The sequence below is a fragment of the Monodon monoceros genome, unplaced genomic scaffold (assembly GCF_005190385.1).
Source record: "Monodon monoceros isolate NGI ecotype Baffin Bay Population unplaced genomic scaffold, NGI_Narwhal_1 Super_Scaffold_7, whole genome shotgun sequence".
Taxonomy (NCBI): Eukaryota; Metazoa; Chordata; class Mammalia; order Artiodactyla; family Monodontidae; genus Monodon; species Monodon monoceros.
The window spans coordinates 48046859-48170354 of record NW_021703784.1 but is presented as its reverse complement, the minus strand read 5'-3'; the positions used below and the strand labels follow the sequence as shown (position 1 = coordinate 48170354).

Genomic DNA, 123496 nt, shown 5'->3' with positions numbered 1-123496 from the left:
CATAAGCCTTATTTGGAAACTTGTGAGACGTGCAAATTCTCAGGCCCTCATTCCAGACTTAATGAAATCAGACTCTGACATTGGGGCCCATAAATCTGTGGTTTATCAGTCCCTCCAGGTCATTTTGATGCACACTAAAGTTTGAGAACCCAAAGCATCTCTAGTGTGAAAAGCGTGCATCACCTGTGTTAGCATGATTCCATTAAATATTTGCTTCACCTAATGCCCCTTCTTCAAGTAACTTTGTTTATAATTTAGCTTAATATGTTTTTTTTTTAACATCTAGTTTTATCCAAAAGAAGATATGGGCTTAAGATGAGTTCTTTCCTTGTGACAGTAATTTTTTGTGATAAATTAGTAAAGCATCTTGGATTATAGTTCATCTCCCATGGCTAGAAACAGAGAAAGCAAGTAGTCCAGAGTGTTCCATGTTAAATTAAAAATGCACTATAATATGGCCACCTGGACCCAGCATATTTTCATAAGCATAAGTCTATCAGAGTCTTCAGTCCTGGACATTGACTTGAGCAATCTCTGGCCGTCAGAACAAAAGCCAACTGAGGTCCTAATTAATTCCCTAACATTTATACTTTTCTCCCTCTCTCTCCATCTCATTCTCCTGTTTCTACTTCTATATGTGAGAGATTAAGAGGACCCAAGGTTTTTATTATATTTATTGATTTTTCTAATTTAAAAAGTAATACATTTATAAAATATTTAAATAAGAAATATTTAGAAAATATTTAAAATGGAAATAAAAATCACCTTTAATCTGACAACTCTGAGAGAAAGTACTTTTTAAAAGAAGGTTATCTGTGTGCCTAACTATTCTCTTTCTCCCCATCCCCGCCAAGCTAAGACTAGATCAGTCCCCTTGTTGTATTTTCTCATGGTATTCTGTACTTTTTCTTTATAGAATTTTCCACTATTTCAGTTTTTTGGTGTGATTATTGGTCACTATAAGTCTAGTGACCAGGTAGGGACCTTGTATATTTTGTCCATCTCTTATATTATTCCCATCACCTGGTATTTATCAGCTGCACTATAAATGATTGATAAATAAGTAAATATATTGGACTTATTAAATTGGAATATGGTTTGTTGACTGTGATGGAACTGAAAGCAATGTAATGCAATATCACCATCCTTCCCAATAAAATCAAGAAGAAAGATAAATTGCAATAGATACCACATATGGAATTGTTCCTAAGTCTGTGATCATGTTTTCCTAACTTTAGTATTTGCTCATTCCTGATGCTTCATTCAGTTATCCATCAAACATTAATTCAACATACTTTAAGTCAGGCAGTAGAGAGAGAGGCAAAACTAGATGACAAGAATCATAAGGAAATACTATGAAAATAACAAAAGGAATAACTAATAGTGACTGTCTAAAAGGATCTTATTGCATTTTTTTCACCAGCCAATGAATGGAAAGTCTTTTTGCCATTTGCTGGAATTTACCAAGTGAAACGCAAATAGTAAAAATACTTCAATGACCTTTTTCATTTCAGTTCTCAAATTTATTTATTTCTCCACTAGAGGGCAATAAACTCTTAAATAATGACAATTTAACCTTCCTTCCTTTAAAAATAACAGCAGTTAGTGCTTGCACAATTAATTTAGAAATTAATTCTCAAATATTTCTGCTTATATATGTTTTTCATTTATTGGTGACATGATAGACCAGGTCTCCATGAAACTTTAAGATTAATGGGGGTAGAACCAACAAAAACAAGTAAGCATGTATCATCTGATATATAATTTTCATGATTGCATATATCACGAGCACAATTAGTACCATGAAGGAGTAAAATGGGTGATATCATAGAAACTAAGAGGAAGGAAGTATTTACCTGAGATGAAATGGGGCTCTCTAAGGGGTAACATTAAAGATTGAAGGATGAGAATGAGCCAGCTATTTGAAGTACTGAGGGAAGAGCATTTTAGACAAAGAGAAAGGTAAGCACAGAAGCCTAAGAAAGATTATTTGGTGTGTTTGAGGAGCAGAAAGAAGGCTAGCATGGCTTGAAGTGCAGTGATTAAGGGGGCGAGTGGTACAAGGTGAGGTCAAGGAGGTGGGGCTAGATGAGCTAGGGCCTGACAGGCATTGTGAGGAATTGAGGCTTCATTCTAAACTGCAAGATTTTAATCAGGTAAAAGACGACATTTTCAGGAGGGAGTTTTGCCCTGTTTTATCTCTCCTAGCTCATAGGCAGGTGTACCACCTTGTTACATCCTACCCCAAACTGAATTTTAGAGGAAGTGTAGAGGGAGGATGCCTTTGCTGACATACATTCCATCATTTGTTGCATTGGCAAGAAGGAACTTGAGGTAAGTAGCACTAAAAATAGCAGTGTTCTCTGGCCTTTTCTTTCTGCCTTTTCCTTGTATCCTGTATCACCTCCTCTACCTTGTCCTTAGAGATTGCCATGTAGCCTAACGTGACAGCCAAATCTAGGAAGACATATCTGCTTTTGGTAGAACCTTATTAGTCATGTATACCTAAGGGTTCAAAAACAAGGATAACAACAAGAATTAAGCAGAGTTAGATTTTTTTTCTATGCCCACTTTAATAACATAGATTGGTGATTTATGTAAATCCATTTATCTATAATCTTTGTACGTTTCCATCTTACTGCCTTAGGTGGCAAGATTTTATTTTCACAGGAATATTTTGATTGGTAGACAGGATTAGTAACATTTTAAGATACCCATTCCATAATCACATTTCTAAATTTGTGATCATCCTCAGGAGGAGCTATACCTAAAAGATTCTTTTATGATTTTGAAACTGATGACTTACACTTTGTCAAAATTTGCTGATGCCAGTCTCAGAAACAGTTTCACCCGTTTGCAGAAATTGAAAGTTTTTGCCGTGTGTTTACAAATTTATTGGTATAGCTTTATCTTGAACAAGTACAGAGATTTTTATTTCAGAGCATTTATATTATGCTATAAATAAGCTAATCAATTTAAAAATTTTTGATAAACCAACATTTGAGTTTTTAAAAGGAAAGTATAAAAGAGGCATTACTATTTTATTGTTTTACTTCTCTGACGTGTTTTATACAAGGCTCATAAAGCACTTTGAACTCTCATTTGACCATGCAACATTTTAATTTTTCTATCTGTACACTCTAACTTGTCTTTTTTTCCTCTTCAAGCTGTGTAGAAATGTACATACTGAAATCTAATGAAGTGATTTTTTTTCCAGCTGAAAAGAACTATTTCCCACCAGTTTCGTTTCTTTTAAACATTCCTGTAAGTTCATTTAAGTTCCTTTCTATTAATAGTGGAAACAAGTTCTATATAGCTCTTCTTATAAAGATGTTGAAAGAAATTAAATGATACCTTTCTTGAATTACTGGGGTGGAGCATTTATTCAAAAACAGAATATTTGCTTGAACTACTCTGTTTTAAATCTTATTTTCTTAATTAAACAGAAAAAGAAAATTAGTTTTCCAATACACTAACATTTACTACAAAAAAAAATCTATTGACTTTGCAGTGAAGTTTAAGTGATTTTCCTAAGAAATGAATTACACACATGCAATTAAAGATTTGCCATTCATCCCATGGTTATTTTGTTTTGTAGACCACAGTGAGGACACATGAATAGAAGAAGAAAATTTCTTCTTGCCTCAGTTCTTGCTCTCCAGAATTCTAGTTTTATATATCCTTCATGTCAAAAGTGCTTCTCTCGGATACTCCTGGTCTCCAAAAGGTAAAAATAAAGCCTGAAAGTGTGAGAAAGAAAATGCAAGTGTACACTGTAGATTTCCTATGGCTCAAAGGCAAGTAAGGATTATATTTGTATCAGGACTTAAGATTCTCTTAGATTGGTTCTTCTGTAAATCCTGGAATAGAATTGGCTGGTAATCCTCTATTACTAGAGGGATGTTTCAGATTATCTCCAAGTCTTTACTAAGTACCTGCTTCAGAGAAGAAAACTAATTTCTCAGAGAGGAAGTCACGAGCCTGATGCAAAAACTTAGTACACTTCTGGGATATCCCTGGAAATAGTGTAGGGGTTTTTTGTTTGTTCATTGTTTGCTTATTTTTGCATAATCTCCAGATTATTTTTTAATAAATGAATAAACTCCCTGAGAACAGGGACTTTGTTATTGTAATCTCTGTATCCTTCAGCACCTGTGCTTGCCACAGAATACTTTATTATGGTGCCCAGATTCAGGCCAACTAGACCTGAGAGCCTAGGATTCTTCTCTGATCTTTATAGAGTACAGGTGAGAGGTTAGGGTTGGAGTTCCTTAAGAATACATTCTCTCTTCCTAGGGGTGAGAATAAGAATATCTAGTAAGTACCTAGTAGTAGGTAAGTAGAGTAGTAGGCCAGCAATATGCTTAACTAGTCTTTTTTGTCTAGTTAGCATTGTATGGGGAGGAATTGACAGTTCCAACCCACACCTGGACTCTAAGTCATCCTTCCAGTAGTTTTCACTATTTCTTTATTAAGCTATTCTTTCAAGTACTCATTTGTAAACTGAGAGAAAGAACCTATTTGTGTTATTCATCATTAAATCCTCAGCATTCAGCCTATGGTTTAGTTCATAGAAAATACACAATAAATGTTAAATGAATGAATAAATGACAATGTGATAGTGTCTAGGTTGTCTTCGATCTAGACTTAGCTTCACTCATTTTCAGGTTCCTACCTATTTTCTGAAAAAACTAAAACCCAGGGACTGTTTTCCTTTAGGACCTATTCTTAGAAGCAGTGTGGTAAAATGGAACGATTTCAAGCTTCGGAAAACACAACAGCATTGTAGATAGGCTCTGACACTTGATAGTTGTATGATCTTGGGCAAGTATACTTTACCTATTGCATTATATCCTGGTGATTAAAAAGCACAGTTCTCTGGAGCCAGACTACCTGGGTTCAACTCTCAACCCTGCCACTTAAAGCTGTGTAGCCTTGGGCAAGTCACTTAAATTATCTGGATCTCAAAATGGGGAAACTAATAATATCTGCTTCATAGGATTGTTGTGAATTAATGCTTCAAACATTGTGTGATACATAATTAGTAATATATAAATGTGAAACATTTTTAAAACTGAGTTTTTTTCCCCCAAGTCATTTCTTTTAAAGATAATCTATAACAACCATTTAGGCTGAACAATACTGCCATTTTTACCTCTTTAGACTGGTAATAACAATAGATAACATTAATGAATGTTTACTATATGCTACACATGGTACTAGGAACTTTGTAAGCATTATATCTTTTAATACAACAGCCCTGTGAGGCGATGCTACTGTTAATGCCAACTTTCAAAGGAGAAAATTAAAGCTTAGAAAAGTAAAATAACTTGCCCCAAATCACAAAGCCAGATAGTTAGTGGCAGAAACATATTCAAGCCTAAACAGTCTGACTGCTATCTAGATCCATAATTACTATATTACCTCTAAATTAGCAGTGAAATTTGTATCCAGAATGATACCTCCCCCTCTCTTTCCCAGAGTTTAAGATGCCCCCAGAAAACTGAGCTCTAATTGGACCATTTAGTCACATAAAATCCACAGCACTTTGTCCTTGCCTGTGGAAATGTAGTACACAAAAATATAGCCTCTCCTCTACAGATATTACATTAACAGTGCTACACAAAGTCTATTCCCATAATTTCCAGTGCTTATCTTTTCTACTGTTATCTCTGCTTTCCTTTTTTCTTACCTGGAGTCAGTTGTAAGCCAGCACAGGAAACAGAAATTCCTCACTGCTGCAGCACAGCAAGTTTATGACAGAGGAATTCCACACTGTAGCCTTTACAGAAGATTTTAGAGACAGTGAAGAGCAAAAAGCCTGCTCCCTAAAAGTTTTTCATTGAACCCCAAATCCTTAGTGACAACCACCATAATACGTTTTGTGTTTATGGGATTAACTTTTTTCTCTTATTAACCTCCAAGATTAGAGCAGTGGTGGTTTTCAAATTACTGTTCTGCAGAGCCTTAGGGTTCTATGCTTCTAGAAGGAGATAGGATTAGAGAAGTAATAGTGGATTGTGCTGACTAGTAGGTAGGGCTTTAGGGCCCCACTTTAGTTTCAACAACAGCTCCATTCTCAGCCTTGAATTAGGGTTCCAAATTAGATTTCTTTTCAAAAAAGATTCCATGACATAGATAAAGATACAGATAAAGAAATAAAAATGTAAAAACTATATGTACAGTTGACCCTTGAACAACACGGGGCGCCAACCCTCTACACAGTATAACTTATAGTTGGCCCTCCATATGTGCAGTTCCTCCATTTATGCAGGTCCTCCATACCTGTGGTTCCTCCATATGCACAGTTCCACATCCAAGAATTCAACCAACCACAGAATATATAGTACTATATAGTATTTACTCTTGAAAAGATCCATGTATAAGTGAACCTGTTGCAGTTCAGACCTGTGTTGTTCAAGGGTCAGCTGTATAAAAGTTATATCATATTCATATATATGTGAATATGTATATATACATATGTACACATTTGTATATGTGAATATGGTAATCTCATATGAAGGAACAAACATACACATATATATATATATATATATATATATGATTTTATATATGTATGGGGGAGGTGTATGTACTCCCAAAAATTATGAGCAAGAAAGGGGACTCATTTGTCCATATAAGCAATCCGGCCAGCCCAAACATGTAAATTGCCCTTCTGATTCACTTAACGGGACCCATTATCCCTTTGGTCTAGAAATCTGTCTCTGCACTAAGAACTTTCTTTTCCTATGTTATTTTTTAATATTTTTCATTACCTTTACCTGTGAAATATGTAAAATATTGTGTGTTATGGTTATGTGTGCAGTTTTCTGGGAGAGAAGAGAGTCCATTGCTTTCATCAGATTTTCAAAGGGTTACTAATCTCATCAATTTTTCTACTTTGGGGCTAAATATAAGTACACTAACCTAGAAAAATAAATGAATGAAAGAATGTTTTAACTGGTATCAAACAAAAAAGGTAGCAAATACAAGTATTATTTTAGATAGATCCTTTCAGAGGCTTCTTGGGGTCAAAACTTTTCATAATAATTCTAAGGCATAATTTGCCTTTTCACTCTTATTCTCGTAAAAGTGCATAGTGGAATTTTCCAGAGGCTCCATGACATGTGATATCACAGCAGAGTGAGCAGAGAAGGAGGTATGAGAATCCAGCTGTCTATTAAGACAGACATTAAACAGGTTTGCAAAATATAAAGCAATGCTACTCTCTTCTCACTGATTTATTTTGGAACACATAGTTATTTTTTGTAAAAATATGTTCTTTTTGTTTATGCAATGGATCTATTTTTTAAGGTATTAATAAATATTTTTTAGAATTCTCACTTTCATTTAACTTCTCATTTTCAATTGGAAATATAGATAGATATTACCCACATAAGCAAAAGCTCTTTGGTATTCTCAATAATTTTTAGGAGTATAAAGGGTCCCTGAGACCAAATATGTTTGAAAACTACTATTCCATAACAAATGACATTTTGGAAATAGGGGTGCCTCTAGAAGTTAAATCAGAGGACTGTGATTTCAATGTGTTGTCTCTACCCTTGCTTCTCAAAATGTGGTCTGAGGAACGGCTGCATCAGCATCACCTGGGAGCTTGTTAGAAATGCAGAATCTTGGGCCTTGTCCCAGACTTCGTGAATCAGGATCTTCATTTTAAGAAGATCCCTAGGTGATTGGTATGCATACTGAAGTTTGAAAAGCTGTGATCTGTATTACTCCATACTAACATTTATTTCAATTCAGACTTATTCCCAAAAGGATTAAAGGAAACTACATAAATATCTTCATTTTATATATAACATAAAAGTATAAATAATTTAGTGTATATATGCATTAATGCTAATAATGCATTAATACTAGTCTTTCTTAGGCTATCATTGATACTCTGTATTTGTAAGATAGTTCATTATTAACCATACTGTTCTTATAGTTATACAAGAAAGAACTCCAGGCAAGGAATCCAAAGCCTTGGATCTGGTCATAAAAATCACTAACTTTGTCACATTGGGCAAAAATTCACCCCAATTTCCCAGTTTGTGAATGGGAGTAAATGCCTTGTTTATGTATCAGAAGGAAATAATGTATGTTGAAAACATTTGTAAACTGTAAAACACTGATGCACATTAATTGTAAGATTTGCTAAGAATTTTACATTAGATCTGAATGCGTTATTAGTACATAATTTTTAAAGAAGTTCTAATATATATTTAAAACACTTAATTCATTTCACTAGAGCTTGGTGCTAATGAGGTTTTATGCCCCGGTAAGTCGATTACCTTCACTTCCTCCTATGGCCAGACTACAACACAAACTCCAGCCAATTTGGTTAAGATTATATGAATGGATTGGCACAGAGCCATCATCAGTGTGGAAAAACAAATTAATAATTAGCACAGATGTAATGATGATGAGTCAGTAACTTCTTTTTTTAATTTATTTATTGTTTTTATTTATTTATTTTTTTGGCTGCGTTGGGTCTTCATTGCTGCGCACGGGCTTTCTCTAGTTGCAGCAAGCGGGGGCTACACGGGCTTCTCATTGTGGTGGCTTCTCGTTGCGGAGCACAGACTCTAGGCACACACGCTTCAGTAGTTGTGGCATGCGGGCAGTGGTTGTGGTTTGCAGGCTCTAGAGCACAGGCTAAGCAGTCGTGGCTCATGGGCTTAGTTGCTCCGCGGCATGTGGGATCTTCCCGGACCAGGGCTCGAACCCGTGTCACTGCATTGGCAGGCGGATTCTTAACCACTGCACCACCAGGGGAGCCCCAGTAACTTCTTATATGAAGGATTAACCTTTGTTCAAAAGAGTCACCTTGTGAGCCATGGAATTCAGGCTCCCCCTAGTGGCTGTATGGCAGCAATCAAATTTATACAACTGTCTCTAACATTTTCTATTCACATTTTTAAGCCAGATCATTAGCGACATGAAGAAAAAACAGTTCTAGGATTAACCATTACCATAAGATGTTTTAAGGGGTCAATTTGTTAAATTAAGAATGTGAAAAATGGATAGCAGAGTTCTAAGATATTGCAAACAACTAGAAAAGAGGGGAAGCATAAGTAGAAGTGACGGTAACCATCACAATATTTAATATAATTATGAGGAAGAAGCAGACTAAACACATTAATTTGACAAGATCTGTACTAGATTCTTTCTTTACTTTCTTTTCTTATACTTTGTCTCATTTTATCCTTCTTCAACCCTGGATTTCACAGATAAGGAAATCTAAATTTAAGGGATTTAGTATTTATCCCAAGACCAGACTGCTAGTACATAACAGTAGTGTTATACTCGACACACAGCAGTTTTGTTTTGTTTTTTCATAAATTTATTTATTTATTTATTTTTTTGGCTGTGTTGGGTCTTCATTGCTGTGCGTGGGCTTTTCTCTAGTTGTGGCGAGCGGGGGCTACTCTTCGTTGCAGTGCATGGGCTTCTCACTGCGGTGGCTTCTCTTGTTGCAGAGCACAGCCTCTAGGCCTGCGGGCTTCAGTAGCTGTGGCTCGCGGGCTCTAGAGCACAGGCTCAGTAGTTGTGGCACATGGGCTTAGTTGCTCCGCGGTAGAGGGATCTTCCCAGACCAGGTGTCGAACCCGTGTCCCCTGCATTGGCAGGCGGATTCTTAACCACCGTGCCACCAGGGAAGCCCATACACAGTAATTTTTGATAAGAAAGGCTTTGGCAAAAAAAAAAAAAGTGTTTGATAGAATTCAAACTTGAAAAAAGAAAATCAACTAATGTCTAAACATGACCTAGGCCATCTTCACTATTAAACATGAACCACCACCCCACCCCCCAAAAAAAGAATGCCTTTGGCCATAATTGCATAATTGCCTTACAAACAAGTTAAACAAGATGTTTTGTACCTAGTTTTTGTAATCTAATAAATTCTCAGCATATTTCAATGAACTAAATTAAAGAAAGTAAAGTTATTCTTATAATAGTGAGAAAAATATGACTAGGTACTTTGTGTATAAGTATTTATTAAATGTTTCGAGATTATTCATTGTCCTTTTAACAGAAGATAGACTCAGGTCTTCTGTTGGTGTGGTGCTCGCTTCATTATATCTAGTTTGCCCCCACCCCCAACCTCAGACTATAATATGCCTCATTTGTTAATGATGATTTAGCTACCCAGTAACAACCAACGAGCCACCCTCCCTCCCCACACCCCTCTCTCTCCCCACACACGCACACACAGTTTTCCTTCAATTTCTATCAATTTGGTGCTACTTAATTTAAATCAGTAAAGTAACTGTTATGAATAGAGAAAATTCAAAAGAGGTTGATCTGAAATCGTTTAACAAGGATGTAACTTGTACATTTTGTACATAAAATATTATTTTTAATCTTTACTTTTCCAGATTTGTTTTACAGCATATTAAAAAAAAGTAAGTGAACGTCTCTATGCTTTTTTCCTCCACTTTTCCAGGTCTAATTGTCCAAAATGTGGCTCTACTGGTGAAGCTGAAAATGCCAGTTACAGATATAAGCTTGCCTTAAAAGTTGCAGAATCAAACAAATTATTTGGTATTACTGTATTTGGAAGCTGCTTAGATGCATTTTTTGGTCTTACAGCCACTGGTTTGCACAGGTAAGAATATTTAAAGCATTCTTTTTCCTAGCTACTACTTTAGTACATCAATAGAATTTGAAGACATGTGGGGTTTTTTTGGTTTTTTTGTTTTATTTATTTTTGGCTGTGCAGGGTCTTTGTTGCTGCTCGGACTTTCTCTAGTTGTGGTGAGCGGGGGCTACTCTTCGTGGCAGCATGCGGGCTTCTCACTGTGGTGGCTTCTCTCTTGTTACAGAGCACAGGCTCTAGGCGCACAGGATTCAGTAGTTGTGGCGCGCGGGCTTCAGTGGCTCGCGGGCTCTAGAGCGCAGGCTCAATAGTTGTGGCGCACGGGCTTAGTTGCTCCGCGGTAGAGGGATCTTCCCGGACCAGGTCTCGAACCCGTGTCCCCTGCATTGGCAGGCGGATTCTTAACCACTGCGCCACCAGGGAAGCCCCCGAAGATATGTGTTTTTAAGGTAATATGCATTTAGTAAAAACAGATGATCACTCGACCTCAGATCATCAGTTCATTTAAAAGATAATCAAGTGAGAATTAGAAAGATGTTTATTTACTTAATACCTATTGTGATGATGTTAAACCATGCTCCAACCAAACTGTAATTAGACTGTTAAATTACAAAACTCTAATCGAAGTTAGAGAAATATATAATAAGAAAGTAGGGCTTCCCTGGTGGCGCAGTGGTTGGGAGTCCGCCTGCTGATGCGGGGGGCGCGGGTTCGTGCCCCGGTCTGGGAGGATCCCACGTGCCGCGGAGCGGCTGGGCCTGTGCGTCCGGAGCCTGTGCTCCGCGATGGGAGAAGCCACAGTGGTGAGAGGCCCGCGTACTGCAAAAAAGAAAAAAGAAAAAAAGAAAGTAAAATTGTTTCAAACTGAAGGATTTTTCAAATCAAGTGGCTAAGGTCTCTTGAGGTGGAAGAAGCTATTTGAAGGAATATTTGCATATCAGAAATTGAATTTTGTCATTTATTTCATTTGCATTGCAAGTTCATCTGCATAGCTTGACCTGTTAAGATGTTCTGAGAATGTAAGGATATATGTAAGCAACTGAAGCTTTTTCTCCCCTTCAGTCTTCTGCCCTCCTCCCCTAATACTTAACAGAGGAAATCTCTGTTCATCTCCTTATAGTTGAGAGCAAAGTGATTTGAAGAAAGGGAAGGCCAAGTGACCACAGCCAGGATTGCCAGCGACGAGGAAAGACTTCCCCCTCTGCTTTGAGGAGAAGGGTTAAAGATCCCAGTGACACTTTTAGAATAATTGCTGGGGCTGATTACTAGGCAGGCATCTACTTTATTCACACTTGATCAGTTGTTTTTGTCTTTCTAGGCTATAAGAACCTAGAGGGAACAAAATGCGTAGCTCTTAAAGTCACTTTTTTTCCCCCCTATATGTAACTCAAAAGCTTCATGCTGTATTTTCAAACTAATTGTGTCTTCTTTGTGGAGAGTTAAAATTTCAAAGCTTATCTCTTCCCATTTTTTATTTTCTTTCCAATCAAGGTACATTCAAGATCGTAATGAAATTCCAGAAACACTGGACAGTGATGCAACTCAGACCCTATTAACTAAAGCAGTTGAAACTTGCTTTGTTGGACAAAGCTTTATTTTTGGAGTGACGGTAATTGAGACTAGCTTTCTTTTTATTATTATGCTAACATTTCCATTGTAATGAAATGATTTTAATTTTCTAAATAGTTTTTAGGAGTCGTAAGTGTGAGAGCCTGTGGAAGCACTTTAAGCTTTGTAAAAATAGGCTATAGGTGATCTGTTAAAATACCATGTATGACAACTTCCTCTTTCAAAAGTTAGAAGAGCCCCATTCAAATGCATTCAGAACTTAAAAAATCTAAATTTATTATAAATTCACAAGTGTTAGATATTTTGTTTTGATATTTGGTATTTACTGTACCCTCTAAATTCAGTTCAGGTTCTGTAGTAAAACTTTCGTCAACTCTAGCTTTTTAATCTTATCTATAAAAGGAGAAAGAGGGAACTAGCCTTGAAGGCAAAGTAACTGAGTGTTGATAACTGTAAGAATAGGTTAGGAAGGATCATCTTAAGTAATTATAAAAGTGACTATAGAAAAAGTCCAGAGAATGTGCTGACTGAAGGAGTAATCGTTTTCTGTCTCTTGTATGCTAAAGGGAACAAATCAGCATTTTGCCTACACTGCAGTCAGGGTTTTAAAAAGCGGAATACAGCACTTCACAGCTGAACAGTGAGAAAACCCAAAGGGAAGATGAAACCAGAAGCTACAGAGGTTTTCTTTCTTAAAATCTCAGATGGCTCTTTTTCTTCTTCTTCTTTTTTTTTAAAGTGAGAACATTCCTTTAAACACTGAAAGCTTATGGAAGCTAATGAGAAATATAATAGTAGTTACCATTTATTGAGCAACTACTATTTGCTAAGCACTATAGTTTTTTGTGTGTTATTGCTAATACAGTAATCCTGCATTTTTATCCTTATTTTATAAATGAGAAAACTAAGGCTCCTAATAACTTATCCAAAGTCCCAACACTAGGAAATTTTAGAACCAAAATTTAAAGACAAGTCTCTTTACTCCAAGGTTTACTTCCCCATAATTTCAATTCCTCTAGCGTTAAACCCTATAACGCTAGAGGAATTGAAATTACAGGGGTGGGGGTTATAGTTGCATCTGTTTTTAACCTTTTAAATCCCTGTTTCACATTTGAGTCAAAGGAAGAAAATATTATTCTGATTTAAATTCATTTACTTCTTTCACAGAATTTTGAAAGCCAATATCGACAAGGTTCAGGTTCCAGTAACCTCTTAGAGCAGTGCTCAGACCACAAGAGAGAAGTTAAAGCGCTAGTAGCTTGCCAGATTGTTCTACCAGACCCAGGTGTCGTAGGCTTCACTGTCATTGACTATTTCCATCGGCTTTTGCAGCTTTCTGATATCAGGAAACTTCACTGTGGCTCCCAGGCACCTAATAGCCACCTACTTGCTTTAGAAAATTCAAATAGCGATGTCAGCAGCATATGTGGCCCTGACAGCAGTTCTTGTCGTTTTGAGTCCCATGGCGGCGATGATTTTTCAGGATTCTGGCAGCTATCACTTGAACTCACTTCCGTTGTTTCACAACTAACAGATGATGATGATTTTTCAGCTTCAGAACAAAGCGAGGCCATTGATACTCTTCACCAGAACAGAATGTGCATCTCCTCTGCAGAGGCCACTGGTTCCAATAGCTGCCACGATACCATTCAGGGTTTATGGAGCCCTGTTTCTTATATGGATCAAAAGAGTGCAGCACAAAAGCTGGGTGAAGAACTTGGCTTACAAGCTAATCAGCCAAGTGCGGTTCATAGCAATCATCATGAAATTGGAGTTCCTGGTTCTAATTTATTCCCTTTGAAAGTGCAAGAGCCCCTTGAGCCAAGTAATACAAAATCCTTCCACAGTGCAGTGGAAGTTAAAAATATATATTCCCAGCATGAGCTAACATGTCACCAGTATCATGATGTAGATACCCCCGCTAGCTTTCAGGAGAGATCTGTGTGTTGTCCACCTTCATCACTCAGACTTGAAGAGATAGCTGGGGGTTCTCAGGACTGTGACCCTGAGATCTGGGCTGACCTTCCACTCTCTGAAAGCCTAAACAAATTTCTGGCAGCTATCGAAAGTGAGATTGCTATAACCCAGACAGATGGCAGTAGCAGGAAATGTCATCTAGATAGTGACGTCAGTAAATTACATGCAGACCACAGCAGGTTATCCGTGACTCCACAGAGGACTACTAGATGCTTGCATGCACCACCTATAGGCTTAAGATCACCACAAGCAACAGTCAAAGCAAACTCCAGCAAAAATAACTTCCTTTCCAACTGTGAAGCAAATCCAAGTCCTAGCGTTCATAAGGAGTCACAACCAGAGAACACAGCAGAGACTATCTCTATAAGTAGTAGTGAAAGAGGCATTTCTGAAAATCTTCTACCAAATGTTTATCTGTCAGTTCTGTTTCCATCTTCAAAAGGCTCAGGCACAACAGTTACTCTTAAGTCTACCAGAATTCCACCACATGAGGCTGAAATTTCACTTAAGCACGATAGTTCAGAGACTGACCATTCTTGTCTCAATAGCAAATATTTTAATGGGTGTGGAGAAAAATCACTATCCGAAATGAGTGAAAAGTTGACAACTTTGAGTTCTAGGAGGTATAATGATGTTTCCAACCTTCACAACTTAGAAAATAAACAATACTGTAGGCGGCCAAAGAACCAGGGTGACAGTTTGACAATTTGCAGGAAACTCACATATCCTTTAGAAGCTCTTTGCAGTATGCCAAATAGAAGTACGAACGCATTGAAAGAAATGTCTTATGAGCACACTGGTAATAACCTAACAGCAAACTGTTCTGCTGGTCATGAAGGTGGCTACAATGCTTCTGCTGATCTCTTTGATGATAGTCCTAAAGAAATGGACATGGCAACAGAAGTGACCAAAAAGTCACAGGATATTTTGTTACAGTGGGGAAAGTCTTTGGCAGAAAGTCATCACGCAGAATCTGATTTTTCATTGAGATCATTCTCTGAAAACTCCAGCCAGTCTTCACAAAAATTATCCTTGCAAAACACATCTGCCTCTCTGTATCTAAAAACATGTCCCTCTCCACCTCATTTTCAGTCAGATTCAGAATATGATTTTGAAGATAGCCAAGACTTTGTTCCATGTTCACAGTCAACTCCAGTTATAGGATTCCACCAAACTAGAATTCATGGAATGACAGGAGCTTTCAAAAAATTACCTGCCTTTTATTTGGACCTTGATGCTAACTATAAAAAGACAAGGATTTCCACTGTAAATGATGCACAGCAAACCACCCCAAGCTGTCCAAAAAATATAAAGACAACCAGCCAGAAATCCAGAAGCCCTACTATATCTAGTATTACACAACCAGAGATCTCCAACAACTGTCCTGTTGCTAAGTACCTTGAAACTGATGTTGATGAATGGGTCCCTCCTACCACACAAAAAGTATTTCCCTCAGAAATGCTTGGATTCCAGGCCATGGGTCTAAGGAAATGCCCAGCTGCTTATAATTCTCCTGATCAAAAAGAGTTACCAAGAAAAAAACTGAAATATGTCAAACAAAGAACTGATAAATGCTTAATTAAGAAAAAGTTAAATTTGAAGAATATGCTTACAGCAGCAGAACAGAAATCTCCTGACTATAACAGTACAGGGTTAGGCTGGGTTTTCAAGGAGTCGGTTTTGGGACTTGCTTCCCATTCAGAAGTCAAATGTCGCCTTCCATTTTCAGAAGGTTGGTCACCTTCAGTGCCTGAAACTAAAAGTGCTTGGTCTCCTGAATTGTTCTCATAAAATGTCACCTGAACCCAATTTCTGAGCTTTTAAAGGTAAGTCTGTTTGGAAACTCTTGCCTCCAGTGTCATGGAAAACGTTCTTACCATTTTGAACACTTGAAGAGAAGCAAATAGAAAAGAGGTGCTGTTGTGCCTTTTTATATGGGGGGAAGCCATTGTTCTTCCCAGTGTTTTATCCAGAATACTCTGATTTCAGATAATTTGGCACTTTATCTTATATTATTGATTGTACTTATGTAATATTGTCAGTTTTGCTTATTGAAAGTATTTGTTAAAATCACACATACATGCAGAAATAAAGCCTTTGCAAACCAAAACTTAAAGTCTTTCTTAATTGTTCAGCTTAGATCAGAAAATGTCTACCATGTATTAAGCCAACTACTGTTCTGAGTTTGTGATACAAAGCTACAACGCCACTGATCTTAAAAGATTTTAGTCTACTGGGTAAGACAGAAATACAACGGACAATTTCAATACAATGCAGTAAATGCGATGATAGAAGTTTTTAACGGATATTAAATTTATGTTGCTCTGGGAGCATGGCAGAGAATCAGTTAACCCAGCAGCATCTATGGGCTGGGGATAAGAAGAAAGGTCAATAAAAACTTACAATTTAGAGGTAAATGTGAAACTGTCACTATTTTATCCAGTAATTATTTGTTGAATGCCTACTACATGCCAGGCACTATGCTAGGTGCTGGGAATTCAAAAATGAAAGTCAAGCTCTTACCTCAGAAACTCATGGTCTAGAAGAGTAAACAGGTCTCTGATAGGGAGATAAGCTCGAAGGGCTAATAAGAAGCAAAAATGAAGAATAGTTTCTAGACATTCACGTCCTTAGCAGCACCTCAGCTGCACCCTGTAAAATCTTTGTGCATCTCTGGTCAGCTCCCTTTGCCATTCCCCACAGCAACTATTCCAGATCTTCACCATTCTTCGTGCCACCCACCTACCTACTCTTGCCTCGTACTTCATGGAGATCACCTGTATTCCCTTACCTTCCCACACCCATACTTACCCACTTGTCTCTATCGACTCACCCACAACTCTTCTTCCTCTAACCTCAGAAATAATGCACACCTCCTATTTAGTGCTAATCTTTCTTTTTGGGCTGTTGATCCATTATAGCCATCTTTATCGTCTTGCTCTACTGGCTCTCTCCCCTTCCCCCACTTTTAATTTTGAAAACTTGCAAAAAAAAGAAGTTGAAAGAATGATACAATGATACAGCATCTATACATACGACCTAGATTCAGTCATTTAACATTTTGCCTTTTGTGTATGGGTGTATTTTTTCCATTGTGTCTATAGATATATCTAGTTGTTTCTGCTGAACCTTTTTTTTTTTAAATTAGCTTATTTATTTTTGGCTGCATTCAGTCTTCATTGCTGTACACGAGCTTTCTCTAGTTGCGGCGAGCGGGGGCTTCTCTCCATTGCAGTGCACGGGCTTCTCATTGTGGTGGCTTCTCTTGTTGCAGAGCACAGGCTCTAGGCATGTGGGCTTCAGTAGTTGTGGCACACGGGCTCAGTAGTTGTGGCTCACGGGCTCTAGAGCTCAGGCTCAGTAGTTGTGGCATGTGGCTTAGTTGCTCCGTGGCATGTGGGATCTTCCTGGACCAGGGCTCGAACCTGTGACTCCTGCATTGGCAGGAAGATTCTTAACCACTGCGCCACCAGGGAAGTCCCTTTGCTGAACCTTTTTAAGGTAAGCTGCAGATATGACATTTTACCTTGAAATACTTCAACATGAGTTTTCTTAAAATAAGGACTTTCTTCTACATAATTATTGATACAATATCATTATCACACTAAAAACTATAACAGTAGCTCTACAACATTGTCTAATGTTTAGCCCGTATTTAAGTTTTTCTACTTGTCCCTAAGTTGTAATTGTTGTCAATGTTGTTTGACCAGGATTTCATTGAGGTGACTCCATGGTGTTTGGTTATATCTCCTGTGTCTTTTTCTAGAAGTTCACCTCTTTTTTTCCACAACATTGGGTTTATGAAAATATCAGACCATTGTTTTGTAGAATGTCCCACATACAGATTTTTGTATTTGCTTCTTTGTAGTATCACACCTGGTCTCTCTGTCTCCAGTATTTCCTGTAAATAAGGTCTAAAGACTTGATTAGATTTAGGGTTTGGGCAGAGATATTTCATGGATTTATGTTGTGCACTTCATATTGTATCAATGGAGACACAGTATCAAGTTATCCCACTATTAATGATGCTAAGTGAGATCGCTTGCTTAAGATGTTGCCCACCAGATCTCTCTAGTCTACAGGTCCTTTTTTTCTTTTTTTTCCTTTTTTTAAGAGTAAAGAGTTAGTATTATAGTTGCCTACCAGTGGTGTTAGTGAGTTTCCATTTCCTGCTCTCTATCACTATGTACTCAAGAATTTTTACTTACTCAGTGATGTACAGTCGGTTTCACTCATTCTTTTTGATACTCCATGTAATACTTGCTCCCTCACTTCTAGCTACTGTTGTTTATAGCCAGTCTCCATCAAAAAATAGTCACTGTCAGCTTTCACATCACTCACTATTCAACCTGCTGCAATCTATTCTCTCTCCCCCACCTCCAGTGGCTATGGTGTTGGTAGTTTTCTAACCCTCAAATCCAATGGATTTGTCATTCCTTATTTTATTTGATCTCTTTGCACTCTATATACAGGTAACATTTTCATGGTTTCTGGTTTCTCCTAGTCTCTGATCAGGTATGCCTGCAGGGCAATTTTTTTTTTTTTTTTTTTTTTTGCTGGGCCCTATATAAACAATTTGATTTTAAGATGTATTACAAAATTCATGGTCCCATGTAAGGTAGAGTTCATCAATGAAGATTTAGAATAATGGATAAGAAAAAGATGTGCATTTATTGACCAGTCAGTGCATGTGAAGATTCTTTATAGTATACAGGCAGCACCCCTTTCTCAGGCCAAGGATATAGTCTTTTCATGTTCTTTATTGTCAAATGTGCCATTCCTGGCTAATTTCATATCTCCCACTGTGATTAAAGGGTAGTAATGTAGTTACTATTGTATTGAACTATGTAGATCTTACCTCTACAGCTCCCTAATGTCATTTATTTAATGCTGGTTACATCTTTACTCATAATGCTGCATCCATTGTGCCACTGTGAGTACTGGCTTCCAGTAACTCTCTCAAATGTTGTTACTCTGCTTCACTGATGATTACCAAAAATGCAGATCTTACACAGAGTATGCAGGAAAATGTGAATAATAATTCATTTTCTGGTTATATTTAGCATTTGGACTTTTCTAGCATAAACGTAGAGCACATATTCTAACTGTGTCTTCTCTTGAACTTTTTAGGCTGTAATTACTGCATTCCCAAACTGTGATCTCTTAGCCACACCCAGGAAGAATAGTCAAGAGGCCCACGGATGGAGCAAGAAGAATAGTTTCATTTGTGCAAGGAATGCCCATTCCTCCTTCAGCATGGCTTAAGCCCATACCTAGAGAGCACAAGGTCGCTGTCAATTGGAAATGAGAGGACATTGATTGGAAGAGCCAGTTGGCATAGCAGAGCAGCAGTCTTAAAAGGCCTCAGATTAGATGGGCCTGTCCTGACACACAGTGCAGAACCTGCAGAGAGGGTAAGGGGACCTCCCTGGTGCCAGTGGTGGGAGGTGGACAGAATTTAAGAACAATGTCACTATCCTCACAAACTTGGTGGTCTACAGACCAAAGACAGTCCCATAGTTGGAACACAGACCAGTGGGAGCCAATGCACAGACCCACACATACAACTCAATCTCAAGGGTCAATAGTTTGGTAACCCAAAACCCTGAATTCATTCTGTGTCCAATATGAGAAGTCACCTAAAAGCACCATTCTGGCAGCTCAGTTTCATACTATTATGTGAAGGAAATATTGCTTCGGCTAGTAGAAATGGTCCACTCTTCAGACCCAGGGAAATTCCATAGGCACAAGACCCAGAGCTCCTTAGAGCATTTGTTCCGCATGAAGAGTAGGTGAGTGGGTTAGAGGGTCAGAGAGTACCTCAGATGGGAGAAATGGCACGTGTCCCAACACCAAAGTGGGACTTGAAAATCTCAAGAGAGGCATTCTGGCAACCAAGTCTACGTGGGGACCAGATCCAGGCTCAGGGTGCCTTCCTTAGTCCCAGGACCTGGAGGTGAATTTAAAAAATCTTGAGGAAGACACTCCAAAGCATCAGTCTCCCTGAAGCATGGGGCTGGGCAGGGTCCTTTCTTACTCAGCTCTTAGAGGTACTGTCTGATCATCCCCTCTTATTATCCTTGACTGCTTCATTTGCCTGCCTTTTAAAAGATGGTGCCTCTTAGTGTTCTGTTATTGGCCCTTCTGTTGAAAACCCGAATGAACTTTTTGGCCAACCCAATACAGGTACTCTTTGGTTGAATTTATCCACTCATCTGTAGTTACCACCCATAAGCTGTTTAATTCAAAGTCAGTCTTTTATCTAGACTCTCCTGAGACCAAACTTATATGTTAGTGTTTTATTATTCAGCTCAAAATGTTTTATAATTTCCATGTGGGTTCTTTGACCCCTGAATTTTTTACAAATGTATTTCTTCATTTCCAAACAGAAAGGATTCTTTCCCTAGCTATCTCTTTATGAATGATTTCTACCTGAATTACACTGTGGTCAGAAAAATTATTCTATATTATTTCAGTCCTTTGAAATTTGTTGAGACATTTTCTGGCCCAATCTATAGCCAGATTGTAAATGTTCTAGGTGTGCTTGAAAAGAACATATATTCTGCAGTTACTGGACACAGAATTTTATATGTGTATATTAAATATATTAATCATGTTCAAATTATCTATATCTGTACTGACTTTTCCCTTGTTTTATTAATTATTGAAAAAGGGATTTTTAAATCTCCCTCTATGATTATGAATATGTATATTTCTCCTTTTAGTTCTGTCAATTTTTATTTCATTTTGAGGCTATGTTATTAGACATAAATTCAATCTTGTGTCTTCCTGATGGACATGGGGAAAGTCCCGTTTCATTGCTATTAATGCTTTTTGTCCTAAAATCTAATTGTTATTACTGTACTACATTAGTTTTGTCTTGGTTAGTGGGTTTTGTTTTTGTTTTTCATTTCTCTTTTATTTGTTTATTTATTATTTATTGGCTGCATTGGGTCTTAGTTGCGCACGGCTTTTCTCTAGTTGTGGCAAGCAGGGCTACTCTTCATTGTGGTGTGCGGGCTTCTCATTGCAGTGGCTTCTCTTGTTGCGGAGCATGGCCTCTAGGGCGTGCAGGTTTCAGTAGTTGTGGCTCATGGGCTCTAGAGAGCAGGCTCAGTAGTTGTGGCCCACAGGCTTAGTTGCTCCGTGGCATGTGGGATCTTCCTGGACAAGGGATCGAACCCGTGTCCCCTGCATTGGCAGGCGGATTCTTAACCACTGTGCTACCAGGGAAGTCCCTCATTTCTCTTTTAAATCTTTCTATATCTTTACATCTTAGAAATGTTTCCTATAAACCTCATATAGTTTGGTTTTCTTTTATTGTCCAGTTTGACAATCTTTGTCCTCTAGCTGGAATATTTCATCCATTAACAATTAATGTAATAATTTAAATATATTTGAGTTTATCATATTTCATGCTTCCTATTTATCCTGTCTATTCAATGTTTTGTGACTTCTCCTTTCTTTTTCTTATAATCCTTTCCCAAAGACCTTAAATCTTTTTAATCCATTTACTATTTCTTTTAATTATGTTTGTTATAAGTTTTAATTCTATATTTTTAACTCCACAAGGTATAGTTTCTATAGTCAGTTTTTTATATTTGTTTTTTTGTTTTTGTTTTAGATTTACTCACATATTTACCATTCTCTTTGCTCTTCAATTTATGTTTTATCCTAGATCTTATATCACTTTCCTTTGGTCTGAAATAAACCCTTCAGAATTTTTTTTTTTTAACTTTTATCTATGTAGTTTTTTCTTTTAATCCAGAGTTGTTTTTTGAGTTTTGAGTGTCCCAGTTTTGGCAGTTTACTGTTTATTTATTTATTTGGTTGCACCAGGTCTTTAGTTGGGGCAGGCGGGCTCCTTAGTTGTGTGCGGTATGCATGTGGGATCACCAGCAATCAAACCCAGGCCCCCTGCATCAGGAGCATAGAGTCTTAATGACTGTGCCACCAGGGAAGTCCCCAGAATTATTTCTTCTGTTGAGATTTTCTTGATGGAAAACTCAGGTTTTTTGAATTTGCATATTTATTTTTTTGTTTGAAGATGTCTTTATTTTCACTCTCAATCTTTTTTTTTTTGGCCACTCCACACAGCTTGCAGGATCTTAGTTCCCCAACCAGGGACTGAACCTAGGCCACAGCAGTGAAAGCACCAAGTCCTCACCACTGGATCACCAGGGAATTCCCAATTTTTCACTTTCAATCTTGAAAGATATTTTCTCTGAGTGTAGAATTCTAGGGTAGGAGTTATTCTCTTTCCACTCACAATGCCATTCAACTGTCCCTGGCTCTCATTGCTGTTGAGAAATCAGCTAACTGCCTTTTTTTTTTTTTTTTTTTAAAGTAATCTGATATTTTTCTTTCTGGATATTTTTATTTTGCCTTTAGTGTTCCTCAGTTCTATTAATGATGTGTTGAGATATGGATTTTTTTAATTCTTCTTGGGATTCATTAAGTTTACTGAATCTGTGCATTAGTGCCTTTCAACAGTTCTAAAGATTTCTCAGCCATAATCTTAAAATATTGCCTCTACTCCACTCTCATTTGAGAATTCCAATTAAACGTGTTAATGCATTCTCACTCTATCTTTCATTTCTCTTAACCTTTCCTTGATTGTTTTCCTCTTTATATCTGTTTGTGCTGCATTCTATACAATTTCTTCTGACCTCTTCATCTGTGTCTAATATACTTTTCTACTTACCCATTGAGTTTTTCTTTCAAAAATTATTTATTTTCTGAAAGCTGGATTTTTTTTTTTCGAATTTGCTAGATCACATTTTAAAGTCTTTTTCCTCTAGACATTTTCAGGTTTGTCTGTTACTACTTTAGACACAGTAAGCATAGTTGTTTTATATTCTGTGTTTGACAGTTTCAGTAACTAAAGTCTTGATAGGTCCCTATTGTCATATTTTTTTTCTGCTGGTTCTCACTCATAGTGCCATGTTTCCTTGAGGCCTAGTTTAGCTGGAGCTACTTGTTTTCTTTGGAAAATTATTTATAAGAATTCTGAGGCCTAAGAAAATGTTTTCTGGGGAAGGATTTCCATTTGCTTCTGCCAAGTGCCTGGAATCACTACCAGTATAAAACAACTTAAACTAAATTCATATTTGAGGGCTTTTTATTTTTTTAATTTATTTTATGAAGTATAATTGATTTATAATGTTGTGTTAATTTCTACTGTGAGAGTTTTTTAGATCTGCCAAATGAGCTGAATTTGGGTTGCTAAATCATACAGGGGTCAGATTATGACTATAACTTCTTAGGGACTGTTTCCTTCCTCCACTGCTGAGAGTTTATATCTGATTCCCCCTACACTAAAGACCTTCTGAGGTCCTGCCTTAATGGGCAATTCCTAATCCTATTAGATTCCTTACCATGAGCAAGTTATCTTCTGTCCCCCATACCTCACACAACAATGAAAACTGAGTTAAGATTGTCCCCTAAGCATTTTGTCCATCTTTTATGGCTGAATTATTTGTGACTATATTAGAGTATTTGACCTGCCATGAATTATCATTTAATAATAAATGTCCCAGGATTTTTACTCCTTTTAGATGATAAAAAAAAACTACCCTCAAAGTTGCAGCTACCTTATTAGACTGTTAAACAGTTATTAAATTTCTAAATATTGGATCTCATCAGTTCTTAGCATTTTAGACCTGGAGGGGACCTTGGAAAACATCTGAATCAGTGGTTCTCATCCATAGGCTGCTCATTTAAATCACTTGGGACCTTTTAAAACCATATTGATGCCTAGATCTCATCCCAGACCAGATTTATCAGAATTTGTGAGGGTAAATCTCACATATCAGTAGTTTTTTTAAACTCTCCAGGTGATTCTAATGTGAATCCAGGGTTAAAAAGCACTGGTCTAAACCTCATAGATGAGGAAACTGAGACCCAAAGATGCTAAAAGTCTTCCCAGAATTCACATTTACATAAGGTAGAGGTTAGAACGTGAAGTACCCTAACTCTTACTCCAGGACTCTATTGCCCCATTCTGCCTCCTTTATTATTGAATACTAAATAAAGATTGGCAACAACATTTCTTTTAATTCAAGAATTCATACAACAAACATCATGTGTTTTCTGGGTACTTGGCACTAATGATAGGATTATTAAATAGAAAAACACTCTGGAAACTTAAGGTTAGAGAAAAGCTGATGGAAAACTAGAAGGATTATCTAGTTAGCATTTGTTCTTTAAAGTCACTGCCTAGTCTGGATCTTCTACCTAAGGTGCAACGAAGTGTTTTGGTTATAATTTAATACCAGGGGCAAAAGAACCTGTCTTCCCATTAAAACTGATATGTTTAATTATTTTCTAATAATGGGAACTGCATCCTTGACTGTTTTTCCTTTTTCTTGTAAAGAATTCCAAACCAAACATGATGCTCAGTTACAGCCACTGTACTGGGTCTTATGGTTTGCTCCCTCCTTTTAAGTGATCTGAATTTTATTTCCATTTTTATTAACATTATGGCATAAGTGCCCTTTATTATAAAAATGCCTTTATTAGTTTTGAAAGGAAGTGGTGAAGTAAATTTTTATATTTAAATTTAAAAACCAACCTCAATTCATTAATAGATTGTTACCATTTAATGAGTAAAGTATATGTAAACTGCTGTTTTTTATTTCCCTAGAGTGTTTACCAAGGAAAACATAAAATATAGACTCCTAAATTTATCTAAGAGAGAAATTTTAGATACATGGTTTTCTCAATCAGCATTATTCATTTTATAGATTTCTTTGATAATTATCAGTTGTGAAAGTCATACCTATACCTGTTAGATGACTGATTATGTATGCATACGTATCAGAATCTAATGTGATACCACGGCCAGCCAGACTTTTCTTTTAGCTGCTGGTCTTTAAAGAGTCGATAACCATTTCTTGATAGCCATAACTTATGTGGCAGACCTTTGTTAGGTTCTATCATTCATTAAAAGTATTCAGCAAATTGTTTGTTGCGTTCCAGAATGTACCTGGCACTGTGCTAGGTTTAAGATAACTGCTATCAAGAAGCTCACACTCTAATACATGATGTCACATACATTATATCATTTAGCTTTCATTCAATCCTGTAAAATATTGTTATCCCCATAGCCTCTACTATCTTATCTGTAAAACAGAAATAATACCTCTTAAAGCTACTGTGAGAGTTAAATAAGACAATAAGTGTGGAACATGTTCCTGCCATCAAATTCAGTGTTCTTTCTACACCACCACACCTTCCAATACCAGAATTTTCTGTTTGCTTTCACCTACCCCTTTATTCTTCAGACACCATTTTGAATTAGCATCTGCTCTATGGTTGTAATACCTTTAACCAATTCCAATTCCTCACCTCCACCATGGCTTCTTCCCATCTTTCTCCCTCTATTAAAATCCAATCCTTTTCTGACCCCTTGCTTCCCCCTTGCAACTCAAAGTATTTTTGGAAATGATCCCTTATCACTGATTCATCGTTGATGGCAATGTAATTGGTATGAATTCTGTGTAAGATAATTTGGCATTATCTATGAAAATTATAAAAGCATTTCCACTTGTAGGAAGTTATCCCACAATTATATTCATATATAAAGAAGTATTAAAGAAAGATATTCCATATCACATTGTTTTTAATAGCAAAATAGTGAAACAAATAATCATCAACATTTATAAATGGTTTTATATGTGTAGAATATTACTGGAAGGATACAAAAAAACCAGTGAAAATTTTTTTAAAAAGTGAAAATCAGAGTATATGGCATTATATGTATACACGTACACATATATACACATATAGACATATGTATATATCTTTCATGAGTATAATGATACTTTAAACACTAGGTGCCTTCAAATGATGATAGAGAGCCAGTTCATTGTCTTGAAAACTTATAAAAACAAAGGGAAAAAATTAAACATTTATCTTAATTTTCTTATATAAACTGTACCATTGGATAACCAAATAGCTGTAGGGAAATTCTCCTTATAAAGACTCCAACTAATACATTTCATAAATGATAGAAATGGAATATCACCATTTTGCAATCCCCAATGAATAATGGATGTGCTCATTGAGCATCAATGGCTGCTAATATTCCAAAAAGAGACAAGGAGCACCTGTCTATTTACTAGATGACTTGCTGCCTGATTCATGAATCATTCAATAAAGTCAATTAGATCTTCAAAAAAACCAAAAAGACAATATATTATATGCTTCCAGATGAAAGAATATATCACTTCCTTTAATCTTGCCAAAAGTATTGAACCTGAGTCTAATCTCACCTCTGTATCTAGCTGTCAATTTGCAAAATACACAACTGACAAAAGAACATGCAGACCTACACCAATAAAAATGAAATCAGCAAAATCCAGACTAGGAAACTGCATATCAGACAATGCATGTTCTTCAACAGATGATTTTAAAGAAAAGAAAAAGATGGTGGAGGAGCCTGTAAATCATTTAAAAGGCGCCTGAAATTTTTTTTAATGGGCAAGACTAAACTCCAGTGCCTTGAGATGCACACTTGTGTATGTCAATTCCTTGATCACTATGAAGTCAAGATAGTTTCTTTGAGAAGGAGTGGAGATTCAAGAATGGTTGGCAAAGTTCTATTTCTTGACTCAAATACAAGTGTGTTTACCTTATAATAGTTTACTAAATGATACACTTGTTTTCCTGCACTTATGTTTTAGTTTATATTTTTTAATGTTTTAAAAATAATTGAAAAGAATGTAAGTAGGTGCGTTGTAACGAGGGAAACAAAAGGCACAGACAGGTGGAGCATCTCTCTTTGGGCCAGTCCTCATAGTTATTTTACATACTTTGTCATTTACAGAAGTCAAGTAACTCACTCAAGGCCAAGGCCACATCACTAAGTGGCAGAGCCAAAGCTCTGATTTTTCCAGTGCACTGCACCGCCTCTCAGGCCTTAGGGGGAATGCTGCAAGAACCCTCACCTCTTAGGCCAGTCATTTCTCTGTGAGACAACTTCTGCCTTCTTGTTGACCAGTGGCTGCAGCCACTTGAATAATTTAAGGTTGAAGGCAGGTGAAGTATTCTGCACTGTTTTTATCTGATCCATCACTTGTACTTTCAGCCTAAATTAATTTGTGATGTGATAAGAGAAAATTATCTCCATGGGAGAGAAATGAACTCACCTATAAAAATATTGCCTTTTCCCTAATAGGATTCAATCTGTTTCCTGCAGTTCCCTTTAGGTGCCAAGCTGAAGTGTGTGACCGCTTGGCCTCCTAATAGGATTCAATCTGTTTCCTGCAGTTCCCTTTAGGTGCCAAGCTGAAGTGTGTGACCGCTTGGCCTATCTCCCTTCATCACAATTCCTTCACCGGCTGAAGAATTTTCTGCTAACTAGAGCTACCAGCTCTGCCAAGAGCCAAGTGTTTGTCCATCCCTTGCCTGCCTTGGGTGGGAAATGATAACTCATGACATTGCAAAACCCAGGGCTGACCAGCAGCTTTCTCATTTTGTATACAGCAAATACAGGGGCTCAGGGCCTGGGTTGATAGACACAATAGCACCTGTAATTAGATCCAGGTGCTGTATACACTGGCCATTGACTATGACTCCAATAATTACAAAGTCAACCAACCAAAATAGATGTTATCAAAGATGGCTAAAACAGAGACCTAAAAATCAGCAGGAGCTGGAGAAGCATTTTCCCACTCCTTGAAGATCTAAGCTTAAGATACATGTGTTTGGTAAAACAGGCATTTTTTCAGCAGGCCTTAACCAAATTACTTGTCTCAGGGCTTGCAGCTTGGCTGGTATGAGATAAAGGGATTCATTGAAAGCATAAGCTTAAGGGACATGATTAAGTTAACTGGAGTCAATAAATGCCATTGACAGTATGTTACAACTCTCCTAGATCTTGGGGTATTTCTTATGTAACAGAGGGGAAGTGGATATGGTAACTCTCATATTGAACCTGTAACTAAGCAGCCAATCAGCCCAATTAACGAATACAATCTGCTGTAGATTGAATGTTTGTGTCCCCCCCATCCCCGAAATTCCGACGTTGAAACCTAATCCCCAAAGTGATGATGTTTGGAGGTAGAGTCTTTGGGAGGTGATTAGGTCATGAGGGAAAAGCCCTTATTAAAGAGGTCACAGAGAGCTCCCTCACCCCTTGTACCATGTGAGAACACAGTGAAAAGATGGCCATCTATGAACCAGGAAACATACCCTCACCAGATACCAAATCTGCAGGCACCTTGATCTTGGTCTTCCCAGCTTCCAGAACTGTGAGAAGTAAATTTCTGATGTTTATAAGCCATCCAATCTATGGAATTTTGGTATAGCAGCCTGAAGAGACTAAGACACCATCTCTCAATGGCCTGCTAGATGACTAATTTTTATTTCATATATGTAGTGTTATTTATTATGTGCCTATTATATGCCAGACACAATGGCACTTTACTTGTATTATTTCATTTAATCCTCAGAGTAGCACTAGTATTCTGAGCACTAGTATTAGCTCAATTTTAAAGAAGAGAAAATTGAGGCACAGAGATAAAATAACTTGTTCAAGGCCACAACCAGTATATGGTAGAGCTAGGGTTCAAACATAGGTCTTTTGTCCATGCTCTTCCCACAAATACTAAGGCAAAGATTGCTAATAGCCTACCCTAATATCCATTCTCTGCTTCTTCCTTTGTAATAAAACCCCTATTTTATTCAGGAGAGAAATATGCCCTATTGAAAGACTGTATTTCCCCGCCTCCCTGGCAGGTCAAGTTCTGGCCAGAAAGATATAAATGGAAACGTTGCGTGGAACTTCCAAGAAGTTTCCTTAGAATGAAGGGATCAAGCCCTTCTTCCTCCTTCCTTTCTCTTTCTTCCTTCCTGCTGTGGAGACTGGGACGTGATGGCTAGGCCTCTAGCAGCTATCTTGGACAGGAAGGTGATCTTGAAAATAGAGGCCAGAATGAGAGAGAGCCCAAGTCACTGATAACACCATGAAACCACAGTACTACCCGTTCCAGGCTTCCAACCTCTAGACTTCTTTCACATGAGAAAAAGAAACCCTGCCTTGTTTTCTCGGGTTTATTATTATATGTAACCAAATATGCCACATATATCTGTATTTCACCCACATTTTGCCTTGCACAATTATCTAAAGCTAAATAATTCTGCTCTCGATGCCCACTAATTAGTAAAATAGCTGTCTGTGGCTCCAGGTTGTTTAACTCTTTATTAAAAAGGCCCAAAGAGAAAAGAACTACCATTTGTATGCCTTCTATGTGTTAGGTACCCATATATATTATTTAACATTCTCACTGTCTCATTCCATGATCATTCCCATCAGTGCTAATATATCCTGCTTTAAAAACAAAACTTTTTTTTTTTTGCGGTACGCGGGCCTCTCACTGTTGTGGCCTCTCCCGTTGCAGAGCACAGGCTCCGGACGCGCAGGCTCAGTGGCCATGGCTCACGGGCCCAGCCGCTTCGCGGCATGTGGAATCTTCCTGGACCGGGGCACGAACCCGTGTCCCCTGCATCGGCAGATGGACTCTCAACCACTGTGCCACCAGGGAAGCCCCCAAAACTCTTTTTTGACTTCATATTCCTCTCAACACCCCTTATCAGCAAAAACTCCTTAAAAGATACATATTATAGCCACTGTTCATCTCTCTTCTGATTCTCCTGAACCCAAGCAAGGCATTTTCTCATCCCCGTCACTCTGATAAAATAGCTCTTTCAGCATCATCCATGACCTTCACCCTTGCTAACTCCATGGTCATCTCTTACTCCTTGCCTCTCTTAATATATTAGCAGCATTTGACACAGGTGATCGCATCCTCCTTGAAATACTTTCTTCACTAGGCTTTCAGAATACCACTCTGTTTTCTTCCTGTTTCACTGGTCATGTGTTCTGTCCCTTGCTGGTTCTTTCTTATCCCTGACTAAGTGTTGGGAGTGCTCCAGAGTTCAGTCCTCAGTCCTCTTTTCCACTTACATTCACTTCTTTGGTGACATCAAACAGTTTTATGACTTTCAGTACCATCATTGTGGTATCAGCTCCCAAATTTCTACCTCCAGCCTGATCTTCCCAAATTTCAGAAACATACGTGTAGCTGCCAACTCAATATCTCTATTTGGATATCGAATAGACATCTCAAACTGTGCAGGTCCTAAACCAAACTCCTGGTTCACCCTGCCAGCCATAACTACTCCTCCAACAGTGTTTTCCTTATAAATGTCAGTAAAACACTACCAGTTGCTCAAGCCAAAAACTTCAGTGTCATCCTTGGCTCCTCTTTCTCTACATCTAAACCATGAGCAATGGGAATTCCCTGGTGGTCCAGCAGTTAGGACTCAGTGTTTTCACTGCCAAGGGCCCAGGTTCAATCCCTGGTCAGGGAACTAAGATCCCACAAACTGCTGTGCAGGGCAGCCAAAAAAATAAAACAAATAAACCATGAGCAAGACCTGTAGGCTCTATCTTTAAAATATATACAGAATCCATGTTTGAGGGCATTAAAAATTATTTAAAACTTTTTAGATATGATTATAATATTGTTGTCTTTTAAATTCTTTTAGTGATACATTCTGAAGTATTTTTAGATGAAATTACATGATATGTGGGCCTTGCTGCAAAACTACAGAATGGAGAAAATGGGAATATAGAAGAAACAAGATTGATCATGAGTTGGTAATTGTTGAAGGTGAGTGATGTGTACATGGAGGTTCATTATATCAATACTAGTCTACTATGTTTTACCTATGTTTGACATTTTCTATAATAAAAAGTTAAATAGTTCTCATCACACACAAAAAATTGTTTCTGTGTGTGGTGATGGATGTTAACTAGCATTATCGTGGCAATCATTTTGCAATATATACATATGTCAAATCATTATGTTGCACACCTGAAACTAATACAATGTTATATGTCAATTATAGCTCAATTTTTTAAAAATATGAGTAGCTCTATTTTTTAGTATTTTTAATTTTTTTTAAAAATTTATTTTTTTTAATTTATTTTATTTTTGGCTGTGTTGGGTCTTCAGTGCTGCGCACGGGCGTTGCAGTAAGCAGGGGATGCTCTTCGTTGAGTGCACGGGGCTTCTCATTGCAGTGGCTTCTCTTGTTGCGGAGCACGGGCTCTAGGCGTACAGGCTTCAGCAGTTGTGGCATGTGGGCTCGGTAGTTGTGGCTTGCAGGCTCTAGAGCACAGGCTCAGTAGTTGTGGTGCACTGGCTTAGTTGCTCCGCGGCGTGTGGGATCTTCCCGGACCAGGGCTCGAACCCATGTCCCCTGCATTGGCAGGTGGATTCTTAACCACTGTGCCACCAGGGAAGCCCCAGCTCAATTTTAAAAAATTTTAAAAATTTAAAAAGGTAAATAAAATAGAGCCAGAATAGGAGCACTTCCCACAATCTCCACACCTACTCCCATGTCCCAAGTCACTTTCTTTCACCTGGATTATAGCAGTGTCTCCTTAAATAGTCTCCCTGGTACTGTCTTTGCCTGTTTATAATCTACCCTCAACAGGGCATCAGGGTGATCTTGTTAAAATGTAAGTAAAGTCACTCATCTACTCAAAACCCTCCAAAGGCTCCAGCTCACTCTAAGTCTAAAAACCAAAGTCTTTGCAGTGGACTCCAAGGTGCAATGATCCATGCCACCACTCCCCTCCAACCTTTGCCCCTCACTTTTTCATTTTGTTTTAGCCTTGTTGGCATCCCTTTGCCTTGAGGCCTTTGTACATTCTGTTCCCTCTGCCTAGAACACTTTTCACCAAAATGCATACACCATTCACTCTGTCACTTCTTTCAGGTCTACTATTAAATGACATATTATCAATGAGGGCCTCCCTTAACCACCTTATATGACATATCAATACTCTACCATCACTGCTTCTCTCCTTGCCCAGGTTCATATTTTCTACCCCTCCCATGCTAAATCAATTCCATGAAATTAAGTTGTGTTTGTTTTGTTTTTTTAAACTTTGTTCACTGCTATAGTTTCTGTGACTAGAACACTACTTGGGACACACTAGGTGCTTGATAAATAAATGAATACCAGTGTTGAGACCCTCATTTTATAATGAGGAAACGGAGGTAAGAAGAGGTTAAATAACTTGCCTAGAATGCTTTCCATGTTCAAAGCAGGGTCTTAATCTTTGTCTTCTATACCAGTGCGCTTTTTTTTTTTTTTGGCCACACAGCATTCAGGGTCTTAGTTCCCTGACCAGGGATCGAACCCGTGCCCCCTGCAGTGGAAGCACAGAGTCTTAACCACTGGACCACCAGGGAAGTCCCTACCTGTGCACTTTCTACTCCAAAAGTGCTGAAAGTATTTCACAGTAAACTTTATAGAATTTTAGGCCACATGCAAGTTGTTAGTTCTTGTGGTTTCATCTTTAAGATCAAAGTCAGAAAGACTAGCCTGTTTCCTCAAGCTTATTTTTATCTAGATGTGAAAATACAACTATTCTCTGGGAAGCCTGAATAAATTCCAAGTATTAAAATTTAGATAGTCTGTCTTATGTTACTAATATGTGGTTTCCTGCAAGTAATGGAAATAAGATATTTTGATTCTTGAAATCTTCAGAGGTGAGCACCTGGCCAAAAGCACAGCCACATGATTGTGGTTTAAAAATAGCTCCAGGTTTCATCTCTCAGCTGCAGATGTGTTTGGGAGTATATAGATAGCATATAGCCGGTATATTCTGCCAGTCAGAAGATGTGAAATAATTGAGTAAATTAATGACAGTGATCCTCAAGTTTTTTCGAAACACTGATTTCCAATTTGCCAAAGAATTATGTATCTGAATCATTACATTGCCCAAATGAGAAACACAGTGACCTAAACATTTAGATATTTGGGGAATAAACCACATTTATAATTTTCTTCCAGTGATCTGTACTGATTTGTATGTGAATAAGCATTTAAAAATTCTATTCAAGTTTGCAATTTGTTCCATTTAACTAATGGAAAAAACCAATGCACAAGTTGAAATAAACTTGTCAAAATTCCCTTAATGGCAAAAAACCCCCCACAACAACAGAATGAAAACACTTAAAAGAGTCAAAGTTTCTCCTCCAACTGGTGGTATTTGCCTCCCAGTCTTTGCTGCTTACGACTAACTAGGTCATATTAGAATCATATGAAATTGCCAATATCTGACTGATTTTGACCTAAAAAACACAATTTCACATGGTTCAAATTAATATTAATAACAGAACACTTAAAAGCACAGGATATATAAATTCAGAAGAGAAATTCCTGCAAATACATCTTTTTAATAAACGTGTTAAAAGAGCAAAATTGAGTCTCATACCAACTGCTGAGAAGCTATCATTGGACAAAAACAAAATTATAGTAAGTGATTTTGCAAAGCCCAATATTTATGAATGTTAAAATGTTAATGTCAAATAAGGTTACAGATTGCCTATGCTCAGTTAACTGAAGAACACCATGCCAGGGAGCCCAAAGTCATAGTGCGATTCCTTTTTATCCTGTTAACTCTACCATGCTCCATGACCCACTGTACTCAGTCTTAATCCAGGACATTTGTCTCTCAAATGCATATCGCAAGGCAGAGTGAGAGGCAAGAGGTGAAGTGGGGATGAGTTTCAAGAAAAGGTGCAAATCCGTGACTCCTGCAGTGGAGGTGAGAGACATCTAAAAGCAGATTCCTGCACCTACCCTATAGTATATGGTCAATAAATGGTGAATGAATGAATGGGTGAATGAGTGCCTTATTAGTAATGCATAAGTAGTCTCATTCCTAATTATGAAGGATAATATTTTAAATGATATCTCTAAAAAAAATAGAACCATATAATGTGTTTTAGCTGGAAGGTATCTTAAAGATATCTAATCTAGTGCCCATATTTTACAGTTGGGAAAATTAAGGCTTGAAATTAAATGATTACCCCGAAGTCACACAGCTTCTCAGTATCAGCTGGGACTAGAATTTGACTCATGCTTCTCAGTGTAATACTCCTTCCAATATGATAGGATAAAACATTTTTCTCACCATTAGAAATAATTAGCATATAATTTTCACATCCTGAATATAGCAGAGGAATCTTATTTACTGTTATAATTGGAGGAGGCCTTACTCAATGTAGCCCCATATTTTATAGGGAAGAAATCCATGGTGCAAAATGTTAAACAATTTGTCTAAGGTTAGCCAGTTAGAGAATCGACATTCAAACTCAAGCCTCCAGATCCCCAAATCCAGAGCACATTTCATGCTGAAGGACACTAGTGTACTTAAAGCTTGTATGCTTTTTACATAGTTTGATGGCATATGATTGTCCAAATGTGGGCAACAGGAAATGTTTATTTATTTACAAGTACATGGGAAAGCAATTTCTATTCACCTTTTTAAAAAATTCTGTTACAAAGTTGTTAATACATTCATCCTTTGCACACAAAATACATTCTTTTTACTTTTACTCTCAGTATGAATTATTTCTTAATAACAACCGAAGCTACAATGGACAGTCAAGTGGTTTGGCAATTTGACAATGTTTTTTCAAGAAGGAAAACCCAAACTTTAAAAGACAGTCGATATATGTAAAGGAAATTGTATATTAAAAGTGCTCCTAGGGCTTCCCTGGTGGCGCAGTGGTTGAGAGTCCACCTGCCGATGCAGGGGACACGGGTTCGTGCCCCGGTCCAGGAAGATCCCACATGCCACGGAGCGGCTGGGCCCGTGAGCCATGGCCGCTGAGCTTGCGCGTCCAGAGCCTGTGCTCCGCAACGGGAGAGGCCACGGCAGTGAGAGGCCCGCGTACCAAAAAAAAAAAAAAAAAAAAAAAGTGCTCCTTCATTGAATCCTAGAAGATTGAGTGCTGCTCTCCAGCATGATTTGTAGCCGCCCTTTCAAAAAATGTGGAGGACTTGGAAATTCTCTATGTGATAACAATTCAATTTCTACAAGACTGAAGCAGTCTTCATGAAATTGACTATCTAAATGATAGGCTCATAGCAAAATTCTTATAGCCATATTAGGGTGTTAGCCATTATTCAAGAATCTCCTAATTGACCAGTTGATCTAAGATTATAAGTTGCATTCTCTAAGTAGGATTTTAAGAGGCCCTGCTTAAATGAACCCAAGTGACTTTGATTTGCTAGACTAATTAAAAGATGTGAAAATATATGCCCACATAGAAAACTTGTACACAGATATTTATAGCAGCATTATTTATAATAGCCAAAAAGTGAAAATAACCCAAATGTCCATCAACTGATGAATGGACAGGTAACATCTGGTACATATATACATACAATGGAATATTATTTAGCCAATATTATTTAGCCATAAAAAGAATGTATTGATTCATGCTATAACATGAAACATGGTATAACATGAAACTTGAAAACATTATGCAAAGTGAAAGAAGCCAGACACAAAAGAGCACATATTATATGATTCTTTTTATATGAAATGTCCAGGATAGGCAAATCTATAATGAGAAAATAGATTAGTGGTTGCTAGATGATGGTGGGGAAGCAGGAGAGTGATTGCCAATGGGTACAGAATTTCATTGGGAGATGATGAAAATGTTCTGGAGTTAGATAATGGTGATGGTTGCACAACTTTGTAAAAATACTAAAAAAAACACTGAATTGTACACTTTAAAGGGGTGAATTGAATGGTATATGAATTATATCTTAATTTTAAAAAGAGAAATGCAACTTCATTTTAAAATATTTTGCTCAGATTCCTGCTCCCTCATCCCCCTTTTTAATGTTGAGTGAAGTTTTCACACAATCACCTTTCTATACAACGTTTTCAGCTAATTGCACTCAGGTCATCATCAGCTTATATTTCTAACAGGCATTTTATTAAAAAAATACACGAACACATAAGACATGACACAGCATCCTGTTAATATCTGCATATTAACATTTAAAATCAAGTATTTTGCTTGTGTTGAAATAGATTTTATATTCAGATGTATTCAGATATTACTGAGAGCCTATGCTTGAAACCAACAACCAATTAAGAGTTGAGTTCATATGATTCCATGATGAACATGTTTGTGAAAGCTATGTTTACATTTTGATCGAAAGAGATAGGAAAAGGGAAATCAGGGATTCTCTAAGTCTTCATAAAACAGCTTCTCTAAATATTTTAACTAGCTGCTGAGAAGACCTCCAGAATTATATATTTTGTATTTTATTTCATCCCTATACTAAAAGTCATGCATTAAAATGTATGCAACAATATATATGGGCACACTTTTTCCCTTTAGATGATCTAAAAAAAATCTCAACCCTTTATCTGAAATTTTTTTTATCTGAAATTTTAAGCAAAGGTTTTTGTTTTTTTTTTTGCTGAAAATAGCAATTTTACTCACACACTTACATTTATATAAGTGTATTTAAGTAGCTCCCTTACATATCAACAAAGAAGCCCCAACCTTCTGGTATGTCTAGAGGACACTTCAGTGAGCAGAAATTAGGAGTCAGCATTCCAGTCATTTGAAATTTTCTACAACAGGAACATGAAAGCCCCAACATACCTTAAAGGGATAAAAGGGTTCACACACAAAAAATTTTTTTAATAAATCAATTGACATTCATTGTCAGGGAGCCTACAAGAAAGTTCTACTAACATTCTGCAACTGTATAGGACAAGAGAATATATATTCTTAATGATTACTTTCCAGAAAGCAGTATGTTTAGCAGCTGTTTTTCAGAGGGCTTATCAAGTTTTGCTGTTGTTATTTAATCCAGGCATAACTGTGTAACCTTAAACAAAAGCTCTGTACCAATTCAACCAACTAGTGACAAATTATCCTAGCAGACCAGATTCGTATCTTTTGATATTCTGTGCAGGAATTTTTGCTTTATTAGGCATTTGGTATTCCAATTTTTATTTCAGAACTTAGTGCACATGTAGAAAGGGAAAGAAACCCTGCTAAATTTAGGTGTTGGTAATTACGTCCATCAAATAATGTCATGTATGAAATTACATCCTAAAAGCAGTTGACAAAACTGGGATTCATGACTCCATTTTTACCAAGAGGAGAAAACAAGAGCCACATAACCAGAATAATTCTTCAGAAGCATACTTGGTTATCAATTATATGTTAACTAAAGAAGAAAATACATGGATAACTGAAGAGTTAATCAACAGTAAGATTGTGATCTAAATCTGATATCAATAAGAAGCTAAGAATTTATAAATACCTATCCTGACATTCCCCAAGGGAATAATAATTATCACCTTAATGAGCTTTTTCTGTCAATTAAAAAAAATTGAGGCAGAAGGGCTATAATAAATGGCAAACATGGCCCTTTAAAAAAACAGGATCAACACATTTATCTTCTAATGGAGAATGGGATCAAGAAGAGAGAGGTTCAAATTGCACTGTGAGGTATCTCGGTAATAAGGTTAAGTTTCCTGATAATGAGTTTACGACCCTGGAATTGCCCACTGGGTAGAGAGAGAGAAAACCTTTCTTGAAGTAGGTAAAGAAGTGGAGTCTCTTGGGTAACAGTTATGCCCTAAGGCAGAAGAATGGACCAAATGAGTGATTTTCTTTTAAGGCCCTTTCAGAAATGGAGTTTTTTTTTTTAAGTCAGGAGGATTCCTTGTTTTGTTCTAAGGATCTATAGTTGTATCAGACCATCCAAAGTCTGCTCTTAATCAAGGAGAAAACTAATATTTGAGTGTTTACTGTTTACCAAGCATTTTCAATTTATCTAATTTTTACAATAATTCTGACAGGTATTATTACTATTAGTCTGTCTTGTGGAGGAGGAAACTGCAAGAGATTGTGCTTTGCATAATGTTATAGCTGATTCATGGGAATATTAGGACCCCTCACACCTAGCCTAGTGTTCCCCCCTTCTAAATACCTCCCTACATCACTCCCTGAAGTGTCAAAGTCACAACCCGCCAAGGGAACTAGAACACAATACCTCTGAAAATTCTGCTTTAACTCAGTGGGAAAGTAAAATTTTGACTCTTGCATGTCACAAAGTCAGTTAAAGAAGAGGGTAGCTTTTGTGCTCTGACTTCTTATCCAAAGGAGTCAAAGAAATTCTTACCCAAACTGAAGTGTTTCTCACCATACTGATGCAAGACCAATGACTTTTTTAGAAAGACCAATGAAGAGCCATCTACCAGCCAGAGTTCTAAGGATGCAAGTTACCTTGCAGCTGGAGGAATCACTTGGGTAATGGGCTTTATTAGCAAATGTTGCTTATAGTTATCTCTGATTTTCAAATCAAAGACCTATATTTTGTTACTTTCTACATAGAGCAATTTGGCCTCCATTCTTTTAAAATTATTTTCAGATCATGCTTTTTCAAGAGAATCAAACCGACTAACCAAATGTCATTTGAGACTTTTCCAAAATAGATTTGGGGGTCTGCTTTTTGCCAGTGACCATCAGCCCATCTGTGACAGGAGCTGCAAAACTTTACGTTGGTAATTTACGGGATTTTAACTGAAGATTCCGCTCTGCTAAAGAGGCCTATCCTGAAATCCTGAAGAAATACCAACTACTCACTAACACTGAGCTTGGCCTATGTTTGGCAAGTGACAAATACATAATTTCCGTGATTTCATGTAGATTTCAACTTCTACTAAAACAATACCTTTTTAATCTTTAACTCAAGAATCAGTTTGTGATTTCAACAGGACATCAATGAATGGACTTGGAAAGCAATCCCAGCCTAGGGCATAACAGCAAGCCAGTCTCAACCTAATGACATGTAACCACCCTCCTTCCTGGAGAGTAGGATGCACTTTGGGCAGAAGCGCAAAGCCTTAAAAAAAAAAAAAAAAAAAAAAGCTGTGGGTCAACAGATATTTAACTGAACGTGTTACGAGAAGCGAAGTACTACAACATAGAATTTTAATAGGTCATCTGGGCCACCCCAACAAATGCTGGGATCTTCTCCACATCATCTTTGCCAAGTTCTTATCTAGCCTTTGCTTGACAGAGGCAGCCCCTTCCATGGTGAACCAACTTTTTGAGAAAGTTCTCCCTTACGTGAAGTTCAAATCTGTGGCCCTATGACCTCTATTCAGTGGGCCTCGTTCCACCCCTTTGAACAACAGAGTCTTGCTCTAATGTACTGTGTTCCTCTCTCTTTCCCAAGCTATATTTCCCTAAATCCTTCAAATATTCTTCAGATGTCTTAAATTTTAAACTCCTTCACCATCTTTGTTATGCCTCAATTTGTTTTTAAACTATGGCTCCCCAAAATGATTGCAGTGTTCCCATGGGTTTAGGAAAGGAGATGAAGTATCATCTCCCTTGCTCTAACATTATTAATGAGCTGTTGGAAGGGATGATAATTTCTTAATTCAGTATGCTTTCTCCCCAGTGTGAGAATGTAAGGGAAGCCAGTTTTCCCTCCAAACACAAGTAGGCTCATGTCACAGATATGAAATCCAAAAAGAAGAAAAACAAAAAACAAAAAAACACATCCCTCTCTTATCCCCAAATTAGTGTTCAGCCACACACTGCTTACATGGAGTACATTTTGTCAGAAGGATGAGATAACACATGTTTTTTCACTGCTTTTCATTTTCAAGTTAAGTCTCAAGAGGATTATAGTTGCACTGAAACACATCTGTCAGGGCCATGGTTAAGGAGAATAAGTAACCAGTTGAAGTTAAAAAAAAAACTCTAGAAAAAAAGGGTAAACCCTAGAAGAGCTCTTCTACAGGCTAGTAGGGCAGTAGTCCCTAAAGTACTTATGATTATGAAATACAGAGTTCTGCAGGATTAAGAAATAGAAAATGTCTATCTTTAAAGCTATTGGTTTGATACATGGGGCAAAAAATTAAATAGTTTTTTCCTTATTATAATATGATCTCATTCACGTAGCTTAGTTTATTATAAAAAAAAGAAGCTTCCATTTTAGTCAGAGGACCAATTCAAAATCACTTGCAACTGGTATTTTTTCAGAAAGATTCATTAACTGAAACTTGATGCTGGATCTGGAAGAATTATGGGATAGCTTAAAGGGCAAATGAGGCAAATCATGATCTAACACTGGACATCACCAGTGTCCTCCAAAGACATAAATTCATAAACAGAAGAAGAAAGAAGAATCCAGCCTTTGGTTAAATTCTGCCTCCCCTCTCCAGCAAGTCTAAATTGTTTACAGGAAATAGCCCTAATCCAAGTGTCTTATTTTGGCCAGTGGTTTTTACCTTTCTTACCAAACTCTAACTCAGAAATTGACACATTGTCAAATCAATCCATTTCACTTTCATTTTTAGTTATTTTCTTTCCTCTTTACTCAGGTAGAGGTGCTAACATGAAATGACTAAAAAAAAAACAGAAGGAAAAAATGGCCAGGAAAAACTAATGGCCTACTCTAAGTAATCCACAGAAAGGATAACTGGCCCCATATAATCAAATTTAAATGTTAATATAATTCAATAGATCTAACACAAGCACATAAAGGACTAAAAAGCCTTGCATAGGTAAAGGACAAAGCATAAAATCCTTTGAGGATACAGTCTAGACAAAGCCATAATATCATTAATATAAGCAAACTACATGATTTCACAGATTCCCCAAATCTGACTATATAACATGAATACAATGTGTTGTAAATTGAAGAAAAGTTCGCCATATATTTAGTAACATTATTAAAAAAAAGAAAAAGATCACACCAAAATGGAGGCAGACATGGACTCTGGTAGTCTTATGAGTCAGATCAAGCCATACTGAATTATGAGAAAGCAGCCCTCTTTTTCATCCACCATTAAATGAGAATTCATTTTTATCTAAGAAGGTTCATCTTAGCAAATACTGCCAAGACAATAAGGACTAGTAGGCAAACCAGTAAGTTTAGGTCCTGGCCTGTGTTAAGATGGCCACATTTAATTAGTGTCCTTTCTCAAGTTCTATTTGATAAATTTCTGTTTAACTGAAAAAGCTCCTCTTGGCACTAAGTCGTTTATTCAACTAATATTTATTGAGCACCTACAACATTGTCAGGGCTTGTTCTCAAACTTGAGATACATCAGTGAACAAGTGTCCATAAGGCCTAATCTAGAATTCATACAACTAAGAGAAAAAAAGAAACAAAGCCCTACATTCTCATGTGTCCCTGCTGATGTGCCATAGATGGGTGACTGTAAGTACAGAAAGGCTGGGAAGGGTAACAGGGAAGAAAGGGGCCAAGAGCAGAGCTTTCTAATACCCTTCTGAGTTTGGCCAAGAGTAGATAAAGGAGACTGAGCCCTAGGAAAGAATCTCAGAATGCAAGAGTGGCCCTACAACCTATTTTACAACTAAATTTGTCCAGTCTAACAATGTTCTATTCTCTGAGTTCATAAAGCAACTTTATTTTCAACACACTTGCTGCTGTGAGACAAAGTTGAGTCATGATATGCTGGGGACTTTGGATTTTTGCCCTAAATGACAGATAGTAAACCTAAACTTAGGGACATTTCCTCAACATTTAAAAAGAGTTCTTCTGCCCACTTTGATGAACTTTTCTGAACACGTTTACTTGCTGGCTTGGTGGGGAAAATGGGGAGGGAAAGGCAACCATGATAAATTATTTTGTTTGGTGTTTATTAAAATGATTTTTCTTTCCTATAGAGATAGGTTCTAAAATAAAAGCATTTCAAACTTCTGGGATCTCTTTCTCTTACCCATAGGATCAGGACAAGCATGGTGAGGCCAACCATAAGTATCAGTCCCTTAAACAATATGTACAGTCCCCATGTGCAGATAGGTCGCTCTGAAACCTACTAAAGAAATGCTAGAAAGGCTTCACCAATATTGCGTCTCCACATGACTCATTGCTTTAAAACTCAGTAGCTTTCACACATCAATATATCAGGACCAAGACTGCCACCATCTACAGCAACAGTGGAATTACGTATCATATCCTTATCCCATTACTCATCCCTCAGTTATACTAAGCAGCAAGCTACAGAAACATCTGACAGCATCAACAGCAAATACGTTTAATTATTTTCCCAATTTGCATTTATATCAGTGAACAAATTGGAAGGTATCAAAGTATGGTACTGAAGAAACAGTAACACATATTCAGCAGCATGGCTTCCATTTTGAGTTCTGTTTTTAAATTGGCTAAGTAAAGGCATATATACCTCCATTTGAATTGGAGATTTGCAGTAACACATGTATATAAGGAAGGGAGGGAAGGAGGGGGATAAGGAGGAGAGGAGGTAAAAAGGGAAGACCAGGAAAGAAAGAGAAGAAAAGAAAAAGAAACAGGAAAGAAGGAATGGTCATGAGTCAGAGAGTAATATTACTACAAGGAGATGACAAATGACTACTCAATCTGCTTCTAGAAGCAGAAGTTTTCTAAGGTTATCATTGCAGATACAAAAATTGTGAGACTTTTCATCTGTTGCTATTCTCACTTACCGTACTAAAAACGTCTACAAACTCCTAAGCCTTGGTCTGTCCAAGATGGATAGTACCAGGAAGTAAAAGATGTGACCTGCTATCAAGGACTGTGCTCTGCTTGGAACTCTGCACGGCAGTCCATTAATCCACAGTATTTTGGTCAGATCGGGTCTGTTTTCTCACACTACTCATAATGTTTTAGAGCTAATCTTTTATATTAGGGTATCTACCATTCTCTTTTTTTTTTCCATTTTTCAAACTTTTTCATTTACTTAAAGGGCAGGAAAGATGGGAGAATTGAAGAAGAAAGTGGTAGAGATTTAGAGGGGAATAGGAAAGGAAAAGTATTCTCTTTCCCAACAAATCTACCCTAGAAAAGGTGATAATGAGACTTTGAGAAAGACAGCTGATTAACGGACTTCCCTTTTTTCTTTTGTTTTGTTTTGTTTTTATTTCTATGAAATGTATTTAAGGACATCAATGTACTAAAATGTTTGGTCTGTGAAAGAGTGGAATCATTAGCACCAAAAGGAGTCATGGAGCTTGTATACATTAATGAAACAATGATTGCTACTGTTGTCACGGGTAAAGGTTTCATTTCATTTTTACATCCCAAAGTTCTTGAAAGTGCCCATGGAAAAGAGAAATAACACTTTTCAAAATCTCCATGGAACTATCAACACGCACCAGAGACAGGACTTGGCGTTCCCAGTTTTGGTTTACCTGGTAGACAAGAAAACCAGGGCCCCCAGAAGCCCTAAAGAGCAGCCTCCACATGCACCCACTGACGTGCAGGAGGGATCCCTACAGTACGTCTCCCCCTGGACTGTGTTCAGGAATGCGTTTTACTTGCTTTTTAAAAAAAAACAAAAGCAACATGCTCTGCAGATCATGGAGCGCCTAGTGCAATTTTCTCCTTGATCCGACTCCAGACTGCAAAAGGGTGAAACCATTATATGTTCTGCTAATGCTGGCCTGTGGACGAGGCCCTTGGCCTGCCATGCTTTGTAAGCTCAGGAGCCCACAGGAGTCAGAAGGTCCTAGAGCGGGACCCATAGTCATCGCCAGATCTCCCCAGCAATTGGTGGCCCATCAGGGCAACTGCTGATTCCTCTTGCTTCTCCTTGCCTCAGCCTTTAGTTGAAATTACAACAAGTCAAATAGCTGATACTTTTCCCTTCTCCAGGTAAGGGTGAGGATACATTGTTCACAAGTGTGTTCTGCCTGGCTTCACTGATGAGGCGGCACGCCAAGTCAAGGAAGAGTTTCTCCACGTTGTCGGATTCCTTGGCTGAGGTCTCCAGATAATACATGTCCTGAGCTTCTGAGAATTCTTCAGCTCTCTGCTGGGAGACCTCTCTCCTTTCAGCCAGATCAATCTTGTTGCCTAAAATAGTGGTAAAATCAAAGAAGGAATCGTCATTTGACTTTTTTGCAAGTTTGGAAACATCAAAATTCAACTCCGTATCTGAAGTCAAACCAGAGAGATGGGCAAGTAAAGCAAAACAAATGTGACTGTGATTCCTGGATTGTTTATTTTAAAATACCAGTGCCATTTGTAATGGCAAAGAACTGGAAACAACCCAAAAGCCCATCAGTTGGGCACTGGCTGAATAAACTATGTCACATCCATAGTTATTTGGAGCTACTTAGCACCATAAAAAGCAATGAGGAATATCTCTGTAGGCTGCCATGGAATGAGACATTAGGATATATTGTTAAGCAAATAAAGCAAAGTTGAAAGAAGTGTATATAATATACAATTCTCTAAGAAAAATGGATGAAAAAATACACTTTATTCTTATTTTTTTAATGGGAGACTAAAACAAAATTTTAATTTTAAAGATAATGGTTACCTATGAAAGGAACAAGCTTGAGGGATGAAAACCAGCCCTTTCTAAATATACTTCATTTTATAGATTTGACTTCAGAATCTTATCAATGTTTTACACGATTACACAATTAATATGAAATTAAATTTAAAAAGCAATTCCTAAAGTTGAAAGCAAAATTAAACAAATGAACCTGTTTATCATGAAGTGGCATAACCACACAAAGAGGAACTATTTCAGGTGAGTTGAAGATAATTTAACCAGTAATTTAACCATGTATCCCCAGTGGCACATACCCTAAGGACAAAAAGAATTGAAGGAAAAAATCTTGAACTGTCCAGTAATTGTCTTGTCGGTGGTAGTGTTGGCATCATTTATCTGGGGCTACTATACATGTTTTAAGGGATAAAGCAAATGAGTAATTATGCCAGTGGCATTAGGACAGGGATTTTTAGCATGGGAGAAAGGAAATACGGATATAAGATTAATGAGGTTAAGTAAAATTTCTGTAGTCCTGAATTACAAATGGAAGTATCAGTGTGAATAATTCATGGTGTTACTTTATCTTTAAAAAATTTTCAACTTCTGTTTTGGAAATCTGACAAAGGTGATATGCCAACTGTGTTACTTCCCAACATTGCTCATGGTAAAAGTGACCCTTGATTGATAAATTCCATCTGGCCTGGGAATTCTATGTATGAATTATAAATACCTAATGGAAAGCCTTAACTTTAGGCTTCCCTGAGTGTGATGATTCTTCATCTGAAGAGACCCTGAAAGTTAGGCCTGTCGGGTTGTTACAAGAGAGATGGGCTCCTATGGGGCATTGAGGCTTCTAGCCAGGGCAGATCCTGCACTTGCCTGAAGTGAGCCTTTTCCCTTCACATCTGAACTGTCCCGGGAGGTCCTGGACAGCTCTGTGGACTGCTATGAAGGCTGCTTCCACTGAAGAGGAATGCTTGATGCTGGCTTACTACTAAGCTGTGTTTCCTGTCCTGTATCCTTCTAAGTGACTGTGATACCATGTGGTCTATGGTAGTCTTGTCAGTCAAAACGTTTCACAGAGCCTAATGAGACAACCCCCTGTGGATGCCACAGAATTCACCACATATGCACACACACACCAGCTCTGTCCACTGAAAAGCCTAAAAGCCATCACCTAGTAAAGATGATTACTATCACCTTGGTTGTAGCCTCTAAACACAACTTCCCATTGAAAAGAAACAGTGCTTCCTGAAGAAATGCCTAATTCCAGGTCTGGGGCAGGAAATGCACTGGATGTGCCTCGAACACTTGTCATCCCAGATATAAAGAAAATTATCAAAGATTCCTGGGTCATGGCAAAAGGACTCAGGAGCCCACTTGAAGAAGCTCCCACTGTCAAAGTTGGAACAACTGAAGCATCAATAATAATAATTGCAAGGGGCTAGAATACATCAGATATATTTAAATCTATAGCAATATTCAAAATATAAACAAACTTCAACAGTTGCCTTTGGAAGACTAGGGAACCAACTCATTACTTTGGAAAGTAATAAATGGAAAAGAAAGAATCAAGCATTTTTCTTGACTGTCCTATGAGAACAGTACCTTGGAATACCAACTATAAAGTATATCTGCTAAAACGAAAAACAAAACCTAAATCTGACCAGGCTCTAGATTTACCTACAAATCTGCCACAAATTTAGGTGATAGAGGAACATATCAAATGACACCACCAGGGTGAAATAACAAAATTCAGACTTGAAAACTCCACAGGACAAACAAATGCTTTAACAAATAAATTCCCAGGGAGCAAAAATGGAGGGATAAGCTATAGCTAAAAGGAGAATCAAAAGACATAAAAATTAATTACAACATACAGACCTTATTTGGATCTTGATTTGAATAAATTTCTGATGGATGAGTCAATCAAGGACTCATTAATATTTTTTAGGTGTGAAAATGGCATTGTGGTTAGGTTCTCTTTTTTAAAAAATTTTATATCTTTTATAGAGATACACACTGAAATAATATAAATTGAATTAATATGACATCTGGGATTTGCTTCAAAATAATCTGAAGGGGAAGGCAGATAGAAGAGATGGGGAAAAGATAAAATAAGATGGGCTATGAGTTGTTAATTGTCAAATCTGAGAAATGGGTATATGGGTGTTCATTATACTGTTTTCTCTATTTTGCTTATATTTAAAATTTTCCATAATAAAAAAAATTTTTAAAGCCAGTGCTGGAGCCGCATAGCACAGGGAGATCACGCCTCTTTGTGACCACCTAGAGGGGTGGGATAGGGAGGGTGGGAGGGAGACACAAGAGCGAGGAGATATGGGGATATATGTATATGTATAGCTGATTCACTTTGTTATAAAGCAGAAACTAACACACCATTGTAAACCAATTGTACTCCAATAAAGATGTTAAAAAAAAAAAAAAAGGCCAGTGCTGGGACTTTCCTGGTGGTCCGGTGGTTAAGAATCTGCCTTCCAATGCAGGGGAAGCAGGTTCAATCCCTGGTTGGGGAACTAAGATCCCACATGCCATGGGGCAACTAAGCCCTTGTGTTGCAACTACTGAGCCCATGTACCATAACTACAGAGCCCACGTGCTCTGGAGCCCACACACAACTAGAGAGAAGCCCACGCACCGAAACGAAAGATCCTGCATGCTAAGATCTGATGCAGCCATAAATAACTAAATAAACTTTTTTTAAAATAAAAAATAAATAAAAAGGTAGTGCCGGGCGTCCCTGGTGGTGCAGTGCTTGAGAGTCCGCCTGCCGATGCGGGGGACACGGGTTCGTGTCCTGGTCCGGGAAGATCCCACATGCCGCGGAGCGTCTGGGCCCGTGAGCCATGGCCGCTGAGCCTGCGCGTCTGGAGCCTGTGCTCCGCAACAGGACAGGCCACAGCAGTGAGAAGCCCGTGTACCGCGGGAAAAAAAAAAAAAAAAAAAAAGGTAGTGCCTCTTTCATACTGAGCTGACTGATCATGTCCCCTCATATATTCATTTAACTTCCTTTATATAGAATCCCAAGTAGTAATGCTTTGACTCATGTTCTCAAGGACTTTATGTCCAAAGTGGAGGTCTTTCAAGCTCTTCACAGCAAAGGTTCTTCAGTGTGTAGGAGGGTTTTCAGGACCGAGCATGGAGCATTAGCTCATAGAGAGGCAGATACTTAACCCAGCAGCCTGAAGGAAAAGTCCAGCAATCTGTTACAAGGCAGCACGTTACAGCTGGATAAACACAGGCTTTGAAGTCAGTCTTACATGCTGAGTGACCTTGGGGAAAGAACTTCACCTGTCTGAGCCTTGCTTTCCTCATCTGTAAATTTGGGATCATGACACATAATATTCCTAATATGATTCCTGGCACATATACACTAGCTATAACACTTTCTATAAAGTGTTTAACTTACTGTTAACCATGATTTTTAACTTAATGTTTCTGAGGTTCTCTACTGGATTTCCAAAATTCAGGTCTTTCTAGAATATACAACAATGTTCCTTCTTGGGAAGAAAACTTTGTTTTTCTTTTTTTTTTTTTTGGCCACACAGCACAGCATGCAGGATCTTAGTTCCCTGACCAGGGATCAAAACTGTGCCCCCTGCAGTGGAAGCTTGGAGTCCCAACCACTGGACTGACAGGGAATTCTCGGGAAGAAAACATTTTAACAACCAAATATTATTAACATTTTTCCATCACCAGTAGAGGATTTTTAACAATCTAATCTGTTTCGCCGCAATTTCATTTTTAATGGGTGCATTTGTCACCACAAAAAAAAACATGGGTTATTTTCTGCTTTCCCCCCATACTAAATAGAGGTTCTACCCTCCTACAAGAGGAAACAAACTGCAGAATATCCCTTATTCTTTCTGAAAATTAGAATTTTTCAAATCAGTATAAATGTAAGAAGGGAAAAAATTAACCAAAGTCCATTTTTTTAGGCAAAAAATAATTGCTTCAATAATGAATTCCTTATCAACGTAGATATATTTTACTTCTAGACCAGCAGTTTCCATGGCCTAGATTTTTTTGTAATGTTTAGCAGCCCACATAACTTTCATGGCAATCCACCTTCTTCCCTAGAGCCTGCACTGATAGGAAAATCAATCAGCAACATTTTCTACTTTACTTTTCTAAACCATCACCATGGGATAGGATCTATTTCATTTTCTCTTCAATTTCATTCAGAAGAACTGAATGTTTACCACATGAATTATACAGCTGTAGACTATACTCTCGGAAGGTACCAAGGCATGTGGCCTTATGTGATTCTAAATTCTCTGATGCTCACAAATCAATGTCCCTCCTCATTAGTCCTTACTTACCCACTAGCACAGTGATGACCTTGTTGCTAGCATATTGTTCTATCTCCCGCAGCCACTCAGGAAGGCAACGGAAGGATTCCTCACAGGTTATGTCATAGGTGAGGATCAAGGCATTGGCGCTTCGGTAATAACTCTGGGTGATGGACCGAAATCTCTCTTGACCTGCTGTGTCCCAGATCTGGAGCTGTAAAGGCATAAGAGAAGGATCAGGTTGGTGAAGCAAGAAAGACAGCACTGCCTTGCTTTAGTTTAGAAACAGAAGCACCTTCACCCAAATAATTTCATGGTTATTTTTTGCCCTAAGAAAAAGGCACCTACAATTTTTTTAAAGATTTGTTGGGTGAGCCTGGTTAAAGATAGGGATTCACTTTCATTTTTGTTTTTTTCTTTGTTAAATTATTTTGAGTTTCCCCTTTATTCTTTTTTTTTTTAAAGGCATTTAGATTATTTTTGTATAACTTCATTTAAAAGGTAAAATTAGGGTATTTATAATCTACTTAATTTTTATTATAAGCCTATTTCCCATAAGCATTGCTTTTTTTAATCTGTAGACTCTTCATTGCTCATATCTTTAATTTTCCATTTTGTTTATTTTCTAAATCAGAAAGTATATTCCTATGTCTTATTAAAGCTTTGTATTCATATAACATATTTCAAACGTTCTCCTTTTGGTCATAAGCAATCCCTTCTATTCTTTATAAAAAAATCTTAAAAAAGACAACCAAACTATTGAGCACTTACTTGCCAAGCTCTATTCTAAACACTTTACATAGAATAACTCACTTAACCCTCACAACAACTCTATGAGGTAAGTACTATTCCTATATCCATTTCTTACATGAGGAAACTGAGGCACAGAGAGATTAATTAACTTGCTCAATGTCTCACAGCCAATATGTCCTAGAGCTGATTCAACCAGGCAGTGTGGTCCCAGAGTCCCTGCTCTTAATCATAATGCATGCCCAATTACAAAAGTCGGGATCCAGGGCAAGCTGTCACTGTGACTGTTGGCATTTCAGTCAGCAACTGGAGAGGGAAAAAAAAATCCATTCAAATGAATATATTAAGGTATTATCTTTGTTAATGAAAACAGGAACAATGCCATGGCAGGCAAAGAAAATAATTTCTCTCCACCACTTGTAAGCTCTGTGACCTTGGGCAAGTCATTTAATCTCTTTGGGCTTCGGTGGCTTCTTTATAAAAAGAGGTTAATAATATGCAAACCTGCTGAAGTCGTTTACCTGATGGTTCTAATAACAAAGAAGGCAGAACACTTCTCACTGCAACCTGAATTTCCCTGCACAGAGCAGACCTCTGAAAGAGAACTCTTCCCCAGAGCGACTGCTGAGTGCAGAACAAATCCGAGACCTTGAAAAATCACACCAACAACGATCTTCCCTTCTAACTGCATCAATTTCACATGTCACAAAATGCCTTCACCCCCGTTAACAGAACATCATTTCCTCAGGGGAGACCTTCTGGAACCTTCAGATTAGGCCAGATTCCCCATCCCCACCCCCAAATAATCTCTCCTGCAACCTACCCTGCAATTCTCCCTCACAGCACCTGACACACTTGAATCACTTAGTTACTTGTAATAACTTGTTTCAGAACCATCTTCCTCACTAGACTGAAAGCTTCATGAGGGGGAAGCTGGGGTCCATTTTAGCACTCCCCCTTATCCCCTATACCAAATCCAGTGTCTGGCAAAGAGTAAATGTTCAAATATTTATTCACGGTCTCATGTCATCCTTACAACCACCCAGTGAGGTAGGCAAGTTTATGCCTCTCTTTCATTAACAGGTTACTCGCGAGGCTGGGACGCAGACTCCAGGCCTTCTGACTCCCGGGAGGGGACTCAGTCCATACACCGTGCTGCTTTGCTGCCAGAGACTGATTTAAATGTACATCTGCATCCAAAGAGGATGAGGCAGTTGGTATCACCCTCGGCTCAGACCAGTTTAGCTGAGGAGACTGATGAGTGACCGGTGGTCCCTGCCACCAATCACTGGCACACAGGCTCTCCTTTGATTTGGAGTCACAGCTGCCCTTTGATGATGTACATGAAAGCCTGTGTATGCTGAAGGCGACCATACAGATGTTACAGCTTTTGCCAGGACAAAAGCTACTTCTCTTCTCTGCCTCAAACCTAGGGACATGGTTCCCCTCTGCCAGGCTGTGTCTTAGAACAAGAGACTATTATTTTAATGCCACATGGAGCCTCAAGAAACACTTGTGATTGGATTTAGTACTGCCAATCATTAGAAATCAGTATGTTCTCATGACTGGCACATCTTGAGAACAGCTCTGAGAATGAAACCCACTGAGATATTTTCTAGAATAGTGATTGTATGTCTTGGCTGAGATGTAGGCTGTTTTGCCAAAGAGGCTGCCTGTTTCTAGCCTTATGGTTAATTCCTGAGGAGATCCATATTCCACTGCCTTTATTATTCAACTTGGTTTCACGATTCTCTCTGCAATTCATTTGCTCTTTTTCAGCATTTATAGATCATTAACAGATGCAGAACACTGTGCTAAGCACAGACAGGATGCAAAGATAAATAAAACACAATCCCTGATCTCAAAAAGCTCCGAGTACAGGGAGGATGAATACATAGTTGACTAACCATGGTAAGATACGAGATGTTTTATTAAAGAGGGGCCAGCAGGAGAGTGTCTCCTGGTGTTAGTCTTATGTCCATGAATATGTTCTCAATACCACTGCCCTGGGCTTCCTAACCACTCTCACCTCCAGTATGGGGCTGCACCGTTGTCTACTCTCTTCTTTGTACCACCACTTACACCTCTATTGCCTCACTGCTACAAGAACATACTGCAATCATTGGTTTGCTACTATGTCCCCTTGTTAGACTAGGTTCTCTAAGGGTAAGGGCTGCCTTTTATTTAACCTTATACCCCTACTGCCTTCCTAAGACAGGCCGTGGTATGTGGTGGACACATTGGAATGATGGCTAACTGAATGAACAAAGGATGGTGGAATCACAAAGGAAGGATGGATTCATTCTGCTTAAACGATTAGCAGAATATTAAAGAAGATTTCACAGATGAAACGTTTCAGCAAGATGACAGTAAGTTACTAGTTACAAAGATGCTTTACCTAACACAGGATGGCTGGATAAATGAAAGGATGGACAGATGGCTGAGAGAGGAAATACATATGCATACTTTCAAGACTTTCCTATCTATGCAGTATATACCTAATGAGAGAAAAATCCAGCAAATTTTCTATTATAATTAATCTCCTAAGGTTAAAATGTCATAGACTGAGCTTAGAGTTTTGCTTATTACTCATTAATTTATGATAGGCTAAAAAAATAAGTGGTTAGGAGAAAATTCTATATAAGTTTTAATTATATTTTCTACCCAAGGTCACCTTCATAATACAGACCACTTTAAGAGAAGGGCCTCTTCCTCAACTTTGCCTCTACTGATTGGGCACTAAGACTTAATAGCTATGAGAATCTTTCTAACACCTTTGCTTAGCTGCCTGTGATGTTGGGAGTCATCCTAGAAAGAATGGGACTTGTAGGAGAGGCTGAGGGTGGATGATGAGCAGTCAGGAGAGAAACCGGGGTTCTGGTCCTGCCCTGCCACTCGCCAGGTGGGTGATCCTGTACAAACCACGGGTGGATTCTCTTTCCATTGGCTCTATGGGGCCCTGAGAAAGCCTGCAAACGACTAGCAAAAAGACACTTAACTCTCACCAAGAAGAGGTATTCAGTAAATGTTAAAGGACACCAACAATAATAAGACAACAACTGCTTCCTTAGTGAAGCCTGGGCTGCTCTCCTCACGTGTCCAAGTGTTAATGAGACCCTTGGACTAATGTGGTTGAAGAGGGTCATCTTCTATCTTGATTCTACATATACGGCTAGAAAAAATCCCAGGCAAATTAATTAGGACTGGATTTCGGAGTTGAACCAACTCTCACTTCTCATAGACGAAGGTCCAGAGGCCTAAAGTGATGATGGGAACGGGCAGTGCTGTGATACAAAGATGAGTAAGATATAAACCTTGTTCTTGGGGAGCCTGTGGTCTCGTGGTAGAGTTAGATGCTATAAAAAGATGGATTTTAGCTGAGTATAATAAGTACTTCAAAATGAGGTTATGGTTCACGGAAAGTGGCATAAATGTAATACCTAAACCTGGGGATTCAGGAAGGAAAAATCAGCCTGTTCTTTAACAATGGGGACCATTTCTTATTCACTGCTATCTATTCCCAGGGCCTGGCATATGGCAGGCATGAACCTTTCTGGTCAAAGGAATGAACTCATACATATATATGTATATAAATGGGAAACCCAAACATCTGGAAATACAATGCCTAAAACAGAAGTTATCTTAACCCAGCTCCTTGGGATGGCACCACCTGCCTCTGCTGGAACAGGAGAGAACTACAAGTGGCTCTTCCTGCCGCCGCCTCTTGAGTGCACACGCCTGGCTCCCTCCTCTCCCCACCCAGCTCCTTCTCACCACCCCAATGCACAGTTTTTCTGACCTTTCCAGTTGGCATTTATGTGGATTCCACACCCTGCTTTTATTTTCCAGAGCCCCCAGCTCTCCATCACTATTGTATTTGGTGTAGATGTCTTTGCAGTAAAAAAAAAAAAAAAAAACCCTTTGAAGAGTCAGGGCTGGAAGAGGCACTAGGAAAGATACTGTCCCCCACTCAGGAGCCTCATCCTAAACACAGCTCTGTATGTCTGTGACATGCTGTGAGAGCACCCCGGAGCTTCTCTGCCCCTCCTGAGGCATCTGAAGGTGGGAGTGCAGGTACCTATGGGAGAAGGATGCAAGTGACATGGACTCAAACTTGGGATGCTGAGGTTGGGATCTGGCTGGAACTCTGATGCCATGGTTCTCACTGTGCTGCTGATGCCAGGGTCACCCCTTCTTTCCATGGGACTCAGCTCTGAAAGATCTGACCGTGGAATTTCACTAACTCTTGAGGGGCACAGTGCCAAAGATCAGTATCTCTACCCTCCTTCCAAGTAATTTAGTCTTTTTTTTCTTCTTCTTTTTTGGCCACACCACGTGGCGTGTGAGATCTTAGTTCCCTGACCAGGGATCGAACCCATGCCCCCTGCTGTGGAAGCATAGAGACTTAACCACTGGACCGCCAGGGAAGTCCCCCAAGTAATTACTGCACACTTCTCTCCATCACCTCCCGCTTTCCTTGCTCCGAGATAATGGGCTTACTATGCCTTCATTCTCCCCTGCTCTCAGAGCAGTAGAGACCCCTGCCAGGGAGGCGGAGGCAGTGGGGTGCACTGGCCCACACAAAACCGGTTCAGATCCTGCCTACCTCCCTTGCTAAACTGTGTAGCCGTGGATAAATAAGTCACTCAACCTCTCTGAAAACTATAAAATGAAGACAATTTACCACTTACCTCACAGAGTTTACAATAAGGATTAAGTTAAATGTAAAAACAGGTAGCAGGGGGATTGATGCATATTAGGCACTAGAAAAATACTACCTCCCTTCTCCTGTTACTGAACTCAGACACCATAGCTCATACAGGTACCAAACCATCCAGAGGCCACAAAGGGGACGGGGAAGATCATGGACCCTTCCTGGACCCCTCATTTAGTATTTCTCCCTTACTAGGGACAGGGGTAGGGTGGTAGACAGAATAATTCTAATACATGATTCATACAACAGAATGACCCATAATGAATGTAGGAATCGGGAGGCTCTTTCATGAAGCTGCTATTAAGAAGAAACAGGGAGCTCAGGTCCGTGCTCTGTGATGACCTAGATGGGTGGGATGGGGGTCCAAGAAGGAAAGGATATATGTATACACATAGCTGATTCACTTTATTGTACAGCAGAAACTAACAACATTGTAAAGCAATCATACTCCAATTTTAAAAAAAAAGAAGAAGAAATAGCTCTGCATAATGGCCCAACTCAAGAGATCCCCAAAAGAAATTTCTTCCTTGTTTTTTTTTTTGGCCATGCCACACAGCATGCAGGATCTTAGTCCCCTGACCAGGGATCGAACCCATGCCCCCTGCAGTGGAACCACGGAGTCTTAACCACTGGACCACCAGGGAAGTCTGACATGACAAGAGACAGGACAAACTTGCCTTAGCTCTTCTCTCTCTGTCTTCCCATTTGTAAACACATCACCCATAACCCCTTCCTGCCCCTATAAACGGAAGAGAGGAACTCTGTTTGGAAATAAGCTGCCATGGCTGAGTATGTTATTTTCAGTGTGGGTTTCCATTAGGTGATTTAATAAGTGTTATGAAAATTCTATTTCCTCTCACACAACACAATGAGACCCTTATTGAACACTTAGTATCTTACCTTTACTTTTTCACCATTAATCTCCACTGTCTTAATCATAAAATCAACTCCAATTGTGGCTCCTTGTCCTGGGGGGAAAAGACCCTAAAGCAGAAATGATAGAAAATAACAATAAGCAAATCTTTCAATTAAATGAGATTCTCCCCCCACCCCACCCCATGACTACCCATCACCAGCTCCTTCCTTTGGCTGAGTTAACTGGTAGAAGAGAGAACTCTGGTTAGTGTCATGGGAACGCTGTTTAATTTAACTTTGTGTGTATGTTTTGAGGGGAGGAGAAAGGAGGGTGAATGGGGGAGAGAGAATGCTGAAAGAAGAAGGAAGGGGAAAGGGGGACAAAGAAAGGAGGAAGCAGACAGAGAGGGTAAAAGAAGAGAACTGGGAAAGGATGGGGGACCTGACTTCAAAGAACGAAACAGAAAAATCAGACACAAGGATAAGACACGGAGCTGCAGGGATGAGATCAGGATGGTCTGGGTGGGGGCAAAATGGACAGGTGCTCTAAAAGGTAAGATCAAGGAAGATTAAAACTGGCTATTAGTCTAGGGCATGGACAGCCATGGGGGTGAACAACCAAGATGAAAAAACAAACAAGAACTCAACACAAGAAACATGAATGAGACAGTGATCCTTTGAATTTCCATCTGCCCTGAGAGTGATAACTATTTCTGTACCATACAGATATGACTATGTGAGATCAGGGCCAATGACCCTGGGAAGATAACTGAAGAAAAGCAGTCATCCACGGAGACAGTATAGTAGAAATAGCACCAAACCAGGAGGCAGCAGCCTAAGGATCTCTGAGTGACCTTAGGCAAACCAGTCCTTCTCTCTGGTCTGATGTAAGTATTTCAAAACAAAGCTTTACATCAAATTGGAAGCTGAACTAGAAAGGTATGATTTTAGTAAAATTACACGTATAATGTAATTTACTGTCACATAATATTTCCCGTAAGCTTAGGGAGGGAGTTGAAGTGGGAAGGAATTCTATCAAGAAAGAACCCTTCACCTAGTTTCTCTTCCCTCTTCACATTCATACTCCAGAATTTCCAGAAATTAAAGTAAAATGGACTGTATTAGCTCTGGGAGCTAAGACTGGGGCATCTTTAATTAAGTCCATTCCCTAACAAGAGGGTTCTTTAATTAAAGTATGAACTTAAAAGACTGAGCATCAGACCAACAGAAACTGTTCCACTGCACGTCTGCAAAAGATGTAAATATAAACATTCATAACTTTGCTTACAAATATTGAATCAATTTTCTTCTATTTTGATTTGGCTCAAACACAAGGCTGCCAAGCTTCAAGTTTACAGCTCCAGCTGTTTTGCAGTATAACAAATGCCAAAAAATAAAACAAATCCTTCCCAGTGTCTCCCTCATCATTTTGTTCCCCAATTCCTCATGCCTCAAAAACAGCTGAATCCAATTCATTTTAACTGTCTACTAAATAACAAAACTAAACATAATCCTGTCTATGAAATATGAACTTTGGGGGGAGTTGAGGGACTGGGAGGGGTAAAAAGTAAACAGAAAAGAAAAATAAGGGGTGGTGTGCTTATTGGTAAAAATTACTGTTTAAAAATCAAAGTATTTTTACCCCTAATGACAAGAATTATGCTTTTAAAAACAAAAGCCAGACTCCTATGGTCTCAGGAGTTAGAACATGCAAAAGATAAAAAATATCACGCTGTGAACCGGAAGATCTGGATTCTAATCCTAGCCTTGCCACTAACATGATATGAGATGCTAATAAGTCATTTCATCCCTCTAAGACCTGAGTTTTTTACCTATAAAATGAGAAGAGCGGGCTGAAAAGTCTCTAAGGGAACTTTCAGTCATTAGACAAGGTCAAGGGAACTTCTGACAAAGGGACTGAAAACTTTACATCTCTGCAGTCTTGTCCTCCTGCCAAAAGCAGAAAGGTTACTAATGGTAGGGGGAAGTAAAACCAGTTGGAGTTTCCAATATTACGCCATGGCGGTTGACTGAGCCCAGATGCCTGTCAGCTTGTTACTTTTGATTTCACCAGGCCATGGCTTAGTAAAAAGTCCTATTCTGCCCTTCATTATCATGGGAAAAACCTTGACATTTCCAAAGGTGACTCTCTGCCCTCAAGCTATTTGTGTTAACCAATCTGTCTCTCCAGTTTTCCAGAGAACCACAGACTGTCAGAGCTAGAAGGGGCCTTGGAGATCACAGGGAGGCAGGAAGGCTCGGCGAGGGGGCGGAATTTCCCCAGGCTCACGGGGCAAGAGCTGCGATGAGGGCCCGTGTCTCCACTCTCGAGCCAGTGTTCTCTCCTGGGCACCAGGTTGCCCTGTGCCTTAGACAGAAGAGCTATTCTCAACCTTCCCCATTAGCACTTTATGAAAATGCAAGATGCATGCATGATAAATCCTGAAAAGGATGCCATTCATAATTTTCCAGGAAAACACAGAAGAAGGTCAACCTCAGAATGATTTCCCACCCATTTCTGTGTGAAATCAGGTATATAATCTCTGGCAGTAATTCTCAAAAGGGCAGCCCCAAAGGGAACTTGTACTTAGAACAAACGATAAGGACTCAACCCAGAGGGAACATTTAATTTAGTTCAAATAGTCCTTCACTGTTCTCATTTCATTCCCGTGGAATAGATTAGAAAAATCAGCGTATTTGGTTCTAAACCAAAACGATTTGATCAGTTTTCTGGGAGGAACTGACAGGGCATCAGCAGGGAGCTTGAGGGGTTTAATTTGAATTTGAGTTTTTTACAAGTTAACATTTAGGTTTAACTTGACATCCAGATTCATTTGTTTCCACCTTTGGATTATTATTAACGAGTAATCTTTTTCTTTTTTAATCTGATAAGCTATTTTTGATTCTGCGGACTGAAAGCAAAACCACTCACCCCTTTTACTAAAAGAAGCCATGAGAGGCGTGGGAGGGCTGGTGGAGACCCACTGAGCCGTGCTCCCTGGAAATGGTTCAGAAACTCTAGTCTATACGAACTCTTACGTATAAAATAAATAAGCTGTGAGGATATATTATACAACACTGGGAATCCAGCCAACATCTTATAATAACTATAAATGGAGTCTAACCTTTAAAAATGGTGAATCACTATGTTGTACACCTATAATATAATACTGTACATCAACTATACTTCAATTTTTTTAAAAAGTCAAAAGAAAAGAGAGAGCAAAGGATATTTCACAGAGAAAATAGTGGTCATGTTCACCGTTGCTGAGACTTCAAATAAGATGAAAATTTTTAAATTTTTAATTTTAAATTTTTAAAAAAAACCCTCCAGACTAGGCTATGGAGCTGGTACACTTGCAAAGGGCTCGTTAAGCATTGGCAGCCAAGAGGCTGGCATAGGTACCACTCACCCATCCTGTCAGGATCCCCTAACCCCGAAGGCCAGATGGAAAAACCCGACCCCAGACTTCAGACTTCTTACCTGAGTGAACCGTCGGACTAGGCACGTCTTCCCCACACCAGCATTGCCGATTAAAACAATTTTAAACAGGAAATCATAATCTTCCATACTCATTTACACAGCTGCAAGGCAAACACAGGCACGAGTGAGATGGGCCTGGTCAGACTTGCCCACAGAGCTCAAGCTGCGCCAGCCCGTCTCCTCGGGAACAGCAGGGCTGACTCATTTGAGTAGCAATTTAACACTCCCCTCTGGTGACCCTGCCAGCGAGAGAGGAACACAGGTGTTTGGTCACAGACGGACTTTATTCCTTCCCAGTCACCTCACGCCACAAAGAGCAAATGACACAGAGGCCATTTCACCTGGTAAACTTTATTCTTCCAAGCAGTCAGGTCGCAGGTCTCTCATGTGATAAGGTGTTTTCTTTTAGCATCAAAAGGAGATTGCAAATCTCTGTGCAGACAAGCTGGGGGTGCAAGGAAGCAGAGCAAAGGGGAGCCCATCCAAAGCTGAAAGGTGGTTTATGTACATGCTGTGAGTGCCTTTGGGAGGAAGGGCTAGAAACTGGGAGACTGCACAAAGGGAGGAAGCTTCCAGTCTCCTGCAAGCCCTGGGGGTCTTGGAGTCTTACCAGTGGGAGTTACCGCCATCTTCCCGTCTATCACCACCCCGTTGCTATACACCTCCTGCCAGCCTTGCTGATGCTGCAGTATCTCCCAAGGTGCTGGTCTTTTCATTCCCATAGGCTGTGTACATGGTATTTCCTCCAGCTGGGATGCCCTCCCGCCCACCCTTTCTGTGTTGTGAAGTCAACCCTTTAAGGACCAGTGCAAGCATCTCTTTCTCTCAATTTTTCGCTGATCTTCCCCCAATAAACACGTTGATTGTTCCTCTGTCCTAAAACTTCAACAATTATTTGTTCAAACGTCTGCCTCATCCTTGAGGGAAGGGATGATGTCTTTCAGCTCTATTTTCCTAGCCCATGGGACAGAGTTACACTCAGTAAATATCTTCTCTGTAGAATTAAATAATTAGTCAATGGACCTATGGCTAAAGTGTAGGCCTTAGTTTCTTAATTGTGCTAAAAAGAATACTACCTGCTCTGTCTACTTCAGAGGACTGTGGTGCAGATTTGAAAGAAAAAAAAAAAAAAAACTATACAAAAGAGCCTTGGTTAACCATAAAGCCCTATCCGGGTAAAAACAATTATTGTCTGTTGAGTACCTACTATAGCACTGTGCTAGTCACCATAGGAAATACAGAGATGAGACAGTCTCTGCCCTTGAAACCAACATGAGAAAAGTTAGAAAACAATAACAGGGCTTCCCTGGTGGCGCAGTGGTTAAGAATCCACCTGCCAATGCAGGGAACATGGGTTCCAGCCCTGGTTCGGGAAGATCCCACATGCCGTGAAGCAACTAAGCCGGTGCACCACAACTACTGAGCCTGCGCTCTAAGGCCTGCAAGCCACAACTACTGAGCCCATGTGCCACAACTACTGAAGCCCGGACGCCTGGAGCCCATGCTCTGCAACAAGAGAAGCCACTGCAATGAGAAGCCCGCGCACCACAACGAAGAGTAGCCCCCACTCGCCGCAACTAGAGAGAAAGCCCGCGGGCAGCAACGAAGACTCAACATAGCCAAAAATAAATAAATTAAAAAAATAAATTAAAAAAAACAATAACAAAGTTAAATAAAATTGAGAAAACCAGAAAAAACCTCATTTCATAAGGTGAAGGCAGAACAAGCCCGAGGGACTCTGGAGGAAGAGGAAAAGGATGATCGGCGAGCCCAAGATGGTAAGGGTGCCTGGGAGGCTAGAGCAGCCCGGGGTCACTTCTACCAGCCAGCTGAAGCTCAAAGGGCTGAGGGTTGCAGGGTGGAAGGACGGTAGGGGAGTCCACTGCACTGAGACTTGTGAAGGAGCCAGGGGAGTAGATTCCCTGTGTGCAAAGGTGGTTTCTATGCAGATTCCAATGATCCTTGGAAAGATGACTGACGGCCAAGCCAACGTGCAGGTGGCAGCCCAGGGGGTTCTGTCTCTGTTCACCGGGACTGTGAAGGAAAAATATCTCTCTGTCAAGAATCTGGGTCCACGGCTTCCCTGGTGGTGCAATGGTTGAGAATCTGCCTGCCGATGCAGGGGACACGGGTTCGAGCCCTGGTCTGGGAGGATCCCACATGCCGCGAAGCAACTAGGCGCGTGAGCCACAACTACTGAGCCTGCACGTCTGGAGCCTGTGCTCTGCAATGGGAGAGGCCACAACAGTGAGAGGCCCGTGTACCGCAAAAAAAAAAAAAAAAAGTGAAGGCCCTTCTCCTTTCTATAAGAAATTATTTTAATGCTCCGTTAAATGTTTTTTTAAATAAACTTCTGGGAGAAAAAGTGTCTGGTCTCTTTAGAAATGCAGGCTGCCTGTGGCTAAGGCTGGACTGTAAACTCCAGGTTACTGGCTGTGGTTACTGTTCTGTTTCTAATAGAAAACACATTGCTGGATAAAAAGCTCAAAAGAATCTCTGGAAACTATGCTCTGAGGAAGCCTTTCTGTTTGGGAAGTAATGTAACAGCTCAGGCATCACCAATCACCAAGTGATGAGACAGCATCCAAGGAGGGGGATCCCACTCAGTAGCAGTTAGTTACACGCAGCCCTAAAACTGACAACAAACGTTGCACCTTGTCTGGGGAGCAAACATGTCACAAGATATGCTACTGGCCAAGCACAATTCTAAGAACCGTATATTCTATTATTGTTAATAATAGCTGACACTTAATTCAATGTTTATTATGTGCCAGGTGTTCTTCTACATGTATTCACTCATTTAATCGTATGAGGCAGGGTACTATGATTACCATCCCTAATCATAGCAGAGGAAACAGGCACAAAGAGTTTATCCTGAAGTCATGCAGCTAGTTAGTCTTAGGACCAGGACCCAAAGGCAGATCCATCTGACCCCAGAGTCCTGCTCCTGCTGAAACAGGATGCTGCGGCCCCCTGCCTCGCGGCTGACAGCGTTGCTGTAACTGTCATGAGGGCTGCAGGGTCAGTTGAATGTGCCCTGAGGTGCCTTGGAGCTGCAGTGTTCTGGAACCTCCCTGGTCTAGGAGCAATGCACCCACATTGAAAGGACCACACACTGATTCTAGGTCATTCAAGCACAGCTCCTCATGATGCCCTCCAAGCCCAGGTCTCTTTTAGGAGCTGGACCCAGACTTTTCCTTGAAAACCACATCCACAATTCAGTCACCATTCGTCCCTGTAACCAAGTTATATTTCCAACAGGGAATATAAACAGGAACACTACTCAGATAAACAAGCGAAACCTCAAATATCATCATCACCACAACAGCTCTAAATAAATGGATATGTACAGAAGATTCAAGAAAGGAAAAATAGACGAAGAAAAGAAAAAAATGAGTTTAAAAAAGATAAGGAAGCAAGATGTACTATGAAAAGCTTAAAAGAAAAAAAATTCTAAGCAATGTGATTTTGGCAACATAAACCATTTATCAAAGTGACCTTTTTAAAAAACAAAACAAACTGTATTCACTGCTGTACATCAGAACATTTTTTCCCCTTGCCCTTTTGGGCTCAGGGTAACAGATAAAGTCAAGGCTTCTGGTGAACACAGGGCCAGATCCCTGCCCCGGCTTCTGACCCCCAGCCCCTGCCCAAGAAAATGATACTCGGGGGACTTGTCCTTGTTCAAAAACCGTGTCTCACGCAGGTCCTTTTCTCTTTCAAGGTCTCAACCTTGGTCTATAAATGGAAGGGGTGGGTGAACAGGCGCCAGGGCCCCTCCTAGGACAGCCCTGCCCCAGGACAGCCCCTCCCCCAGGACAGCGTGTGCTGCCCCTTCTCTAACCCAAAGAGGCAGTATGAGAACTGGGTCTGCCAGAGAGCCGTGTAAAGTTTCCTCATCCCTAAAATCGGGATAGTATTAGAACCTACACCATTGAGTTGCTTGAGAGGCAAATCAGGTAATATATGGAAAAGTGATTCATAATCAAATGTATAATAATCAAATGTTTAAAAAAATATAATAATCAAAAAGAATTTTTTCCCTCAACCCTCTGACAAGAGTCACATATACTGATTGCAGAGCACATAGCCAAACAAAAAGGAAAGAAAATCACCTGGGGGAAATCTTTTTCCCTACCCACACCCCACCTGGGGGTAAGTACAGTTAATATTTTGGTATACATCCTTCTAACTTTTTTAATATTCTCACATCTATGCGTTTTTTCACTTATGGATTTTTTAAACAAAAACAATCATAATATTACAAGAAGTTTTTTTGTTTTCTACAGAGTGCTATTTTCCCAAAACCCAGAATCAGAACTCATGGTCTACAAAAAGAATGGACACCCAGAATGCCCATCAGCCTTCACTCAACACTTGCTCCTATGACCCTAAAAACTCAGGAAGGGGGAGGGGGAAGACAGTGACATAACTGAGAAATACTAAATACTATAACCCAATGTTGGAGATTTAAAAGGTTTTAAAAATTTCCACAATGAAGAAAACTGGCTAACTGTTTAATCCAGGATTTACCAAACATGACTTTAACTGAAAAATCTTTTCTTATATTAATACCTTTTAACATCCCTTGCTACTAAGCCTCCACGAAACATTAGTGTCAAATGCTATTTTATAGCATTTGAAATCAGGGCTACCAAGGTAGGGTTGCTAGAGGGAGGGAGGGAAGAAGGAAGGCAGAGGAGACCTAGCTAAATTTCAATTTCAGATAGGAAACAAATAAATTTTAATGTTTGCTCCAAATATTACATGGGACCTATGAATAATTTTTTAGTATATAAGTATGACCCAAATACTTCCTATGACATACTTTTTTTAGGCTGAGCTGGGTCTTCGTTGCGGCACACGGGCTTCTCTAGTTGCGGCGCGCGGGCTCCTCTAGTTGCGGCACGCGGGCTCAGTAGTTGTCGCTTGTGGGCTTAGTTGCAGTATGTGGGATCTTAGTTCCCCAACCAGGGATCGACCCCGGGTCCCCTGCATTGGGAGCGTGGAGTCTTAACCACTGGACTGCCAGGGAAGTCTCTGGGCATTCTATATTTTATCTAGCAACTCCTACCCAGGGAAAATTTGACTCATCAGGTAGAAACAGAGGCCCTAAGCACAACCCCAGCTGTGGAGGAAGATGGGCAGGACATTAGAAACATCAAAAACAACCAAACAAGGAATAAAAAAGGGCAGCAAGTAACATTTGAAGAAAGCATTACTGAGCTGGGGTTCTTCAGAATCTGGGCCAGACTCCAGGGACTGGGTTCAGACTGGCACACAGGGCTGAGCAAGTGAGTCTCTCCCTCCTGGACAATCCCAGGGCACTGTGGACCTTCCTCCAAGTACATATCCACATGTGCTCTGTCTGGTGGAGGGGGCTGTGCCCTACACATCTATTGCTCCTACTGTCTGTCCTTAAAGACAAGGACCATGCTTCAACAAGATACTCGTGTCTGCATACTCCACTGGCTGTGTTCAAGAGGTATAGGATGAATTGGAACTGTTTGATCTGTCTTTTGCTCTAACAAGGTTCTGTCTCAGGAAGCTCATTATTGCTTAATTACTAGAAGGCAATTACTAAACATTACTTTAATCAACTGCCGCAGCTCACTTGCTTTACATCAGCTGCTAATTTCAAGTTACTGTAAGTTAATTATTCTTCTTGGCCAGGGATGGCAAACACCCACCCACCTGTGCCGTGGCTGCTCCTCATTCATCAGGCCATAATCCCCAGCATTTTCATAGGGCCCTTTACAGTTTACCAAATGCTTTCACAGACATGATCTAATCTGGACCTGCCAACAAGAACTGGTTCTTATCATTCATTAGGCAGGTGAGGAAACCAAGGGTTTAGGTGATGATGTGATTCATCCTAAGTCACACACTGGTGAGTTGCAAGGTGACCTCTGTATCCTACGCACCTAGAACTTCTCCCCGTTGCGTGAACACACTGTTTTCCCAGGTTCCTGGGTATTTGGAACATGATTTGAACACTTACTATGTGCCATGAACTGTGCTGTTTCCATATATAATCTTATTTAACTTTTTCAACAACCTCATTAGGTAGGCTAATTTTTAACATCTTTATTGGAGTATAATTGCTTTACAATGGTGTGTTAGTTTCTGCTTTATAACAAAGTGAATCAGCTCTACATATACATATATCCCCATATCTCCTCCTTCTAGGTAGGCTTATTATTCTTATATATAGATAAGGAAACTGAGGTTCAGAGAAGTTAACCTATTTGTTCAAAATTACACAGCTAACGAGTAAAAGTATCAGGATTCAAAATCCAAGTTTTTCTGTGACAAAATTAAGTTGGAACTCTGTGAGAGTTATACTAAAATAAATTCCATGTGGATTAAAGATTTGGATTTTTAAAAATGAAAACATGAAAGTGCTAGAAGAAAGCAGGATATACATAAATATATAAATCTTAAAGTGGGGCAGGCTTTCTAAGAATTGCTCAAAATCAAAGCCATAAAATAAAGATAGTGACCCATTTGACTAATTTTTTTAAAATTCTGCATTGCAAAAGGGTAAAAGATAAACTGACTAAAATACCTGAAATGCATATAACTAAGGGCTAATTTCCTTAAATGCATAAAGAGTTCCTACAAATCAATAAGAAAAAATGAATAACCGAATAGAAAAATAGGGCAAAGGACATGAGCAGATAGTTTACAAGAAGGAAATTAAAATGGTACTTACATTTAAAAAAAAGAAAAGATCAGCCTCACTCATATAGTTTGAGTAAATTCAAACTAAATGATTTACAATTATAAATAATAATTTATAATGAAAACTGTAATCAATTTGTAATCAGAGGCCATTTTTCGTATCAGATTGGCAACGTTCACTCTGTATTGGACAGAGTGTAGAGAAATGGGGCATTGAATACTGCTGGTGGGAGGCAAATCAATGCAACTTCTATGGAGGGCAATACTGAGTTAAAACTAAAAGGGCTATTATAACCCCCCCAACCCAGATATTTCACTCCTAGGAATCAGTCCTACACTTATACTGATACACATGTGCGAAAACACATGGAGTAGGATATTCATTACAACAATGTTTGTAATAGCAAATAAGAAATCAGCCTAAATCCATCAGCAGGAAAATAGTTGTACAGATGGTGAAAACCACGCAGCCCACTATGGATATCTGTAAGATACATTAAGTGAAAGAAGCAAGGTGGAGAATGGTGTGTATAGTATGAAAAGAGGGGCATATAATTATTTATCTGCATATGCATAAAATATCTCCAAAAAATACAAAAGAAAACTAGCAACAGTGTTTGCTTCTGGAGAGGCTGTAGTATGTAGCTCTTTCTGGGAAAGAAGACAACCTCTAACTCTTAATAGACTCTGCCCTTTCATTCAGTCTACAATAGTGCTTAAAAGGCAAGGTAGGGCTTCCCTGGTGGCGCAGTGGTTGAGAGTCCGCCTGCCAATGCAGGGGACATGGGTTCGTGCCCCAGTCCAGGAAGATCCCACATGCTGCGGAGCAGCTGGGCCCGTGAGCCATGGCCGCTGAGCCTGCACATCCGGAGTCTGTGCTCCGCAACGGGAGAGGCCATAACAGTGAGAGGCCCGCATACCGAAAAAAAAAAAATAATAATAAATAAATAAATAAAAAGGCAAGGTAGTTGTCCTAATACAGAGAAAGGGGCCCTTTTAAAAATATGTTTGGGGTGCTCCGTCTCTATTTGTTTTTCTCTTTGTCTGCCCTGCTGCACCCTTTCCTGTGACAGAGATTCAGGAAGGAATGTTCCACCCAAGTTCTGCAGTTGCTTTTTCTAGTTCATGGTATATATTAACACATGTCTCAGAGCAGCAAGACTCGACATGGTAGGCTCATTCTTTCACATCAACTTCCCTTAAAACCAAGTACCCATCGTATGACAGCCAAGTCCAATGGACAGAAAAATAGTCTATTTGTGTCACTAATAAAAACAAAACTCTCGCCCATGTAAATCATGTATTACCACTCAGAAATTACTCTCACTGTACCCTGACACAGAATCTTCCTGAGGAAGCAGGAGAAGCCTGTCCTTTTCTCCCCATTTCACAGAAATGGCATTTGAAAGTAGGAGAGTGACTCGCCTCAGGCCACTCAGCATGCAAGCAACAGAGTCAGAAGAGACACGTGGGTCCCCTGACTCTAAATCAGAGCTGCCGCCAGGACAAATAAAGTCTGCAAATATAAATCCCTACTGGGCGAGGCCATGGGCCTAACCACCAATGGAAGCTGGCATGGACCCATGGATGGGAGGCAGGTCAAAAGCAGCCCTTGGCTTGCTTGCATTGGGAGGGATATTACATCCAATAAAAGGAATCTCGAAGAGAGGAAAAAGAAAAAAAAAAGCAGCCCTTGGAAATAGTTTTTAAGACATGCAAAAAAATAAAGTAGGCCTGAGATCTCCACAACATTATTTTCAAAACCAAGACAATAAAATATTTTACCTTCTTCTTTGTACATATTGTCTTTTATATTTTCCTATTTCCTCGAAATACAAAATGGATTTGGGATACCCGACAAAGAAGAAAAATGCAAAGTAATCCAAGAAACAGCATTTCATCAGAACTTTAACCAAAGCACACGCCCAAATGATCTTGTTTAAGTAAACAATGCTCTTTCACCTTCCACAGTGAGAAGGTGTCACTGCCCTGAGACCAAATGTGTTTTCCCACATATAAGTGAGAGGAGGAGGGAGGGCCACTGCTGAGGACCCACTTGGGCCCCCATTCAGTTCATTCCCCAGGCAGAGCTAATTTGTTTTGTACCACAGCACCTGAGGGCAGGTGCTTGACCAAGAGCCTTGGATGCACTTGGTAGTATTGGCACCTTGATCTCCAGGGGAAAAGGAAGATACCCTTCCCACTCATTAATCCCTTTCCAAGATTGGGAGCCTCAGTCTGCAAAACACGTTTGTTGCACTGATCTAAAAAAGGCCTTCCCCAGACCCAACTTGCTGTTTCCAGCTTCTGCACAAGCCCAGGCCAGGCTCCCTCTATTGTTCTCCTCCAACAATAAACAATACCACCCACAAAGAGCTCCGGGGAGGGGCGGGGGAGGTTTGTCCGTCAGTCCCCCACCCCCCACCATCGTGTTCTCTAAATCGGGGATTGTGTCTAATCTTTCCTCTAAAGAAACTTTGCTGCGCCTGTTTGGCTGCACCGGAAGGGCCTCATTATCAGCATCTTTAGGCTCCTCCCCCAGGGTGAGCGCACAGTGTGGCCCAGCCAGGAGACTAGAGGTCACGCCTGCAGCCCCAAGCACTTCCCTCTGCCTTGGGGACCCAAGGCAGACCAAGCATGGAGGTATCTCCTTCCCTGTCACTCCAGGCTGGACCCTACCCTCAGCTGTTTAAGCTGATTCCCTCCTCACTGGAAGCAGGAGACAAAGGAAAAGGAAAGCAAGTGTCCACGTGCTCTATGACTCAAACGGATGAGGATAAAATGTAGCAATTCTCCCAAGTTTATCTCCCAAGATTGTGCCAGGTCACAGGAGAATGACTATTTGCCTAGAGCTTAGAGGCTTCATACACACCAGCCCATTTCATCCTTGAAACAGCCTTTTGGGTGGGATTTCGTAGTTACTATCAATAAGCTTTTACATCTATAGAGCACCTCAAGTTTGCTAGGTGCTGTCCTGTAAATTATCTTATCTGCATCCTGGCAAATCCTATCTGGAAGATGGGGTAGAAATTCTTCCCCAGCCTGGTCCCCCAACACACACATACACGCGCAAGCACACAGCCTGCCATAAGCCATTTGTTGCCAAGGCCTGCAGATGTGCTGTCAGAAATGTACTTTGAATACCCCTCTCTGCACTACCTTTGTCTCTACCGCACGAACCTGGCTCAGGCCCGTGCCACCTCTCACCCAGCCAGTGATGTCTAAGCAGGTGAAGTATAAAGTGGCACAACTTCCTCACTAGCAAGTTTTCAATATTTATCAAAAGCCTTAACAACATCCACACTCTTTGACCTAGCAATTTTGCTTCAGGGAATTTTCCTAAGGAATGATTCCAAGATGTGCACAAAGGTTTATTCACAGTAGCACACATAGAAAGTTCATTCCAGTATTACTTAGAATAGACCCCCAAAATGGATCGAGGAAAGCCTGTATCCAACAATGGAGAAATGGTTACACTTTTACTGAGCAACATGATATAACACTATGAAATATATACTTGGAAGAAAATACAGTTTTTAATAGATCTTTATTGGAGTATAATTGCTTCACAATACTGTGTTAGGTTCTGTTGTACAACAAAGTGAACCAGCCATATGCATACATATACCCCCATATCCCCTCCCTCTTGAGCCTCCCTCCCACCCTCCCTATCCCACCCCTCTAGGTGGTCACAAAGCACCGAGATGATTTCCCTGTGCTATGTGGCTACTTCCCACTAGCTATCGGTTTTACATTTGGTAGTGTATATATGTACATACCACTCTCTCACTTCTTCCCAGCTTACCCTTCCCCCTCCCCGTGTCCTCAAGTCCATTCTCTAGTAGGTCTGCATCTTTATTCCCCTACTGCCCCTAGGTTCTTCATGACCTTTTTTTTTTTTTCAGATTCCATATATATGTGTTAGCATACAGTATTTGTTTTTCTCTTTCTGACTTACTTCACTCTGTATGACAGACTCTAGGTCCATCCACCTCACTACAAATCACTCAATTTCGTTTCTTTTTATGGCTGAGTAATATTCCATTGTATATATGTGCCACATCTTCTTTATCCATTCATCTGATGATGGACACTTAGGTTGTTTCCATCTCCTGGCTATTGTAAATAGAGCTGCAATGAACATTTTAGTACATGACTCTTTTTGAATTATGGTTTTCTCAGGGTATATGCCCAGTAGTGGGATTACTGGGTCATATGGTAGTTCTATTTTTAGTTTTTTAAGGAACCTCCATACTGTTCTCCATAGTAGCTGTATCAATTTACATTCCCACCAACAGTGCAAGAGGGTTCCCTTTTCTCCACACCCTCTCCAGCATTTATTGTTTGTAGATTTTTTGATGATGGCCATTCTGACTGGTGTGAGGTGATACCTCATTGTAGTTTTGATTTGCATTTCTCTAATGATTAATGATGTTGAGCATTCTTTCATGTGTTTGTTGGCAATCTGTATATCTTCTTTGGAGAAATGTCTGTTTAGGTCTTCTGCCCATTTTTGGATTGGGTTGTTTGTTTTTTAGATATTGAGCTGCATGAGCTACTTGTAAATTTTGGAAATTAATTCTTTGTCAGTTGCTTCGTTTGCAAATATTTTCTTCCATTCTGAGGGTTGTCTTTTGGTCTTGTTTATGGTTTCCTTTGCTGTGCAAAAACTTTTAAGTTTAATTAGGTCCCATTTGTTTATTTTTGTTTTTATTTTCATTACTCTAGGAGGTGGGTCAAAAAAGATCTTGCTGTGGTTTACGTCAAAGAGTGTTTTTCCTATGTTTTCCTCTAAGAGTTTTATAGTGTCTGGCCTTACACTTAGGTCTTTAATCCATTTTGAGTTTATTTTTGTGTATGGTGTTAGGGAGTGTTCTAATTTCATTCTTTTACATGTAGCTGTCCAGTTTTCCCAGCACCACTTATTGAAGAGGCTGTCTTTTCTCCATTGTATGTTCTTACCTCCTTTGTCATAAATTAGGTGACTATATATGCATGGTTTATCTCTGGGTTTTCTATCCTGTACCATTAATGTATATTTCTGTTTTTGTGCCAGTACCATACTGTCTTGATTACTGTAGCTTTGTAGTATAGTTTGAAGTTGGGGAGCCTGATTCCTCCAGCTCCGTTTTACTTTCTCAAGATTTCTTTGGCTATTTGGGGTCTTTTGTGTTTCCATACAAATTGTAAAATTTTTTGTTTTAATTCTGTGAAGAATGCCATTGGTAGTTTGATAGGGATTGCATTGAATCTGTAGATTGCTTTGGGTAGTACAGTCATTTTCAATATTGATTCTTCCAATCCAAGAACATGGTATATTTCTCCATCTGTTTATGTCATCTTTAATTTCTTTAATCAGTGTTTTATAGTCTTCTGAGTACAAGTCTTTCACCTCCTTAGGCAGGTTTATTCCTAGGTATTTTATTCTTTTTGTTGCGATGGTAAATGGGATTGTTTCCTTAATTTCTCTTTTTGTTGTTAGTGTATAGGAATGCCAGAGATTTGTACATTTTGTATCCTGCAACCTTACCAAATTCATTGATTAGTTCTAGTAGTTTTCTGATGGCATCTTTGGGATTTTCTATGTACAGTATCATATCATCTGCAAACAGTGACAGTTTTATTTCTTCTTTTCCAATTTGTATTCTTTTTATTTGTTTTTCTTCTCTGATTGCCATGGCTAGGACTTCCAAAACAATGTTGAATAACAGTGGCGAGAGTGGACATCCTTGTCTTGTTCCTGATCTTAGTGGAAATGCTTTCAGTTAGAAAATACATTTTAAAAATGCTTAGTCTAGGTGGTGGGATTATAGATTTTCTTCTTTATATATTTATATCTTTTCTAAATTTTCATCAATAAACATGACTCCTTTAGAAACAATACACTTTATTAAAATACACGGACTCAATACTGGTGAGTGAAACAGGAGACAGGTACACACAAACCCAGCTAGTGTCCATCCACATTTTCAACTGGCTCTTCTAGAAAGCAGCATCTTCCTTGGTACAGACCAAAATCCATAACAGAGTTCAAACCTTCCATGCCCAGAGCTCACTACTGGGAATTTGCTTTAAGAAAAGAACTGAACAAACTCAAAAAGCAACATGATCAAAAATTCTCATTACATCTTATCTAAAAGAACTGGAAACAATCCAAATGTCCAACTTGGGATAGTTCTCTATGGAACATCAACACTATGGAATGCAGGGCAGCCATAATCATGCCAGTTATGAAAACTATGTAGAAATATGAAATAATGTTGAAAATAGGCTGTAAAATTAAAAGAAGACACAAAGCTGCATTTGTCAGAACTGCAGCTATAAAAAATAAGCATGTATGTGAACAAGGGCATTTCAAAAGCAAGAACATATACTGTGTTTGGATTATGAGATCACAGGGAGCTTTTTGTTTTTTAAGTTTCATTCCCCCCCCACACCAGCTTTTTAAACAAGCTTTTAACATTTTGCATGTACCACAGACACATTTTTTTAAAACGTAGAGAACGTAGAAAAAGGGAAAATGAATTACCAAAAGGAACACAATCACTGCCAGCATTTTGATGTGTTCTTCCCTGTCTCTTTTTCCTGTGCACTAGATGGTTTGGTTTGGTTTTGATCACTGGAATCATGACAACATTTTCTTTAAAGTAGTCACAAAATCATTTCAATTTTTAAAAACTGGAGAACGTAACATAAGACCTGTAGGAACATACAGCGACGGGTTTTTTGAAATACTATCAAGAGAAATGACCTCATACAATGTCTGACTGTAAGCAAAGAACAGCAATATCGCACCATTGTGACAGAACAGATGGAATGATCAAAGTTCCTAACACCTGCGGAAGACTCGCAGGCCAGTATCAGTAACCATAAGTGGGGAGCATGGAGAGTGCTGTGCTACTAAAGCTGACATCATTGGAAATTAGAAGGAATTTTCTCAGACTTGGAAAAGATAATAGATATGACAATGGACTAAGTTTTCAGATCAGAAAAAGCTTGAAGGAATCAAATCCAATTGGTCAGCTGACCCAGAATAGTTAACCTCCTTGATATCTACTGATATCCAAGCCAGCATGGACCCCTCCAGCGAGAGAAACAGCAACAGGGAAAATCACTATGTAAGCAATGCCTGGGCTCTGCTGCCCATTGAATGTGGTCCCTGGAGAGAGTGAGGGGAGGCTGAGTATGCTGTCGTCACGGAGGGGCTCGGTTTCTGCAGGAGTGTGACACTTTGGGGTTTTTCAAACAACTGACAAAGGATTAATCTCCAAAATATACAAGCCGCTCATGCAGCTCCATATCAATAAAACAAACAACCCAATCCCAAAATGGGTGGAAGACCTAAATAGACATTTCTCCAAAGAAGAGATACAGATTGCCAACAAACACATGAAAGGATGCTCAGCATCACTAATCATTAACAGAAATGCAAATCAAAACCACAATGAGATATCACCTCACACCGGTCAGAATGGCCATCATCAAAAAAACTACAAACAATAAATGCTGGAGAGGGTGTGGAGAAAAGGGAACCTCTTGCACTGTTGCTGGGAATGTAAATTGATATAGCCACTATGGAGAACAGTATGGAGGTTCCTTAAAAAACTAAAAATAGAACTACCATATGACCCAGCAATCCCACTACTGGCATATACCCTGAGAAAACCATAAGTCAAAAAGATACATGCACCCCAATGTTCATTGTAGCACTATTTACAATAGCCAGGTCATAGAAGCAACCTAAATGCCCATCAACAGACAAATGTATAAAGAAGATATGGTACCTATACACAATGGAATATTACTCAGCCATAAAAAGGAACAAAATTGGGTCATTTGTAGAGATGTGGATGGACCTAGAGACTGTTATACAGAGTGAAGTAAGTCAGAAAGAGAAAAACAAATATCGTATATTAACACATATATATGGAATCTACAAAAATGGTATAGAGGAACTGGTTTGCAAGGCAGAAAAAAGAGACACAGATGTAGAGAACAAATGTATGGACACCAAGGGGGGAAAGCGGGGATGCAGTGGGGGGGGGTATGAATTGGGAGATTGGTATTGATGTATATACACTACTATAAAATAGATAAGTAATAAGAACCTGCTGTATAAAATAAATAAATAAAATTCAAAAAAAATTCTAGAAATGGCTCAATCTATACATTCTCAGTAAAATTTGATCCATAGTTCAACCAAATTCATGGTAAAATAGTTTTTAATTGTAAGATTTTTAAAAAAGACATGTACCACAATGTTCATTGCAGCACTATTTACAATAGCCAGGACATGGAAGCAACCTAAGTGTCCACCGACAGATGAATGGATAAAGAAGATTTGGCACATATATACAATGGAATATTACTCAGCCATAAAAAGAAACAAAATTGAGCTATTTGTAGTGAGGTGGATGGACCTAGAGTCTGTCATACAGAGTGAAGTAAGTCAGAAAGAGAAAAACAAATACTGTATGCTAACACATATATATGGAATCTGAAAAAAAAAAAATGGTTCTGATGAACCTAGGGGCAGGACAGGAATAAAGACGCAGACATAGAGAATGGACTTGAGGATATGGGGAGGGGGAAAGGTAAGCTGGGACGAAGTGAGAGAGTGGCATGGACATATATACACTACCAAATGTAAAACCGATAGCTAGTGGGAAGCAGCTGCATAGCACAGGGAGTTCAGCTCGGTGCTTTGTGACCACCTAGAGGGGTGGGATAGGGAGGGTGCGAGGGAGGCTCAAGAGGGAGGGGATATGGGGATATATGTATGGCTGATTCACTTTGTTATAAAGCATAAACTAACACACCATTGTAAAGCAATTATACTCCAATAAAGATGTTAAAAAAAAACAAAACAAAACAGGGCCCCTCAATACAAACTGACTATTCATCTCTTACATGCATATCTAGCAAAGCCTCTGCCTTCTGTTGCAAGGTTGGGGGAAAGCTGCTGGGCTGATTGAGACAATGAGATGCCACCACTAACATAACAAACCTTACTCAGATACTCCCCACTTCAAGGAAAAATGTCACGCTGCATTCTTTGCTTTAGAGGCTTTTAGACACTAACCCCTGGACAAGGTGCAGTGTGACTCCACTACATTTCCAAAGAACTAATCTGACCATGTCACTCCCACACTTCAGTCTCCTCAGGGCTCCCAGCTGCCTACACAAGCCCTCTGTGAGAGGAAGGACAGGACCCTGGTGAAGAGGGCAAACGTAGGAGCCAAACTGCCTGAGTCTGAGTCCTGCCTCTGCCCTTCATGAGTTGGTTGACGTTGGGCAAGTTCCCTATCCTCTTGGTGCCTACATTTCTTTATTTGTAAATAGGGATAATAACTGTACCTACCTCATAGGGTTACTGTATGGCTGAAAAGAATTAATACAACAAAGCACAAAGAAGAGAGCCTGGCATACAGGAAGGACCCAATAAATCTTAGGTGTTGCTCTTATTATTGTCACTGTTGGAGAAAGTTCAAATTCCCTAGCAGGGCATACAGAGCCACCCATGACCCAGCCCCTGCTCATATCTCTGGCTTCATTTCTCGTGACCTTTGAGTTACCATCACCATGATGATCACATAGCCATGCCCAGCTCCCAGAGTGTTGCCCCCAAGGCAGGTTCATGCACAACTTTACTCACATGGGGCCATTCTCTCCTTGTTGCTGGCAAGGAACCACATAGCTCTGGAACTTTCCTCCCCTCCCCCCATGTGAATTAGCCGCTCTCTCCTTTACGCCTCCACTGTGTTCTGTGGAGACTCTCTTCATAGATACTTCACTATCCTCATTGGTTTAGGTATCCTGCTTCCCCCACTAGACCTTAAGGACAGAGGCCCTTATGAATTCCTATCTCTATCCCCATTGCCTGGCACTCAGTAGATCCTGAATAAATATAAATGCAAAAGAAATATTGATCAGAACATGCAAAAGCTAGGAATACTTTTCAGAGAACCTAAACACAGGATGAAGAAAGCAAACCCCAAAACACTTTGATCCTAAGGAGAGTTAATTGGCAAAGATCATATAACCAAAGAAAAGAAAATGATAATTTCCCAGGGGAAAGCCAAACCTTGTTATAATGAAGTGTCTCTGTGTGTACTGGAAGAGGGGGAGGGAGAAGTGACATTAATAATGGTTCTAAACTTACTGATGTTGACTAGTCATTGAACAGCACTTTTTAAACCTTTTCTTTAGGGGAAAATAAAAAGCTGATTGGGAAGTATTTTTTAACCTTGTTCAGAGTGCAGGTTATTTCAATATAAAATATTGCAGGGGACCCAGACTGCAAGAAAATGAGAGAATTAATCTTTGCTCAATGTCTATAATGAGCTAGATACTTTAAAAATAATATAGTTTCTATTTATTAAGCGGAAGGTGCCAGACACAGAACCGTTCACTTTAGACGCATTATCAAATTTGATAACGCAAGTCCTCAACAACTCTGAGACATAAGTATTAGCCTCTGCATTCTACAGATGAGATAAACATATTCACTCATTCCATACACTTGTAGTGAGCGCGTACTATGTGCAAGTCACTGACCCACGAGCAGAGGATACAGTGATGAACAGGCAGACAAGTTCCCCCGCCACACACCTTCATAGAGTATACATTCTAGCTAGGCAGAAGAGAGAGCAATGAATGAATGAGGAAATGAGCACATACATAAATAAACAAGGAAAATACCTGATAGTAGCAAGCGCTAATGGGAACATATGTATATATATAACTGATTCATTTTGTTGTAAAGCAGAAACTAACACATTGTAAAGCAATTATACTCCAATAAAGATGTTAAAAAAAGAAAAAAAAAGTAAAGGAAGGGACAGAGTGTACCCAGACAGCAATTTTAGAGCGAGTTGTCACAGAAAGCCTCTCTGAGGCAACTCTATTTAAGATGAGATTTGAAAAAGAAAAGGACAAGCACATGAAGACTGGAAGAGCATTTTAGGCTGAAGGAATAACTATGCAAAGTGCGCTAAAACAAGAATGGACTTGGCATGTGCAAGGAGCCAAAAATAGAACAATGAGGCTGGGTGCATGGTCAAGGAGAAGAGGGCTGAGACTGACATGGGGCAGGTCACATAGAGCTTGGTCAGCCAGGACAAGGAGTTTAGACTTCATTCTGAGTGCAACAGGAGGCCACCTGGAGGGAGAGGGGTGGTTAGGAATGTGACATAAACCAATTAACATTTTTCAAAGATTTCTCTGGTCCCTGCAATGGAGGGTATTTCGGTATAGATACCGGTTGAAGCAGGGCAACTAGTTAGGAGGTTACTGCAAGTAGTCTAGGTGAGAGATGATGTGGCTTGGACTAGGGTGCTGGTAATGAAGATGGAGGGAAGGAGATAAATTTGGGAATGTTTCTGAAGACAGAGAAGACAGAACTTGCTGAAGGATTGGATGATGATGGTGAAGAAAGAAAGAAATCAAAAGTAATGCCAAGACATTTTGGCTTGAGCACTTGAGGGGAATACTAGCACCACTTACTGAGGTGGGGAAGATTGAAAGAAGAACAAGTTTAGGGTAGAGACTAAATCAAGAGTTCTCTTCCGGCCACGTTAAATTTGCAATGTCTCTTAGAGATCTACCTGGACATGAATCTGGAGTTCCAGAAAAAGTTTGAGGATGAAGCTACAGATTTGAGGGTCATTAGCAAATGGATGTTAGGGAAAGCCATTGGATTAGAAGAGGACATCTGTGGAGGGTGAATAAATAGAGAAGAGAAGGGGGCCATTTCAGAACATGGGGCACATCTCCATTTAGAGGCTGAGGAGAGAAGGAGACTTAAGGAGAGACCAGAGTGGTAGGAAGAGACCCAGGAAAGTAGAGTGTCAGAGAAAACAGAGATCTACTTTGTCACATGCTGCTGAGAGAATAAGTAAGACTAAAACAAAGCAGTGGCCTTCGACTTGGCAACATCAAGGTCACTGGCAGACACAGACAGGAATAGTCCCTGTGGAACGATGAGAAGAGATTAGAGTCAGGGGAAGCAGTCAACGCCAAAACAATGGACAACTTTTAGGTTTTACTGAGAAAGGGAACACAGAAACTAGAAGACAGCTAGAGGGGGGGGGTATAAGGTCAACAGAGTTTTAAATTAAATAACAATTTATTTTATAATATTTGAGAGACAAAATTAGAAAACATTTTGGATTGTTTTGGGGGGGGATTGTTTTCAGGTAAGAAATACTAGAGAATGCTTATTTGCTGTTGAGAATTATCCTGTGATGAGGGTAAATTTCATGATGGCAGAGAGAGGGGGCATAATTAGAAGATCAAGGATCTACAAGACTTGGTCTTAACACAGTTAATAATGTGCCCAAGGCAAAAGAAATGGTAGGCAGGGAGATGGGATACTAATCCAGGTCTGTTTTGACTCATACATGCATCCTTTTTCCACCACACCAATGACTGTAATCTAATAGAGTAGCATTTGCAAAAGATCACAACTCCAGGCTCTGAAGATAATCAGAACAGAGTTAGAAGGGATCTCAAGAGAACCTGGGAGAGCTAACACAAACACACCGCTTCTTGTATGTAACCAAGCTCTGTTCATCATACAGAATTCTATTACTGCACCTTCACTCAAATGTCATTCATGAGTGCACATCTAGCTGTAGTCCTACTAGCGGCAGAACCCTCCAACACTGCCCTTTAATGTAAAGAGTGGGTTTGAGGAGGGGAAGGGGACACTGAGATAAATCACAGAGCAGAGTAAGGGGGAACACTGCAGGGAATAAACTCTCTAGTGACTGTAATAAGGTAGTTAAAAATACTTTTAGAAGGTTAGTTGTGTATTTATATTCAGCAAAGTGAAGACGGAAATTATTATATGATCGTTTTGTTTCTTTCCTATTTACATAGCGACCTCAGGAAGCAAGTGACTATGGCTGTGCCAGGATGTGGCCTCTTGTCATCTGTTTCCCATGCCCACTCCTGCTCTACCACATGGGTACAGCATCACCCCTTCAGCCTCATCTTTCTCTCACCTGGTTTCTCACTATCTGTTCTAGTTTACTTCTTCCTTCAGGGCAACATACATGCCATCTCCCCCATGACGTCCTCCCTGGTTTCTCCCTCTCTGAAACTTTATAGCACTAAGTACTAGTACCATGTAAATTTAGCTCTTGCTCACATTAAGCCTTTTTTTTTGTTTTTTTGTGGGGAGGGGAACAGAGAAAGGTTTACTGCAAGGTCCAAGCAAGGAGAACGGGTAGCTCATGCTCAAAAGACTCGAACTCCTTGATCACGTTAAGTCTTAAAACTATTCTCTGAGTCAAATATCAGAATGAGAGTACTTTTCAGTAGGAAATTCCATGCAATTGATGGCCACTGTTACTTTGAGAGGAAAGATCCAGATTGAGTTGAAATTGTGGCTCTGTTCCATGTCTGATACACTGAGTGATCCTGGGCAAGTCACTTTCTGAGCCTCAGTTCCCCCACCTAGAAAACAGGAATACTACTACCTACCACCCACCACCTGGGTAGGTATCCAAAATGTGCTGGACAGACCACTCTTCTGCTAAAAACCCTATGATGGCTTCCCATGGTTTTCAAAATCAAGTCCCAAACTCTTCAACCTGTTTATTACATCCTATCAACTTCTCCAGCCTTATTTCTCACCTACTTCACATCCCATACTCTAGTAACAATGAATTCCTCATGATATTTCTCACCCCCATGCTTTTGTTTTTTTGGTCCCTGCTGTCCCTGCACTCTTAACTCACCTTGCTCAGGCATCGCTCTCCTCCTGGGAGCCTTCCTGGATTTGTCAGCTTCCACCCTTTCCCCACATACACAGGTTAGGTTCTCCCATTTGGTTCTCCCCTATGACCCTGACCACAGCTTAATCTCTGTAGTTACCCCACTGTTTATAATTATTTATTTACAGGCCCACCTACTCCATAAAACAAGGGTTCCTTGGGGAAAAGGACTGGGCTTTATTCATCTTTGTATCCCCAGCACAGGCACTGACTTCTGCTTCACCTTTTTGATGCTCCATTTCTGCATCTAGGAAACAGAAAGAATTTCACCTACTTGAAAGGTCAGGATTAAGTTTAAATATTCAAAGTTTACTGCAGGGTGTCAGGCACACAACTGGCCTTCAGTACATTTGATTTATATTCTCAGCATCTCCAGATTTTTCTCTTTTTCTGTCCTTCATGCCCAGGCTCTTACACTGGCCCTGTGCCTTCGCTGTGAGCCCTCTCCTTGGTCCATAGCCCTGGTTCCTACCCCTGACAGTGCCCTTTGAACTCTGAGGATGACTCAGTTAAGGCACTAAAGCAGTACTGCAACCACCTCTTGAGTACCTCTGTGCAAGACAATGTCCCAGATGCAGTGAAATTGTTACAACATGTACAAGGAATTTATGACCTACTAGGGGGTAGAGAAGAGGTAGGGAGACAATTAGACAAATGAAGACCGGGCAATTCAAAGAAGAAAAAGTTTAGATATCTCTAGGGCAAGATGGGAAGGCTTTAGAGGAAGTGGCATTTCAAGTGGACCTCAAAGGATAAACTTAAGTTGAGGGGCTGTTTCTAGAGTTATATGTGTTCCACAAAACATGTTACTAAAATGCTCTTGGCCCCTCAGATGAAAAGTAAACTAAACTTAGGAAATGCTGCCTACTGCATACCCCTCTAGGAGATTCACAATACACAGCAGCAAGGCTCTGGGAGGTCTGGAAGGGACCCTATTTAACTTTGCTTAACGTAGCATCCCATATTTTTTCGGCCACTAGTTCTCCATTTCTTTCCCCCCTGGAAGGTATCTATAGCATCTTGAGGATCATACGTTAAGAAACAAGTTAAATGGTACCCTTTCAAAGTTATATATTTGCATTTTAACAGGACCTCTCCAAAATAATATCTTAACACCATATTTCTTTAACAGCATCATCATCAATTTAAAAAATTCTCCTGGCATCATGTCCAAAAGGAAGAAGACCCTGCAGGGCTGAGTGAGTAGCTGAGACAGAATGAATTCCCTCCCTTCTCTAGTGAGAGGCAGAGTGTAGACTACAAGCCTTTCAATCAAGGGAGGGAAAACGAGCCCTCTTCTGAGTGAGTCCATTCCTTCTTTGGTAGGATGTTTACACCCTTACAGCCGCCCTCCCACCCTTTCCAACCTGCTGACTGGGTAAAAAAAACACCAGACTTGAAAGCGAAGGGCACAATGTTGCATAACAACAAGCCGACAAGGTATGTTTTGCTCCTTAATATTTATCACAGTCATGACCTGTGAGAGGCAAGAAGAAAAGGGGCATTGTCTGCTTGCCTGTCCCCACCCTGGAAGCATGGTGCTCAACTACCCAGTCTGGGGGTTAACAAATGTTTACTGGGAGCAAGGTACAGTACAAGCTTTACTGTGCTCATGGTACAGAGAAAAACAAGATATAGTCCTAGGCACAAGTCCTGCTTCCCAGACCAACAGGGAAGACAGGTAAAAACCAACTGCAATGCAGCACACGGAGCTCAGGCAAACAGTGCTAGAATCAGAGGTAAGGACAAAATGCCAGCAAGGCATAAATGCAGGGACTCCTTAACTTTGCCTGGGCATAAGGTCAGAAGAGAGGCGTGTTAAAACAAGGACATTCCTCTTACTCCTCAGAAGATCGGAAAGGAGTTTTCCAGGCAAATAAATCAATCATCTGTAAATAAAAAAAGAGGGTTCTAGGTTTGATTAGAATAGGGATGGACATAGCAAAACTGAAAAAAAAAAAAGGCAGCCAATCTTCCTGAGAAGGGGGCACACTGAACAGATGCATCTAATTTCACCGACCCCTGCTTTTTTTCTTAATAACAAAACCGTTCAGGCCAGGGAGACAGGAGAGATGATGGTGTCAAATTTGGGAAGCCTGGGAAACAGATGAATAAGTAGTTAACAGACTTAGCAGACTCAAGAAATCTGAATCCTAAACCAGATGCAAGGAAAGCTGAGAATTTGGCTGATTTAAACCACAGAATCTTTACCAGGCCCAGGACTGGCGGTACCAGGTATCCCTAGAGCAGGCGTATAGGATGCTTATATAGAGACCACAGTGAAAGCTGTCTGAAAAGAAGTTAGAGCCCCAGACACCACCTCCACCTCCCACCCCCGCCGACTGACGAAATTCTGGAGGCTCAGTCTCTAGAAAGCATAAAACAGAAATGTCTAGTATGTGCTTTAAAATAATCTGAGGAAGGGGATGGGGGATACAGATGAAAGGAAAATGTTCATGAAGCGATCATTTGTGAACCTGGGTAATAGGAACGTAGGGGATTATTGCACTATCCTCTCAACTTTTTGTAAATCTTTGAAATTTCCCATAATAAAAAGTAAGAGTGTCTCTGGGCCAGGAATGCCCAGCACAGTTGAAGGTGAACAGAAAAAGACAGGGCGCTGTGTCTACTGAAGGTGAAATGTAACAGGTTTTCATATGTCCTCTCCTCTTGACTGCCAGAACGTTGTCAAGTGGGCCACACTCTGCTAGGAGGATGGAAGAGTCCTCCCGGGTGAACAGAACCAAGGGAAAACCTGAAGATGCTGTCCCAGGGGCTCCCAGCAAACAGCCCACCCAGATCAAGCTACAGGGAGGCCCAGAGATAATGATCTCCATCCTATATTTGGTTTCTTGAAAGCTTTTTTTTTTAATACAGCAGATTCTTATTAGTTATCCGTTTTATACATATTAGTGTATAAATGTCAATCCCAATCTCCCAATTCATCACACCACCGAAAGCTTTTGTTTTTTTTTTTTGAGAGTTTTATTAAGGTATAACTCACAACTCATTTCACCCTTTTAAAAAGTGTACAATTTAATGGTGTTTAGTATATTCACAGTTGTATAACCATCACCACTGGGGTGGTTTATTAAGCTATAATATTAAAGCTTTATTAACATGTAACTTACACACTCGATTCAGTTTTTTAAAGTGTACAATTCAGCGGTGTTTAGTATATTCAGAGTTGTACAACCACAGTCGATTTTAGAACATTTTCATCACCGCAAAGAAAACCCTATAACGTTAGCAGTCACCCTACTCTCCAGCCTCAGGCAACTACTAATCTATTTTCTGTCTCTATGGATTTGCCTATTCTGGACATTTCGTATAAATGAAATCATACACTACGTGGTATTTTGTGAGTGGCTTCTTTCACTTACCAAAATGCCAAGGTCTCAACAGCTTTTTTTTTTTAGTATATGTGCTGCCAAAGTGAGCATTCAACAGCTTTTTTTATCCAACCGCCCTGCCCTTAATTAGAAGCAACACAACCAAGGATCACATTCAGAGTGACATATTGGGGAAGTCTCTAATGAAGATACAGACCACAGCAAACACATAAAAGCAACTGGAAGGAAACAGCTACTATGTGGAGAGGAGTGGGGTTTGGGGCAGGGAATACCATTAATATTCTCACAAAAATGAAATAAAACTGTACCCATGAAACAAAAATAGGACACTATAAAAAAAGACACACTAAGAGAACAAAAACAACAACAAAAAACTTTTAGAAATTGACAACTTAATAGCAGAAATTTTAAAAATTCAACAAAAAGATTGAAAGGCAAAACTGAGGAAATCTCCTTGAGAGTAAAATCAAAAGATAAAGACATGAAAAAAAAAAAAAAGATAAAGACATGGAAAACAGGAAAGAAAAGTTAGGCATATTCTAGAGGACCAGTACAGGGGGCCCAATATCTGAATAGGAGAACTTTCTAAGAAAGAGAAAACAAAAAAAAGAAAAATTATAACAAGATAGTAATTCTCAACAGCACCAATAAAAACAAGACGACGATGAGCAATGCCTTTAAAATTCTGAAGAAAAATGATTTGCAACTTAGAATGAAATCTAAGAACCCAGTCAAACTATCGATCAAGTATGAGAATAGAACAAAGACATTTTCAGGTATATAAGATCTCAGAAATTCACATTCCATGAACCTTTTCTTAAGAAGCTTGTGTAGGAGGTCCTTCACCAAACTGTATAAAAGAAGCAGTGGATCTAGTAGAGACAGGCAACAGAGGACCCCAAGAGGACCACATAAAGAAGTCAACCAGACTGGAGAAGTACAACTCAAAGGGCATGGTGAAGACGGTCATCACCAACAACCCCACTGCCATTAAACCCTCTTTGCTATTGTTGACCTAAATATTTAAAATATATAAGTATAAAATTTTCAAACATACTCAAAAGTAAGCCCCTGATACCCATCACCCAGATTCAACAATTATGAACGTTTTGGCCTATTAATTAATCTATCCCCTTTTTTTCTATTTTTTTTCTTTGTTTAAATATTTTAAAACAAATTCCACATCATAGCATTTCACCTCTGCATACTTCAGGATCCATCTCTACATTACTATTTTCTAACACCACATTACTATTATCGTGCCTAGAAAAATTAATGATAATTCCTTTTTATCAGTCCATAACAAAATTTCCCCACCATCTCAAAAATGCCTTTTTATACTTAGGCTGTTGTGGGCTGAACTGTATCCGCCCTCCCCCCAAAAAAATTTATATGTTGAATCCCTATGTGCTGGTATACTTCAGAATGTGACTATAATTGGAGATAGGGGTTTGAAAAAGGTAACTAAGCTAAAATAAGGCCTTTAGGGTGGGCCCTAATCTAACCTGACTGATGTCCTTACAAGAAGAAAGGAGATCAATGGAAAAGAATATGAAAAAGTACATATATACGTATAACTGACCCACTTAGCTATATAGCAGAAATTAACAGCATTGTAAAACAACTATACCTCAACAAAATAAATTTTTAAAAAAGAAGAAGAAAAAAGGAGATTAGAAAATACAGAGAGACACCAGGGCCACCTGTGTGCAGAGGGATGACCATGTGAAGAGGCAGGAAGAGGGTGGCCATCTGCCAGCCAAGGAGAGAGGGCTCAGAGGAAACTAACCCTGCCAGCATCTTGATCTTGGGCATCTAGCTGCCAGAACACTGAGAAAATAAATTTCTGTTATTTAAGCTACCCAGTCTGTGATATTTTGTTATGACAGTTGTAGCAAACTAATACACAGACTATCTGAATCAAGATAAGGTTCATGCGTTACATATGGCTACGATTCTTAAGTCACATTATTATTTTTTTCAGATTCTTAAGTCACATTACTATTTTTTTCATGCTGTTGACTTGTTGCAGAAGCCAAGTCAGTTGTCCAACACTCTGAATTCATCTGTTTGCTTCCTTAGAGTGTAATTTAATTTGTCACCCTCTCCCCTCTCTAATAAATCAAAGTTGGCACCATAAAAGAGTAAACCCTAAGAGCTCTCATCACAAGAAAAAAAAATTCTTTTTTTTTTTTTGGCCACACCATGCAGCATGCAGGATCTCAGTTCCCTGACCAGGGATCAAACCTGCATCCCCTGCAGGGAAAGCACAGAGTCTTAACCACTGGACTGCCAAGGAAGTCCAAAAAATTCTTTTTCTATTTCTTTAGTGTTGTATCTATACGAGATGATGGATGTTACAAAACTTATTATGATAATCACTTCATGGGATGTGTAAATCAAATCAGTATGCTGTATACATTAAACTTATAGAGTGCTGTATGTCAGTTACATCTCAATAAAACTGGAAGAAAAAAAGAAATTTGCAGAAATGTAAACAAGGCATTCTTGCTAATTTCTTTTTGTTTTGGCAAACAGAGTTTTTATTTATGTTACCATACGATTCAATTTGTTATTGTTATTTTAAAATAAAGTAGTAAATTTGAAAAAAGTTAGCTCTAGAGGCTTGATTGATTTAGGGGTCAACTTTTAGGTAAGAATATTCCATAGGTGGTACTGCATACTCTCTTTTTAATCTGACAAGAATGACGGGTAAACTTGGTCCAGACTCTTTCTGGCACTATTGACCTTGACCATATGCTAATGAAGACTCTGCTCATCCCCTCCATGCTGTCCATCTGGATTAGCTGAGGGCATTCACTTCATCCCACAGAAGAGATGGCCTGCTTTGGCCTACTTGCTGAGAGCTGGAGGTGGGCCACAAAGAAAGCAGAAGTAGGAAAGACATAGCAGTCCATTCTCCGTGCCCATATCCTACCAGATGTCCAGTGTCTGGCCCACACTGAGCCCCGCCAGATGCCCCAGGAGTTGTAAGCCTTGTATTTCCAAGGATTCACTCACAGCCTTGCCCTCTGACTTCCCCATCAGGATCCTCTGCAACCCCCAGGGAAGCTACTGCCAGACTATGAACCTGAGTCCGTTCGGTTTATTTTTAGATCTAATAGTGGCAATGTTGCCCTTTTTCAACGAGTTTGTTAGATTTGCACTTGATCCTTTGTTTTAAAAAAACTAAACAATGTATAGTTTAGTAATACAAACATGGGTGGTTAAACCATAAAGAAAAGTAAGGGGATGCTCAACACAAGAGTCAGGATAACCATTGCCTTGATGAGAAGAAGAAAAAATAAAAATTTAAAAAAAAAGCGGGGGGAGATGTGATTTTGGGATAGAGGGTACACAAGCAGTTTCTAAGGAATCAGTAATGTTCAATTTGATAAATTAGATGGTGGATATACAACTTTCACCATATTGTTCTTTACTTGTAAATATATATTTAAAGCATTCTTTGGTATGTATGATAGTTTTCATTTGAATTACTTTTTTGTGAGCAGTCCACTGTGGCTAGAACATAGGATTTGAAGAGTGACAGGAGAAAAGACTGGAAATGGAGTTAACTCTGAAGGCAAATGGGAGCCTCCGTGATGCTCTCTTGGGAGGATCATCAAGGACATGTATACCCGAGATCAATTAAATGGCTTTCTCACAACCTATCCATCGAGAAGGATAGGAAAAATTCTTTTTTTTTTCTACTAAGTTACCTGAAGATGAAATATCCAACACTGTAAGCCTCTCATGGGGAAACATCATATGGTTTTGATGTATTTTTCCAGTGAAAGGAGATTCAGCTTGCCCTAGGGAACACATTTGCCTCAAATTCTTAAAAGACACAAAGCTGAAACGGACATGGAACAAATGTTTTAGATGACAGAATTGGCATATGTCTTGGTGAGCTGGAGTGACAGGTCAAATCTAGCCCAATTTATCTCAACATCTACCATCTACTGTGAACATATGATATGCCAAGGGTTTATCTCATTTAATCCTTACAACCCCACTGGGAAGCTGAGACCCAGGGAAGTCACTTGCCCAGGGTCACAGAGCAAGTCAACAGCAAAGTCATGATTTTGAACCTAGATTTTCAGATTCAAGTTCCAATCTCAAGTGAGACTTCTTCAGCTACCACAAATTAACATTTAAAAACAGAATCTTCTTTACTCTAATACCGTCTGTCACCCTCAGAGTAGTGACATCCAACCCCAATCCCTTGGGCATATGAGAGTATCAGCACCTTAGAAAAATGATTCGACCAGACTGATTTCATTCATTAAACATTTGGGGATCCTCTGACAGCTGCCAAGAAACCTTTATCTGCTCTCAAGAGCAAGTCTGTCATTAGGAGTAAGCTCTAAGAGGATTCTCTCTGCTACCAATTCCCAGCTCAGCTTTGTCTATCTCCACATCGGTACTTAAGAATCTGCGAAACTCAAGCTCTGCAGTTGTAGATGGGGGTCCCTTATCACAAAGACTGCTGAGCAAGACCCCTTAGCCAGCCTGTTCCCCACCTTCAATTTTCTCTCATCCTCAGGGCCACTGTGATTTGATGGGCCTGTGTAGCTGAGAGAACTGGCTCTGTTGCAGAGTCATAGCCAACGACTATGGAGCAATCCCAAAAGACAGCCAGAGAATTTTAATGAAAACCAGAAAACTCCTGGCCACTAAGTCCAACTGCAGTCCAGGCCCACCAGCCCCTCCCCCTGCTGCTAGGAATCCCTGAGCCAGCTTCGCCCCAAAGAGCAGGGAGGAAGATCCATTTTGTATTCAGCAATGCTTTCCATAGCAGCCACCTTCCAGGGTCATTTAGGTGAGAGGCAAGGCACACGCTAATTGCAGCAGGACCAAGGGACCCTGAGAAGCACAGGGTGTGGCAGCAGCAGGTCTGAGCCAACAGATTATGAAACAGTCATTAAAAAAAAAAAAAAAAAAAGGGCCTCTTTCCTTCTGCCAAAGCTGTCTGAACACAGCTGCATACGAGGCTAGTGAGGAATCTTAACAAGCTTAAAGGGACCGTATTTCAGATACTCAAGAACCAAAAGGGAGGAAATGAATATTTTGATCACTTACTACGTGTCAGGCACTCTGGTCTCATTCCACCTTGACTATGAGGTGGGAATTATAAACTGCATTGAACAGATAAAGACCCTAACTCAGAGAAGTTAGATAGCTTGTCCAAGGCACACAGCTGGCAAGTGGGGAGCCAAGACTCAAAGTTCAATATGGGTGAGGCTCATCATAAATAAACTCAAAATCCTGACCTGTCCTGTTTAATTAAAAAAAATTATGTGCCTGGAAGTAAGCTAAGATTTCTGTACACACTATATCATCGACTCCTCACAGCAACCAGACAAGACAGGGGTCATTATTATCCCCATTTTCGATGAGGAAACTAAGGCTAGATGCTAAGTAACTTGGCCAAGGTCATGACGCCACCAGGATTTGAACCCAGGTCTATCTAATTCTAGAGCCCACCCCCATGTGAAACCATTCACCCTACAGCCTACAGATGGGAATCACAGAGGCCAGTCATGCCAAGCGAGCAAGTTGCATAGAGACTTCTGCCAGCTTCTCAGCAGGTAATTCATATTATGGGGTTACCTTTCAATTCCTCCAAGCAATCCACAGAATCATGGCTCTGGGAAGGCTGACAGGGTTGTTTCCCATGGGCTCTGTTGACACTGCAAGTATGAAGGAGAAGGCCACCACTGTGACGGTGTAGCCTGTGATACCTGTGCATGTAGAAGCTGACAGCTCCTTTCTGCAGGCTCTGCTCCATAAGCCCACACACCTCACAGCAACCCCCCTCCCTCTCCCATCAATAGCTCACAGGCCTATTTCGTATTCCTAACAGGAGACCATGTGCCTTCTCTTAGAGCAACTGTGATTTCCCAAGGGAGACTACTGTCTAGACAGAGCATCCCAATCCATCCTGGCAAGAGATGAGCCACACAATGTCATGTTTGCTCATTGAGTTTTTTGGGAGTCTGTGTTCAGCAGCCCAGTGAAGGCCCTGGGCTTGGCACCTCTGAGTTATCTGACTGAGCAACACTCTGTACCACAGCCAATATGCAGGGTTGGAACTGTCTTCCCAGGCAGGCAAGTGTTACCTGAGGGGAGTCACAGGCATCTTACACCCAGGCTACGGGGTCACGCACACACAGGCACACCATACAAACAGTTCCATTAATCAGGCTGAAACTTGATAGAACTCTTCTCCACATGTTTAGAATTAAGCACCAGGCTTGGAGGAGGACTGAACCCTTAATACTGCCAGGTGCTATGGCAGGTACCTTCACAGCCGCTATCTTAATTAATCTTCATAACATGCTGTGAGGTAGATAAGATGGCTATTGTACAGATGAGGCACCTGAAGCCCAGAGAGGTAACATAATTTGGCAAAAGTCACACAGAAAGTGGCAAAGCTCAGATTCAAATGCGTTTTTAATAGGACTCCAACATTCAGTCATGAGGCCATGCATTCATTCCTCAGATATCTATTGAGCACCTTCTCTGGGAAGCTATTGTGCCACTTGTAGAAGATCCGACTGCTAACGTGTAATGTAGGTCCAGTTACCCAAGAACTTAACGTTCTCATGAGGAGATAAGGCGATCTGAAAGAGAGGCGCAGGTGATGAGATTAGGACCTCAACTGGGTGATCAGGGCAGGCCGCTCTGAAGAAGTGGCATTTTAGCTGAGATCTGAAGGAAGAGAAGGAACCAGGCATTTGCAAAACTAGAAGAAGAGTGCGGGCAGAAGGAATATGTTAGAAGGGCAAGTACCACCTGCAGAAGAAGGCTTGGGACGTCTGAAGAACATAAAGGACACCAGGGACCAAGGCTGAGTGAGCAACAGGGAAGAAAGAACATTTGAGATAAGGCAGGGCCTTGCTGACCACAGAAGAGTGTTTGGATTTTGTCAAGAGGTCCATGGGAAATCAAAGAAGAGTTTTAATTAAAGCAGTGACACGATCTGATCTGTGCTTTAAGGAGATGATTCTGGCTGCTGTGTGGAGGACAGAGAGCAGGGAGGGGGCAAGAGTTAGGAATCAGGGGAGAGATGATGGTGGCTTGGCCCAGGATGATGGCAGTAGAGGTGGGTTTTACATTTGGAGATAGGTCTGAACAGACTCGATGATGAACTGTATGTGAATGGGGAAGGAAACAAACTCCTGGGTTTCTAGGTTGAACAAATGGGTAGATGGAAGTACCATGTATTATGAGAAAGACTAGAGAAAAAGCAAAATGCTCATGAGATAGCATGCTTCTTATTCTTATCACATCAAGAAGAAAAAAAAAAGTAGACCCAGTTGTTTGTTCAGGGAAAGCTGTGAATTAAAGGCTTGAAGCTACTTAACGGTGAAGAAAAGGTGTTGGGGGTGAAAATGGAGAATAAATGCCTTAGGAAACAGGGGTTCCACTTACTTCATGGGCCATCCATCACTGCCACACCGGGACCAACGGATGGAAGGTAGATTTAAGAACAGAATTCAGTTATATACAAGAAAGGGCTGTCTCGTGGTCAGAGCTGTGGGAAGTGGAATGAGGTGCCCTGGGGTGATGACGACTTCCCTGTCACTGGAAGAGTTAAAGAATAAACCAGATGACCCCTTGGCTAGATGGTTAGAGAATTCAATAATTGGGTGGGCAAATCCTTTGAAACCTAAAATCCTTCTAAACCCTAGAATTTTTTGGTTTTATGATAAAATGTTATTAACCTGACCTTCAGGACTGGAGTTTGCCCAACAGGGCAGAGCTCTCCTACCCTCTAGAAGGTAAATGAGAACAATATTAGCTTATTTCATTCACTGTAAAGTGACTCCTAGTTTACTTCTAAGTGTCATATAAGATGATGAAAGGCTTTTTGTATAAGCAAAAGGTACAAGCTATGGAATCAGATATCCTAGATCTGCAATTTATTAATTCTGTGACATCTGGCAACATATTTAAATCCTCTAAGTTTCAGTTTCTCTCTCTGAACAATGAGAAAAACAATACCTAATTTAGGATGTTTGTTGTGTGGACCCAAGTCCAGCATCTGACACATTATAGTGAGAATAATAATGATAACCAATATTTATTGAGCTATTACTACATGCTAGGCATATGCTGTGTGTTCTCAGTGCATTTTTTCCATCTAATCCTTACAACAACCCAGAAGGTAGGCACTTATTATCCCTGTATTAAAAATGAGAAAACAGACTCTAGAGCTTAAATAACTTATCCAAGAGTCATATAGCTAGTAATTATTCAAATTAGGAAAAAAAACAAGCAAATAAACAAACTTCAATAAAGGCTGAAAGAAAAAGACAAAGAAGCCATATTTCAATAATTTGAAAAAAAGTAACTTACTGTTAAATTTCACAAATAATTCAATCCATTTAGTAAATATTTTTGAACATATAAATGAATAATTGAATGAATAAATGATTCCAACAAACATTTATTGATTTCCTACCAGGCACAGCATCAAGAAACTAAGGTTATAGAGAATTTACATCAATTTAATTGAGAATTTGCTTTTAGAACCACAATCTTCAAACTGCAGATAACTATGACCCATAGTCCATGAAAAAAGGTACTAAGAAATGTCATTCTCATACAGACCAAAAGAAACTGGAATTACTGTTGTTCTTAAGTCAAAACTGTTAGAGGGACACTCAGAGCAGTAGGCAGATGACCAAGAGCACACGATAAATGGAAGCTGAGGGAAGAGAGAGTCTCAAAGAAAAGATGAGTAAGACTTCCAAAGGAAGCAGAAATCTAAGAGAACAAAGGCTAACTTAGTAACTCGGAGTTTGCTGATAAACTTCCCTAGAATGGCGAGGAAAGAAACCAAGTCGCATAAGGCGTTTGGATGAATGGGTTAAAGAGGAAGAGAAGGCAGTCTGTTAAGAAGTTTGGGGGGCTTCCCTGGTGGCGCAGTGGTTGAGAGTCCGCCTGCTGATGCAGGGGACACGGGTTCGTGCCCGGGTCCGGGAAGATCCCACATGCCGCGGAGCGGCTGGGCCCGTGGAGCCATGGCCGCTGAGCCTGCGCGTCCGGAGCCTGTGCTCCGCAACGGGAGAGGCCACAACAGTGAGAGGCCCGCGTACCGCAAAAAAAAAAAAAAAAAAAAGTTTGGGGATAAAAAGGAGAGGGAAAGAACAGCAGCCTGATGAGGAGAAGCAGAAGGATCACTGACAAGTATAGAAGGTTAAGGAGCAGGAGACAAAAGACAGATGGAGGAGATAGAAGAAATAGAAGGAGGACCAGACCCAAGGAAGTCACGAGGGGAGGGACAGAAGGCATAGGGAAAGGCTACCCTTGGGAAAGGAGAGGTAACCTTCTGCTCTGGGACAGGAATCAAGGAGGAGAAACTGGTGTATGGACATTCTGAAAGAGACTCCAAATCAAGCTGGATGAATACAGAGTGATCGAGTTAGATAACACCATTTTGAAATCAGTATCAAAATGACACTGATTTTTTAATACTCAAAAATTTGTATTAAAAAAGATAACCCGGGCTTCCCTGGTGGCGCAGTGGTTGAGAATCTGCCTGCTAATGCAGGGGACACGGGTTCGAGCCCTGGTCTGGGAGGATCCCACATGCCGCGGAGCAACCAGGCGCGTGAGCCACAACTACTGAGCCTGCGCGTCTGGAGCTTGTGCTCCGCAACAAGAGAGGCCGCGACAGTGAGAGGCCTGCGCGCCGCGATGAAGAGTGGCTCCTGCTCGCCGCAACTAGAGAAAGCCCTCGCACAGAAACGAAGGCCCAACACAGCAAAATTAAATTAATTAATTAATAAACTCCTACCCCCAACATCTTCTTTTAAAAAAAAAAAAGATAACCATCATTTTGATACAAGTTCTCTATGGTTAAAAATCAGACTTCCTTAGATATGCTTATATTCTGTTTCTTAACCTGGGTACTGTAACTCTGGTATGTTCAGTTTGAAAACTCCATCAAGCTATATGCTTATACATGCACTTTTCTGTACGTACATTATACTTCAATAAAGTTTTTATAAACCAATCATTAACTTAGAATCACCACTCCTGTACTCTGTTCAGTTTTTAAAAGAGTAACTCAAACTCAAACTATATATTCCTTCCGACAGTCAACATTCCTTACCATTCTTTTAGATTTTCCATAGCACTAAATTCAAGATTAGATACACAGTAGTTATCTAATAAATACATGTTGATGTGATTGAAAAAACTTTAGCACCCAATGTTCAGATTTAATACAAATCTATCTATAGGAAATGGCACCTTTAGGATTGCAAAATCTTGCAGACCCTACCTTAGCCAAGTGATTACACGGAATATCACCAATAATGGGGTAAACTAACATTATGTGCCTCCCCTTGTGAAGCAGTGGGAAGTAAATAACATCAGCTATTTAGAATTCTTGCCAAAAATGGCTAACCTGAATATAATCATGGAGAAATAATTAGACAAATTCGGATTGTGAGATATTCTTAAGAAAACATGCCTGGGATCTTAAAAATATCAGTGTCATAAAACACAAAAAAGAGGAAGGGAGAATCATAGATTAAAAGAGACTTAAAGGGGACTTCACTGGTGGCGCAATGGTTAAGAATCCGCCTGCCAATGCAGGGCACACGGGTTCGAGCCCTGGTCCGGGAAGATCCCACATGCCGCCAAGCAACTAAGCCCGAGCGCCACAACTACTGAGCCCATGTGCCACAACTACTGAAGCCCACGCACCTAGAGCCCGCGCACCACAACGAAGAGTAGCCCCCTCTCACCGTAACTAGAGAAAGCCCGTGCGCAGCAACAAAGACCCAACGCAGCCAAAAAATAAATAAATAAATTTTAAAAATAAAAAAATAAGAGAGACTTACAGAGAGAGACACAGAGAGAGAAAAACTAAAGATACATACTTAAATTTAATGCATAGTCCTTGATTAGCTCTTGGATTAAAAACAATTAACTGTTATCAGCATTATAAAATTAACAATATTATTCCTATTATTTGGACAATAGGGGTGTGACAGATTGCTTGCAAAAATGCCTGCACTTGTTCGTTCCCCTGTATCCATGCCCTTGAGCAATATGACTTTGCAGCACCTCCCTTCAAAATGAGCTTGTGCCTTGCTTTGGCAAAAAGACTGCAACAGAAGTTATGCTGTGCCAGCTCCAAGCCTAAGCCTCAAAAGGCTTTGCACACTTCCACTCTCTCTCAGAATCTGCCTGTGTGCCGTGGATAAGTCTGGGCTGTACTGCTGGAGGCTGAGAGACCCTCTAGAGTAGAGACCAGCCATCCAAACTGAGGCAACATAGACCAGCCAGCCCCTAGCGGATCCAGCACAGATTCCAGATTTTGAGGGGGCCCAGCCAAGGTCAGCTGAGCCTGATCCACATTAGAAGAACCACCCCGTTGACCCACAGAATTATGAGCATTAATTAATAGTAGTTGTTTTAAGCCACAAAGTTTTGGCAGGATTTATTATGCAGTGAAAGGTAACTGATCAAAAGTGAGATTTAAATATAGACTGTATATTAGACAATATTAGGGAATCAATGTAAGTTTCTAGGGCATGATAATGGTATTGTGGTTACGCAGAAGGATATCCTTATACTTAGGTGATAAATACTGACAATATTTAGAGACCAAGTATGACGATGTCTGCCCCCCCAAAACATAAATCTGCATATAGAGAGAAAGCAAAGGTGGCAAAATGTTAACAATTAGTAAATCTAAGAGTTTTTGAATGTTCTTTGCACTAATCTGTTCATTTGAAATTTTTCAAAACAAAAAGTTAGAAAGAAAAATTACCACCTATCTCCAGAACATGGTGACATTAAATATTTATCTGGTAACCCAGCACACCACTATGTAGTGAATAGATCCTTATCCTTTTTTTGCCATCCTCTGCCTCCCATCCCTTTAAACAGATAGAGACTACTGTTGTTGAAGGGGGAGACAGAACAGATAGAAACTGCAGTAAACCAGGGGTACTGTAGTTTAAAAGTAGCAAGCAATCCCTAAGTGAGGTTTTCTCCCTGATATAATCAGAAAAAAATTGTGGCAAGGGCTTCCCTGGTGGTGCAGTGGTTGAGAGTCACCTGCCGATGCAAGGGACACGGGTTCGTGCCCCGGTCCAGGAAGATCCCACATGCCGCGGAGCGGCTGGGCCCGTGAGCCATGGCCACTGAGCCTGTGCGTCTGGAGCCTGTGCTCCACAACGGGAGAGGCCACAACAGTGAGAGGCCCGCGTACCGCAAAAAAAAAAAAAAAAAAATTGTGGCAAGTTGGCTAAAGCATGAAAAGAAAAAAAGCTTTGGCAAAAACCATGGGCGGGTCTTTGAATTATTTTGTGTTAGAAACAAATATCAAATGTTTCTCTATTTTAAGGGATTTCTCAAATGCCTACAAATGAGAAAAGTATCTTGTATTACATCTCTTCCCCCTGAAAATCCCTCAAGATTCTTATCAATATAATGGAAATGTGTTTTTTCACAACCAGATGAAAGCCTCCTTTATTTAATTTGAATTTTCCCCCAAGTGATATGCAGCAATTATTAATGCTGTGTATTGACTTATATGAACCAACCCAGGGGCCTAGGTTCAAAGGATATGGTTTTCTGAGATGAAGTCCAAGGACCTCGGCTTTCCTGTGCCATATAGAGGACGTCTGCCTACAATGAACAGCAAACAAAGCCCACACTGTTCTTTACATAAAAACAGTAATCTAGGTAGAGTGATTAATTTTTTAGAACAACCTCTACAAATCTATTAAAATGTCTTCGACTTCAGAAAACTCCATTCAAGCACTCCCATGTGTTACCATTGTCAGGTAAGAAAAACATTCAATTTATATAAGAAAGGAAAGAAAATGTCTCAAGGTACTGTAACTTTAATGAGTTGTTGTTCTCATCCATCAAAACTGAAAGTTTAATGCAGCAAAAATATTTGTTTTAGGCATTATTTGACTCAAAGCCAAATCCATGCCCACTTTTTCTTACAGAATCCCTCAGTTCTCTAACCCACAAACACCAGGATGTCTCAGACTATAGTTTGAAACTAGAACTTTAAATTAAAATGGTTGTGCAAAAGGAAGAAGGTACCACATACAGACAGCATCTTCCAGTGGCTCTACAAACTTCATCCGAATTAGAGAAAACAACCAGGCTGTCATGTCTTCAAGGGACCTTTGATGTTCAAAGAGAATTCTGTCCACATTAATTCTCAAAATTGTTCACTGACACTGTAAAGACAGCTGCAGAATGATGAGCTTTCCTGGCCCACATTTGCATATTAGCATATGTGTCTGGTAGAAGGACTAGACATCAGCAGACCTGGGCATGGGTCTGGCTCAGCCAGAGTCCCCATTTACTTGTTACTGGAAGTGTTAACTGCTTAAAGCATGTGTTGATTGATAGACTCATTGATTCATTCATTGAGAAAACATCTGTTGAGGAAATTTTACATGCCAAACCCAGAATGGGGAAACAGAGATGAAGGGGACATGGCCCCTGCCCACAAGGAGCTCATAAGCTAATGGAGAAGCAGTCCAAACACTTAGACAAGCTGGAGTAAAGGGCTCTGAGCAGGTTAAGCACTTGAGCCTGGACTTGAATCCTGGCTCTACAACTTGGCTGGGTGAATGTGGGCAAATTTATTTAATCTCTTCAAGCTTAGTTCCCTGAGCTGTAAAGTGGGGACAGTAATCATATCTCTTACATTGAGTTACTGTCAGAATTAAGTGAGATAATATATATTCCTATACATGTCAGTAAACTTTCAGTAAATGTTGGCTATGATTATTATTATTTATTATTATCTGGGTGGTTATACTAGATATCTTTTTAGGTCCTTTATAACCCTGAGATTCTATTAATTAGCTGTGACCCAGAGTAAGAAATTTAACATCTCTGGGCCTCACACTCTTTATCTGTTAAATGAAAGGGTATAGCTAAGGGACCTCTAAAATTGCTTCCAGCACTAGAATATTAAAAGGCTCTATGACTGTTCTTATATGATTTCATATGTGTCTCAGTAACACTGCTTAGATAAACTGGTACAACAAATAAACCATCTTTCTCTGAGTCGTTTTTCACTTTTGTTCCTTTAATCTCATAACCTACCTCTGCATATATAGGATGTGCACAAGGTATCAGTCCCCAGAGAGAAAAATAGGCAAGTGCAGGGGAAGCCAGGTCCCTGTCCCCTTCCTTTAGGTTGGGTAGTGGTTTCCAAAATACAAGTGTGGGAGAAGCACTGAATGGATTCATTCATTCATCCACACAAGCATCCCACATACTGAGGGAAGAGAGCCTTCCTGTGCTCCCGTGGCACCCACAACTTGTCCCCATATGCTACTCTCCACACTGCCATCTTATCTGCCTGCAACAGCGACTAAATTGATTGAGGGCTGGGACTTTGTCATGCTAACTTCGCATCCTCAGTCCCAAACACAGTGCCTAGAATGTGGCAGACACCTAATGACTTAATTAACTAAAATTCAAACTTCCCTCAAAACCAAAACTATACATTTGCAAAGTTACTCGGCATTTTGAGATGTGGGCCTGAACCTCTGGGGATTCTTTACAAAGGGTCACCAATCTAGTAGTGTCAAGAAATAGCTGTGTGACCCTGGGTGGGAGGGGGAGGGGGGAGGCACGCAGTGGGAGGATCATTTCAGTTTCCTCTTTGATAAAATGAGGGAAATGGATTAGATCAGAGGTTGGCAAACTATGACTCCTGGGCCAAATCCAGCCTATGGTCCCCCCCAGTTTAGAGTGATTTTTACATTTGTAAAGGGTTATGAAGCAAATAAAGAATAATATGCATCAGAGACCCCCCCTAAGCCAATGCGGTTCTCTAAACAAAACATATTTACTTTCTGGCCCTTTAAAGCTTGCTGACCCTGGATTAGATGAGCTCTAAAGTCCCTTTAAACCCAGAAATGTTAGCATTCTAATTCTGCTCAATCAATCCCATTCTGGCTCTGCACACAGAGCATTCCCAAGTCTGAATCAGTACGCACAGCAGGAGCTCAATTGTTATTTGTCTAATTGAATGAATGGATTCTGCAGCAGTAACCCTAAGAACTAAATCCCCCACCAAGAGGGTACACTGGGTCAATGTGTATCAAATGATACAACACGGGGACCATGCAGCAGTTCTACTGGCCCTTTGGATGACAGTGGCACCAAAAATGGCCCAGAGCTCAGATAACCAGGATTAAGATTCACCTTGCTCCACCAAATCAAAAATACACTTAGCCGTCCCCTGAACAGACACCTTGGGCAAATTGTAAAGCTGTCTAGAAGTAACTATCAGAAACACAGATCATCTAAACAGATAATCTTTTTTTTTTTTTTTTGCAGTACACGCGGGCCTCTCACTGTTGTGGCCTCTCTCATTGTGGAGCACAGGCTCCGGACGGATGCGCAGGCTCAGCGGCCACGGCTTACGGGCCTAGCCGCTCTGCAGCATGTGGGATCTTCCCGGACCGGGGCACGAACCCGTGTCCCCTGCATCGGCAGGCGGACTCTCAACCACTGCGCCACCAGGGAAGCCCCTAAACAGATAATCTTAATAGCCATGGGCCCAAGAGAATAAATCCCATCCAAAATAAGGCATATAGGATAATTTAGCTCCCAACATTCTGTTTCTCTTTTCCTCTCTTGTTAAGAATACACAATACCGGGACTTCCTTGGTGGTCCAGTGGGTAAGACTCCACGCTCCCACTGCAGGGGGCCGGGGTTCGATCCCTCGTCGGGGAACTAGATCCCGCATGCCGCAACTAAGAGTTTGCATGCCACAACTAAGAAGTCTGCATGCTGCAACTAAGACCGGCGCAGCCAAAAATAAATAAATAAGAATACACAATACCAAAACAAGGAATTCAAACATTTATGTCAGGGCAGCCAGCCAAGGAGAGTCTAGAATATATGATCCTATTATCACTAATGGAAGTTGGAGCAAGGTAACGAGACAATAAGGCCTACCTCCACTCTCACTACACATACTTTTCCAAAATAAACAGCTAGCAGTTATTCTTTTAATGTTCCTTCTCTGTACACCCATAAATCACTCCTGGGCATATACCTTTTGCTGGTTTCAAAGAGGGGGTTTCTGGTTTTTCTTTTTTTTTTTTTCTTCCTTACCTTCACTCTTCCTCTTTCTGGATGCTACCAAGGAGTCCTGAATGGACCTGGCGGTGCTTGTCTACAATCCCTCAGTTGAGCATCTCCAGTCTGTGTGCAACACACACAAACCCAACCTCCCTTGTCAGACTGTCCCTTAGGAAAACCAAGTTGATCTGGAGATTCTGCCCTCTACATTCTCTGCTAAAGAAGCTACTTGGAGCTCTCTCTTCTCCCAGATGACCAGAGAAGTCTGAAGGCGCCCACACCCAATGACGAGGTGGATTCATACATCTCACTCCTTTTCCCACCCCCAGGCACCATGCTCCAAATATACTGGCCCGGAAGGTTAAAACAACAACAACCTGTATATCTCAATCCTTAATTCCAGGCTTTTCAGAAACCTGAGGAGAGAAGAATAGTTTATTTGGATTCTCGTCCTGACACATTAGGTAAGCTTTTTCCAATAGCCAGAACAGACAGACAGACACTGACCCTCTGCTGACCTCTGCATGAGCTTCAAAAAAAAAAAAAAATTAAAAAAAAATCCCATTCCGGGCTTCCCTGGTGGCGCAGTGGTTAAGCATCCACCTGCCAATACAGGGAACATGGTTTGATCCCTGGTCCAGGAAGATCCCACATGCCACGGAGCAACTAAGCCCATGCGCCACAACTACTGAGCCTGCGCTCTAGAGCCCGCGAGCCACAACTACTGAGCCCGCACACCACAACTACTGAAGCCCACTCACCTAGAGCCCGTGCTCCGCAACAGGAGAAGACACCAAAATGAGAAGCCCGTGCACTGCAACAAAGAGTAGCCCCCACTCACCACAACAAGAGAAAGCCTGTGCACAGCAATGAAGACCCAACGCAGACAAAATAAATAAATAAAATAAATTTATTTTTAAAAAAAAGAATCCAACACTTGGATTATATTATCGGAGCTCTAAGACCCTCCGCCCCCCGCAATGATCCCAGGGCCAAATAGCCTCACCCACATTTTCTCCAAATTCCATCACTGTAACCCCTGCTGCAGGACCCAGCACAGCCCTGAGCACCTGTTCCTGGCTCTTCTCCCTGCTGGAGCATGTGATTCAGAACCGCTAGGGCCAAAAAAAAAAAAAAAAAAAATCACGTGGTTTTTAAAAAAACCCTGGAAGGAGTCTAGGTAATTAACGTACAGAAATGCAGACTGACTGCCTCCACCATAAGATAAATCTGATATCTACTCACTCTGTCTCTATAAAAGGTTTCGCAGACTATTCATTATCATTTGAACAAAGAAAAGAGACCCACACATGCCTTTTGAATGTAAAGTTTCATAGGAAGCTTGAGGTGATTCAAATAGGTGTTGGAAGATACATTGGACTACTCAGATATTATCATCAAGTATATGTGAGAAAACTACATATTAATACTCAAAATACACTACCGCTTATTCTTTTAACAGTGCACAATCATCTTAGTAAACATGGTACAACCATTCTCACTCCTCAAAGCAGAAATGACCATTTCCTCTACTTTGTGGGCCCACTGGACCCTGTAAGGATGTTAATAACAGGAACTGTGACCCTTTATTTACTCGTTTGTTTGTATGATCATCTCCCCACACCCCACTGCTTCCACTACCCCAGGCTGTAAGTCCCTTGAGGACAAGGACCCCAACATATTCTTTTTGTTTTAATATTTATTTATTTATTTGGCTGCATCAGCTCTTAGTTGCGGCACGGGGCACCTTTCATTGCGGTGCACAGGCTTCTCTCTAATTGTGGCGCATGGGCTATAGAGTGTGCGGGCTGAGAGCATGTGGGCTCTTAGTTCCCCAACCAGGGATCGAACCCGTGTCCCCTGCACTGGAAGGCGGATTCTTAACCACTGGACCACCAGAGAAGTCCCCCATATTCTTTCTTGAGTCCTCAGTGCCCAACAGACTGCCTAGCACCCAGCAGGTACTTCATAACACCAGGATGAAAAGCAGGAGATGCAGTAGGTACTAAGAGAGCAGAAACTGAATCTGTCTTATTCGTTGTTACCTGGCCTATACATATTTTTTGAATGAATGGATGTACTGAAGAAATAAAAGACCAGTGGTACTAGGGCATTAAAGTATAGAGCTTGGTTGTGGAGTAATAAATATCATCTTTCCTCAATTCTAAAAACATGTTTTCTTACATTTTGACAGCTTAGAAATTAGGATACATTTTACAATGGATGGCATCTTGGCATTGTGTCATAGTTTATTTGGAACCTTCTCTTTCTTTCTCAGTGGTACATAGAACAGTCTTACACGTTCAAAAATAAGTGTCATAGATTCAGTGAAATACAATCATTTGATGTGGCTGCAGTAAGAAGGGTTGGAAAGATGAGTGTAAAGTTGCACTGAATTTTCCACAAGAGTAGAAACAAAAAGAGAGCTTGGGACTTTTTAGTGGCTGGCAAGTGGAGTGGCTATTTCTTTCAGAATGACTGCCCCTTCTCTAAAAGCAGCCCAATGGCCAGTCTATGCTAAATAACCCTGTCCTTCTGCCTATCACTTATTGGTCCAGGGGTGGTCACATGATCCAAAGTGAGCCAATCATTATTACTCTGAGATTTTTTTACTTGAAGCCAATGAGAGTATAGGTCAGTTTGTCTCTGATGTTAGCAACAGTGAGATTTAGTGTTCAGGAGCAATCCCTGGCCGTGCTCCCTGCCATGTAGGAGAGAAGCAAAGGCAAGAGACAGAGTCTTGATATAATTTGAGTGCCTGTGTGGCTCAAACTAGCTACATGCTCACCAAACCCATTTCTTTTTCTTCTTAGGCCATATTTCTCAGCCTCCTTCACCATTAGGTGGGGTCATGTACTGAGTAATAACTGATGGAATGAGGACAGAACTAATATAAGCCACTTCCAGACCTGGCCCATGAAAACCTCACACGTGAGATCCTTCCATCTTCTTCTCCATCTTCAGGTTAAAAGGAGAGAACTCTGAGATACCTAAAAGAGATGGGAGCCACAAGATGGCAGGAGCCTGGGTCCCTGAAACATAGAAGGTAGCCTAACCAGAAAAAAACTATGTTGAACTGTTGTATGAATGAGAAATAAACTTCATTTGTGTTAAGCACTGAAATTTGTGGGGATTGTTAAGGCAATTACCTGCTCTAATATTTCCTGGTTCCAGCTGCACCCAACGTTCATATGGTTACATGAAACATGCCAGGATTCTTCCCATAGATTCGCTCTTTGCCCAAGCTAGTTTGAGTTGGGTGTCTTTCATTTACAACTCGAAGAATTCTGAAGAACACAGCCAAGAAAAATGAACTGCAGTCATTTGAAGTGGCAAGAAGATAAAAGTAAGCAACAATCCCTAAGTGTCAAGGGAACACCTAGAAAATTTCTCAGAACAGAGTAATAATTCCAACAAACTGATGACAAATCATAAAAGATTCTTTTCAGTTTCTAAGGGCTTCTAGCTCTGAACTCATAAGCCACTTACGGTAAGATACTCTCTCCATTCTCATTTTATTAACAGAAGCATGTATGAAGTTGTAATATCCCTGCCTTAAGGTATACCCTCATGAGTTCTCACCCATCTAGAATCCTAGCAAGATAAACGTCACTTACCATACATAGTCAGCCCTGCTGTCCCAGGATTTATTGGGAAATGGATCCACATGTAACTCCAGAAAGTCAGATAATTACTCTGGGGCACAGAGCTCTGGGTATGAGTATACAAGCCTGACCAGAATTTTCAAAAATAAATACTCAGGAAACACCAAAGCTTAAGGGAGCATTTATAAGACTATAAATGAAAAGATTACAAAAATAAACAGAAGAGTGACGCCATGAATGCCTACGTGAGCAATGAAAAGTTTTGCCTGAACTGGGAGCCAGAGATGACAGAGCATGTATCCTGCTCAGTTTCCAGAAATGTCTCTCAATGAGCCCAAGTTTGTTTTAAAGCAAGCACCGACATCTATAATACTTTCTAGGGGCTCGTTACAGAGCACTTCTACACTATACATTGAGTAATCTGACTCTCACAATGACAGTAGGAAGCTGGGATTGTCGTCAGTTCTCCATTTACAGCTAAAAACACAGGCTCAGACAGGTCAAGTGCTCACAGCCCCAGGATTTGTGGTTTGAGCCAAGACTTGAGCTCCAATTTCCTGACCCCATATCCTCTGTCCATTTCGTTGTCACCCAAACTATGGAATGCCAGGGCCGAGAAAGCTGGAGAAGACTTTTCCCCACTGCCATAATTCATCAACCCATTTGGAGAGTAGTTTTCTGTGTTTCATGCAGTCATATGTGGGAACTTTCCCGGGGGGTTGCGGGGGAGCGTTAAAGGGCCTGGGATAAATGCCTGGTCTGCCTGCAAACCCAGCTGGGAAAACACTCCCTGACAAGACACCACAGCTTGTGCCCACAGGGAGGCCTTGACAGAGGAGAAAGGAGCCTGAAGCAGGGGGTTAGGAGTGCTGAGACCCTCATGTAATCCTGGCAGAACCTCATGGTTGGAAGCCTCTGAGAATCAGGCAGCAAGGTCTCTCAGGACCCCAAAAATAGAATCTGGAGCAAATGAACTGAAGTTACTCTTTGCTGGGGAGGGAGAGGGGATCAAATGCATAAACTTAGCTGGCCTCAAAAAGCATTCTCCGGGCTTCCCTGGTGGCGCAGTGGTTGAGAGTCTGCCTGCCGAGGCAGGGGACACGGGTTTATGTCCCGGTCCGGGAAGATCCCACATGCCGCGGAGCGGCTAGGCCCATAAGCCATGGCCGCTGAGCCTGTGCTCTGCAACCGGAGAGGCCACAACAGTGAGAGGCCCGCGTACCGCCAAAAAAAAAGCATTCTCCCAGATGATTTTCATGAGCCGCTTCTGAGAGACAAATTGCCGATATCAAACACACACATATTACCTGGGAAAGACGAAAAAGGAAAAAAAAGAAAAAGTGCTTTAGTAAAAGCCATTTATCCCTGGCAGCTGGTGATCCACCACCTCGGAAAGAAGACATAGGAAATTGGGGGAGCTGCCCTTTGGGGTGCTGGGAAAACTGAGGAGTGGGCCTCTCCTGAATATCACTATTTCCCAGGCTCCAAGGATGAGAGGGAGGTCCTGTACCCTGGTACAGTTCCCCCAGAAACAGAAAAATCCAGGATCCTGAAGAAACACGGGATAGTGGAAGGAGCAAAGGCCTTGATTTGAACAACTTGGGCTTGAGCCACTGCTCAGTCTCTTGGTAGCTGGGACTTTAAGCAAGTCACAACCTCTTTGAGCCCCAGCTTCAATATCTGTAAAGGATACAACACTGACCTTACAGGATTGTGGGGAGGATAAAGCAAACTCATTAATGTAAAGGGCATAGCACAGTGTCTGATATATAAGAGCTGCTCAATAAATATTAGTTCTTTTCCCCCTCAATCCTCACTTCAATTCCTTAGTATTAGAATTCTAATTCTTGGTCATTCTAATTCTTAGTAATTCACCAGTCCTTAGTAGTCTTGAGAGGATCATGTATATTATCCAATATCTTGGCCATTTCACTTGCCTCTTTGAAATATAAGCATCTGTGACTTTAGCTGTGAACATCTCAAATAACTCCAGGCCCTTGGGCCTCTTATTAGTCTACTTCATGCTTACTAAATTCCCTTAGACAAACAAACAAACAACTGCAACCTTATAATCTTTCTCCAGTCTGAAAGAGAATCCAAACCTTATGGATATTTGGCACATAGCTGCACTTAACAACTGGCAAATTCGACTAAACTTTCCACAGGGCTTAAAATAAAAGAGTTTTGAGTTCACCAAAGCTTTACTGAATTTAATCAATATGTAGTGTGCCTATGAACATAGGGACAACAGGAATGATGAGGATCTTGTGGTCTTCTTCATTACCTTCCTGGTCTTTGGGACCATTTCCTCTTGACATCCACCTATCCAAGACAGGGCCATGCCCCTCCTCTAGGTCTTCTGTATATACCACTACCAGTGCTTTGACTGTACTACACAATAGTCATCTATTTTATGCCTCCTTCACTAGTCTACAATCTCCTTTCAGGCAAGAACAGTGTTCTACCAAATCTCAATTACCAGAACCTACCAACACAGTACCTGGTGCGTAACAGATACTGAATTAACATTGGCTCGATGGATGGATGGATGGATGAATAAACAAATAGGGTTTTTAGATCTGGGAGAAACCTTAGAAATAATCTAGTATAATACAAGGACTTCATTTCACAGATAAGGAAGCTGAGGCTCAGAGCCGTAAGATGACTCAGCCAAGGTAGCCTCAAAGGCAGCAAGAAGATGACAAGTGGTGGCAGTCACATGCCATTTTGACTGTGAGTTCAAAGGCAGACATCACTTCACACTCACCCCCAAGGGGAGGCCATGTAGCTTGGTGGACACAGCATGGGCTCCCCGGTGACGTCTTCTGCAACCTATCAGTCATGTGATTTTTGATAAATTGCTACATCTCTCTGAGTCACAGTGGCTGCATCTGTTAATTGGGGCTATTAATAACCCCAGGGTTGTTGGGGGTATGAAATCTGCCAACATACATAAAGTGCCTCGCATAGCATCAGCACTATGTGCTAAACAAATGTTTACTGAATGAATCATGAATGAGTCCCTGTCTAGCATACCACGACTTCATGATCCTGGCTTAGACTATATACTTAAATCCCTGCCCACGTGGAAGGTGGCTGGGACACCCATAATTATAGAGCCATGTACTTGGAGTTTGTTTCTTGCTGGAATTGGATTTTAAAGCCAAGTACCCTCTCTAATGTTGTTCACTGTTCCTTTCACCTGGGTTGCCCTTCCTACCTTCCTCATCGCCACACAATTGTTACCCATCTTCCATTACCCAGCTATATATGCCCTGTCTAGAAAGCCCTCTCTCGTTCCTATGACGTCTTCAGTCCTTCCTGTCTCACTAATTACTTTCCACCCTAGAGTAGAGGGGTGTATCTGTTTTGTTTTTTAAATTGTGGCAAAATACATATAATGTAAAATTTACCATCTTAACCATTTTTAAGTGTACAGTTCAGTACTGTTAAGTATATTCACATTGCTGTGCAGCCAATCTCCAGAACTTTTTCATTTTGCAAAACCAAAACTCTATACCCATTAAACAACGACTCCCTTATTGCTTCCTCCTCCCATACCCTGGCAACCACCATTCTACTTTCTGTCTCTAGGAGTTTAATGCCTCTAGGTACTTCATATAAGTAGAATCATACAATATTTGTCCACTTGTGTCTGGTTTATATCACATAGCGTAATGTCCTCAAGGTTCATCCATGTTGTAGCATGTGTCATAATTTCCTTCCTTTTCGAGGCTATTCAGCTTTGAACTACATTCAAGGCTGAATACATTGAATGATTATTCAATATTCCATTGCATGTACACTCTACATTTTGCTTATCCATATATCTGTCGATGGACACTTGGGTTTGCTTCCACTTTTTGGCTATTGTGAATAATGCTACTATGAACATGGGTGTATAGAGGTATATCTGTTTTATCTCCTCTACTTAAGTGTGAATTTTTCAATGACAAAGAGTGGGTCTCAGTCACCTCTATAGTTCTCAAGGTATCTGACACATGATGAGCACTCAATAAATACCTATCAAATAAATAAGACAGTAATCTGCTCCAAAGATGAAGTAAAAAAGTAATGATCTTCCACAGACAAATTTTCAAATGGCAGAATTACACAGCAGAAAAGCACAGTCTTTGCAGTAAGACAGTCTTGATTTCTGGTCTTGGATCTGCTTCTTCTTAGTCATGTGATCTTAGACACGTTGCTTAAGCTCTTCAGTTTCTTTATGTGGTTTTTGCCACAATTAAATACTATAACTTATGTAAAGCAGTTAGCACAGCACTTGGCACACCATAAACTCAAAAAATGTTTGCCAATATTACTATTATAAAATTATATAATAAAAGTAACTTATTGCACATACAAACATGCCATTTAGCTTCCTGGCCAAGATGACTTTAAAAGCAAAGAACGTACAGAATTCTGAAACCAAACAATTATGACAGGTCATAGTCAAAACAGAAAGAAACTATACAGCAGTTACAATGAATCCAGATTGGTATCACTAAACATGGAATCTTGAGCTATACAGTTGCATTTCTGGGAGCTGGAAACTTTGTCACATCAAAGGGACAGACTTAAATGTTGTACTAAGAATCATCTCACTCAGCAAAGCAGCCTAAGATCTCATAAACGTTTTTTGTGTTTGTTTTTAATTTTCTTTTTTAAAAAATAAATGTATTTATTTATTTATTTTTGGCTGTGTTGGGTCTTCGTTGCTGCGCGTGGGTTTTCTCTAGTTGCAGAGAGTGGGGGCTACTCTTCGTTGCAGTGCGTGGGCTTCTCATTGCAGTGGCTTCTCTTGTTGCGGAGCACGAGCTCTAGGTACGTGGGCTTCAGTAGCTGTGGCACGCGGGCTCAGTAGTTGTGGCTCACAGGCTCTAGAGCGCAGGCTCAGTAGTTGTGGCGCACAGGCTTTGTTGCTCTGTAGCATGTGGGGTCTTCCCAGACCAGGGCTCGAACCCGTGTCCCCTGCATTGGCAGGCGGATTCTTAACCACTGTGCCACCAGGGAAGTCCCTCATAAACGTTTTTTTAATCAGGATGACTTGAGGGTTTTTTTTGGTGCCTGGGCTAAATCTATTTTGAATTTGATCATTCATGTTTTGAACATTTTAACAAAACGATGAAAGAAATAAATAGATCTTTATTACTATTTCAGACAGAAGTATTTATTTCGATCTGTCTCAAAGGAAATTGAGTGTCCCCACCCCACTCCCAGATCTTCTTGGACATTAATTCCTTTTGAGGTTGCTATCCAAATTTTCCAGACCAGAAACATTCCTTCCAAAGTTAGCTCTTAGAAAGTAGAGCTCTTAAATCTTAGAAGGAAAAGCTTATTCGAGTTTCTTTTTGTCTGCCAAAACAATTAACATTGCCATGGCTAATTTAAATGGCTGTCTGAGACAAAATCAGAAACTCAGTTGTGTGGTGGAGGAGAGGGAAGGGAAGAAAAAGAGAAGGTAAGACAGAGTTGCCTGAATGCTAATATTGGCCCAAATGTGACCCTAAGGGACCATAACTCCTAACTTTCCTAGGACAATCATGACTTCATGTAAATTTAACTCTATACTGAGATGATCTGTTAAATGGATGACTAAATGTGATGATATACATATATTTTATAAGACCTTGCAATTAATTTATAAATAAGGGTAAAAATTCTTTGTCAGACCATACGTTCCAATTTTGAATTCAGAACAATACTTTCCCCATATGCTACGTGTCAATTTTAATTTGGCTCCCAAACAACTGCTAAGGGCTACTGCTGCCTTACCCACCCAGGATACCCAAATGACGTCGAGGCCTATTAGGTGAAGGGCACCAGGGTGAGACTTGAAAGGCAGGGCCCTGTTTAATCTTCACAACAACACTATGCTCTAAGTATTGATTTTGGTGATGACTGCACAACTCTGTGAATATACTAAAAAACTACTGAGTTGTATGTACAGTTTAAATGGGTGAATTGTGTGATGTGTGAATTATATCTCAATAAAGCTATTTTAAAAGTCAGCATGATAGGGCTTCCCTGGTGGCGCAGTGGTTAAGAATCCACCTGTCAATGCAGGGGACAGGGGTTCCAGCCCCGGTCTGGGAAGATCCCACATGCGGTGGAGCAACTAAGCCCGTGCACCACAACTACTGAGCCTGCGCTCTAGAGCCTGCGAGCCACAACCACTGAAGCCCGTGCGCTTAGAGCCCGTGCTCCGCAACGAGAGAAGCCTCTGCAATGAGAAGCCCAATGAAGAGTAGCCCCAGCTCACAACTAAAGAAAGCCCGCGTGCAGCAACAAAGACCCAACGCAGCCAAAAATAAAATAAGTAATTTTTTAAAAAAATTTAAAAGGCAGCGTTATATAAAATAGTAAATCTTAAGAAAGCTCACTATGTACACACACACCCCACTCATTCCTACTGCCCTGTACCTGTAATCATTCTGTTATTTTATATCCTTCCAATTTCAAATGTATTTTCTTTTTTTTTTTTTTTTTTTTGGTACGCGGGCCTCTCACTGCTGTGGCCCCTCCCGTTGCAGAACACAGGCTCCGGACACGCAGGCTCAGCGGCCATGGCTCATGCGCCCAGCCGCACCGCAGCATGTGGGATCTTCCCGGACCGGGGCACGAACCTGTGTCCCCTGCATCGGCAGGCGGACTCTCAACCAGTGCGCCACCAGGGAAGCCCTAAAATGTATTTTCTTATCCCCACTTCTTTCACAAAGTATGCACTCTTCTACATCAGCGTTCTTCTTTTCTTCTTCTTTTTGGATCATCCTTCTTTCATTTAAAATATGCTTGGAGATCTTCGCATATCAGTACTTAGAGAAACACTCATTTTTGTTTGTAGTTTAATAGCTTTCCCTTTTGTGAACATACCCATTTAATTAACCAGTTTCCCACTGATGCACACTTAAGGTTGTTTCCAATCATTTGCTATTAGCAACAATGATACAATGCTTGTGGGTTTTTTTTTTTTTTTTAAATTTTTGCTGTGTTGGGTCTTCATTTCTGTGCGAGGGCTTTCTCTAGTTGTGGCAAGCGGGGGCCACTCTTCATCGCAGTGCGCGGGCCTCTCACTATCACGGCCTCTCTTGTTGCAGAGCACAGGCTCCAGACGCGCAGGCTCAGTAGTTGTGGCTCACAGGCCTATTGCTCTGCGGCATGTGGGATCCTCCCAGACCAGGGCTCGAACCTGTGTCCCCTGCATTAGCAGGCAGATTCTCAACCAGGGCGCCACCAGGGTGTGCCTTCTTTTTAACTTGGTTTTATCAGGTAACATTCTGCTCCTGGACTGTCAGGAGACAGCACCAATAGCAGGAACCACTTTAGAGTTAGTTGGAACCAGGTCTGCATCTAACCTCCTCTGCTAACTAGCTACTAGCTACATGCCTCTAGGAAAGTTGCTTGTATTTTCCGAGCCTTAATTTCCTCACTTCATAAAGTGGGCAAAATTCCACCTACTTTATCAGTTTGCTTTTAGGGCTCAGTGAGATAAGACTGGCTCCCACTGGCCAAACTTGGGACAATTTTTGTATCAAAAAGCATAAATATTGGGGGAGGGGAGGCAGAAGATTGGTAATGGACTATAACACATTGGAGGGAAAAGAATCCAGGAATCCAAGTGATACTAAAAAATAAAATAAAAATACAAAAATAAAAGAGGAGGGGAGCTGAAAGCTAATCTATCAGAAAAATGCCAGGAAACAAATACAGAAAAAATTCACTGCCTAAATTTTTTTTAATAAAATAAATAAAATTTATTTATTTTATTTAAAAAAAAAAGAAAAATGTCAGACTCTGACAAGTACAGGCTTCTGGTAACTGACTATACTGCTGAACTGAATGAATAAGCATTTCCAGAACTCTAATGGAAAACTGATGAATTCATAAAAGTGCTAACAAAAGATCAAGATGAAAAAAATTAATTACATGGGACTGAGTGAACTGATGAGGATAATTATAATTTTTGTGACTTTCTGTTTGAATAATAATAATAAAAAATCCCACAAGGACTCAGAGGCAAAAAAAAAACAAATCAATTTTCACTGCAAAGTAAAGGAGCTGTTACGGTGGAGGATTACTGGACTGAATGTCAATATTATGACATAGTATGAGTGTGTTTCGTGTTTGGTAATTGCAATCATTGTTGCTTTTGTTGTGGTCATCCATTTACAATGCTTGGTGTCAGTTTATTTATCTCTTGTAAAAATAAAATACAGTGTGTGTGTACGAAAAAAGAAAAAAGAAAAATGTCAGGAAACAAATACAGAACGGAAGAGCAAATTAGAAAATCATCCTTTAATAGATGTTAATTAACCTAGGCCAGGATTATCAATAGATGTTTAAACCACTGAATGAAAGTTTTTGAGAAACAGGATATCCAAACAATCTCAAAGTATCACCCCACAATTTTATTAATTACAAAAAGAAAAGGGTTCCTTTACAATGCAGATATCAGGCAATGTCACCTCATCCAAAATACAAACCTCACATCACCAGTGACATGACAAACTGACAGAATGTGTCACCTAATATGATGCAAGGGGAGGGATGCAGCATCGCCTCCAGGGAATTCTTACCACGAATGTTTAATCTGAGTCTAAGAATGAGAAAACAATTAGACAAATCCAATCTACAGTCTACAAAGCAGCTGAGATCAAAATGTCAATATTATGAAAGACAAAAAAGGCAGGGAAACTTTGCTACATTAAAAGAAACTAAAGAGACACGACTACATTGTGTAAGTAATCCTTATTAGATCCTGGGTCCCCCTCCCCCCAAAACGTTATAAACGACATTGGAACAACTGGGGAAATCTGAAGAATATTATTGTTTCAATATAATGATATTGTGGTTACAGGGGAGAATGTCCTTGTTCTTTAGACATACATGCTCCCGTGCTTAGAGGTAAAGTGTTGTGGTGTCTGCAACTCACTTTCAAATGGTTTAGAAAAAAAAAGTGTGTGTGAGTATGTGTATGTGTGTGTGTGCGTAGAATGATAAAGCAAACAAATTTAGATGAAGGGTGTAAGAGTGTTCACTGTAATACTTTTGCAATTTTTCTATATGTTTGAAAATTTTCAAAATAAGTTGGGGGAAAAAAATCAAACCAAACATGTAAATCACTTGACATCCAGTAGGTGCTATGATTGTTCCCATCATGGCTTCAACTAACTCAGTACATCTACAAAAAGCTCCTCCCCTGTGCCCATGGGTAAAATAAACCAAATCAAAGTAAACACCACCAGCCAGCCAGTCCTGCCTTCAGAATGCTTACACTTTTGATCAGATGGCAAGGCAAAAACAGGAAGCAGCTGGAGATGAAGTAAGGTTTCGGTTCCAGAAAATCTACCTGGGGCCTACAACTGCAAATTTTTTTTAAATTAGGTAGCTTTAAAAAACAGAACAGAACCAGTTACTTAACGTCACTAAGAATTGTTTCCTCATTTACATGGAAAAGTGGAGCTAAAATCTACCACCCAGGTTGACAGAATAAGACAGCATACATAATACAACTTTGTAAAGCATATATTATTGAAGACTCTCATTAAAAGATATTAGTCTCCTAGAATAAAAGCAGAGAAGGAAAGCTCCTGGATGGTTCCACCTTTGTTCTCCTATCAGAACACCCAGCAGAAGAATTTGCATTTAGCTTATGCTCACAAATATTGGATGAAGACGTAATAATAAGACATTATGAGACAGAATGCCTAAAGAAAGTCTTTTGGGTAACAGATGCCACTGGAATTAGAGGAAAGATTAATATGAGCTGGCCCAGCCAGAGACAGCAACACCTTAACAAAAGCACATATTTATGTGCACATAAATTTGCCAAAGCCCTATTACACACATTATCTCATCTGAGCCTCACAATAATCCCCATTTTGGAGATGAATAAACTGAGGCTTGAAAAGACAAATTACCCACCTAGCACACAACTCAAATTTGTGTTTGGTCAACCCAGCCACAGAAGAACAAAAATAACTGGCTAAAAGAATGGAAATAATTCACAGCTCAGCGATCCCAGGGTCTCTGCTGGGACAGTGAGTCACTGATGGCCACTCCTAAACTCAGACCTTTTCTACAAAAAAAAATGCCAAAAATCTGCTTTTGGGATTGCTTCTATGGATATTCAGAAAGATGAAAAATCAGGCCTTTTTACCATGTGCTTCAGATATTAAAACAGTGGAGCTTAAATTCCCCTTTCTTGTGTGGTTATGTGACGGAGATGGAGAGGAAGTGAGCAGAAGAGGTTATTTTCACTTCAAGGTTGATGGCGTCCGCATTTTAGTGAAGTTAACCTTAACTCAAAGATAAAATTTTTCTGCAGAATTTTCTGGGGGAAAACTCTTGGCTGCTTTACTATTTCAGATCACTTTTTAAACATCCTGCTGTGTTGCAGACTGGGAAATATATTTTATGTCTCTCTTCCAGAGGTTTCCATGTTATTTACATATCAACTTTTACTACAGCCATCACAAAAACCAGCAGGAACTCTTAATTCCATTTTTCCCCACTTTCTGTCCACCCATCACAAATTCCTTCCCTTAGTAAGAGAGGGTAGCCCAAGTGGCTAATGGACTTGACAAATGGCAGTGTCAAAGACTGCGATAAGAATTTTTTTTAATACTTATTTTATTTATTTTGGCTGCACCAGTCTTCGTTACGGCATGCGGCATCTAGTTCCCTGACCAGGGATTGAACCTGGGCCCCCTGCATTGGGATCTCGGAGTCCTACCCACTGGACCACCAAGGAAGTCCCTGCGATAAGAATTTAAATCAGGGGGCAATTAAAGGGAAACTGTCCGTGCCCTTTGACCCAGCATTTCTATCCCAGAAATGAATCCTACAGAAATATTCCCACAAGTTCATTACAAGAGGATGCATGCTCAAATGCTCACTGCAGCAGTGTCCAACAGCCACTGAAAAGGGCAAGTTAGAGGGACATGCAAATACATGGGGCAAATGCCTGAAATATATTAAGTAAAAGAGCAAGCAGAATACGTATTATAATAATATCATTAGCATACGTGTGGGACAAAATGACAGCCATACACATCAAAATCCCAACAGATGACTATGGGGGGGTGGAATCAAGGGAATTTTCCCTTTGTACAGTAGTTCGTTGTATATTTCTGTAATGAATTTTGCTTAATCTTACGTTGTGTCTAGAATCAAAAAACTAATTTAAGATATATATTTATGTGCTCTTTCATGGCCTTTCCTCTTTGCAGTCAAATGCTCTACTCCTGAGTTATAGCCCCGCTTATCTTCGCTCTTCACTTTGGAAACAGCTAGCGTCCTACCTGCATTACTACCTCTAGAAATAAAGAGTGCTGGCTGTAGAAGTTTGCACTCTTAGGGAATGACAGAATCATGGTTAGAAAGGACAGAAAAGGTCACCTACAATATCTGCCAACAAATGGTATTCCAGCCCATAGGCTAATTAAATACGTGCTGTTATCAAGAAAATCACTATTTTCTGAAGCAGGCCTTGATGTCTTCTAGCTTTGCTGTGACATTCCTAAACATGACATTCAGGAACGGGCAACTGACCTGGACACCAGTATCCACAATGTGGCAGGCTAAGCAGACAGAATCATTATCACATCCAAGAAAACTAACATTGTTACACTGTCATCTCCTATGCAGCTCCCATTCAAATTTCCCCAGCTGTCCCCACAATGTCCTTTATAGCTTTTTTTTTCTAAGTCCAGGATCCAATCAAGGGTTGCATGTGGCATTTGGTTGTCACAGCACTTTAGTCTCTTTTAATCTAGATTAGTCCCCCATTCATTTTGTTTTGTTTTGTTTTTCTTCATGACATTGACATTTTCGAAGATCGCAGGCCAGCTGTTTTGCAGTATGTCCCACAATCTGGACTTGCCTGATTATTTCCTCATGATTAGATTTAGGTTAAACATTTCTGGCAAGAATTCTACCTTGGTGATGTTGTGTACTTCCCATTGCATCAAGTTGTCTAGTTACACTGAGTTATCTTTTTCTTCATTGTGTCACTGTGGGTACCAAGAAAGCATCAGCCAATAAATAAATTATGTAAAATAATAAATAATGTCAAAAACAGCTTCAATGAGCACCAGCTATTCCAGGCACAGTGCCAGACATTTCAAAATGTATTATCTCATTTAAACATCACGACAATCATGCAAAGAAAGGGGTTCAAAGAGGTTAAGTCACTTGCCCAAGGACACACACGTAGTGATAGAAAAATACACAATGCACATGTGAACTCACACACACACACACACACACACACACACACAAATGATCTCTGGGGTTCATGGTCTCCCTGAGGATCTTCCAGGGACAAGTTAAGAAGCCCTACCTTAGGGCTTCCCTGGTGGCGCAGTGGTTGCCAATGCAGGGGACACGCATCCATGCCCCAGTCCGGGAAGATCCCACATGCCGCGGAGCAGCTGGGCCCGTGAGCCATGGCTGCTGAGCCTGCGCGTCCGGAGCCTCTGCTCGGCAACAGGAGAGGCCACAACAGTGAGAGGCCCGTGTACCGCAAAAAAAGCCCTACCTTAAACTAATCTTGAAGAGTCCTACCTAGCTTTCAAGGGTTGAATTCCTGTGAAGAATAAACTGAAAATAAATGATCTGTGGTCCATACAAAATTCTTCCACACTTGGAAATGTTTGGAGATGGGCCACCTTTCCACCATAGCCAAGAAAATAGGGCAATGGTTCCATAAATTATTTTAACATTCTGGTATTTGTTTGTCTTGTTTTTTACTATTCTGCAATAAAATGAAAAGAATAGAGAATTTTTCACAAAGCTAAATATATTTTTAATTTTAAAATTATGCTCTTTCTACAACTTTTGATATAAAATGTCCTTTATTTCATGAGATAAAGTGAAGGAGGACATATTTTTTAAATATCTTTACTACAGAAAAATAACCATTGGCAACAACTCACCCAATTTTATCTTATTTTTTGTATTTTTACTTATCTATAAAATTCAAAAGTCTGAAACCCATTGATCTAGGGAATTCTATACAATCAAAATTATTTTTGAGAAACTAACTGGAATAAATGAAGTTCAGCCCAAAAAGAAACCAGACCTGAAATATTTCTGAAATTTCCCTTTAAGTCAACCAAAAAACATTTCAGAAGCTTGGGTGTCCTCATTTTAATGCATTTGTTAAAACCATTTTACATTTTATATTTGCATTACTCATTGCCATCTTCCAATATGTTGATATTTCCTGCTTTTGAATGGGCCCTTATGACTTAGATTAGTTTATTCAGTCTACAAACATTCACAGAGTCCCCAGTTTGTGCAAGGCACTCTATTAGGTGCCTGGGAACCCAGACTGGTGAGTTTTTTCTTGCCTCCATGTCTCAGGTCAAAGGTCACCAACAACTTTGTGAACACTGCTCCTCCCCCGCCAAGGAAGCACGAAAGTCCCCCTTGGGGCTGTGCTCTCCTAGCACTGCCTACAGACCTCTCTGTGTGTGATTATATGTTTATGTTCCGCTCCCTCACCTGAGCAATTTTTCCAAAGCAAATACTATCTTATTCAATGCTGTATTCCTAGCACAGTGCACGTATACCTGGTGATCAGTATAAATTAGTGGAATAAATATATCTTATGATGAGGAAACTAAAGCTCACCAAAAAAATATGACGTGTCCAAAATCATACAGCTAATAAATAAGTAGTACTCAGTCTTAGAAAGCCTCACCAGAGCTCTCTTCCATTCCACCATGCTGCATCCTACACACAGACAGGGTGAGTGAAAGGTCTTAGATGTCTTCCTAGAACCTGAAACTCAATATGACCAAAAGTCCCTCCTCCTTGAAAAAACAAACAAAAATGTGGTCCCCAGCTAATGTTACCTTTCTCTTGTAAGCGGCATCTCCAGTGGCTCAAGGAAAAACTCAAGTCATCTCGACTCCCTCTTTTCCCTATACCCACATCCAATCAGTCTACAGTCTTATCACTTATAATCTTCAAACTTAGTGTCTCTCCAATCTCTTCCCTTCTGTTCTAGCCCCTGCCACCACCCTAGATCCAAGCCACCACCATCCCACACGTAGACTACAAAAATGACGTGCTACCTCATCTCACGTTCACTTTGGCTAATCCTTTCCAGTCTCTTTCCCACTTAACAGCCACCGTGATGGTTTTAACATCATTCTACCTGCATATGTAATTCATCTAGCTAAGTAAAGCCATTCACTTAAGATAAAGACCAAATTCACCTGTGGCTCAGAAAACTGCCCACTCTTTAGACTCTGTCCACCTCTCCAGCCTCATCTGTCTTCATTCTGGTCTCTCTCCCTTGCTCTGCCCCCATATACTAACCTTTTAAATCCTCGCTTTCCTTTGTACTTTGAACATGCAGTTGCCCTTTGTCCCCATTCTCAGCACCTCCCATTGCCGTCCTAAATTACTTACACTCACTCTCCAAGTCTCTTGAAATGTCACTTCCTACAGGAAGCCTTCCCTGATTCTCCCAGACAAGGGAAGCACACCACATTAGGCACTTCTATCCCACCTTGTAGTACATCCCCCTTTGGCAGGAGCATTCATCACCTGCAATTACTTCTCCAATGATTATCTCCCCTATTAGAACATAAGCTCCATGATGGCAGTGGAAGCGTCTCTTTTCACTGAGGTATCCAGTCCTTAGAATATAGTAGCTGCTCACCATATCTGTTGACAGAAGGACAGGCTGAGGCCATAACATCAGGCCAAGTAAACCAAGGGGAAAGGATTCTTATCCCTTTGCAAAGGATTTAAACTAAGGGAGAGGACTTCCCTGGTGGAGCAGTGGTTGAGAATCCGCCTGCCAATGCAGGGGACACAGGTTCAAGCCCTAGTCCGGGAAGATCCCACATACCGCAGAGCAACTAAGCCCATGCGCCACAACTACTGAGCCTGCACTCTAGAGCCTGCGTGCCACAACTACTGAAGCCTGCGTGCCTAGAGCCAGTGCTCCACAACAAGAGAAGCCACTGCAATGAGAATACGTGCACTGCCACAAAGAGTAGCCCCCGCTCACCACAACTAGAGAAAGCCCGCGTGCAGCAACGAAGACCCAATGCAGCCAAAAATAAATAAATAAATAAATGTTTAAATAAAATAAAATAAGCGAGAAAGGAATGCACAGTTTTTCAAGGTCACAGGGATAGCAGTGATAGGGCCAAAACTAACCTTCCATTCTGCTCATTTCTCCTCCCTAAAACACTAAAAAGCCTGGGTAGGAGAGGGCACAGCTTAGAAGAAGGGATAAAAAGATGGTGAGTGAGAGGTCCAAGATGACAGCTTCTGAATCTGCCTGTCACACTAATTGCCTCCAGATGGGCAGCAGTTAGACTTTTCATGCCTAGAGAAGCACTGTCTTACACAAACATAACCACTACCACATCCTTCTCCTTAATAGGAAGTTTATAAAATAACAAACTTCTTTCATCCACAGAGGAGAAGAAATAACAGCAGGAAAAGCTGTTGCTGCCCCAAGCACCTTAAGAAAAAAAAAAAAACCCAAATGGCTAGTTTGGCCACCTGGACCTGCTCCTCAGCAATCAACAGGGAAGGGAGGGGAAAAGACAGACTTCCTACCACATACTAAAGCAGGGAAAGGAAAAAAAAAAAGTATTAAATGAGGCAGAAGCCATTCGAAGTCTACTTATTCTTTGGGAATTATGAGAACATTTTGTGTAGAGCATTTAAAAACCTTGCTAATGCATTGGCAGCTCTGAATACAGGTACCAAGGAAAGGAAAAGTGGCATGAGCTCAACTGCAACAGTTAACTGTCCACGTGCTGCTGAGGCCAAACTATGTCTGTCACAGAAGCCACAAACCAGGCCAAGGGGTCAGATTCGTTGCTGTTCATCCCGCCAAGCACCAACTGCAAGAAAAAGAAAAGGCAAGGCCTCTTCAATGAGGACTCTGTAGAATAACTATTAGCACAGTCTCATTCACCCTGGAGTTTCTGGGTGAAGAAGAGAAGGGATGAGAGGGTATTCAGAGACTGGAAAGTGACTCAGAGAAAGAGATGTCATCTACTGGTGATAAGAGGGAGATTTTGAAACACAGAGGAAAAATGAGAATTGCAAATGGAGAGGCAGGGAAAGAAACTGGAAGAACTTCAAGAGACACAGAGGGGTGGGGAAAGGAAGGTACAGCAGGAGGGATGCTCAGCAAAGCAGACAGTAAGCAACAGAAAAACAGAGAGAGAAGCAAAGCCAAGCAGTCCATCTTTTCCCAAATCCCAAAGCTGCTCATTGCATCCCAATAAATCACTCTACCACAAAGCCCATACAATGAATTGTCCTTTGCATCCAGTAACAAGCAGCATTTAACGAAGCTTCGCCCAGCTGCAACTTTAGACACCTAAGGGTCTGGATTAAAAATGTACAAAATTGGTTCAGCAACAGAAGACAACCAGTAATGACTTTCCCCCAATGCCTGCCTTGGCTATGAAAGGTTTAGCATTTTGAAGTTAAGCATAAAACACTCTGGCATTTCTCCTTTTGACATTCCAAGAGGGGGTGTGGTTGACCCCAGGTCCATTCATTTCCAAGGTTGTAGATCTCTCAACTAAGACTGGCCCCATCTGTTCTGGAGTCAGCCAGCTGTTTATTTCAAAATAACATATTTATTGTACTAATCATCCTACTAACTCTTACAAGAAGAGAGCCAATATCATACGGGTCGAAGTGCTCTCTGTCTTGTTAAACGTGTCAGTTTGTTTAAAATCCAAAACCAAAAAGCAAAAAAAATTCTACTATCCTCCTCGGTTTCCACCTCCAGGATCACTCTTCCATGCGTACCTTTCGGTAACGGCAAATGAAGGTTAATGGCGCTTCTAACTTTTCCTTTCCCTAATGCTTTAAAATGAACCGGAGTGTACCTAATGATCCCTTCTCCAAACCGTTATTTGTGACTGGTGACTGTGCCTCAGGAAACGGCAGCTCATTATGGTACCATTGTCAGTGGTAAGGAGCCTATTGCAATGTAATTTAAAACACTCACACAAACATAAATCTGTCGGCTCCACTTCCAAACAATCCTGAAATCCTGCAGTTGGGAGAAGAAAAACACTTAACAAAAATGCTGCATCTAGAAGCCCAAGAGAACCATCACCAGACACGTGAAATGTTTCTGACAGGCACGGAGTGCACCATTAAAGGACACTGTCACCTCAAATCAGCAGAAAAGGTGAGACAAACGACGTAGACACACATACACATAAAATAAAGCCCCACAAAACTTAACCTACTCAGAAGCACGCTCATCTTAAAAATGAATAGCGTGTGCTCGCCCAAGTGACATGAAATGTTCCAAAGTAGTGCGACCACATTAAATCACTGTCTCCATTTCTCCCCACGCATCACCCCTTCCCACTCAAATCTCAGCATTCGGGCCGTGTGTGACAGGACTGCAGTCCCCCAACCTCTGCCTTCCTCTGATTTTCCAAGAGCACTTCCCAACGTCCTCCGCAGCCCAGCCCCCTCTCCCAGACTCCAAAAAGGTTGAGGGGAGTTGCGACTAGGGAACTGGCAGGCATAGGTCCTCCGGCGGGGGAAGGTTGCTGGAGTTGTTCTTTGCAGTGACCCAAATTGCACAGAGCTTTTCGCTTAGCAGCGTTTGCGAGCACCTCCCCAGTCCTCCCGCCCCCATCTTCCCAAAAGAAAGCCTTGAGAACTAAGCGGGAGGAATAACTTGGTAAGAATCATTTGAATAAATCACTTCAACTCACCTGGTTTGGGATTTTTCTCCCCACCCCAGGCATAAACAGAAAGGATGTGCGAATGAGTCACGCACGCAAGGGAAGGTGTTGCGATGTCCTAAGTCCAAGGGCTGAAGTCAGTCCCTGCCCTGGTGCTGCTGCTACTCTTAGCTCAGCTGGAGCGAGCGGCAATCGCAAGCCTAGCAGCAGCAGGGGGGTGGATAGACCTTAGCACAATGAATGCAGTGGGGTTTTTGCAATGACATCATCCCTCTGTCCAAAAGGCCCCAATAGCCATGCTCAGGTGCGGTGCATTCTGGGAATTGTAGTCTTCTCAAGGGATGGCGGGGACACCGAGGCTGTTGCCGGAACTACAATGCCCAAAATGCGCCAAGGTCGGACGCGCCCAGAGCGGGCAAAGGGAGCGAAGGGGACTCGGCCGCCATGTTAGGAGTGGTAGGACGTTTCTGCGGAGCTGGCCGAGGTTTTAGGGAACTCGGGAGCCGAGTGGTGGTGCAGAGGGGACGGTGAGGAGGAGGACAACCCGGTCGGAGAGCCTGGGTTCCAAACCTGAGCACCGGGGGATGGAGGCGGCATCTGGGGACTGAGTAGGACGCGTCTGGCTGGTGGCGGCATGAGAGACCGAGTGGGCCTTGACCTCACGGTCTTGCAGGGGTTGCGGAGGCCCTCTACTCCTCTTGCTCCATTTTATAACTAAGGAATTGAGGGAGTCAGTTTACTCCTGGTCTCAGAGCATCACTGAGACTCGCTAACAGGATAGTCGGAGGGGTTGTGAATTTTGGGGAGTGCGGAGACCCCGGGTGGCGATTCTGTCGCCTTTGGTCGGAGAAGCTTTCACCTAACGGAGTTGGGCTCTCCCTCCCAAATTTATTTTTATCTTCTTGTCATTCATTTTTCAACCATCCTTACCTTTTCCCAGGGTGTCGTACCCTCATTGGTTTTTCATACAGCAATGATTTGCAAAAGGTTCCAAAGAAATCGATGTTGGAAGGGAGCTAAGGTGGAAGGGAACGGTGCTTTGGCCTCGAAATAAAGAAAAGACAGGAAGAGTCCTACAGGAGTAACACACCCGGTTTAAAACGACATCTTCATACCTGCCAACGAAAGCAGGGAGATGTTGAAAGGGAATATTGATGATAGACCGATTGGCGGCTGGCTATTGGTTCCGGAGTAACTGGGATTCTTGAATAAACCTAGAGCGTTATGCTAAAAATACTGCGGAGACGGGATCTTCAGTAGCATGGATCACGGACTTATTTAAAAAATACATTTAGTGTTTAATTTGTGGAACTCCATATATACGACCACTTTAGGAACTAATTTTCTCTTAAACTAGGTAGCTGAAACCGAAGTCATTGGTCTTTAAGTTGTTTTGCCCAGTATTTCAAATGGACTGTGTTTTTTTCCCGATTGTGTTACTAAAACAATGCTGTGTGTTTGTTCTTTTTCAGAGTCTGTCTACACTATGAAAAGATGGGAAATTTCTTTCTTCCTGAGGGTGTCCGAAGGGCTAAAAATGCCGATATATTTATGCTGTTTTTCTCCTTTCCTTTTGTGTATTATCCTGAAAAACAAAATTAACTGACACTTTGGGTCATTAGGGGTATGCACTTCACTTGTTAGGAGTTAAAATTATAGCTGATAAATGGATTATCGTATCAAGGAAAGACTAGGCAGAGTGATTATAAACGACAAAAGTGTGGTCCAAAAACATGTCTCAAATGTATGCAGATGAAAACTACAAAAACAGTTTTATAAAGAATGATCTTATATATGTCATGTTTCTGGGAACAAGGCAGATGAGTGGCTTTGTTTCATTTTTAAACAAAGGTAGTATGTATTGGCCTCGCTTATCCATGGATACAACAGTGGGAAGAGCTTATGAAATTATTTGTTATTCAGAAATACCTTCTTTGCAAATAATGTTGGTAAGTATAGGAAAAGGTACAGAATGTTTACTGTTTTCTTTCTGATCATCAGTATAACTATAGATGTGTTTTAAGCATAATAGAGATGAAATAGACTGAACAGGTTTACATTTAGGCTTAGTTTCAAACTCTTACAAATTATTCTTAGGGCTTGGTGATTCAGGGGTGGTATTGTGTCTTATATGAACTTATGTTCATTTTATAATACTTCTTTATGTAAGCAATAACCTCAATTTGAGTTACTATGGAAGACAAATGGCGGGGGGTTGGGGGGGGAGGGACCCAGCAGATTTCACAGAAATACTGTATGTGAGAAATGAGACCTGTATAATGTAGTGATTTCTATAATTTGTCATGTGATTGGGTAGTTAGAAATTTTTCCGGCCTTATATCCAATGGACATCTAACCATAAAGAAATGAAACAAGTCTAGTTACTATCTCAAAAAACAAGTCCATAACCCTTAACTTTTAGAAAAAAAAATTATGTACTCTGTGTAGAAATTTCATTTAAAAAATTAGTATTAGAGGAATTGATGATGCCATCTTCTGAAAGAATAACCTCAGTGTCCCAGAGGAAAAACTGGGTTAGAAAGCTGAAAAGTGGAATTAGGAATGCCTTAAGTAAATAAAGAAATTACCTTCTTTTTCTGTCAAAAGGGAATTAGGACATTGATTTGTATTATAATTATAGGTAGTTCATTAAAGAGTATTGAGTTAGTTGCTATTATATCAAGGGTTTTTTCAACAGGGTCAAGTGTCTGGATCACCTGTAGAACTCTAGAAATGTGTAGCTTTTGCCCACCATTCATCCAGCTGAATTATTGTCCAGGGTTGTAACCAGCTGTTGTGTATTTTTAAAACACTAGAGGTGAGTGCACAGGGGTGGGGTAGAGCAGCCTTCCACATCCCATATTTGTGGTTTTTTGTGGTGTGTCACACAAGTAATAAAGTTTTGGCAAGGATTTTAGGTTTATTACTAAATATATTCATAAATGAATTTTGAAGATGTGTAGATGACCTAGGGATCAATTTATGCACGGTGTGGAGGAGGGGACATCAATTTTAACTTTAAGAATACCACAATATCCTGACTTCCTGGATATTTCTTTCTTCTTTTTTTTTTTTTTTTTTGCTGTACGCGGGCCTCTCACTGTTGTGGTCTCTCCCGTTGCGGAGCACAGGCTCCGGACGCACAGGCTCAGCGGCCATGGCTCACAGGCCCAGCCGCTCCGCAGCATGTGGGATCTTCCTGGACCGGGGCACGAACCTGCGTCCCCTGCATCGGCAGGCGGACTCTCAACCACTGCGCCACCAGGGAAGCCCTGGATATTTCTTAGAGTGAGGGTTTAGTCTAATACGAAGAAAGTCTGATCATAAGAGACACTTAACCAGTAAGAGCTCAAAGCTATGACAGAATTATGGTAAAGTTACTCAGATATTTAAAAGAAACTGAAGTATCTAGACAGAGGCAAAAAGATATTAGAATTTTCTGAAAATAATTTTTCTTTAACTCCTTGCCCTAAATCCTAATTTTTTTAAATTATTGATGTTATTGTAGTATTCTTAGTATTTGGGTACATGATATGTAAGAGTATCTTTTTTTTTAGCTCAGAATTCTTTGACTCATTACTACATTTGTGATCTTTTCATTCAAAGTCATGTAACATTCTTTCATTCGTATCTGCTAAAGGATAAAGATAAGACAAAGAGAACAAGCATATGAAAATTTTAAAGCAGCCCCAAGAGTCAAACTCAATAAGTCTTCTTTCAGAGGAGGGAGGTCCTCTTGGAGATGGTATATGAAGACTGACTTTAGTGTGTTGGACGGTAATATTAGTGGCCTTTCTGGACCCCTGTTGCTTCAGTTTTAAATCTTTCTTAAATAGCT

At 40.3% G+C, this 123496-nt stretch overlaps 2 protein-coding genes across 4 annotated transcripts; one reads left to right on the top strand and one right to left on the bottom strand.

Moving 5' to 3' along the window:
• The first annotated feature begins 3614 nt into the window (after positions 1 to 3614).
• Positions 3615 to 48789, top strand: DDIAS (DNA damage induced apoptosis suppressor). 2 transcript variants are annotated; one of them, XR_003791399.1, is made up of 7 exons: positions 3615 to 3727; positions 10454 to 10615; positions 12098 to 12215; positions 13343 to 15978; positions 19283 to 19566; positions 30707 to 30831; positions 48705 to 48789. XR_003791399.1 is itself a non-coding variant. In XM_029207591.1 (4 exons), the coding sequence occupies exons 1-4, from the start codon at positions 3615 to 3617 to the stop codon at positions 15941 to 15943; spliced, it is 2994 nt and encodes a 997-aa protein (XP_029063424.1). In that variant the 3' UTR covers positions 15944 to 16220. The 2 variants fall into 2 exon arrangements, 1 of the variants encoding a protein (XP_029063424.1); XM_029207591.1 differs by lacking the exons at positions 19283 to 19566; positions 30707 to 30831; positions 48705 to 48789 and having other exon boundaries at positions 13343 to 16220.
• Positions 42728 to 119871, bottom strand: RAB30 (RAB30, member RAS oncogene family). 2 transcript variants are annotated; one of them, XM_029207592.1, is made up of 5 exons: positions 119689 to 119871; positions 58426 to 58526; positions 54987 to 55070; positions 48653 to 48836; positions 42728 to 43882 (listed from the first exon to the last, which is right to left on the bottom strand). In XM_029207592.1, the coding sequence occupies exons 2-5, from the start codon at positions 58516 to 58518 to the stop codon at positions 43632 to 43634; spliced, it is 612 nt and encodes a 203-aa protein (XP_029063425.1). In that variant the 5' UTR covers positions 58519 to 58526; positions 119689 to 119871; the 3' UTR covers positions 42728 to 43631. The 2 variants fall into 2 exon arrangements, with proteins under 2 accessions (XP_029063425.1, XP_029063427.1); XM_029207594.1 differs by lacking the exon at positions 119689 to 119871 and having other exon boundaries at positions 58426 to 59166.
• Positions 119872 to 123496: the final 3625 nt, after the last annotated feature.

What these genes read in the sequence shown, in the direction of transcription:
- DDIAS (XM_029207591.1), top strand. Translation starts at nt 3,615, where the DNA reads ATGAATAGAAGAAGAAAATTTCTTCTTGCCTCAGTTCTTGCTCTCCAG. An exon ending in ATACTCCTGGTCTCCAAAAG is followed by an intron (nt 3,728 to 10,453) that starts GTAAAAATAAAG and finishes CCACTTTTCCAG; the next exon opens with GTCTAATTGTCCAAAATGTG. An exon ending in GCTTTATTTTTGGAGTGACG is followed by an intron (nt 12,216 to 13,342) that starts GTAATTGAGACT and finishes CTTCTTTCACAG; the next exon opens with AATTTTGAAAGCCAATATCG.
- RAB30 (XM_029207592.1), bottom strand. Translation starts at nt 58,518, where the DNA reads ATGAGTATGGAAGATTATGATTTCCTGTTTAAAATTGTTTTAATCGGC. An exon ending in TAGTCCGACGGTTCACTCAG is followed by an intron (nt 55,071 to 58,425) that starts GTAAGAAGTCTG and finishes TTTCTGCTTTAG; the next exon opens with GGTCTTTTCCCCCCAGGACA. An exon ending in GGTCATCACTGTGCTAGTGG is followed by an intron (nt 43,883 to 48,652) that starts GTAAGTAAGGAC and finishes CCACTATTTTAG; the next exon opens with GCAACAAGATTGATCTGGCT.